Raw genomic sequence first — 121,896 nt, 5'->3', positions numbered from 1 at the left:
TGTGATAACAAATAGCAGCAGCGGGGACGGGACGCGCAGTGGCGGCTATTAGATTTTTAAAATACCTGTCAAATATCCGGCCGTTCTCCGATTGGCTGAGAGCTCTCCTGCAGCGCTGCTGATATATATGAACATCACCGCCCGGCCAGGTCAGCACTCCCCGGCGCTCAGGGACCCGCTGCCTGCCCCACTGCTCCCCCTGATTATAGCACCGCCGCCCCCCTGCCCCTCAACGCCTGCCCCCTGCGCCCTGACATGTGATAAATCGCAAGCGATTTATCACATGTCAAATTTGGCTCATCAAGTGCCAAATTGTGTGTGAGCCTCCCGGGGAGCTCCCGGGCGGCTCACAGGAGAATTGGGTCCGACTTGTCTTAAGGACAAGTCGGCCTAATGTATGGGGGCCTTAAGATCCACCTTGAATCTTAGTAAAGACTGTATTTACATATATACATAGACACCCTGAAGAATGTACACAAACTGCAGATAGGTAAAATTCAGAATTTGTGTATTAAGATAGAAGAGACTGAGGTGGAGAGGGGAGAGGTGCAGGTGGTATACACAGTGTGTATATGGATGTGTATTAAGATAGAAGCACAGATACACTCCTAATATGTACCATAGACAAATTGTCAGTATATCACAAACAAAATTTTCAAGAGTTTATAGAACATGTAGGAATGGGTCTGCATAGATGGCAGGTCCAAAAGTAATCCCCCAGTGTGTTAACCCAGCACCACCTGAAAATTCTGTAGACCCTCAGGTAGGTGTTGGTGTGGGAGTGAGCATGTCTTAATTAACCCACTGTTTCTAGGGTGGATAATAATAGGGGGTATCTGCTGTCCTTGTCTGTCACAGTCCCTGATGGTGTGAAACAATTGCAGGGGCCAAATATTGTGATTTCAAAGGATGAGAGTACCCAGAAATGTTTTTGAGGGAAGATAGAGTAGTAGTACTGTGCTGTGAGTGTCAAAGAGTATTCTGAGTAATTCCAGGAGACATAAAAAATAGTCAAAGTTGTCCCACTGCACAAAAGTGGAAACAAGGAAGATTCAAGCAACTACTGACCAGTGAGCCTTACATTAGTTGTAGGGAAATTAATGGAAATACTCTTGAAAAAGTTGTAGAGTATCTCAAATCCAGCAATTTACATGGTCACAAACAGCATGACTTAACTGGGGGTACATCATGGAACAAGGGTTTGCAGGATGGAGGTAGCAAGACAGCCACCAATCAAAACTGCAAAATCCGGCGCTTAAATGTTTGTTAAGAGATGGGTTTAAAAACAAATGATTACGATTAATTATCCACTGCTGCTGCAGGTGTTCTAAGGGGTCTGCTAGTACCCACACAAGAAATTTAGGGTACTAGCATGGTGTCATTTGTTTTCCATTTGGGGTACATCATGTCAAACCAATATAATTGACCTTTGTATTCTGAGTGGGTGACAAAAGGAATAGATTAAATTTTTCGGTACTTATATGTTAGTTGGGCGCCCACTAAGCTATTTCCTTCGTTTTCAGCGTCCCCTCGCTACGCTCGCCATGCTTCGGGCTCAGTGGCTCGCTGCGAATGCCACACTATATAAAATCAACTCCATGCCGACATGGATAGTGGGGGGATGAGCGTACTAACTATAGTGGGTGCCCAAGTAACATATAAGTACCAATTTTTCTGTAAATGTAGCTTAGTAAGGCTTTTGACACTGTCCCACATCACACAGTGCATTCCCAGAAGGGGAAAATGTGCCAGTGCCCCAGGGACTCAGACCAGTGCTTTTTTTTATCTAATTGGTGACATTGCTATTGATATTGAAGGGAAAGTATGCTTCTTTGCAGAGACACAAAGGTATGCAACAGGGTAGAACACCAGGAGGGGTAAAACAAATGATTGATGATCTAGGTCAGGGGTTCTCAAACTATTTGCTCTGGGACCCTGTCAGACAATAAAAATTATTACAGGACCCCAGCAAGTTACCACAGAATGGCCGCCACATGTGTGGTCAGTGAAGTGAAGTACACGCTATTGTGACAGGGAGGCAGTGGGTAATGAGGGGATGGAAAAGGGGGAAAGAGGGATGGAAGAGGGAAGTAGAGGATGTTTACTTAATGAGTTATCCCCTGTTCCCCCCTTCACAGACACATTAATCTGATGGTCAGCAACATGGAATGGTGACCCCATTCTGAGGTGGTCAGGACCCACAGTTTGAGAACCACTGATCTAGGTAGATTAGAGGAATGGTCAAGAGAATGGCAACTACAGTTTAATGCCCAAAAATGCAAAATCATGCACTTGGGTCTCAGAAATCCAAAGACTATAGTATAAATGGCACTATAATGGAAACTACTCGCTGGGGCTCACCAGAATGCCCCCGCTGGTGACATAGCGCTCCATCTGACTAGGATGCGCGAGCGTCCCAGTTTCTGGGCGGCGGGGGATGCAAACCCTGCCTGTCTCCGCTTCAGGGAGATGGGCAGGGTTAGGGTGGGGAGCGTGGAGGTGGGATCGAGCGGCGGGGACTGGCCGCAAGGTGTTGGGGAGCTCCATAGTAAGGGGATGCGCGTGTGTTGTAATCTCTGTAGACTAGTTAAATGGTCAAGAGTGGTGACTGCAGTCTGTCTTTCCATTTATTTGATATTTTTATTCTGTAATCTTTGCCTGAAGATGTTTTATTTGTACATTGTTTTTATTTATAATACTTAATATATGCTGTATGTTATTTTTGTCAATAAAACCTTTATAAAAATGAAACACAACAAAACTGTAGATAAGAAGTTTATTAATTTACATAACTGTCAAAATATCATTTTGTCAGAAACTAGTATAACAATCCAGTTTAATTAGTTCCAGTGTGTAAGAGACCCCTGTTCTTATAACACAACAATCACTTTGTAAATATTCTTAAAAAAATACACTACATGTATTAATGCTTCTATTTTACAATATTTTTGGGATTTCTTGCTGTGCTCATTCACTCATGTGTGCTGTGAAAATGGAGAAACTCATTAAAACTAATGCTTAAGATTCACTTCATCATTACATATACAATTCTTAACATTCTAGGTACTTGTGAGTTATCTGGGCGTCCGATTTTTTGATTGTATGCCTTAAGTTAAGGCATACAATCAGATGCGATGCGATGCGATATCGCATCGCATGCGACCATCGGATGCGATGACCCGATTTTTCCATAGGAATCAATGTTAAAATGGACTGAGTCCATTTTAACATGGAATTCAATGGGAAAAAGGGGTCCTTTTCATACCCCTACTATCCAAGTGGGCATGGAGTTGGATATAAACCTGTGGCGAGCGTAGCGAGCCACCGAGCCCGAAGCGTGGCGAGGGGACGGTATTCCGTGTCCCCTCGCGGGGCTCGCTACGCTCGCCACGCTTCGGGCTCGGTGGCTCGCTACGCTCGCCACAGGTTTATATCCAACTCCATGCCCACTTGGATAGTAGGGGTATGAAAAGGACCCCTTTTTCCCATTGAATTCCATGTTAAAATGGACTCAGTCCATTTTAACATTGATTCCTATGGAAAAATCGGGTCATCGCATCGCATCGCATCGCATCGCATCCGATGGTCGCATGCGATGCGATGCGATGTCCCGATCCGACCCGATTTAAAAATCGGACGCCCGGATAACTCACAAGTACCACATTCTAGTATATGGAATTAACCCTTTGAGTGCCAACATCTCTGTTAGAGATGTGCAAAATATCCACTAAAAATGACAACATCTCCGTGAGAGATGCGTAAAACATCGCTCTCTGCACTGTAATTCTTAGCCTTTTGTTATGGCTGAAAAGGTTCTTACTCTGCTAGAACTCTCATCTACAGCAATAAGCACATGCAAGCTTGTGTTTTTGTTGGTAAGCACTGCAATGGTTGCAAGCAGTGGTGGTTTTTACCTATGTTCTGCAGTACTACAGCCCCCCCCCCCCCCCAAGGGGTAAAATCTGTCACTGTGCTCAGTGTTTCACTGTGAGTAGCAGCAGCAGCATCCTATTGGAAGTCTGACCTGCCAGTCACCCAAGGCAGTCCCACTGGTAGGTGTTTCCTTCATCTAGGGTGTCTCTTTGGCTTCTATGGGCTGCTGCCGAAGCAGCCCATAGAAACTGGGGTATGTGCATGCACAGTACCTAGGTGATACTGCTCAAGCGCCTGTCCTGGTGCCTGTCATCTACATTGTACAGGCAGGTGGGCAGCAGTGGCGGGAGCTGTCGGCATCATGGCCAGCGGCAGCCCACCTCCTACAATCAGAGAAGGAAAAAGCTAGTGGCGCCTACTACTATCCTACCACCCTCACAGCCAATGCCGATATGTCTGAGATGCTTCTGCATGTGTGTATGGATGAACCACCATCACTGACATCGCAACTGGGTTGTCAAATTTAAATACCTGACCAGGTTTCTATGTTTGGCCCAAAACATTGAGTGGCCGATTGGTAAATTTGTATAATTTACCTGATCCACATCATAGTCTCGCTTTTGTCTTTTAAGTGGTACCTACCCTTATCTTCTTACTCCCAATTTCTCAGACAGCATGCTACATGAAAAAAAACTACAGATTTAGTCTTCCTAATGATCCTTTGGATGAAGAAACATACACAGTACAAAGAGTTTCATTAAAAATGTATTTTGTCTTGTAAAAACCTAATCTGATACATTAAAACCAGTTACAGATGTGCACACGCATAGTATAAAATGAGTATTATAGTATAGTAGTATTTGCATCCACAAATAGTCGCAGCAGCCTGGCTAAACCTGTATGTTTTCCCAGGATATGTAAAAATGTTTAGTATTTAAGGCCTGTGTTCACAAATATGTACAGTACAATACAGGTTAAACATGTATACAAAAAAGTTCATATTTATATCATTGGTTCAATGAGGACATCAGGAAGTAAGTATCATTTTACCCATAAACCCCATGGTTATCTAAATAATGCTATATGCATGCTATGAATCCACATGACCTTAACCATTCTCCAGTCAATAGATATACAAGCAGATTTGTAGTTTGTACAGCTTTCAGTTATTATTTTTTTTCATTTGTAGTTTCAAAGAATGTAGTTTTAAGTTAAAACAGTAACCTTTATAATACTGTTCTGTTCAGCAATCCTAACAACCAGGCAATCAATTGCCTGGTTGTTGATGGCTGTATAAATACTTATCTAATGTAGATATTATTTTTCTTCAAATACTTTAATGTTACCATTTCTGACTATAGAAATAGCAGTACTCAGTGACTGGTCATTTGCATAGCACTACTTTCCAATCATAAATGTATATTTTACATCCATATATGAATTGACAAATGTAGAAGTTTAACATTTGTTTTCAAACTTTGTCCTTTGCAGTGCACTGATGTTGTATGAAAAGTATTTTTATTAATATTATATTATATATGTGCTTTTAATTAGAAGATATCCTTTTCAGAAATTGTTTGTGAGATATTGTTTGAGGTAAGCAGCGCCACCTAGTGGTATCAGCTTATTGCTGCTACTACACCACATCATTGCTGCTAGTTTTCAAACTATATAGGCATTTAATGAAAACAAAACGATATGTAAATTGGAAAACTGGGTCATCAAGCTGCCAGTGAGGGACACTTCTGGTTATATGAATCACCTCTCATAACCACAATACAATACCAAAAAGAAAACACCAGTATACATGTGATCCTGTTACCACGATACACTCAATAATACCAATAGATTTTGTTTCAATAGGACCCGTACCATTCCAATAGGTCTACAAAAAGTGTAGACAAAATATTAATGACTCCAATAAATTCAATCCATAGTTTTGTTTGTTACATAAGATAGAAACATTGATGATATTGTTATACAGTTTTTAATAAAAAAATACATAAAACAGGTGTAAAACAGCAAACTCTCTCCATATAGTATTGTCTCCAAAGCAATTGCAGACAATAAAGACACGATAGAATGAAAACAGGCATCCTTCCAATGGGTCATCAATGTTTTTATCCTATGTAACTAACATAACTACAGATATAATTTATCGGAGGAAATAAAGCCTATGGTGATGTGACTGTATGTCCATATGCTATTTTGTCTACACTGTTTGTAGACTTATTGGCCCGGTAAGGGTTCTATTGCAACAAATAATCTATTGTCATTATTGAGTGTTTTGTGGTAACATGATCAGACTATTGTGATTTTTTATTTCTTCTTTTGGGTACCATTCCCAGGAGGAAAATTGTATGAAAATACACTTCAATAGCGCCCAGGGATATACTGGTGTTTGCCTTTTGGTATTATATAGGCGTTTAAGCAAGCAAGGTCTAAAATGTTTTTTTTAGCTACCCTAAGAATGAATACACTGCAGCCAGATTTTGTTGTTTACTGTAGTCTATAATTATTTAGATAACCTAGAACTATAAAACTGCATCATTGCAGAATATTCACTTCAATATAAGGCTATCGTAACAATTGCAATTTGCGTAATTTACCATGAGGAGAAAAGGTAGTCCAAGGCTAATCAGTAAGAACCCCACCTGCCATTAGAATGTCACCAACCTGAGAATAACTGAGGTTGGTGGGAACGGGGTAAGCTGAGCCAGCTTGGAACCGTGTTTTTGGTGAAAAAAATTTAAACCTTTAATAAGGTTAAAAAAATACCCACTTTTTTTCCAACTGATTTTGGCCACATGAAAACAACCTTTTTAATCATGTTATTCAGGGGTAGATTTATGAAGCAGTGATAAGGGAGGAGAAGTGATAAAGTGCCTGGTACTTTCTCACCGGCCAATCAGCTTCTGACTGTTAAGTTACAGGCTGGGTTTAAATAGGAGCTGATTCGCCGGTGATAAATTACCAGGCACTGCATCACTTCTCCTCCCTTATAACCGCTTCATAAATCTACCCCTGAGTTTGTAAGGCAAAGTCAGGAAATCTTGTGCAGTATTCATTCTCACGTAAATGTTTAAAGCATTAGTATTGAAAAAGGGAATAAAAATTGTTTATGCAGGTTATTTGCTTACACTATCTATTTAGGTTCTGGTATACGGAAATGGCATTAGACAGCTTCAAGGTAAAAATCATAGCACATAAAGAAATAGCAAATTTTGCAGAGAGTATTTTAAATGCTTCATAACTTTTTGACCTATTGATAACATAGAATTGGGATTTTTTTATATACCAGATTTGATTTATGCATCACTCTTACTAATACGTAGACTATAATATTGCATCAAGCAAATTGTTTTTTTATGAATAGCAAATGTGTGTATATTTTAAAATATGAAATTATTTATAGATAGAAAGTGGGCAAACTGTTATACAAGGTTCGTTCACTTCACTTTAAGAAATTAAAATGTAAAGTACAGTATACCCAAGTGAAAAACAGATCATTTTACATCTGTACTTCAAAATCAGGGTTAAATATAATAGTTTTTTTAAATTAACTGAAAATCTGCCGAAGAAACATGGAACTATAGTAGAATTCAAGATCACCTTACCATTTCAATGAGAATATTTGTTCATCCACATAGGGGAGAAGTTACCACAGGACAATTGATCTTCTGTAGCCATCCAATTAGCTCCAAAGTCAGCCTCCCACTAGTGAAGTTCCGAAATAAATCCCGGAAACTTACCACTGATGATATTTTTTATGCCCGAAAACAGGTAATTTTTTGGGAACTAAAAGTCTGAAAAATCTTGGTAACATCCCGTTTTTTTTTACACCTGAAAAAATTACTGCTTACAATTAAATCCCCCTCTTAATTGCTTTTAAAATGATCTCTGCTGCATTAGTTATTTTGGTAACATATAAATTATTTTATGTTAGTACATGGTTGTACAGTATGGCCTATTTTTAGACCTCATTACAAAATCTTAATCATTTGGAAAAATTTGCTTAACACTTTCAGTTCTTTATTGCAAAGCCCAAACGTGGAGCACATCATTCTCATTATCTATCAAAGTTTCAAAACCACTCTATAATTCTGTCACAGTGTGTGGAGAGCTTTCCTCTTGATGCAGGGACATAAATACCCTTTGTTTCCAATAGACAAGACAGCACAATATGGAAGTATCATTTTTGTTTTATATACAATTGTGTTTAAATTAATATGGTTGCTTCTCGAGAGAACTTTGGTTATGTATGGGAAATAGTTGGAGGTAGAAAGCACCTTTTCTTTCCAGGTCTGGCACTCCAATGAATATGTTGGCTTAAGTTTGGCTCATTTTGCTGACCAGCCATTTAATGCACTTTGTACTGCTGGGATTTCCAGTCCATCATATTATTTTTACTTGCTTTACAAATGGGTGTCCTCTTCATCTAGATCTTCTCTTGTTAGGTTGTCAAGTGGCACAATCCAGCTGTCCCCAAGCTCTCCATTAGGACCCCCCTTTTTCTCCTGCATCTCTGGAGAGGTTTCCATGACTTCCAGGGTTGGGTTATCATGATATCCATTTTCCATGGTCTGAAGCTCTTCGGTCAGTCTCTGTAAAATTTCAGAAAGAAAACAAATATTTGTTTGTAGGCCAAAGCAGTAGGAAAAATAAATGGACATGTAAGTTATTTGTGTTGGAGAAAACAAATTGCCATTTTTGTCTTGAACATCAACATACACTACTGTGCAAAAGTTCTAGGCAGGCGTGGAAAAGTGCTACAAAGTAGGAATGCTTTAAAAAATATATTAGTGTTAATATTTTATTTTATCAATTGAATGAACAGAAGGAAAAATCTACATTAAATCAATATTTGGTGTGACCACCCTTTGCCTTCAAAACAGCGTCAATTCATTTAGGTACACTTGCACACAGTTTCTGAAAGAACGTAGCAGTGAGGTTGTTCCAAACATCTTGGAGAACTAACCACAGATGATCTGTGGATGTAATCCCATGCTGACTCTATGATGAGATCAGGGCTCTGTGGCGGCCATGACATAACTTCCAGGACTTCTTGTTTATCTTTACACTGAAGACAGTTGATTTGATTTAGATTTATCTTCTGTTCATTCAATTGCATTTTGTCAATTGATAAAATAAACTATTAACACTTATTCTTTTTAAAACATTCTTGCTTTGTAACATTTTTTTCCACATCTGCCAAAAAATGTTTGCACAGTATTGTACATTTAAAAAGTCAGCAAGTGTTGTAAAGCTACAACCCCAATTATCAGGCTACTCTTCTAGAGATGACATAGCATAAGTCGCTAAAATAATCAGTATTTGACTAAAATATTGGCATATTTCCTATTTATTTTAAGTCACTCAAAATTTCCCATTACATAAGTTGAAACTATCTTGTTTTCAGATTGTTTAGTATTATCAAATAGTACATTAAATCAAGTTTCAATTTATTTCTGATTTGGAAGTGTGATATGCTGTGGTCAATTATAAATGTTTAAAAAAAAAAATTAAGACAAGATCTGAAAGCTACAATAATGAATTTATAGTATATATATATATATATATATATATATATATATATATATATATGCTAAGTACTCCTTAACAGAAAGTGAAAGTAAAATGATCTGATTCTGTTTCAAGCTTGCTGGATATAGAAAGAGGAAGCTAGGAAGACAGAGATTGGAGGTAGAAGCACATATGGACTAAGCCGTCATTTTAACTAGTTTAGCCATACCTCCCAACATTGCCGGACAGGGAGGAGGGATGCAAAATTTTGGGGGCGTGGTCTCGTCGCAAGGGAGCGTGGCCTATTGTCGCAAGGTCACCCCCCATTTTCGCCACTGTGGGGGCATGGCTAGTGGCTCTGGGAGTTGCTGGTTATGTCCCCAGACCATGGGGCTGCATGAATAGACGCAGCGTCAATTCATGGGAGAGGGGGGGGACTCCCAACTGCCCCCCCCACCGCAATACACTGCCGGCCGCCGGAGGGAAAACTGGGACTTTCCCGTGATAAGCGGGACAGTTGGGAGGTATGGTTTAGCAATACTTTTAACTAGTTAAACAATACGAAGCTTCTTTGATGGCATTTTCTTTTTATTACACACTTTTACATAGGAATATTAAAAACGTATGTCTTCTACAATAGTAAGCTTGCAGAAACTTAGTACTTCTGAACCTGTTAATTACACAAACATTATAGAAGTCCATTTTACCTGTTCTCTTTTCCAGGTTTGTCTCTGGTGCCAACATCCATATATAGCTGCAATGATCAGCAGAACCACAGCTAGGCTGACAATGGCACTTATAAGGGGAATGCTCACCACGTCTTCATCTAAACTACTCAAATTATTGTATGTAAACAATGAGTTGTTCTCCTAAAAATGAAATGGTCAAGATACAATCTGTTAGATGCAAGGCTAGAATGTACATAGTTTACACTAGTATGCAAAATGTCCTAGCTGAAATGCTTGCTATACAACTAGCTGAGGTGTTTGGAAGGCTTTGCTTACTAAAGACAAAGGCATATATTCAATGCCGTGGGCGAGCGGTGACTGCGAGCAGGACTTTTTGCTCGCAGTCACCGCTCACCCTGTCAGTATTCAACTGACCCCCCTCATACGCAAATTCCCCCTCGCTCCGTTTTTTGAGCGAGGGGGAATTTACGAATGTGCCTCCAAAAACTGCGAGAATCGAGGCTAATTACAGCGAGTTTGCTGCACTAGCCTCGGCTCTCGCAGTTTAGGGGAATCCTCGCCGTTCTGTGACTGTGAGGATTCCCCCGGAACGTTGCATAGTGCGAGCGGCCGGCGCGGGGGTTAAACTGCGAGGATCACTGGTTTTCTGTGATCCTCGCAGTTTAACCCCCTCGCCGGCCGCTCGCACCGGCATTGAATACCTGCCAAAATGTAGAATTCAAAGTTATTGTACCAATTTGTATTTAAGCTTGAAAATATCCGTGTGATAGCCCAAATAGCACTCCCCTCCGATAACAAGGATGTGGAATAGGGGTCCGACAGTCGGGATCCCGACAGTTATTGTCCCGACGTCGGGATCCCGACTGGCCGGACCCAGACAGCATGGTGACCTCAACTAAGCCCCTTGCGGGCTCGCTACGCTTCAGGCACGGTGGTTCGCTACGAGAGCCACCTATTCTATTCTCCCTCTATGGGGGTCGTGGACCCCCACAAGGGAAATTAGCAGGTGCCCGTCGTGAACCCGGCTGTTAGTGTTTTGACAGTCGGGATCCCAACGTCGGGTAAATGCCTGTCAGGATCCCGACTGTCGGGACCCCGTCCGGCACCCCTATAACAAATGCTATATAGCAGTATGTGTTTATTTTAACGTGAAAAACTAAAGTAATTTTGTGTAAAGCCTACTATTCTGTATTACACTAAAATGCAAATGAGGGTGCATTCCATGTTTCGCATATATCATAAACCTGAGCAGACTGGATATTTAAAACATTTATTTAGTGGTATTGACCGATATTACTCTGTAAATTTGTGGGAGAATCTCTCATATATTCAGGACCTTATTCTAGACCACATGCAGCGATGCAAAATTCACAGCGCCCGGTTTTAAAGTAGTTTGTTTTTGGTTTATTTTTATTCAGTGATTAGCCTGTGCCCTATTTAGACATACACAGCAGGTATAGGAGAACTCTAGGGAAGCCCTAATAACACCATATGCAGATAGTGTTATTATCACAGGCTCCCTATGCAATTTCATTACAATTACATTTTAGTTAATTTTGGGAGATCACATTTGCCATTATAAATATAGGAAATGTGATGTGATTTGAATTTAAGGGTTGGAGAATTTTGTGAATTCTCCAATTTACTTTTTAATCTTTGTGATACTTAAATAATGTTAAAAGGGTGTAAAAACACTGATAAATATGCCTGTTAGTGCCGTATTACATCAATGCCTTTACTGGATGAGAGATCTTAATTCCTAAATGAGGCCATACCAGCCAAATCCAGCCCTGTGTATGATCTATACATGATTTCTGCATACTTATCTCGTACTGCACTATTGTTGGTTCTTTCTTTATTTTATTTTGTGTGTTGTATTTTACAGTTCTAATTTAACGGACATTTTTTTAGCACCTAAAAATGGAAGGAAAATATTTTACCTTATTTTTGATACTTTTTACTTGTTCGTATATTTCTTTTGGATCTAAGCGATCTGAAAGATAGATAGTTTGGTTATACAGTATGTTGTAAGAAATGTAATTACAGTGAAAGATGCGTTCTTGAGCTCTGAAGCAATTATTGTGTTCTACAGTTGTGCTCATATGTTTACATACCCTAGCAGAATTTGTGATTTTCTGGCCATTTGTCAGAGAATATGAATGATAACTCACAAACTTTTCTTTCACTCATGGTTAGTGGTTGGGTGAAGCCATTTATTGTCAAACAACTGTGTTTACTTTTTTAAAATCATAATGACAACAGAAACTACCCAAATGACCCTGTTCTTAATACCATGTATTGCCCCTTTTAACATCAATGACAGCTTGAAGTCTTTTGTGGTAGTTGTAGTTGAGTGGCTCAATAATATTGAGGTCAGGAGACTGAGATGGCCACTCCAGAACCTTCACTTTATTCTGCTGTAGCCAAGGACAGGTCGACTTGGCCTTGTGTTTTGGATCACTGTCATGTTGGGACGTACAAGTACGTCCCATGCGCAGCCTCCGGGCTGATGAGTGCAAATTTTCCTCCAGTATTTTCTGATAACATGCTGCGTTCATCTTGCCATCAGTTTCCAGTGCCTTTGTAGCTCACACATCCCCAAAACATCAGTGATCCACCTCCGTGTTTCACAGTAGGAATGGTGTACCTTTCATCATAGGCCTTGTTGACTCCGCTCCAAATGTAACGTTTATGGTTGTGGCCAAAAAGTTAAATTTTGGTCTCATCACTCCAAATGACTTTGTTCTAAAAGTTTTGAGGCTTGTCTTTGTGCGGTTTGGAGTATTGTAAGCGGGATGCTTTGTGGCATTTACGTAGTAATGGCTTTCTTCTGGCAACTCTACCATGCAGCCCATTTTTCTTCAAATGCCTCCTTATTGTGCATCTTGAAACAACCACACAACTTTTTTTTCAGAGAGTCCTGTACTTCTGCTGAAGTTATTTGTGGAGTTTTCTTTGCATCCCGAACAATTTTCCTGTCAGTTGTGGCTGAATTTTTGTTGGTCTACCTGACCGTGATTTGGTTTCCACAGAAACCCTCATTTTCCACTTCTTAATTAGAGTTTGAAAATTGCTGATTGCCATTCTCAATTGCTTGGATATCTTTTTATATCCCTTTCCTGTTTTATACAGTTCAATTCCCTTTTACCGCAGACAATTATTTTGCTTTCCCCATGGCTCAGAATCCAGTCACGTCAGTGCAGCACTGGATGAAAGATGCAAGGGTCTTTCAGGAGACCAGAAACTCACTGACCTTTTATACACACACACTGATTACAGCAAACAGATCACAGGTGAGGATGGTTACCTTTAGTAGCCATTAAAACCTGTTTGTGTCAACTTGTGTGCATGTTATCAGGCCAAAATCTCCAGGGTATGTAAGCTTTTGATCAGGGTCATTTGGGTAGTGTCTGTTGTCATGGTTTAAAAAGAGTAAACACAGTTGTTTGACAATAAATGGCTTCACCCAACCACTAACCATGAGTGAAAGAAAAGTTTGTGAGTTATCATTCATATTCTCTGACAAATGTCCAGAAAATAACAAATTATGCTAGGGTATGTGAACATATGAGCACAACTGTATATGCCATCGCACCTTTTCACAGCGTATCCAAGTTAGGAGTCTGAACCTGCTCTGTCTCTCTCTCTATCTATGTATCTATGTATCTATGTATATGTATATATATATATATATATATATATATATATATACACACACACACATCTATATAGATATATATATATAGATAGATATCAAATCTGGTAAGCAAAATACAGTAGATCATAATTTGGTTTAATAAATAACTAAACATTTTTAATATTACAATTTGGATATAAATGTTGCATCACTATCCTATATAATAAGATTTAATGCTGCTCCTCACATCTATGGGGGGATTCAAGTGTTGTGAGTGCAGGAGTCCATTAGATGGCACATGTCAGAGCAATGCAAGTGTTGCTCCATTTAGGTGTGAACAGCGACCAGAACTTTGACATTACTGGTATGTTATACTGTCATTGCAATTAAATAAACTGGTGACAAAGCAAAGGTTGTGAAAACATGCCATATTGTTAAAGCTTTTAGTTATAAAGGGATTAACATACATTGGGCCTGATTCAGGGGTGTACGCAATGTTGAGGTCTGAAGCAGTGGAACAAATGTTTTTTTTGCCACTGAGCATGCACTTAATAATTAGCATTTGCGGAAGCACTGAGGATTTATTTAGTGAGTGACAGGAAGTTAGTGTTGAGGGAGAGTAATGGACGGCTAGAAAAATGCAGGCCTGACTGGACCGGTTTTTCGGGTGTTCCCTTGTCGGCCAATAGAAATTTTTCAGCTTATGCGAGTGGTTGATAAGGCAGTGGGCGTCAAGACCGGGGCTGAATCGTTACCATATTTGCACAAGTCCACTGCAAACTACATTGTAGCTCTGTTGTGCTATTGTGTGCACCTCTGAATCAGGCCCTTTGTTATTGCAGGGGTACTCACTTTCCACATAGGCATCTATTATCTCTAGATGATTAGCACTTTGATACCCCAAAACTATTTCACATTTGTCCTTGTTTGGCTGGTATCCTGGCTTTAGAGCTTTGCATAGATACATTAATGCATTCTTTTCATCCTCTTCCTCCTTTTCAGGTTTATTAGGGTTGTGTGTCTGAAAAACAAATGTTTCCATTCAGTTTATAACAACTTAATGCAGACATTTCAAAGATAGTACAAGTCAATTGCAACATCATGCACTTGGGTTTCAAACCCCCAAAGGCTAAATATAGTATAAATGGCACTATAATGAAAACTACTGAAGAGGAGAGAGATCTAGGTGTTGATATTTCAGGGGACATAAAGGCAGGTAGGCAATGTAACAAAGCAATGAAGAAGGCAAGTCAGATGCTTGGTTGCATAGGGAGCGGTATCAGCAGTAGAAAGAAAGAAGTAATAATGCCACTGTATAGGTCATTGGTACGAGCTCACCTAGAGTATTGTGTTCAGTTCTGGAGACCATATCTCCAGAAGGATATAAATACATTACAGACTGTACAAAGAAGGGAAACTACAATGGGGCATATTGTACACCACAAACAACTAAAAGATCTTAAAATGTAGCATACTTGCCTACCCTCCCGGAATGGCCAGGAGGGTCCCGCAAATCGGGTCCCCCTCCCAGCCCCCTGGGAAGGTGGGCAAGTCTCCCGCATTTTAACCATAGCCCCCCCCCCTCTCCCCGTGGTCTAAAACTATGAATTTTGCGGGTCCGCGGGGAGGGAGCAGGGCTAAAATGACGCGATTCGAGTCATTTTAGCCCCTCCTCTCATCCACGGAACCGCAAATTGATGTGGCAGCCTGTCATGGGGGCAGGGCTTGCTGACATCAGCCGCGCCCTGCCCCCAAAACTAAGCCACTTCCCGCCCCCCTTTCACTCCTCTCCGGGCTTCTGCCAAGGAGGAGTTTTAAAAAGTCTGCAGGTATGAAATGTAGTCTGGAGCAGAAAAGCAAAAGGGGGAATATGATAGAAAGTTTGAAATATACAAAGGGTTTTATCAAGGTAGAGGTGAGAGACTTTCTACAAAAGAAAAGTATTTGCGCACTCTCTACCTTTGATGGGAGGCTATTCCACTTGTCCACTAACCTTTCTACCAAGTTTCCTTTGAACTCTCTCTGAAACATAGTACATTTGCCCCACCTGCAGTGTAACATGGTTTTGCCAATTTTGACAACAAATATGTCCTGCAGTCAGGGTTGAATTGGGCCCTTAGTTCACACCATTAAATTACAGAAATACTGGCAATCACTGCAACTATTACATTTGTCTTTTGTCTTTTACCAAGGTATTTGTGTAATCTCATCATGGAATTGGAGGTGGCCTATGTCCTAATCCTAATATTTCCAAATCAGCAGCGTATCTTCTGTATCTCTCCTTTATGGTGCCTATCTCCATACTTTTAGCATTTTTGGGGTCTATTTAGTGAACGGAGTGGATAAGTGAGCCAGTGGAACAGTTGCCCCCTTACCAGAAAACAGTAACTTCTATTCCATGAAGTCATAAACCCAGGGCCGGTGCAAGGCACCGAAGCGCCCCAGGCGAGTCGGGGTGGGGGCGCCCCGGTGCCGGGGGGAGGGGTGGTACCTGTGTAAAAAAATTGCTGCCCCGGCGTCCCTGCAGTGCTGGGGCGGTCAGGGGTGTCCGTGCCATAGGGGTACCTGCAGCGCCGTCATGTGTATAAAGCTGGCTGCGGCCGGCGGGGTCCCTGTAGTGAATAGCAAATAACTAGCGCTTACCGCACCGCCGCGCGCATAGCGCTAGTTATTTGCTATTCACTACAGGGACCCCGCCGGCCGCAGCCAGCTTTATACACATGACGGCGCCGCAGGTACCCCTACGGCACGGACACCCCTGACCGCCCCAGCACTGCAGGGACGCCGGGGCAGCAATTTTTTTACACAGTTCGCTGGGGGTGAGGGGCGAACTGCCGCCCTCCAGGTGCCGGAGCCCTAGGCAAATGCCTAGAGCTGCCTAGTGGTGGCGCCGGCCCTGCATAAACCACATCTCCAAATCTGATCACATTTTACTGTAAGCTTTACTGTAATAACAGTTCACAAACTCCAAAAATATAAACTACATGCTATACATAAAATAAAAGTATTCTAGCTAAACCCTGGAGATGGCAGTGTTATCATGTACGGTACTTATGTAGTATCTGGGCTGCCGATTTTCTAATTGTATACCTTACCTTAAGGCATACAATCAGATGCGATTTGACGCAATTTTCGGCAAAATCGCATCGAATCGCATGCGATGCGATTTTCTATAGGATTCAATGTTAACAAGGTCCTCTTCATTTCCCCACTATCCAAGTGGGCATAGAGTTGATTTTATAAAGCGTGGCGAGCGCAGCGAGTCACCGAGCCCGAAGCGTGGCGAGCGAAGCGACGCAGATTTCTTAAAAAGTATTCTGTGTCCCCTCGCGGGGCTCACTACGCTCGCCACGTTTCGGGCTCGGTGGCTCGCTACGCTCGCCACAGGTTTATATCCAACTCCATGCCCACTTGGATAGTGGGGAAAGGAAAAGGACCCCTTTTTCCCATTGAATTCTATGTTAAAATGGACCATTTTAACATTGAATCCTATGGAAAAATCGGGACCATCGCATCGCATTGCATACGATGCTACCGATCCGACCCGATTTCTAAATCTGACGCCAAGATACTACATAAGTACCTCATGTACAATGTACATAAATTAAATGGATTACCTGCAGTGCTTGGCATAGAAATATTTCTATACTCTGGATTGCCTTTTTTATAAAATCTTCTAAATCACACTTCGATATTGTAAGGGTTGTACAGTACACATGGTGCAATTGCCTTGCTATTCGATCAAATCACACAGTAAGGCAAATGCGTTTGATTGGGACTATATAGTACAGATCTGTACTATATAGTTTTGCCTGTATAGTGTATTTATCTACTTGATTTCGATGCCGCAGGGCCGTGCATCGGGACCAAATGCCTTCGATTTTGATTCAATTTTGCTTATATGAGCAAAGTCAAATAGAAAAATAGACCACATTGTACCGTGTGTACGGGGCATTAGAGGGAAACAAATGGTGACTCTGTGTGTGTGTGTGTGTGTGTGTGTGTGTGAAAATATCTTGTTTTGGTGTGTCTGGATAGACAGGGTCCTGATTCAGACCCATGCACAGATCTCCAATCTCTATTCCGGAGATCTGCGCAAACAAGCACTTAAAATGCAGTCTTGCTGCAACCGCAGTTTAAGTAGCGATAGTCAGCGCCAACGAAGCAGCGACATTTCCTTGTTTTGGCTCACAGTTGTAGCAGCTCTTGAAAGGGGACCAGACTATAGGTCAACATGCATTTTCACCGTCAGTAGGTTAACCACTATAGATCGACATGCAAAAGGTCAACGTTAACTTTTTTTTCATTTAAATTTTCTGAAATTTTTGAAACTTTACCATCCATGTGAACTCGATTGGCAAGGTTATCAGGGTGAGGCACTAGGCCTGAAGTATGGAGAGCAAAGGAGTACACTAATTGGGGGTGTTCAAATGTAAAAATGAATACCAAAACCTTTAAAAACTTATGTCAAACTTTTCACGTGTCAACCATTTCCGTGTTGTCATTTTGCTCAACCCTTTTCCCCGGTCGACCTTGTGCATATCGATCTTTTGTGGTTGACCTAGACACTGTAGACCTAATTGCTGTTGACCCTTTGATTAACACCCGTTTGAAGTATACCATATATACTCGAGTATAAGTCGACCCGATTATAAGACGAGGCACCTAATTTTACAACAAAAAACTGGGAAAACGTATTGACTCAAGTGGGACCCTCACTCGAGTATAAGCCGTGGGGGGCTTTTTCAGCATAAAAATGTTCTGAAAAAGTAGGCTTATACTCGAATATATATGGTATTTCTAAAGTATGAGTATAATCCCAAATCTAAAAGTTTTCAGGACCATAATGTGTGAGTGAATCTTTTCCCCTTATTTTTTTTTCCTACAAATTGAAAAAGATATAATTTAGGATACATTTACTAGTGTAGACTTGCAAAAGGTGGAGGTGATGCCATGGCAACCAATAAGATAATAGGCCTCCTTTATCTGTACATGCTAGAAAATGATAGCTAGGTATTTCAATCCTGAGATTGAAAAATGATCAATCCCAGGTTACCCAGGATTGAGTTCATCCTTGAAAAGACCACCTGCGGGCTGCCGGGAGAGTTGGGCGCACCCCAGCTCTGCATAGCAATATTGGATGAAAAAGTAGGCTAACAGCAGTTTAGGATTCGAAGCATCACTACCAAATCAGTGTGTGCAAATAGTAATGCAAGAAAGAAAAGTATAGGTAAGTGAAGGATAAACCAGAATGTTTAGATTTGCAAAAGTGTATAAAATGTCATAGCAATGACATCTAACTTTAGTGGTTCCCAGCATTTTTAGTATTGTACCTACACAAATTCTTGAAGACTTCATATTAATCTTGAAAGGAAGTGATTCACCATTCACTTTCTTTTGGCATATGACCTAGAGGGAAATTAAGGTTTTAGTAGTGATTAGGTTCCATAATCGAGGTATTTGCGTTTTATCTGAAACTTGCAGCTACTGCTCATCATGCTGTCAAGTACAGTAAGTAATACATTCATCATGTTTATAGTACTAAGGGCAGTTTTATCAAATTTGGAGAGAGATAAAGTACAGGCTGTTTTAAAAATTACGGGAGCTGATTGGTACTTCATTTCTCACCACTGTCTCTATCCAATTTTTGATAAATCTACCCCTACATTTGATAGCCATGGAGTGGCCAAGGTTCCTAACTTGACTAAACCACCCTTTTTAAACTTTGCTCTGCAGTATATAATATATGTAAAAGACATTTACAGCTTAATTGCCTACAGTCTGGGGGGCTGCTGAATTTTGGGTTGCTCTCCTGGATGCCCAGAAGAGTAATAGTGTGTACACATGGTAAGATTTGGCTTCCGATGTTCCCGATATAGGGAACATCAGAAGCCAAATTGCATGCTTTTTTCGGGCTTGCGAGCCCGATGCGCTGCCGATGCGTGCTCCCGTTTTAGTGCAAATCGGCAGCCAGATAGAGAGGGCTGATCTGCACTATATAGTGTAAATTGTACCCCTCTAGCATGCCGTGAGATGCGAGTCCCGATGCGATCTGATCGCATCGGGACTCACATCTCACAGCATATCCTGCCATGTGTACACACCATAAGGCTCCATACACTTCACAGAGGTATGGATGCAACCTCTCATGCAATACCTCGGCAACTGCCCCAGGGATCTGCCTTTCTCCCCAGTGGCTAGGATCTTATTTCAGATACATCGTATTCAGTCCTTTTTCATACGATGTATCATATGCAATCCCAGTCATCTGATTTTCAGATCTGATACAATGCGCATGGGCCCGCATATCGGATGGGAATTGGAGGTAAATTACATACTATATGGCACCAGGGCTGGATTAAGGGGGAGGGCACAGGGGGTCAGTACCCCTGTGCCCCCCCTCTATTTAGATGTTAATTTTTTAGCTAATGGTTTTGTGCATGGGAGCGGAGTAGTGCTGCAGCTTCACCTTCACCTATCTGCCAACGTGACAATGATTAATGGTGCTGAGCATCGGGAGCCAAGTCACACTGACTGCATAAGTGTGCAGTGCATTACTGGGACTTGCCTGAGTGGGATATTCAATCACCGGTGCGCATCTCCCGTCGGGGAGATGCCCACCGGGCCCTATTCAATGCTTCCCTGACAGCATTGAGCAGGGTATCTCGGCAGAACAAGCTGTCGGGCTCGTTCTGTCGAGAACGGCCGTGAAGTGACAAGCTGCTGGCTGAAGCTCGCCTCTTCCCGGCCGCAACTCGCGGCCAAGCTCCCTTCTCACTCCCCGCCAGGCGGGACATTGAATCCCATCTGCATGTTCTCGGTTGAGCTGACCAAGAACGGGACTGGGTCATGGCGGTCGAGCAAGCTCGACTGCTGTGACCCTCACAGTGAATACCCCCCTAAATCCCATGAGACTTTGCACAAGAGGTCAGAGGCTGAGAGGCTTGTGCTAAGCTCTGCTTGGTGGAGCTCATAATATGTTTCTCAGGCCCATGGAGGATAGCAGCAGCCTTGTCATAGGAGGGTTTTTAATCAGAGGCAGTGCTGAGCCTGTTAGGGCTCCTACAGAGTAAGGTAAAGAGGGACAAACACAGGCTTTTCATTTGGTATTTTATATATATATATATATATATATATATTTATGTTTATATTAATCCCCGCCCTGCAGTTACCCATTAACCAAGTTTATACTGCCTTTACTCTGTGTTTTGACAGCGTAATATTTTCCCTTGCAGTTTGCGGCCAGTAATGACAAGTGGGAGTGGGCCCCCCTGTCTAAAGTGCAGGCTTTATCCGGGGCCCGTATGGCACATTTCACACGATTTATCGGCCTGATGGGTCAAAAGCGTGTGAAAAAGAGCCATATCATATGGGCACCTTAAGTTTCCCAGAGGCCATCTGGCACATTCCAGGGGTGTGGTATAGGGTTCCGACAGTCAAGATCCCGACAGTCATCAGCTATTCTATTATCCCTCTATGGGGGTTGTGGACCCCCACGAGGGAGAATAGCCGGTGGCCGTTGGGAACTGTCTGTTGGTGTTTTAACAGTTGGGATCCCGACGTCGAGTAAAAGACTGTCGGGATCCCGACTGTTGGGACCCCGTCCGGGGATCACGACTGTTGGGACCCCGTCCGGCACCCCATTCCAGAGGCTGGTCACTTCTTAATTCACTTAAGGTGATGGTCGTGGCAGACAAAAATAATACAAAAAGAATCACCTGCTTTCATCTGGCCAGTGGTCTAGCAGGCATTGGCCTCATGTGCCTTGTTGTAAATCCACCACTGATCATATCCCTGCCCCTGACTGATCATGTCCCTGCCCCTACACCTGCTTGTAATTGCAACATTGAGTAACTGGGGTTGGAGCCACTATAACACAATCATATGCCCACTTTTATCTTGATTTGGCCTGTAGGGGGTAGCCAGAAAGTATGATGTACATTATCAGAAATCTATGCATAGTGAAAAATAATATAAGGTATTTTGGACATCTATCTAATATAAATATTAGATATCTGGAAAGTTAGGATTGTCTTTTTTTTTTTTAAAGAAAATATGTGTTTTTAAATTCGGAAATAGACTATAATGAGAGTTATATATGGTATTGGTACATCATTTATTTACCGTAATGTTCTCTTTATAAGTGTATTGTATATTAGAATCAAGTGATGTAGTCTTGGTTGAAGCTTCGGGAGGGGTCCATTTGTTAGTAGCAGCATCTGTTAAAGTCTTGACTGAAGTGGTAGAAAGCGGGATCACAGAACTTGGAGTAGCTATACCTGTAGCTAGGCCTGTAGTTATGCGTGTAGTTAGGCCTGTTCTGTGTCCAGCATCTGTTATGTTAATTTCCTCTGATCTTGTAGTTGTAAGAGATGTTGCAGTTTCAGCACTATGGCGCAGCAGTGATGGTGCTGTAAGAGTTCAGAAAACACACACAATTGTTACACATAGGAGCATATCCAACTGAAGGCAACATTTTATTTATTCCGGGGCACAACGTTTTTCTTTTACTGAATTGAGAGTGAGAAATTTAGCTGCAATAATGTCAATATGAATTTGCAAGGCTTTCTTCATGCATATTCAGTGCAAGTGAAAAGTGGGCAAAATCATGTTGCACTGCCGTTGGGGCTGATATAACTCGTAAAGAGAGATTTGAAGCTTAATTTAGACCTGATTGCAAGGCAATGGGCAAAACCATGCGCACTGTAGGTGGGGCAGAGAGAGTTAGATTTGGGTGGAGTGTGTTCAAAATGTTATCTATATTGCAGTGTTAAAATAAAGCATCCAGTATTTACTCTGCACAGAAACAAAATAACTCTGCACCTTAAATTTGCCCCACCTCAGTGGCGCACGCAGAGAGGAGGGGGGGGGGACACTTTTTTTTTTTCAGACGGAGATGTCTGTAGTGACTGCGGCTGGGCATCTATCTGTGCGTAGCACGGGAGAATGAGATGGCCGCAGAGGAGGTGCAGGCAGAGCAGCAGTATGCAGCGGTTTGGAGAAGGAGATCTGCAATAGGATGCCGAATCTAGCAGCCGCTGACAGACCAAATACCTGCTCCCCCCACTCCACCCCTCCCGGAGATGGCCAGCGGGTGAGGCCTCCGAGGCTGTATGACAAGGAAGTAGGAGGGAGAGCATCCAGCTTCAGAATATACTGAGTATGTATTTAGGTTATTTTCTCTGTGTTTCTCTGTGTGTATATATAAAATGTGTAAAGAGGCTCCTGCCTCAAAATGCCAGTTTTCATGTGGCGCCAATATATATGCTGGAAACAACCCATTGCAATTCCTGCGTTTGCCCCTGCACCTGCAGTGCAGCATGGTTTTGCCTATTTTGAGAACAGGTTTGAATTCGGCCTATAGATCTGGATAGGGTGTGTTTTTAAACTTAAATCTAATACCCCTTTCACATCGCAACTAATTACCAGGTACAAGGCGGTTTGACCCGCAGAAAGCAGAGTTCTTACCGGTTCCTTGCCGTGTTGCTTGGCGGTGTGAACAGGTTAAATGGGTCGAGCAACCCGTTTCCCTTCACACTATGGACGAGGCAGCACTTGGAGCAGCACCAGCTCTAAGCGATGCCTCCTCCCCCGCCCCCGATGACGTGCCGACTCCCTGCCGCAACCCCAGATGACATCAGAGAACCGGCAATATAGACAGTTCACTGTGGGGTTGTGAACATCCCAAAATGCAGGTTAGTGCCGGGACTAAACGGTTTCAAAGTCCCGGTGTGAACCTTCATTTTGCGATGTGAAAGCAGCATTAATCTGTTTAATATATGTGGGCTACATGCAAAATTAGCCAGTATTTTTCCTGCACAAAAAAAATATAACCAATTAAAATAAATCTTTGCACGTTATATCAGCCACAACCGCAATCCTACAGTACGTGGTTTTGCCTAGTTGTGTGATTTGCTTGCAACTCTGAATCAGGCTCAAAAGACTTCACTTGCAACCTTAAAGTATGGTTTATAGTAAAATATGTACCACAGTTCTTTATTTTTATTACAACAGGTAACATACAGACCACTGTAAACAATGCTATGTTACATCATCCATGTGGTATATCATCCACATACCTCCAAACTCCCTAAACTTTACTTCCAGAAGGGGGGGGGGGGGTGAACTTGATGAAATGGGGCATGGCTTCACTGCACAACACTCTGCAAGCCACGCCTCCCGTTTTCATCACTGTGGGGTCCTGGCCAATGCTCTGTGAGCTGCTGGCTGTGCCACAAGTCCACCTGTCTCCTGTGAATAGACGCAGTGTGTATATGCACAGCATCTTTTCATGAGCAGTGAGTGACGGGGTAACTCCACAAATTCACCACTGCCCCCCCACAGTGGGATACTGCTGCCCACGGGTGGGACAGCCCCCCCCAGAAAGTGACTGTTCCATGAAAATCAGTACATTTGGGAGGTATGCGTTCACACTGTGTATACACTGCACATTTTTTACTTTTTTTATATGTATGTATTTAGCAATAAATCAAAAACATTTTATAACATTTGAATAGAAAAATGCATACCTACTGTACTGCGTGTGATGCCAATACCAGATGCACTTTCTGCTGGATTAGTAGTAGAGCCAACTGGGGCTGTTCCACTTGCTGTAGTCTCCTTGACAACATTAGGTGTATTTGTTATTGACACGTTGCTGGAGGTGTCAGTCTTTGTTGTTGCTGCTGCTGTTAGTGCTGGGCTTTGTGGTAGTATAGCCGTGGTTACTCCAGGGCTTGTAATTTCCACTTTTGGTGAGCTTGCAATTGTGGAAACAGCTCCATGAGAGGGCTGGGGATTTAGTGTGGTGCCTTTAGTTGTAGGTGCAATTGTTGTTGGAACCGTAGCTTGCTTAGTAGTAGCAGGTGGGGAAGTAGCAAGCGTTTGAGTAGGAGCAATAGTAGAAGGGTTTGTTGTCACTGGAATAGAAGTTGTAGATGCATCATGTCCTGAAAATTAAAATGAAATGTATAGTATTTTATGCATCTTCATAGTAATGGTACATTTATTTAAATGGTGCCATTCCAAGTCTCATACATGACCTAAAGTAAATTTCTACTTGATAGTACTCAGCTCATCTCTTTGTATTAAGGGCCTGTGTTATGTTTGATGAAAAAAAAAAGAGAAATAGCCAGCAGAGGCTGCAGCACTGACCACACAGTGCAGGAGGTCTGCTTAACACACACACACACACACACACACACACACACATATACACAATACATGTTACGGTGTATGTAATATGTAATGGACCTTGGACTTTGCATTACTCTTCACTCTCCTCCCAAACCCACCCCCTGACTGTGAAAGTTAAACTCAGCTCATAACTGGTGGCAGCATTCTCTCCTCTAGTGATGAGGTTCCAGATTGTTCACTTGAACTACACATTATGCATAATGTGCTATTGCACAGGACTATTTTGTTATAGTCCATTGCTCTTAAACTATACATATATACAGTATACAACCAGTATATTCCATAGACACAGTATTTATCAAGGAGACCAGATAATGTAGTAATGGTTAGCCAAGCCTCTAAGCATGGGCTCCTACCAGTGATAAAAGTCATTTTTCAAACCGAGGGGTAGATTTATTAAGCTCGGTGAAGTGATAAATGGTCTGGTCTTTATCACCAGCCAATCAGCTCCTACCTGTCATTTTTCAAACTAAGCCTGTAACTTCACAGTTAGGAGCTGATTGGCCGGTGATAAAGTACCAGCCACATTATCACTTCACCAAGCTTTATAAATCTGCCCCACAGTCTGTTACATGGCAGTTAGTAGCTGGTTGGCTGGTACTTTTTTTCTCTCTACAAGTCTTAATTTCCTAGAATCTACCATAATTCAAAGACAGCTAGTAAAGCAAGTAGGGTTCACACATGCTTACCTACTGTACTTTTAAATTCTACAGGAGAAGTCTGAAAAGAACTAGCAGGTGGACTGTCTTAGGAGCGGGACTGGACCAGAGGGGTCATTCAGCCCACCTACTCTTAGCAAAGTGATGCAGGTCGCACCTATTTGAATTGGGAGCTAGGTCTAAATGATGCTATTAATATAGTATTGCGTCACTAGGCCCCACCCGTCTGCATGGACCGCAGATTCATCCTACTACTGTTCTCCCAATTCACTAGGAAGTGGGCAGAATGCAGTGGCTTAGCAATAACCCCCACATTTTTTATAGATACACCACTAACAGTATGTGGGAGGGGTGCCCAGAAGGAGGGGGGAACCCCAATAGATCAGGATTCCCTCACTGAATCCAGGAGAGTAGGCAAATATGGGTTCACATCAATCAACATGTAGCACATTTAACAGGTTTATCCTGATACAGTAAATCTGGCAGTTATATTTCAATTACTGTGACTTCTCATTGTGCACTTTGAATCTTTTGTATTAAGTGAAACCTATAAATAGTAGCAGGGGAAGTGAGAATATTATATGAGGAAATGATGTGAACACGCCTCATTCAGACAGGCCAGCACTCACATTCTTATGCACAATGCTTGTGACGACTTACATTACAAAGGTACAATTACAAAAATGGGTCCACCAGGGAAAGACTATGGTTGTATGAGGATTACAGGGAATATAGATTGTAAGATACACTGGGGCAAGGACTTTTGTGAATGTTCAAATATTCTCTGTAAAGAGCTGCAGAATATGTGTATGCTATTGTGACAGGGCCACTAGTATAGTAGTGGAAGGCAGCTGGGGTTGGATGGTTGAAGAGAACGAGGGTTCACCATCCATTAGGCTCAGTTCAGGTCTTTGTGCTGTTAGCCTGATAGAAGGCTAATAAGTACCTTCAGCTATGGGAGTTTTGTAAAAAGGCTGCTAGACTAAGAATTAAGGGCAAGTCGGACCCAATTTCCCATGAGCTCCCCGGTATAGCTCTTTTACGATGTGCCATTTTTACATGCGATAAATCGCATGCTATTTATCACATGTAAAGACTCTCTGGGAACTGCGAGGTCAGTAGATTGAAAAACAAACAAACTGGTGAGCAGCAGGTCCCAGGCAGCAGCGGGTGCCGGGCTGCGCTGAGTGCCCGGGGGTTGGGGTGACTTTGCAGCGGTGGGCAGTGTCCACTGTCTGGAAGTGCTGAGCAGCAGGTGCTGGGCAGCCAGCGGCAGCATTACTTTAAAAAAAAATATTCAAAAGACAGGCCGGCTGTTGATTGTCTGAGAGTGAGAGCAACAGCCGGCCTGTCTTTTGAATGAAAAAAAAATGATACTGCCACTTGCCACTCAACACCTGCCGCTCAGCGATTCTCGACAGTGGACACTGATGACCCTACCTCTGCAAAGTCATCCCCACCCCCTGGACGCTCAGCACAGCCCGGGACCAGCCGGACATACATGCACACACACCTACACAGCCGTATCCAACACATTGCGGGTTCTAAAAAGCACCCGTGATGTGCCGTTGATGCATCCAATAGATTTAATTTGCCGGATGTTCAATCTCCAGGGTCCGAACCAATGCGCACGGGACCGTGCATCAAGTCGGAGGGGATGTTACACACATCCAATTTAGGCTGATTTCTCGGCCCGATCCATCGGGATTGGGTGAAATGGGATCAAATTGTATAAGTGTATGGGGGCCTTTGGGGGTCTCTGCCTGGGGAAAGGAGACACTATGTGTGGGAGACAACCTGAAACCAACAAACTCTGAGAGGAATGAATCTGTTACTGTTTTCTAGTGAATAAGTTTATTATGCATATTAGTTAGAGCCAGGCGGCAAGGATTTATTTTGATCTTTTATTTGTTTGATTAACTAATAAAACTGGTGGAGGCCAGTTGTACCAACATACTGGACTGATTTATAACCTCTCAGCTGCTGCACCTTACCATATACCCCAGGAGATGGTACCTGTTCTCCCTTATTAATACCTGGTAATAAATAAATGGGGAAACCACATAAACAGTGGTTCTGCACTTTTACAGGAAATGCATTACCACTGTTTTTTCTTCTTTCAATGGCAAACTATATATACAGAAGTTCAAGCAGGCCCAGCATCTGAGATAAAGTATCACTTTGTTTAAAAAGTTGACTCAACTAGTTGAAAATATTAAAGTCACACTAAGCTTCTCATGTCATTTAATTACATTTCCAGTATTACCACTATAATATAATCATACTGAAGTTATACAGAAACATTTTACATTTACTGTAGTTTTCTGAATAATTGTGTTGTTGCCACCACCATGATCGTAATGTATATAGTATTTACAGGATGGTTGATGTCCTATACTTAGGACACGTGGGCATGTACTGAGGCTCGAGGAAAAGAACTTCAGTACTGAATTAAGAGGAGGATTCTTCACCATTAGAGCAGTAACATTCTGGAACTCATTGCCGGTGGGGGGATTACAGCGACTACTGTTGATGAATTTAACTCAAAACTGGATACATTTTTGACACTAAGGGAATCCTATAGATATGACTTACTCAAGTCAGTAGTTACAAGACATATAGGTTGAACTTGATGGACTAATGTCTTTTTTTTAACCTTAATTACTATGTTACTATGTGTCTGCAGTGCCTCATACAAAAGTTCAGGCTTGTTGTACTATTCTGCAACCTAAAAACTGTGGGCTGAGGTAGTCTAAAAATCCAGTCCATTATATTGCTATATACTTAATGGAAAATCCAATAGGAAAATAGTGGATAGATATCAGGTCTCCGATATGCACAAAGGGAGCCCCTAATGGGTCCCACTACCGGTGATGGGGACAAGACATCCATCTTACAGGAGCAGGGGACCGGGCATTAAGAATAATGGGGAATAGCTCAGTGCATATACAGTACCTGTAAGTGAACCATACTTGCCTACCTGCCCTTCTCCATGCGGGAGAAAATGCTCTGTTCCTGTGCTTCCCTGGTAATGTATGATTGCCATCACCTGTGGGGAGCTAGGTAAAGGTGGCTCACCACAGGTGATGGCAATCATACATTACTAGGGAAGCCCAGGAACAGAACATTTTCTCCCGCATGGAGAGGGTCAGGTAGGTATGTAAGTATGAAGTGAACCAGCATACAAGTTAAATAATATGTAAAGCAATACAGTGAACCAATAATTAAAAAAAAAAAAATTAAAAAAACAGCAAACTTTTAAATGTGTGATCTGGTCAACCTCTAAACCATCAACATGTGCGAATTTGTTTTTTACTATGAATGGATTTGAACATATATCGATGCTTGTAAATTAGATTTATTTAATATATAATTTACCATAGTTTGAGCCTTTAGCCACTGGGATAACTGCAAAGTATATACCAGTCTTTCCCAACCACGGTCCTCAAGGCAAACCAACAGTGCAGGTGTTGTAGATATCCAGGCTTGAGCACAGGTGACTTAATTAGTATCTGAGTGATTCTGATTAAACCATCTGTGCTGAAGCCTGGATATCACTAAAACCTGCACTGTTGGTGTGCCTTGAGGACCGTGGTTGGGAATGCCTGGTATATACTATATGTTTCTAGTGAAAAAAATTGTCATAATACATGGGACAACAGTAGTTCTTATTATTTGTGGCTAGATAACATTTCCGAGAGAACCCTTCCTGCATAATGATTTTATTTGAATAAAATAATTTCTGTTGCATTTTACCTGCCTGGAAATTTGCTTTTATATATATATATATATATATATATATATATATATATATATATATATATATATATATATATATATATATATATATATATATATATATATAATTCTGGCATCCTTAATGACACATACTATGGTAATGACCACATTGTATTTTTACATTATATTAAGATTAAATTATATTCTTCAACATTTTGTCACAATTAAACTGAGCATGCACACTGTTGTACAATTGCCACTAAACATTCTGATTGAGTAATAAAAGTCAGCGTGTAATGCTCCCATACAGAGAACTGCCTGCAATTACTCACTGATTGAATGGAGCTATCCTTATCACCCTGATGCACATTTACCAGAGACCAAGCACTAAACAGATGTGTTAACATTTACAACTAATCTATTGTATAAATGTATATAACTCCTCCTCTTTGAGTACAAAGCATTGTAATCAATATCAATAAAGGCAGAATGTTTTTATCCTCTTTAGAACTGAGAGAAAAGGCTTATTTTAAATATTGAATTTAAAAATGTAAAAAGGCACCAAAAGGAAAACTAAGGCTTTCTAGCATGACAAGGTGGTAACTAGTCTTTCAATAAAATTACTTTGTAGGTAGACAAAACATATTAATACATACACGATAGATGAAAGTGAGCATTAGCACTAGGCATGGAAATAGCATTAAGCATTTTTAATAAAAACACAAATTTTTAGTATAATAGGCTTTTTTTTTGTAAAGAAGTGATGGTGTCATGCCTGTAGTCACAGCATAATAATAATAATAATAAAAAACCTCTTATTCAACCCCTGCATGGGGCAGGACAAACCTAATAAGGCAGATTTGTTCTGACCCAGAAATACTTTCCACTGAGGAGCAATGTTCCCTCTAATTTTACGAAGGCTGTGTGCGGCAAAAGATTTTGGCTGTGCAACTTTGGAAGGAAAATTTAATTTTCGTGCGTCACTTATATATAACTGGAAAATGACGTCCAGCATTTGTGTTAACTTTACTTCAAAATGATATTAAACATTTAAACATTCAAAACGCAGCACACAATGTAGTTATTGGCTGAAACACATTAATTGGTCCACAACTGCAAAAAGGAACCACTGCTGCTTTGTGTGCTCTGTTGTAATGTCTGTGCGCACGCTCGTCGAGTTGTGTGCGCGCGCATGCACATGCACAGCTTAGAGGGAACACTGCTGAGGAGGGTGAATGACTGGGGAGGGTTCAGATTACCAGTGGCATGCCCTGTAATTTGGCAGGAGAGCCCAATCCGGCAGCCACCGAAGTGGTCAAACCAGCCAATCCTGCGTAATCCTACGCCAGTGATGGCTAACCTTGACACTCCAGATGTTGTTGAACTACACATCCCAGCATGCCCTGCTACAGTTTTGCTATTTGGCCATGCTAAAACTGATGCTGGGATGTGTAGTTTAACCACAGCTGGAGTGTCAAGGTTAGCCATCACTGTCCTATGCAGTGCATCCATGATGGCTGCCTCACCTGATTTTTTTTTAGGAGGGGGCGACTTGCCTGTGTTACCAAAATGGGGAGGAGGATGTGGCGCAGAGAACTTTTTTGTTAGGGGGAGCAATATGTCTAGTTACACCACTGCCTATACACCGCTGCTCTCGCTATGTGAGAGACGGGCTCCCAATTTCCCTCTCACCACAGAACAGTGCTGCATGTGGGTGACACAACGGGATAGTCCCATTAGTTTAGCCAGGTTTAGGTGGCTAAATCCAACACTAACGAGCACAATCCATGAGATAAAAGAGAACACTTTAATAATGCCCAGCGATCTCCCTTCACTTTATATTAGGGTTACCACCTAGTCCCTTTAATTCCGGACACATATTAATTACACAGGTTCTGTGGCTGGCTGACTTCAAGACTCCACTTCACCTGATTTTAAACTGCCACAGAACCTGTGTAATTAACATGTGTCCGGAATTAAAGGGACTAGGTGGTAACCCTACTTTATATGGGAGATGGGGAGTGATAAACAACTGAATACTAGCCTGAGTGAGAAGGTGGTGCATCATCATGTGAGGTTACAGAAGAAGATGCCTTAAGGTGCCCATATACCAGGCCAGGGGTTCTCAAACTCGGTCCGCAGTTCCTGTTTTCCAGGTCACCCAACAGGTGCACTCATTACTCATTGACATATTTGAAAAGACCCACAGGTGGAGTTAATTATTTCACTTGTTATTCTGTGATGAGACTTGTAAACATGCGCTGTGTGGGGTCCTGAGGACAAAGTTTGAGAACCTGTGTACTAGGCATTTTCCAGGCGATTTGGTCACTTGTCATCCGATTGCAGCGATAAATCGGATGCAAATTATTCAAATCACATATCCGGTTCAATGTGCGGTCCCGTACATTCACATCAGACCCTGAAGATCACACCTACTGCACAAAAGATTTATCGCATCTTGGAAGGCTTTGCTGGGATTGCATACAGGAGGCATGATTTTACAATTGTATTTTCAAATTGTATGTGTTTCACATAAATCTTGTGATACCCCGTTCTCACTGCAGGCAAATTCCTGGGTCTAGCATGTCGACCCGGAAATTTGCCTTTTAACATAGTTTTTTTTGCAGTGTGAAGGATCTCATACACGGGTAAAACCCTTCCTTTTACCCATGCAAACACGGGTTGACACATTCTCACTGCATAAAAACCTGTGTTAAAAGGAAAATTACCGGGTAGAACTTCTTCCCCCGGGAATTTGCCTAGCAGTGAAAACAGGCTTCCGTCGCTGCAGTCCCCGGCATTTTAATGCCGGGTAAAAGCCATGTAGTTCCCACTCGCAGTGAGAACACGGTATAAAACCTTTATTTGGAATGAATACATATCAAAGTCCGTGTATTGTGGAGTTGTATAATATTCATGAATGGATTAAAACCTGTATGAGATTCCACCTGGACATGAAATAAGAATGGTGGGATGTGGTAGAACATGTCGACATGAATGGAAGGTCGAACCTTCGGTTTTTATTGATGTAAGTTAACCCAGCCACAGCCTAACTCTAAAATTATTATTTGTAAAGCCTGTCTACATTCTCTCTGTCAACATTCACAATGTTTACATAATGTTGTTGAATGTGGATATGTTCAATGTCATACCTTTGTTCATGTTGACATTCTGGTGTCGACAAACTGCATTTTTCACAGATGCCAGAGGAGTGTCTGCTGCAGGGCTGTAATGGGTATTTGCGTGGTCACATCACACAAAGCAGAGGACTCTGGAATCAGCATCGATGCTGCTCTAGCTAGCAGGGTTCCTGACCTCCAGCCAGTATCACTGCTGCAGTGTTATCTTTGGAAAGCCTCCCATAGTGTTCTGAGGATGCTCCTAAGTTGTGAAGTCATGCACTTAGGATTGGCTGGCACAGGGTCATCTCTATGTAATGGAATCAGAGGATAATGTTTCTTGTGGCAGAGCTGCAATGGAATGTCAGGTTAACAGTAACCAAAGCTGTAGTAGGAAACCATGACCCCTGAGAAAATGTACGCTGCACTGCCGCTCCTCATTCTATTATGGTATAGGCGGTGGTCACCCTTACTGATGTCACATATCACATCATGTTAAATATGACTCAGTATATACCAATAGGTTTATTTTACAAAGCATTTGAAATAGCACATAACTGTTCAACTAGTCAGGTTTTGAATTTACATATGTTACAAACCATTATCTGTTTAGATACAGATTTAATAAATGCAGAAATTGATGTCACAGCTTTTTAGGCATTCTGTAGCTTTTGTAATAATAATTAAAAAATAGCCCTCTCCCTCCAACATATTTTTTTGTACAAAATCCATACCCTCTTGCACACCAACATCAACTGTGAAGGGGATACATCCAGATCACTGGTGTCTGGGATGTTGGCGGTCAGAATACAGGAGAGGGAACCCCAAAGGGGGTTAGGTAAGTATACTTACCATCCCCTGCCCCCAACTCTATTTCTCCATTCCAGCAGTCTAAGGGTGCATACACACTGTACAATTTTTTTGACCAATTTGGTTGAAAGACATTTCCATTGAACCCAGTGTCCTGGACTAAAGATGTTGACGAAATATATTGACGACAGACGAAAGAAGATAGATCTAGCTCCAGTTTATAGGCTCTTTTTGAAAGATATTCAAATTGAGCTGCATGCACAGTTGACGAACAATCTTGATGAACAACTGGCGGGTATGCGCATCATCATTCATCGTTTGTTTGTTGACAATATCTTTTGTCAACATCTTTCGTCCAGGACACTGGGTTCAATGGAAATGTCTTTCAACCAAATTGGTCAAAAAAATTGTACAGTGTGTATGCACCTTAACCTTAATTCCTCCCTGTAGCCTGGCTCTCACCCTCCCCACTAGGGCCTAACCATATCCCTTCTATGTGCGTAACCATAAACCCCCCTCTCCCTCTCCCACAACCTAAACCTAACCTTTCCTCCCCCAGTCTAGCCCTAGGTCAATACCACCCCCACACACACACCTAAACCCCCTCCTTCGCTGGCACGCTCTCCGTATAATTACCGTTCAGCATCCCGGCAGTCAAGATTCCAGCGCATCCCCTATGAAGCATGTCTTTGTATTTTTCACTAAGGTTAGAGCCATCCTTTTGCTTAAGGCAAAGCCTTGGGTGACAGAACATTCTCACTCAACCACAGAAGACATTCTTTCAATGGCACTGTACCCACCATCTAGTCACACATGGCCCAGCGCCCACCAACTTTTGTACATATTGCCCTTTGCACATCAAAAATCACCCTACTGGACCCCAGCATGCCCTCTTGCACATATTTCTCCAGCACACCAACATACCCCTTTAACATGTTCCCCCTTCACAATGCATAACCAGGGCAGGTGAGACAACCACAGAGCAATAATTGTGTTTAAGCTGTCGACATTTCATTTTAGGAAGAAGTTTCATCTAAGAAAAAAAACATTTACATAGCTTTCACAGATGTTGCTGTAAGTGAGGAAATCCGTATCCCTCTCAAACTGGCAAAAGCCCAGGTCTCAAGAAAGTTGTATTGTTTTCGGATTGTAAATATTTATGTAGACCATTCACAGGTTCCATGCTTTTGGCACATTTTAAAATCCCTTAGGTCCACCAAAAAAAAAAAAATTGAACATGCCATTGTCCCATCCATAGCTAATGTTCGATGTGGATGTCAAATATACATGGCAGATTTAACCATCTGTATGTACCAAAAAAATATTCCCCGCAGACCATACTTACCTACTATAACAGAAGGTTCAGCTGATTCTGATTTTTCACTTTGTCCCCCAAGAGCCCGGGTAGAGTGGGAGGATCTCCCACATCCCTCTTAATTCATAATGAAGTGAGGGGTAGATTTAGCTCAGTGAAGTGATAAAGTGTCTGTTTTTTATCACCGGCCAATCAGCTCCTACCTGTCATTTTTCAAACCAAGCCTGTAACTTCACAGTTAGGAGATAGGCCGGTGATAAAAACCAAACACTTTATCACTTTACCAAGCTTAATAAATCTGCCCCTGAATCCGGTATCACAGGTCTGTAAGGGGGGTGCGTGGCTTTGTCTAAGATGAAGTGTGTTGTAATCTATATTTAAAAACATCTAAACTTTATTGCAGTTACTTACAGTGTGTGCATCTTCTAAAAACCTAGGTTTAGAGCAGTGGTGGGGAACCTCAGGACCGGGGGCCGTATGTGACCCCCATAGTCATTCTGAGTGGCCCACCCACCCGCCCGGCAGAAATCGGTAGTTCTTGCGAGATTCCTCTTAATCAACAGCAGCCGGAGACAGTCAGCCAGAGCGTGGGGCGGCTGCAGCCGGGGAATTTGTAAGAGAAATTTTTACATATGGCCCCAGAAGGATTTTTTCCCCATACAAATGGCCCTTGGCACAAAAATGGTTCCCCACCCCTGGTTTAGAGGGTATGTATAATGCCAGCTGTCCGCTATTATTTAAGTATAATATTTAACTCATATGCCTTTATTTAGTAATTATTTAGCTATTTAAGTATAATATTTAACTTTTGTGCCTTTATTGAGTAATAGTAAAAAGAAAAAAATGTGAGCAACCTTGCAGCACTGCTGTACTTATAGCGTGGTAACAATCTGGTATGGTAAGAGTTGTTATTTGTACCAGGCTCCATGATTGTGATCATGATTTTAGTAGATAGGAGCAAGATGCGAGCTTTATTGCTACGCAAATATATTCAACTAAGCAGATGAAACATGTTAAGGTTGAACCATGTTAGTTGGATAGGTATCAGTGTGGACTGTGATTGGGAACAGTAATCTGAAGCACGGCGAACTGTGGTACACTAATTGGGGTTTTGTGTTCTGACACCTACAAATAAACACCCCCCCCCCCCCCAAAAAAAAAAAAACCTTTTCAGGCGTTGACCATTTCCATGTCGGCATGTTGGGGTTGACCTAGACATTGTTAACTGTTTAAACCACACCCATATATTTACTGGGGGATGGGATATTTCATTTTAAAGAACACAGCAGTGAATAAAATGTACTAATAATATCCCATGGACTTTGCTCTTTAGCAATAGGTGGCAAGTCCTGTCTCTCCGCTCTGATGGTTCCTAACCACACCCTCAATGGCGCCTGCCTGGCTACTTCTTGATGACTGCTGTGGATGGAAGCAGAAGAGCATGTGGTCATCAACAGGAAAGTTAGAGTATAGAGGGAATGTGTATAGGTTATGGTGTAGGTATCAGTGGCGGCTCCAGAGGAGGGGCTGCAGCACAGTTTAGAATTCAATTAGGGGAGCCACACTTAATGCCAATTAGTCAGTTTGGAATGGCAGTTGGTGGCAGTTGCTGTACCTCCCCTATTTGAATTTTGAATTGTGCTGCAGTCCCTCTCTGGAGCCACCAATGGTGGGTATTATTAAGAATAAAGGTTTAATCATACTTGCCTACTTTTAACTTCTCCTCTCCTGGAGAAGCCAGGAGAGGAGACCACACAGCAGCATGTCAGGGGGCGAGAGGGGGTGGACGTCACCAAGCCCTACCCCCATAGTGGGTAAAGGAGGCAATTCGCATGTCCGCGGATTGCGGGAGGGGCTAAAAGACACGAAATGACGCGATTCACGTAATTTTAGCCCTCCTCTCGCCGAAAACCTACGAAAATCGGTATATAGTGCAGCAGGGAAGGGGGTGCGGGGGGATAGTGTGGCCAATGCGGGAGACTTGCCTACTTTCCCGGGGGGCCGGGAGGGGGACCCGAATTACGGGAGCCTCCCGGCCATTGTGGGAGGGTAGGCAAGCCTGGGTTTAATGCTTTGCTGGTGTTGCCATGCTCTCTGCAATAGTGTTACATGTACATATTCATCACTATTTGCGGTTACACACAACATTCTTCTTGGTACCCCTTGAGAAAAAAAAAAATTTTTACAGATCAAAATAGCACACGAGGCAATTACAAGGTAAAGGACAGCACACAATGCAGATTGCCATAGGGAAAGAAAGATATCACCGAGCAAATGACTAGATGTCAAGTGGGTGTATTATAGAATTTTTATATTATAATTAAGGGTTTCTGCATTGAAGTAGAGGCTGGGGTGCATCAGAAATAACAGTGTAAACGTCATTATCATGTATGTGGACTAGCTCATAGTATCTGCTACAGTATCACGAATATTAGTCTTTGTTATTACAAAGTTCAATCACCTTGGGAGGAGAAGGGGTTGCCACGGAAAGGGGTGATCCCCTTCCATAGGACGCTTTGTATTATTCCTGACAACTGGCAAATGCATGAAATACTGTACATACACTTATGGCTAAATCATAGAGGCCTATATAATATGCTGGACACTGACTATACAACATTGAGTATTACTTCATCACATTCTGGATATTTACCTGACACCTGCTGCAAGGGTTTTACTTACTTACTCTACACAAGATCTGCGTCTCTCTTCTGCACGGATCACTAGCTCCCATTCACTATTACAGAACTTTCATCGGGCTGCTCCCATCCTATGGAATGCCCTTCCACGCACATTAAGACTCTCCACCAGTCTCCAAACTTTCAAGCGTTCCCTGAAAACTCACCTCTTCAAGCAAGCCTATCATATTTAAGTTCTACATGCATAACCCTCCGAGGCACTTATGGACTTGTAACTGCTATGCTATTACTGGTGCCTGTCCTTGTGTTTCTCCCCTATATCCCTATAGATTGTAAGCTTACGGCAGGGCCCTCCTACCTCCAAGTCTGTCTGTTGTTGCCCAGAATGTCTACTATTGTAAAGCGCAACGGAATCTGCTGCGCTATATAAGAAACTGTAAATAAATAAATATTTAAGTGTGTGTTGCATGAAAAGTGCAGCTGCTTTAAAGGGTTCTATAGCTCACTGCTTCACTGTCATAAGCTTGAGAGCAGGGTCCTCTTCGTTGTCAGAAAATGTAATTAGTATTCTATTACTGTTTTGTTCTCAATTATAAAGCACAAAAGAATATGCTGGTGTTATAAAAATTAATGATAAAGTATAAATAATTAGAAAAATGCCATAGAGGAGGTAGGTGCCATAGAGGTTAGTACATTATACTGTATGTGTTGTGAGGTGATTCTAGGCAAATGCCCTCTGTAATACTCAATGTAGTGTGGTATGTTATGTCGACAGGAATGTCACCGTGACCATTGATGTCATTATGAATGTTGACATGGAAACTGTCCACAATGTGACTGGATTCCATTATATGTGATATTCAATCTCAAATGTCTCCCTAGGACTTATGTCATAGCAGCAATTTGCATTTTAACTATGGTGGGTTGTAACCATTTTAAAAGTATTATAGCTATCTGCAGTTTCCATTTAAAAATTTTTTTCCAGGATCAGACCCTTTCTTACCCTGGTTGCTACAAAGACCCTTATTTACTCGCTTGTCATCTTCGGACTGGACAACTGCAATCTTCTCTTATCTGGCCTCCATGATTATAGCCTCTCTCCAATCCAATATGTCCCCAATTCTGCTGCCCAGATCATCTTCATCGCCAAACCTACTACATCAACCATCCCTCTCTTATAAGCCGTAGGCTGGATCATATTCTCCTTCAGACTCCAATTCAAGCTTCTCACACTTATTTGCAAAGCCCCCACCCTATTCTCCCATTTATATATCTGATCTCATCTCCCTTTACGCTCCGGCCAACCCTCTTCGCTGTACAAATGCATACAGCCTGTTCTATCTACAGATACCTCCTCCTATGCTTCCTATGTCCAAGATTTTAAACAAGCTGCTCCCGACGGTATCTCTAGACTTCTCTACCACTCCCCATCAGAGTCTTTCCACCTCTCTTCAAAACTTCAAACAGGAGCTCAAGACCCCACTTATTCATCAGACATACCCAACTCTCATCCTTACAATCTGTTCCATGTTCACCGTCTCCCCATATACATCACCCCTGTCTAACTGATGCTAGACTTTAGAATGAATGTAAGCTCTCATGAGCAGGGCCCTATCCCCTCATGTGCTTTTACTTCTCTTATGCTATCATCTACTCCATACTCCCTACATAGACACCTGATCCTTTGTTTTTGCCACCCTGATTTGATTGCTATGACCCTGATGTAGGAATGTTTATACATGTAGGAATGGTATACATGTCCTGTTTTCTCAGGACATCCCACAAATGCTCAAGTGGATTGAGATCTGGGGAATTTGGAAGCCATGTCAGCACCTTAAATCATGTTCTCCAAAAAATTCTTAAACCTTATTTGCAGTGTGGCAGGGCACATTATCCTGCTAAATAAGGCTACTGCCATCGGGGAATGCCATGAAGGGTTTACTTGGTCTGCAATAATGTCTAGTTTGGCGGTAGATGGCAACATCTACATCAATGACGTAGGCACGTGGTTTTCCACCAAAACATTGCCCAAAGTTTCTCACTGCCTCCACTGGTTTGTCTTTTTCCAGGTGCTATCTCTTCCCAAGGTAAATGCATCTGGCTGTCCGCATGAAGGAAAAGAAAATCTGATCAGATTAGGCCATCTTCTTTCATTGCTCCATGGTCCAGTTCTAAGACTTGCGTGCCTATTGTACATCAGTGAGCCTTGAGCGCCCATGGCCCTGTCACCAGTTCACTGGTTCTCCTTCCCAAAACCAATTTCTGATGGTCAATTTGGAAGTGACAATTTGGAGATGATCCAGTTGTCTAGCCACCACAATTTGTCCCATTGTCAAAGGAGCTCGTCCCTTACAATTGCCTATTTTTCTGCTTCCAGCATATTAACTTAAAGAGGTGACTATTCTCTTGCTGTCTAAAATATACCAACCCTTTACAGGCGCCATTGTAGTGAGATAATCAATCTTATTCACCTTACCTGTTTAATGTTATGGGTGATGTGAATATTATACTCATGTGATGACTTCTGCTAATTGTTTGGGACAAAAGATGACTATACATTCTAATTTGAGCAACCAATTTGATGCATTAATGTTTTTCTTCCATGTTAGCCACAACACAAATGTTTGGCATGTGTATATATGTGTATATATATTAGCAAAACAGATCAGTAACTAATTAAAATGCTAACTGGGCTGTGCCTGTTTAGCCATTTCTTGAGTCAACTGGTGTTTAGTAAATAGCAAAATATTTTTGAAACCCTTCCAACACAGTATGAGCAGGTCTAAAATATGTACAGAATACATGTGCCAGTTCCAAATTTTAAAAACAGCCTATGCAGGGATCTTTAAGAGAAGGCCCAAAGAGAAATGTGCAGTCTCCTCCATTCGGGCCCCCTTCTTTATGCAGACGCAGGGCCACCAATCTATCTAATCTATGTCTGTAACTATCTATCTGTTTATATCTATATATCTGTGCAGTCTACAAATAGTTTTCTGAAATGTAAAGGGACTGCATCCAAAAATACACAGCTGGGTCTCTAAGCCCCATTGTTTTAGAGGAAAAGGTTAACATTCCATGCAGAGTGTCAGTGATGTCAGTGGACAATCATCTAAAGTGAGTTATACTAATGGTAAATTGGGTGTGTTATCTAAAAAGGATATTTTGTTTTTAAAAATGGTAACATATCTCTTAAAAATCAACTTCCCGTAGTCACTAAACTGCTTCCTGACTCAGAGTAAGGGAATTCCATTGAGTCACTACAGAACAAAAGATGATTCACTAGTATTAATAAATATATATATATATATATATATATATATATATATATATATATATGTTGGGTTGGGTATGTGAATTCATCAGTCAACATGATTTAGCATTGTTTGCTGTTGTAAAGCCTGCACAGTTAAAATGCTGTAAATTGCATGCTTGTTTTATCTCAGAATGATGACATTTTAACTGTCAAATTTCCCACTACATACCAAATATTGACCAATTCTTCAGTTAGATCTGCGAAATGGTAGTTGGAACAGGACAACCATAAATCGACATTAGTAGGTTAGTACTTAGGTCCAAATGATATAGATACCGGTCAGTGAGTACAGATGTTGACATTAATCATAGTAAATTAATCAGGTCAACAAGAAATTGCCGAAATGTTGACATTTTGTCCTGTTGGCAGAGCCGTGACTTATCTTCACTTGGCGGCTCCAGCAGTGTCCTCCGGGTCCCAGCAGTCATGTGACTGTGGCTTTTGTGTAAAAGCTTCAATTCTCCAGTATTCTGGTAAGTATATTTCCCCTATACTGCACCTAATCCTAACCCCTTCTGCTAACTTCCCTTTAATAGTGCCCCCTGTAACCTATCCCTCCAGCCCTCAGCCTAACCCTAAATCCAACATTCTAACAATATTATTATTATTACATTTTATTTATAAGGTGACACAAGTGGTATGCATCGCCATACATATAGCACCCATTACAACAATACACAGAGCTGAACATAACAGTGACTGAAGATATAAAACAGAGCACAAGTAACAATTAGCAGCACAATTATTAGTACACGATACAGCTGAGTTGTAGGGAGGCAGAAGAGTTGTCCACATGCATTCTTAGAATGTTGACATATCGTCTAACAACAGGTCAACAACACCATAGCTGTTTGCGGTGTTAAAAGTATTAATGTCAATATTGCTATTGTTGACGTTTGGACTACATCCGCTGTCAGTACACAGTGGATGATTCTACCGATGCCAACCAAAAAGTCGATAGTCCAAAGCATGATTTGCCGTAATAATTAGCTTACTTACAGAAACAAATCTGGCTACTCAAAAGGTGCCCACACACTATGGTGACTTCTCCCCTTGAGACAGTCTCTGGCGATCCCCCCTTGAGCAGCATCCTTTTGCATTGATTCTACAGCCGGTCCGACTCGCAGTGCGATGTGAACGGGACATCAGACCTGCTAAGACCTGCGATGTAACCATTGCATCAGACCTGTTAAGTTTATTGTCCCCCTCCTACAACCGTGTGAATCTTTTAGCCAGCATGTGAGGGGATGTGTACGATAACACATCCCCTCGCATGGGTGAAAAATCATTCGTTGGTCGCTCACCATTGAATGATTTTTCTCCCGTTTGGAATTTCCTAGTGTATGGGGCTTTAAGTTACATTTCTCATTTTCATAAATTTTATATGCAACATTACACAACCACTGCTTATTTGTTCAAGTGAATGTTTGAGTGCAATTTTTGTGGTTATATTTTTTACAACAGTTTTTAACTTTTAAAGGTTATGCAAATACTGTAGTTTTGATAAAACACACTCATTTACTGTTGATTTAACTATACTGAGTCTTTATTTTATTTAAATAATAAATGAATGAAAGGTATGTTTTTTAATATAATGCAAAACCCCCCACCAATATAGTTAATTTTTTGCCCAAATTACAATTTAAATTGGTAAACAAATCAATACGGGTAATTCAGTTAGTTACAAGATTCCGATAGAACCTTTTGTACTACTAATATGGGTTGTATGGGTAAAGTTAGGGGCAAAAACAAAGTAGTGTTCCTTTATGTAATTGCCTGCTATGTGCACATGGATGGAGATCCTAGCCTTGCATCTTTCCCATAATGGTGGTGATACGTCCAGTGCTGGCTCCAAATGGCATCAGACTGATGTCAAACTGCAATTTAGGTTGAAGAACCATACTGCACATACACAGTACAGGTCTGGAGCATAAGTAAAGTACCAATCATTCGTACTTTGCTCTATGCACAGCAATTCTGTCCATATTTGAATAAGGCCATATGATCCAAGCATAATTGCATCTACCCTTATACCTGGGTTTGTATAGATACACTATCAGCAGTATAATTATACATAGATATTTGTAACAGATTTGATGTCACTGATCCACAAATATTGACTTGTAAATAAAAATACCACTCCACTTGTGACTTCCTAAAGAAATGTACTTTCACCCTCCAAAAAAACACTAAATGTACATTAGACATATTAATCCAGTCAATTATGGAATTATAAAGAGAAGGAGAAATCTGCTTTTTTATACAGTTGGCTTAGATGCTTAATTGGCAGAAGCACAGTAGTATATGTACCTTGGTCAGTATAATGAGAGCATTTCATCATGATCACTGCAATTATATAGAAAAGGTTGGTTGAACACTATTTACCGGTCTTCTTTTTAAATCAGTTTAGAACTTGAGCTACTGAAACCTAATTTGTGGACTGATGTGTGTGAATAGTGTCTGAGCTTGGCTTGTATGACAACCATCTTGGCTCTTAATTTCTATGTCTCCATTACTACATTTAAACCCAGAGTGGTCCCTGTTGCCTTGCTGAATCCACAAAGAGCATTGTGGACTTTCTGTTGATATTATGTAAAGAATATGCAAAGTGTATGCATAACCAAAAAATGAGTGGGATTCTCAGATGCCATGCGGTATAATGGCAAAGTTATCTTGCAGAATACAAGGTCAAAAAAATGGATCCTGCAGGACCCTTTTCATTAAAGATCATCTCTGCCAACATCCACATTTCCCTGACATATTTGTGCTGCCCTTGATGGATTTACACAACCACATCATCAACTGGCAGACCAGGCAGATACATTTATCCTCTCAACACTGCATGGGTAATTATTATCAAAAGCCTGACCAGTCTTTCTCTGCTGTAATGACACACGCTCTACCAAGTCTACCTGCAATCTATCATGATTTTAAAGGTGCCCCAATCTGTTTCATCTGTACAATAAATAAAAAGACAGATCCTAAAAGCCCTGCATTAACCATGTTTTATCACTGTCTACTTCATGTCATTTCAGAGTTATTAGTGCACCTCCAAGCAGCCATAGTCCTTACTCGACTGAACCTATAACCTGGCTCAAGTTGGAGATAAAGAGAAGAGACGCATTGCATCTAAAACACGCATGATGAATGCCTTTTGGCATCCTTAATTTACCGATTTACATCTTTTCGAGCATTTCTAAAATTGAGCAAAGTTATGTTGAGGAAAAATGTATTTCTAGTGCACCTTAAGAGATTGTGAATATACTGTTTTTTTTTTATTGTGGAAGGCTATTTGAACGATAAATAAAGTATATTCACAAGACCTTCTAGGGTTAATTTTGTTGGGAGCCAATTAGCCTTGCCAGTATATTTTTGGATTAACAACAAGGGTGAGGAAACTGTCCAATATTTCATTTGCTTTCTATAACTTTGGCTTCCATAAAGGCCCCCCATACACTTTGAGATTTGTGCCCGAATTGTGTCACTATCGACCTCTGGACTGGATACCAACCACAACATACACACATGATAAGAGTGAGAACTTAATTTTTTTATAAAAAAAGTGGAGCGCTAAGTATTGGATCAATATGGTAGGATGTAAAAACAATATATAATTTTATTTGCTTATTGCATAATATCAGGTGGATTTATAACCACTCAATAGGTATAAAAATCTTTTACACAGTAGAATTACATAAAAGCATAATGTAACAAAATACAAAAAAAAATAAAATAGAAAATATATAATAATAATATTGATAAATGAATATGGGTTATACTTATTGGTGTGGATTCCCGTAGTAATGTCCTTATTGGAGGCACTTGTGGTAGCTGGATTTAAATGTCCTGAGGCTGGTATTGTATGGGGTCCATAAACCTTGCCGGATAAGTGACGCTGGAGGAAGATGGTAGACCCAATGGATTGTGGGCATCCGCAATGATGTGCGCCCTTGTAATCCTCAATATGCCGGTAGTGGTGTCCCAAATTGAAAGGTGCAGGATAGTATTTTGGCTCAGCTGACGATCCAAGTGTGTAAAAACAAGTTGTTGCTCCAAGGTAGGGAATCCAATTGTAACCAAGAGAACCCAGTGGGAGGGAGCACCTGCTGATTTTACTGGGTTCTCTTGGTTACAATTGGATTCCCTACCTTGGAGCAACAACTTGTTTTTACACACTTGGATCGTCAGCTGGGCCAAAACACTGTCCTGCACCTTTCAATTTGGGACACCACCACCTGCATTTTAAAGGGATACAAGGGCCCACAATCCATTGGGTCTACCATCTTCCTCCAGCGTCACTTATCCGGCAAGGTTTATGGACCCCATACATACCAGCCTCAGGATGTTTAAATCCAGCTACCACAAGTGCCTCCAATAAGGACATTACTACAGGAATCCACACCAATAAGTATAACCCATATTCATTTATCAATATTATTATTATACATTTTCTATTTTAATTTTTTTGTATTTTGTTCCATTATGCTTTTATGTAATTCTACTGTGTCAAATATTTTTATACCTATTGAGTGGTTTTAAATCCACCTGATATTATGCAATAAGCAAATAAAATTATATATTGTTTTTACATCCTACCATATTGATCCAATACTTAAAGCTCCACTTTTTTTTTCTCTATAATAAATGTAGGGGTTTGACGCCCTCTAGCAGGAGCTGCTTGACAAACCACCCTATTAGGTGCCTGTTTACTCTTAGCCGTAAGGCTATCAGTTCACCCTTTATACAGATTATGAGAACTTGTACTTAATATAGAAGTGTACATTTTCTTAAATAAAAAAATATAGATATTTTCCAATACGGAAAAGGAAACCTGTCTGATATAACTGTGATAGCCACCCCAAACAATTCCTGCCCAGCAAAAGGAATCCTAAGTAAAATAGTATGTTTCCATTGACCGAAATTTCAGGGGTCGCACATGCGTGATGCACACGCACGCATGTACAGAAGTGTGATTATCACCAATTAGCAATTTCCGCACTGTAGTAGGGGAACCAGAATTAGGCTGTATGATTATAAAAATGGACACACATGCTCTACTGTATAACCAATTTTACCATATGACCATAACCAATGTTACCATATTAAAAAGCTTGCATTTTAATTTAGTCTTTACTTTTTCCTTGACCTTAAAGTCCCAAGTGATCTCCATATGTTGCTTTTTTGGATGTGGGTGACAAAAAAAAAGGTTAAAAGGTTACGTCCAGGATAAAGGGATTTGTTTCCTCACAATAGTCATGTCCTCAATCTTATTTTGTGTATGGCTGAATCTTTATACAATCGAAGGGAGTCTGCCAAAGGGAGGTAACGAACAGATTTCATTTCCTGGATGTGTTGTAAAAATAATCTTTTAAAATGAGAGGAGGCAAAAGGTGAAAAGAGGCCCGGGACCAGTTGGGACGTACAGTGGAATCCATTGTCCAGAGGTAATTATAGAATAGACAAATATGAGCAAAATGATATTGATAAGAGCATGTAGATATATGCAAATAAGGACCATTTTTTGGGAGTAGAGCGTGGTAGACTTTACTTTCTAAAACAATCCTACTTGATCTTTATGGAATCACTGCACTGCACATACAGGGCAAGCCGATTCTAGTGTAGATACTGTAAGTCCGGAAAGAGCCAGGATGTTGGTAGGTGGAGCAAAAATGAATGAATAAAGTATATAGACATATGCGGTACAATCTACTAGACATCAATGCACAGACAATAGCACCATACTAACCTGCTACTTTGGTTGATTTTAACTCTTACCAGTCGGGATCTGTACATTTCTTAGCTGTGTGGTGTTTGTCCTTGTTGTCAGCATTGTGATCTCTTATCACACATAACCCTGTCTTGTATGTAAGGGTATGTGTAACAAGAGATCACTTTAATGAATAGTGAATACAGGGACCATTTGAAATATTTGATCACTCTAGAAAACATGTAATCGCACATTTGAGGTGAGGAAAGATTGTCAGCAATTTGGAGGCCGTACCTGTCTTTCATTCATGTTAGATTTATCATCTTCATCATTAAGGGTGCCAAACAATCATCTTACAGATCAGACATGCATGACTATAGTAAGCAAAGTAACAAATACATGCACACAGATATTCAGATTAGCATACATAATACTTGGGGTGGGGTGCAGGCTACATCTCCAGCTATATCATTGTGGGCCCTGTTTCTGTCTATATCATTAGAAATAGAGCTGAATATGGACGATATCATGCATCCTGTCCATATCCTGAATTAGGAAGGGGTAGGGTAGAAAACCTGAATAGTCAATATAGAAGGAGCATTTGCAGGATTAAGATGTTTGTAATTGGAATATTTTAGGCATTTATTATAGCCTTCTAATTTGGGGACTCTCCCAGATGGTCTGCGAGAGCTGGCAAGTATGAATTTAGCCTATGAACCAACTAATGCAAGGTGTTTTACAATGGGCACTTACTGTGCACAAAAATATACCAAACTGTACTTTTGTTCTAGAATGTACAATGACCCCTTCTAACTTGTAACAGACAATGATGAAATCACTGTGTTGCGCCCACCCAGCATGGCCTTAGGGAGTTTGCTATCTTCCCCGGACCTGTCTCCATCTGTATTGGGCCGTGTCTCTGAATGTCTTTCTGCTGCGTCATCTTGGATTTGATCTCGCCACCTCAAACTGAATATTTAAAAATCAGAATTAATTATATTTCCACCAATAAATAGTAGTTACTAACCAGATATCTCTATCACTGTTGAGAATATAACAATCACTCCTATCACTCAAGCTCGCTGCCTAGGTGTCATCCTTGACTCTGACCTTTCCTTTGTTCCCCACATTCAATCTGTCTCAAAATCATGCCACATGCACCTAAAAACATATTCAGGATTCGCCCTTACCTAACACAAGACACTGCTAAAACTTTGTCCATGCTCTTATCATCTCACGCATTGATTAATGCAATAGTCTTCTTATTGGCCTTCCCCAATACAGACTCTCACCACTACAATCTTTCATTAATGCAGCTGTGAGGCTAATCTTCCTAGCCAGTCACTTCATAAATTTTTACTTACACACAAGTCCATAAACCAAACTACACCAACTTACATCTCCTCTCTTATCTCTAAATATCTTCCAACACGACCTCTACGCTCCTCCCAAGATCTGCGTCTCTCATCCACACTCATTACTTGCTCCCATTCCTGATTGCAGGACTTTCTCCCACTCTTTGGAATGCTCTCCCATGAACAATAAGACTCTCCTCCAGTCTCCACACCTACAAGCGTTCCCTGAAATCTCACCTCTTCAGTCAAGCTTATCAAATTCCAGATCCAGCCACTCTACCTTCATATACCATTCCTATCCAATCACATCCCCACTGTACAGGCCACACATATAACCTGGCCAAACTGCTGGGTCACCGTATAATACAGCACACCAGGAACCTTTGCATTCTGGTGAAAATAATGCAATAAAGAATACAGAATCTATCCTTATGTATCAATGCCTATTTCCCTATAGATTGTAAGCTTGAGAGCAGGGCCCACATACCTTTGACTGTCTGTAAGTACCCAGTTTGTTTTATCACTGTCTCTTATTGTAAAATGCAATGGAATATGCTGCGCTATATAAAAAACTGTTAATAAAATAATAAATAAAATAAATTCAGGAAATTAGGGAGATGCAAATGGGGTTTCTGTGAGGCTAATATGTCTCCTACCACTGAAAGCAACACCTATTTTTTGGGCATACACATCATAGGCACACAAAGGGGAAATTTAGCAACACCAGATGTCACCAACATCAGTGTCACAACTGTTATTGTGTTATGTCCTAGTGCTACACAGTAGAGGGCACAGAATCAGTGTTTTCGGGATGGTCCCTGATTACTCTGGAGATTTCAGTAGCTTATTTTGGAGGTATAGAGATGATTGGCACATGGAGAAATATATACTGTATGCAACTTTATTGGAAATAGAAAAACTCAGGAGATATCACTTATACAGTAATCTAAGTAATGCAGGATACTCCAGGCACCAATGGTAAATGTGCCCTTTAGTGACTATATGGACTTTCCATGTGATTTTGAGTATGGTGTTTTATGTTGGTGTCTAAACTTACACAAAGGGTGAAATTTACTAAGATGTGTATTCTACTTCACATGTGATGTTGCTATGGGCAACCAATCAGAATCTACTTCTTATTTATTTAGCACGCTCTAGAAGATAGTAGACAGGATCTGATTGGTTGCCCATAGCAACATCACATGTAAAGTAGACTACACATCTAAGTTAATTTCCCCCAAAGACACAACATTTCTATTTTTCCATTTAAGGCCAGGTACTTAATGATGACTGATTTGCATTTATAAACACTGAAATATCAATGAAACTGTGTGTTAGACGCATACATTTGATGCCAGTTCGTATGATTGCTAACTCTGCTCATCTGATAAATGTAACAACCCTATTTTGGATTGAACAGGTGTGTTTGGCAATAGACAGTACAGTCATGTGTAATGTTTGGCTATCTATGGGGATCCGTATGTTGGCTATGGACATATCAAATTAAGTTTAAAATGGCTAAAAAAAAATAATACAAAACAATGCTTGTTACAACAAAAAAAGGTGTGAAGAAAATATATATAAAGTGTGCCTATGACAAGTAAAAACAAAGCAAAAGGAAATACATTTTTCAGTATAAGGGTTCTTGGTATGTTTTGTATGTGTTCTATACATGTGTGTTAGTTGTGTTAGTGGACTTTTTTTTATCTAATAGTATTGGTCAGTAATTGAAGTCATAGCCACTGGCCAAGATTGGAAAATACATAGAAGAATTCTCAGTGTAGTATAATGGCAAAAAATGACCAGATGCAGTTATGATAGAGATCTGACATTCTTCACTGTATGAGCTTAGTGTATTTCTCCATCACACATTACTGCTTACTAATGGCTCTCTCCCCGTGTTGGCTTTATCTCAACTTCTATTGGTGCTTTATAGTTCAGCATCCCACACTTGTGCACATTTTAACCTGCAATCACAGCCAAAATACTTTAACGGTGCCAAGTTGTACCAGGAAAGTCCTGATCATATATATCATTGGAGAATAGAACTCACGCTGTGAGCAACCTCAAAACTATCTCATAAATTCCAGTTTTATTTTCTTTTTATTTTCAGAAACATTTAATTTGTCAAATTTGACATATCTGTGCCTCACAGTGCAGCAGACTTATTTGTGATAGAACAAGCATGTTGTTTTTTTATTCATTCCCACCATTATTCATAGATAAAGTGAGCTACATTTTTCCAGTCTCTTATTTCCAAAGGGTTTCAGTTCAAAAGGCTTTGGGAATTATCTACAGCAAAATGTATATTCAGTGGCAGTCTTATATGTTTACTTATAACCCTTTTACATTGACTTGAAAACCTGGGTTATAGCTCGCTAGACCATGGTTGTGCCACTGTGCTAACGGCCCCACAAAAAATAACCAGGTCCAGTGCCCCGGTAATCATAGGCGAATCTAGGGGGTGGCCCGGGGGTGCTATTTTGTAGCTGAGGGATGGGGCTTTCCAACGAGCCCAGCCCCGTGTCTCTAGCCCCCTGGGAACCTGCCAGGCAAAGCTGGAAAGTTTTCCCTATAGGATAACATGGGACCTGCTAATTCCGACCCCCACCCAGTTCAACAGCTGCCAGTTCCCCCTCAAGCTCGAGGTTGATCTCAGTCGAACCCAAATCGCTGGGCCTTCAATCTGATAGGCTGGATCCATATGGGTTAATTGGTTCCAGGGATATTGAGGTTAAACTGTTTTTTTCATTTCTTAAATGTTATTCCATGACTATTTATGTTCTTTGAGGGCAGATTTCTCTGGAACCAAACAGCCCAGTTTCACGGGACCAAAATCATTCAAAGCCAACTCAAAAGTTCTTCAATATGATACTGGTCTCATGTAAATGGGTCAGTTGGTTCCGAAGATGTAGCTGGTTGGTTAAAGGGGGGTAGGAAGAGGGGAGTGGTTGTCTCTTCCCCTCACACCAGAAAATGCAGGGACTAGGCTGGTGTATAATGGGTCAGCCTGGGAATGTCTCTGCATGATCCTGGGACCATATTCCGGGTAAATCCCTGCAATTTCTGTTGTGAAAGGGATATTATTTCAAACAGCCGTGACCTGCAGTGCTCTGAATACAGCCGGGCAGCCCCCTGCTCTCTGCCCAGCTGTCAATGACTGTCACCCCTGCAGCTTCCGCTCCAATTCTTCTCCCTGCTTTCACCCCAGCCTGCCCCCCCTTTAATCATGTGGTGCCGGCGCCCAGCGTGCTTCCCCGGCACAACAACAGCGCGCATAATATTTCAAATGTCCACTCGGCTAGAGGGGACACCAGGAGGGGAGTGGGAGCGTGCTCTGCACTGCGCTCTGCGCTGCGCTCTGCGCTGCGCTCTGCTCCTCTCCCCATTGAAGCAGCTGCACCACTCTCCATCTCTCCCTGCAGCAGCAGCGAAGACTCATATAAAAATCTACAGTAAGTGGCACTTTTGGGGGCATTGCTTAAGGGATGCTACAAGTGGCGGTATGTGGGGGCATTACGCATAATGTGTGGCTTAATGTGTAAGGGGCATTACGGTGTTCAGCATCATGTGTAAGGGACATTATGTGTGCAGCATCATGTGTAATGGGTACTATGGTGTGCGGCATCATGTGTAATGGGTACTATGGTGTGCGGCATCATGTGTAATGGGTACTATGGTGCCATCAAGCAAGAACCCCCTAGCAATGAGCATGTAGGTAAGCAGCACTTATGTGGCAAATATGTAATGGGCATTACGGTTTGATATATAGTATGTAATGGGCATCATGATGTGTGGCACAATGTGTAATGGGCATTATGGTGTGTGGCCTTATGAGTAATTGGCATTACGGCATGTGGCTTTATGTGTAATGGGTATTATGGAGTTTGCTAAAATGTGTAATGGGCATTACTGTGTATGGTCTAAAGTGTAATACCACACCCCTTTTGTGATGCCATGCCTACTTCCCATGAGACCACACCCCCTTTTTGCTACGCCACGCAAAGGTCCCCCTGTTATTATGTCTAGATCTGGGACCAAGCTGGGCAGTGGTCGAGCAGGGTTGGTCATGGAAAGAACCCATGTAAAGGGGCTGTGCGAAAGGGTAATGACTGCACAGTCAGGAGGTTGGGGAACATGGCAAACGCTGTCTTTGCTGCTATCTGCCCTGCTATGCAGACATCAGTGGTGCCCGGGTGAAGGAAAAAAATGCTTTATCCATTCACTGCATAGAGTCTGTGGCTGAAGGCAGCCCAGCATCTGCCAGAGTGCTGGGCTTGCCTGTAATGTGATGGAGGTGCCATGGGGATCTTCCTGACTGGTCAATATCTTGGCGCTTGGAGATAATGTCAACTCCAAGCGCTGGCTTTAAAGACACTGCACCCCTTTGCAATCTGAACGGCCCCAGTGAATACGGGGTAAATCCCAAGTCTGACCCAGATTGGCATAGTGTTCTAAATTCTGGGTAGGACCTGGGATTTTGTTGTAAAAGTGGTATTCTTGGCCCTTTCTCTATTGTACAGTAGTCTGTAACTGCTTCTCTGATTCTACATGTATACAGTAATACAACGGAATTAATACACTGTACTAACACTCCAGAGGGCTGCTTCATACAAATATAGAACCGTGCAAGATAAAAATACATATTAATGATCTCCTCTGCTAGGGTCATTCACAATCCATAGAGGTTTTCAATGTCTTTTACTGGCAATTTTTTTTACTGGTGTCCCCATGAAAATGCTGAGCGTTTCCATGGGAATGCGGGCAGGATGAACCTGCCCGCCCTGTCTTCGTCCCGGCATCCACAAATATAAGTCAGTCTCCACTGACTTATATTTTGCGAAGGCAGGAGAAAATCATTCGATGGTCACTGACGATCGAATGATTTTGCCTGCTGTGGGCAAATGTGAGGGGATATGTCTTCGTAACACAAACCCTTGCATGGTTACAAGGGGAAATGGCGGGGGGGGGGGGGGGTAGTAATGTGCCGTGCGGCATCACATGGACTCGGTAAGCTGCAAACTTTTCAGCTTACCAAGTCAACTAGAATCAGACCCTTGTGTGTTAATATATCTCTGTTTTTATAAGGGTGTAAAAGTTGGGAAGAAATAATTTTATAATAATTAATAGAAAGGTTAACAGCTTATGGCAGGGGGTCTGTCGCACAAGACCAGGAGAGTCTTGATAGTAATATACGGGGGTTGCCCCCTGCTAAATATGAATTGTAAATGTAGTTGTTAATGGCAGGGGAGTGCTACCACGGACAAAGGTGAGTAACATTTAGAGTAGGAGAGAAGGTAGTTTGTCACTCTGTGGTGCACCATTCGCAAGAAGCACAAATAATTAAAATATATCTTTTAATGGTTTAATATTTAAAAAACTGCGAAATATGACGAACAACATAAAACATCAACACAAAGTGAATACAGTTCAAATTAAAATTGCATGTGCTGGGTTGCCATGTGTATACCTCCTAGGATAGTTTTATCCTATATGTCAAGTAACAGAAAGAAATTCCTTCCCTTTGCAGACAAACGATAATGTTATTCAATATTTGTGGGGGTAGAGGTGTGAACTGTTATGAGTCTGTGTGTGATCAATAAACTATTGCTGAATAAATCCTACAAACTCAAAGGTCTGTTCTGTTAATGGATTCAATTTAAGTGATTTGTGTCAATATGTATCAGTTTGCAGGTTGGTCTGTTACTATGTTGCTAATTCAGGCTCACTGTTGCCCCTTTCAGACCGCTCTAAAAAAACTGTATTTTGCAGATTAATAACCATTTTAAAATGGTAATATATTCAGTCTGAAAGGTGCAGAGTGATTTTACCGTTTCCAAAAAAACCCCAGTTATTGGAAACAGTAAAAAAGCTGTGTTTTACCCGTTTTAGACCCGTTTTTTTTTTTGGTGTCTGAAACGGTATACCCCCCCCCCCCCCCCCCCCGGCAGCGCAGGGAAGGGAATGATAGTGCTGGGGGCAATAGGTTCCTCCTGCAGTGTATGTAAGATCAGTGGTGGAGTCCCTGCAGCGGATGGGAACTAGTAGTTCCCATCCGCTGCAGGGACCCCGCCACTGATCTAACATACACTGCAGGGACCCCCTGTCCCCAGCACGGTCATTCCCTTCCCTGCGCTGCGCTGCCCAGGTAGGATCCAGGCTTTTTGGGGTTTGGGCGCATAGCCTTCTAGTTTCCGGACAGCTGGCTGCTTTTCCCCCTCCCCGTGTCCCTACCTCCAGTGATTGTATGCCCGAAGTGTCAGTGCTGCAGATAGCCGGCTCCTGCACCCAGCAGCGGAGTAGTCAGCGCCTGGTGCTGCCCATATGGTGGTAGTATCTCCTGGGCGAGGTGAGTAATTCAGAGGGGGCGGGGCTGCCCGGGGGTACCCAGAGAGGGGGGGAAGCTGCCTAGAACGTACTTTACCACTTTCACTGTATTGCTTTCACAACGCAAACCTGCTTTAGACCAGGAATTTACATGCGGTGTGAAAGGGGTTAAATTTGCTTTGCCCCGTTTAAAAAAAAAACCTTTTTAAATGCCTGGTCTAAGCAGGTTTTTCGGTGTGAAAGCAGCATTAGAGTCAAGAATAAAGTCCTAGTCAGAGGCTTGAATCAAGCACAACACAATGACCGTTAAATTCCTAATCGATCGAAATCTCCTTTTGCTATGACAGTAATGGCCCCTATATGATATATGGCCATTTTGTAGGAGTAATGCTTATTGACTCCACATGTTGGAGCTATATGGTATTTTATGCCAACAATTGTACCAAAATTAACTGATTACATTCCCTTATGTTATAATGAGGGATTAATATTATAAATCACTCTGACTTAGTTGTGTAGCATATCAGTAACATAGACGCTGTCACGTAGGGTATAGTTGCTAAATATGACTGCAAGTATGTAATAGCAGTATAATTAATGCAGTCTATAGGGATTTACAGGATAAATCTTAGTATGCACATTGGTATATTATTTGCAGGCTGTGGCAGGGTGAGATGCTGCCGCCATTCACAGAAGATCCCTGTGTCAGGATGACGCTGCGAGGCAGTCTAGCGGTCCCAGGCTAATAAGCCGATTGTGCTTAGACCTAGTGCAGGGGCTCAATACAGGCTGATTTAAGATAATTGACACATTATCACATTAGAGTCCTTACAAGGACTAAATGATCACACACACAGACAACAAGTGAGGTGTCACACGGAAGACGCCCGCATGGCAGGTTAGCCAGTGTACGCTTCGCAGATCTTCTTCCGGTTGCCCTGAAGAAGATCTACGAAGTGTACGCCGGCTAACCTGCCATGCGGGCGTCTTCCGTGTGCATTTGGAAGCGCTATACAACACGGGACTGTGGAGACGGGAGTAGAGGTACGATTATAACATCTCACTTTTTCTACCCCGCTCTCTCCCACAAATTGCCCATTTCGGTGTCTAAATAACGGACAGTGTTTAGTGCTACAAATACTCCTTTTTACCTGTTTTTAATTTTTATTGATGTCAGAATTTTTTCTGTGTTTTTTCATGTTTGACAACATTTCAAGTTGTGAAAAAATTTGTATTTTTTACCATCAAAAGGGTAAAAATAATTATTCTTCCACCTAAGCGCCCTATATCATAGAACTCTCAAAACCTGTACTATTCATATGCGTATTTGCTGGCCGATTGAACCAGCGGGAAACTTAGAATTGGGCTGCTGGGAAGGGCGCATCTGAGTACAATCACACAAAATCCACTCTTCTACGTCTTCCGTGTGCCGCCTTAATATCAGTTAATGTAGTGAGTGCAGAGCCCCTACAATTTCTGTTTAAACAATGTGGTCATAAGCCATAGGGCACCCAAAAACTAGGAAAGGTGAGTGCCGATGTTTAGTGTATATATTGTTTATTAGATTAATTTTTTAATTAGTCTTATTGTGGTCACATTCTCTCATGCACCCTGTTTTAACCTATATTGCATAGCTTATGTTAACCTCTTCCCTAGATGATTAGTGACAGGTGTGTTGGTAACTGCTCACCTTTAAAAGCATAGTCTGCTGTGAGCTTTAGACCAGATAGCACGCCTGGAATCAAACATTGATGTGATAGCTATGTGTATTGTAGCCATTTTGAGCGATAGTGTTAGGACCTGCAGAAAAGTGGGGTCCCGTAAAGGGGGCTGCAGGCTTAAAGGCATTGATCAATTCATGAACTAAATCTCCACTATATTTTAATATCAGTTAATTTAGTGAGTGCAGAGCCCCTGCAATTTCTGTTTAAACAATGTGGTCACAAGCCATAGGGCACCCCAAACTAGGAAAGGTGAGTGCCGATGTTTAGTGCATATTTTATATATATATATATATATATATATATATATATATATATATATATATATATGGTACTCTTTACCTAGAACGGCGCCCGCGATCAGAATCGCGGGCGTCGGGGGTAAAAAATCGCGGTAATCGCGGGCATCGCGGGTAAATCGCGGGTACATCAAAATCGGGTACCCGCGATTACCGCGATTTTCCCATAGGGAACAATGTTAAAAAGCCTGATTGACCGCGATTTTACTGTAAAATGCCTCAATGCCCGCGATTTTCCCATAGGAATCAATGTTAAATGGGCTACAGAGCCCAAATAGCCCCAATTAACCCTTAAATGTCCCCCCAATTTTTGTACGCCACCCCACGATCCACGCCAACCCGAAGCGTGGCGAGCGCAGCGAGCCCGCGAGGGGCGGCGGTACGCGTCCTCCGACCTTTTCATGCCCTACTATCCACGTCGGCGTGGAGTTGAGAATAGAATAGTGTGGCGAGCGCAGCGAGCCACCGAGCCCGAAGCGTGGCGAGCGCAGCGAGCCCCGCGAGGGGACGCGGATACCTTCACAGGTAAACGCGTCCCTTCGCGGGCTTCACAGGTGTCCGCGTCGCCACGGACACCTGTGAAGTCCGCGAGGGGACGCGTATAACTGTGAAGGTATCCGCGTCCCCTCGCGGGGCTCGCTGCGCTCGCCACGCTTCGGGCTCGGTGGCTCGCTGCGCTCGCCACACTATTCTATTCTCAACTCCACGCCGACGTGGATAGTAGGGCATGAAAAGGTCGGAGGACGCGTACCGCCGCCCCTCGCGGGCTCGCTGCGCTCGCCACGCTTCGGGTTGGCGTGGATCGTGGGGTGGCGTAAAAAAATTGGGGTGACATTTAAGGGTTAATTGAGCCTATTTGGGCTCTGTAGCCCATTTAACATTGATTCCTATGGTAAAATCGCGGGCATTGAGGCATTGAATGCAAAATCGCGATCAATCTGACTTTTTAACATTGTTCCCTATGGGAAAATCGCGGTGATCGCGGGCATCGCGTCGCGGCCGTTTATGTGCTGCCCGTGATGTCGCGATCACCGCGATGGGCGCCGTTCTAGGTAAAGAGTACCATATATATATATATATAGTTGTTTGGAGAGACCGAACTCAGACTATACAAAAGCAGCAGTGGGGTGCCCAACAAAGGGAATGTGTACCCACAATATATCTGTACTCCCCAGTCGGCAGAATGGGGATGTGGGGCACTCGCCACAACACAGCTTGATGAGAGGTGTGTTGTTACTCATAAAGTCAATAATTGTCCACAAGTTGGTATCAAATTGTAAAAAAGATTAAAGACAATTTATTTGTAGTCCAATCACATGCCCCGACGTTTCGGTCCAATCAGGGGGACCTTTTTCAAGGAGCTTAATGTGAAGTCAGAAACAGCATCAGGCGAAAAAACGGGAGTAAGTACCTCTTCCTAGAGGGGACAGGCTGTCCCCTCTAGGAAGAGGTACTTACTCCCGTTTTTTCACCTGATGCTGTTTCTGACTTCACATTAAGCTCCTTGAAAAAGGTCCCCCTGATTGGACCGAAACGTCGGGGCATGTGATTGGACTACAAATAAATTGTCTTTAATCTTTTTTACAATTTGATACCAACTTGTGGACAATTATTGACTTTATGAGTAACAACACACCTCTCATCAAGCTGTGTTGTGGCAAGTGCCCCACATCCCCATTCTGCCGACTGGGGAGTACAGATATATATATATATAAAATCTTTGAGATCGAAATAAAATTAGTGCAAGTGTAACTGCTGTACTCACATGCACATCGTGAAGAAAGCACATCAGCTTATGATATGAACTATGGAATTGCAGATCTAGTAAAGTACAGTATTTATTCATATGCAAATCAACAGAAAAGTATTTTATGATTTAACCCCTTCCCGACATATGACGTACATTTACGTCATATGTCGGTTGCGGGGGAATCAAGCCAGCTCACGGAGTGAGCTGGCTTGAAAGAGAGCAGGTAATGGCTGTATATTACAGCCAGGTCCCTGCTCTCACGGCCACGAGCGGCGAGTTCGCCGATCGTGGCCGTTTAACCCTTTAAGCACCGCGGGCAAAGCGACCGCAGTGCTTAAATAGCTGATCGGAGGGGGGGCGCCCCCCTCCGGCGCCGATCGGGGCCCCCCGCAGTGAGATCGGAGGGTGCCGATCGGTTGCCATGGTAGCCAGGGGTCTAATGTAGACCCCTGTGCTGGCCGTGTCTGCATACCTATCATATCCTGCCTGAGGCAGGATGTAATAGGAAGTGCATAAAATCACTACGTTCAGCCATAGAGCTCTATGGCTGAACCTAGTACAGGCGATCGCGCCCCCTAGTGGTCAAGTACACTAGGGGGCCTTGTAGTAAAAGTTAAAAAAAAAAAAAAAAAAGTTTAAAAATAAAAAAAAAATAAAAAAATATTAAAAGTTCAAATCACCCCCCTTTCCCCATTTCCCAAATAAAAATAAATACAAAATAAAAAAAATAAACATATTTGGTATCGCCGCGTTCCTAAAAGTCCGATCTATTAAAATATAACATTAGTTATCCCGCACGGTTAAAGGCGTAAACGGAAAATAATCCCCAACGCCAAAACTACGTTTTTTGGTCGCATCGCCTACCCAAAAAAAAATAGCTAAAAGAGATCAGAAAGTCGCCCATATCCCATAATGGTATTAATTAAAAAGTACACTTCAGCCCGCAAAAAATGAGCCCTCACCCAGGTCCGTAGGTGGAAAAATAAAAAAGTTATAAGCCGCAGAACATGGCGACGCGACGCAAATTCGAAAAACCGTAACATTTTCTATTTTTTTTTTTGTGGTAAAATGTAACGAAAACTATATAAGTTTGGTATCACCGGAATCGTAACGACCCATAGAATAAAGATAACCCATCATTTTAAACGAACTATGAACTCCAAAAAAACCGTAACCAGCGAAAATTGTGGAATTGCGTTTTTTTTTCTTTTTACCCCACATTGAATTATTTCCTGATTCCCCAGAATATTATACGGTATAGTAAATGGTACCATTAAAAAGTACAACTTGTCCCGCAAAAAAAAGCCCTCATGTGTCTATATAGCCGGAAAATTAAAAAAGTTACGCTTATTTGAACGCAAGGAGGAAAAAAAAAAAAAATTACCATAAAAGGCAATGTCGGGAAGGGGTTAATAACACTAAGTCCATCTTATATTACCCTGTTTATAACAGCTACTAAAATATTAGCATTTTAAATAATACTTATTAATAAAATCTGTTTTATTGTGGTACCCACACAAGCATACAGTAATTCTATGGAATAAACCTGGTGCAGGTGGCAGCCTATCACACATTTGCAAATCGTAAAATCTCTATGTGACGATACTCATACTTTCCATGTTGTGCTTGTGTTGCTTACATTACGCCTCACTCTTTCCATTCACTTACACATAGTAAAAATGTGTTGCATACTGAGTGGCATGAAAGCAGAGGTATATTTTGCTATTTCTCTAACTCAGGGCTGGGCAACACCGGCCCTCCAGATGTTGATGAACTACACATCCCAGCATGCCTTGCATCAGTTTCAGCATGGCCACATAGCAAAACTAATGCAAAGCATCCTGGGGTGTGTAGTTCACTAACATCTGGAGGGCCGGTGTTGCCCAGCCCTGCTCTAACTGCTTGTCTGCCTTTTAAAAAAAGATAAAATTACTTTTTTACAAATGTACGGTAAACACAAGAACTATGGCTAAATATACTTTTCCCAGGGCAATAAGAAATAGTTGTACAAAATATACAATGGGGGTTATTCTGATTTACTCGGAAAGACACAATTACTCTCTAACGGACAAAACCATATCCACTGCAGGTGGGGCTGATGTAACATGTGCAGTGAATCAGAATAACACCCAATGTCCTTTGCTTGGCAAGCTTCATATATGTGTGGAAGGGATAACATCTGAAAGATACATCTCTCTACAAAATTGGGCTAATCAATTGCTTGGATGCAGCGGTGTATCACACATGCCTGCAGGAGGTGTCTTTTTTATACCAGATGCCTCCTGCTGCATTGCTAAATATAAGCATTGGTACTGCTTCCAAGGAAGCACACTCTATGCAACACTAACCACACCTGAATCCTCCCATAGGGCCTTATTCTAGTTCACTCTTTCTGACAAAATCTTGCTTAGATGGACAAAACCATGTGCACTGCAGGGGGGCAGATGTAAAATGTGCAGAGAGAATAAGATTTGGGTGAGTTATTTTGTTTCTGTGCAGGGTAAATACTGGCTGCTTTATTTTTACACTGCAATATAGATCTCACTTTGTAAAACCCCACCCAAATCAAATTCTCTCTGCACAAGTAACATCTGCCCCCCTGTAGTGCACATGGTTGTGTCCATCTAAGAAGGATTTTGTCAGAAAGAGTGAACTAGAATAAGACCCTTAGTGCACAATGGCCATTCCATGGAACAATTGGGCAGAATGTCAAAACTCTGCAGCCTTTTCTAACTAAAATCCTGAAACATTGTTGCTCATTTATAGGTTGGTCAATAATAATTTAAACACTGAATCTAAACAAATGTATTATACACCTGGGAGTGGTCTATCTATTTGGGAGTATAAGACTTTCTCTTTAGTTTGCTAGGTTGGAAAAATATGGTGTAAGATATCAATTTCACAGTTTCTCATTTAATTATTATTACGTTTTTTTTTGTTGAGCAAACAAAAAAAAACTTCTACATTTTAATCATTGTAGACATAACACAACTCTAAATATAACTGTAGCTGCACATATCCTTTTATTCAAGTTGTGATACAATGATGTGAGGTAATATCCATCTTACCGAGCACACACATCCTGTCAGTCAGAGGTTCTAGACAGGATAGGAAAGTTTTATTTGATGTTTGGACAGTGCCATAGCAGGAACTTGATAAATGCGTGACACTGTGTTCTCTGTATATGAGGTGCACATGTTGTAAGGATAAGTGTGATCTTTGTTGATCGAAGAGTTGTATAATATCGGACACCTTGTGTAAAGCTTGTATTATCTGTTTGGTTGTTTGGTTTAATATTGCTTTAGTGTATATGTATCTATCTATCTGGAGAATTAATTTGAATGTGATGTTAAGTTCTGAAATTAATTGCCCATAGCTACTCAACTATCCTCATCACTCTTGGAACTTAAAAAAATTGTGAGATACTGCTAGGGCACGCAAGTAGCATCGTGGCCATAGTTTTGTCAGATTTCTGCTCACCTCTCAAAAGAGTGCGTGTAGAAATTCTCTACCAGCAGGTTTACAGCACAGACAATAAACTGCTCCCAGGTGCTCATTCCTGGACCTAAAAAATTCCCATCTATCCATCCCCGATATGCATCCCCAGAAGACCCATTTTTCGTCCACTAGCACATGGGTCCACATGGATTAAATGTGTTATCAGCTGATAACAGGTTAATTACCACACAGTAAAAATTGGATATAGTTGGATAGCCCAATATCTATTCAGCTAATGTAATATTGTGCACTTGCAAGGGTGCTTTGGGTTGGTGACCAAGACCAAGACAATTTGGGGGAAATTTACTAAGATGTTAGTTGTATTTCACATGGGAAGTAGTTTCTGGCAACCAATCAAAAACTACTTCTCATTTTTTAGCACCTTCTAGAAGATAATAGATAGTATCTGATTGGTTGCCCATAGCAACATCCAATGTGAAATCCAACTCACATATAACTAAACCTAAGGGTGATAGGTAGGCATAAAAATGCTGATACTCTAGGGTGCTGCGATTCAAGAGCGTGTATTACTAAAGTATCAAAGTATTACTTGCTTTCAGCTTCTCCAGTAAACTAAAACTAAACTAAAGCAGGACTAAACCAATAATAATTAGGAAAGTGTAATAATAACTATTATATAGCACCAAGTATTGCAGCAAAGACATTATGCTAAACATAGCACAAAACAATAGGGAAGGAAATCCCTGCCCAACAGTTATTACAACCCACAAGGGAAAATGGGACACGTACACACATGGCAGGTGAAAGGAAGAGATTTGTGCATCAGGGACAAATGCACGGAAATGCAGAATCTGCCCAAGGGGCAGAATTTGTGGGATGGCATTGAAATGAAAGGGATGGGAAGTCCTAACTAAATTAGAGATGTTCTATTTCATCACTGTGTTTTGGTAAAACATATTTAAGTGTTAAATCTTTTAGTTTGGATTTGTTTTTTGGTTTGGTTAAAGTCGATTTTAAAAAACTAATAGTACTATTTATAATTATCATTGATAAAAACAGCTAAAATGTGGTAATTTTTGTAATCCAGAACTAGAAATTTGGATTTAAAATCCAAATTCAAAACCTGAGGGTCAATCGAACCAGGATCCAGTACAGATCATATTCCCTTGGGCGATCCGGACTGGGTTTTGTTTTTTAGATTGAATCCACATAATTCAGATGGATTCAGATTTCCGGAGATCTGCACATCTCTAACTAAATATGAGAATAAAGAGGTTTAACATGACTGCAGTGATTTATTCCATATGTATAAGTAACATGGCTACCAGTATAGTATAGCTACTCAGCAAGGTGATTATTAAAAGCTAGATATTAGGAACAAAATGGCAAGCAAATATAATTAAAGGTGTTGACAATGAGAAATACAAGAATCATTTGTACTGAAAAAGAGGATGCATTTCCTGATCAATAATACCCCTTTCACACTGCAGCTCTAAAATGGTATATTGCCGATTTTTCAGCCTTTTAAAACTGTTAGAGCTGCAGTGTGAAAGCACAAGTTTTAAATTACCAGTTCAAGAAAACCGGTAATTCAAAACTGGTTAAAAGAAGGATCCTAATGGTTCAGACTCATTATTTGTGCTAGTTAAGTTCCCATCCGCAGCAGGGAACCCGCCACTGACTCCACATTTTCCTAATGTACCCCGCTGCCTCCCGAGCACAGACCGTGCTGCCCGGATCCCCAGTGCGGCACCAGTGTGGGCAACCCCGCTACAAACTGCAGAGCCAGCCGGCACCTGCTGCAGCCTCCTCCTACCATGCTGACTAGCAACCCCGGGCCTGGCACGCCCGCTGGACTATGCCTACCTAGCCCTGTGCCCACACACAGTAGTGCAGTGAAGATGAGGACAGTGCGGACCGCGTTGCCCGGATCCACACACGCTGCCAGGTACCAGGGGATGGGGCAGGGGTACCAGCTGCCAGGTACCAGGGAGGGGGGAGCGGGGGTACCAGCTGCCAGTACTAGGGGAGGGGGGGAGCGCGGGTATCAGGCCAGGGGGCGCAGGCCAGGTACCAGGGAATGGATGGTATATTACTGGTGAAATACCATCATTTTTGTACCTTTCCCAACGGGTTCAATGTGAAAGGTACAAAAATTGTAATTAACCAGTATACCGTTTACAACACGCATTGTGAAAGGGTCTTTATGGCTTAGACCCTTTTTAAGTCCCGTTTACAAATACCGGGTCTTTACCCGTTTCTGCAGTGTGAAAGCAGCATTAGATAAATGTAGCATAGAAAACAGACCATTGTATATACTTGAAGAACGCTTGCAACTAAAGAATACAAAAACAAACTTACAAAAAAACAAATAAACGTACAAGTTGGAATTCAATTATCCCCGGTAATTTACTGCAGGTGAAAAACGATGATTGCCTAAAGGCCCCCTTATACTTGTCCAACTTATTGTTCAACAAGTTGAACCTGATTGACTCGAGATTTATCCTATGTGCAGGAATATCAATCTCTTGCAATCTCTTGGTTATACCCAATGGCACAGGATTTTGCATTGTGTCCTACACATCAGGCACATCAGAATTTGTCAGATAAATTGACTCAATCCACCTGGATTGGGTCAAATCTCACAAAATCTCACAAGTGTAAGGGGCCCTTAAGGCTATTAAAAGCCCCTTTTTCTTGCCTGGTAAATTACCATATTAATTGGTGTTAATTCATAGAATCCAGGATAGATTCCCAGATCAATGTGTTAACATGGCCCTGGCATCCAAAAACAGGCTATATAATAAGGATTTATTTTAAGGTGTGTACACATACATCCATTTACTTTCGATTCGATTGCATTTGCTTTCGATTGCCCCAATTCCACCCCTTTTCAATTTGGCCTTTGCTTTTCATTCAATTTCACATTTGATCTGCACTTTTGCTTTCGATTTGCATTCAAGGCACAGTATACACATTCTAATTACTGGATCAAATTCAATATTCCCTTGCCTGCACAGTCTATTTTTCTTTTCGATAGAGAGAAAACGGGAGCGTGCATTGAATTGAATGCAAATCGAAAGCTTCTTAAAAACCATTTGATTTCGATTTGATTAAATCTTGCTTCTATAAGCAAAACCTGTCAAAATCGAAGCATGTCTACACCCCATTTGAGCCTGCTCAGGCTCAATAAATAAATAAATAAAGATTCTAGTTATTTGAAGCCTGCAGTGAAACCTTACATACTGTATATAAAATTATTATCCAACTTACACTCATATATAACCACAATATAAATACAACTCAATTCATATGTCTCTCTTATTCAAGAAAGATCAATTGTTTAAGATATGCACCTTACAACATTGGCAAGAATTTGACAAATTAATATCAAATTAAGGACTTTTTCACTCTTTTTTGTCTAGTCTGGAGGTGAGAACTAATAGTATTATTTCTCCCAATTAAAACATTAGTTTGAATAGCAAGTGTCACGAACACAGGTTTTACATGACATCACACTAAGTGTAAGTTCAACCCAAGATCGTGGAGGCAAGTTTGAGTTCAGCGCTCCCCCACTTAAAAAATGTATATATATATATATATATATATATATATATATATATATATATACACACATACATATACAGACAAATTTACAGAATTATAACCACGCAATTTTCAGAATTATGTAGCTAACATTCTAAGCCTCTCTACGGGGACTGTAGCCCGCAGTGAATTGGCAGGCCTCCAGGAACTCTGTAAGACAATGGCCGGTGGGTCAGGGTCAGACTCTCGATATTCAGCCGTCTGCAGCATGCAGAATCGGCATTCACTTGTGGTCCCGTCTCCAGGACAAATGCAGGTGCACTGCAGAGTTCCATTGGAAGAGCAGCTGTCACGCCTGGATCCCACTATGTACACAGAGTGCTGCTGTATATCCAGGTGACCCTTCAGGGCTTGGAGCCCAAAGCATGTGTCGCTATTGCCTCTGGGAGTTACACCACTGCATCACACATAGAGACTTCCTTCACCCATCACACTGACCACAGATATGTGACTCACACCATCACACTAACACCGGCACATACCCTCCAACATGACCCATTCCATTAGGTACAAAATGCTCTGTTTCTGGACATTTCTGCCAGTGGCAGTTGCAGTTATGAGCCTGCAGCACAGTCCAATATTCAAAAAGGGGAGCCACACCTTCTGCCACCCCAAACATCACTGTCCTGGACTCACTGGCAGTTGATGTGATCCCCCTCTTTGAATTTTGGACTGTGCTGGAGCCCCACCTCTGTAACTGCCACTGGCAGGGAACTCCAGGAACAGAGCATTTTGTACCTAATGGAATGGGTCATGTTGGAGGGTATGCAGACACACCATCACACTAACACCAGACACACAGAAACGACACTCACCCCATCACACTGACACCAGGCACACAGGTACATCACTCACATAAACACTAACTAGACAGACACAGAAATCACTCAAATGCCCAGAACAAAATATGCAGGTTTCCCAAGGAAGGAGTTTTCTGAAGTCCCAAGGTAACTGGGGAACAAAAAATCTTTAAATAATACATAATTGTGGTAAAATAAAATCAGATTTATTTAAATATCACATCCTTGTAACAGTCCAATTGTATTCACAACAGGTTTCCTGACAGGAGAAGAACCACTGTATCATGGGGCCAGTGATCAATTCCCCCCTAGGCACATATATTTAGGGGTGACACTCCATGAGGGGACAGCACAGCAGGCTCACTAGCATACTGTAAATGCCATGGTAGGCCAAAGGCCATATGAGCCCAGGTGATTTTTTTTGTTGTTGTTTGTTTTTGTTATTGCTAGAGGGGGTGGGGTTAGTGTTGCTTTGGTAGTCAGGAGGCCCTAGCATAATGTGATAGGTGTGGCTAATAATGTTGTGTCTACAGACAGCCTGACCCTTACATTTGCCCCTGCATGGGCAGATTCTAATAGCTGTAAACTAGGTTGTGCAACTTCTTAATGCAGGTAAAACCTGTATCCGTGAATGTTTTCTATTCAATTCGAAGTTTACTTTTGTTGGCTTTTAGTATGTACCTCCAGTCTTGGTAAAAAATAAGAACAAGTTCTCGTTTTAATGTTAAATATAAGAACACAGAATAGTACCTGTTGTACACCCATCTTAATGAATTCTAATGTATTAAGATAGATTTAGATATAGTGTACATATATTTGGATCTGTATATATTTGAAAGCTCCTATCACATCATCATCACTGTCCTCTGCTTGTCTATACAGTATGTATTTAGAGTTTTCAGATACGTTTTGTGGCTTAGACCATGCACTCATTCTTTTTACCAATATACTATATAACTGATTTATGTCTTTATTGGAATATGACTTCCAGACCTAAAGACAGTATCCTAGACACACCACAAATTACCTATATATATATATATATATATATATATATATATATATATATATATATATATATATATATATATATATATATATATATATATAGTGGCATTACCAGCTCTTTCTTACAATAACTTTAATTAGTTTTGCCATGCAGGCTAGCATCTGTCTTACATTCCCTTCAAAAACTCCATCTAAAATAGTGAATCCTACATGCTTTTCCTGCTCAGAGGTCCCCACCTTTGTGACATATACTTGACCTTCAGATTTGGAAATCAAAGTGCATAGGTTTGCATTTTTCTAGGTATGTCTACCCTGTCACTGTACATATTTCCATATATTACCTTCCATATCAGTAACAATGCTACCAATTAACATTATGGGTACTCCATTCCCTCCTAAGAATTTACCCCACTTGTTACACCTCCCACCTTTGCCCAGTGTCATATCTGTATAACCCTATGCCACCCTTGAAACTATTTCCATGAATTTCCAATTTTGTTCTTCTGTAATGTCGGACAGTGTAGAAGTCCTTACTGAAATCCATATAAGCTATATCTGTGGATCCACCATTCATCTACTACTTCCAGTAACTGTAAAATCAGATTTATTTGCCATGCTTATACCCAAGTACAGTAACCCCAAGCTACTTGAGATTTTGCTCATTGCTGGCTATTACAGCAATCTTTCCATTATAATGGCCCAAAGAGGATAGCCTTTTCCCTACTCCTTTTTTATGAAGGACTAGACTTTTTAGGTCTTTTCTAGACCTCTGTTACTACTAGTACTTACTGTATAGATAGTGGTTGAATAATTTGGTGAAGGGTTTAAACAGCACCCCTTATAGCCAAACCTCCCAACATGTACAGAAACACCTTTACCTTAGGTGCAATTACTTTTAATTAACAAAGCTAAGGATAATTAATTAGTAACTAATCCCAAATAAGACCAGCAGTGGATCTAGAATATCATGATATCTTCCTAAGACTTTCAATGAAGGAATACAATGAGATCTGCATTTAGGGTGCTTTGTAAGGGATATAATAAAACAAAAATCAATTCACATTATTAATATTATGGAAGTGTAGAAAGGATATTCTATTCTAGTTATTACATTATACCATTCATTCCTGATGATCACAATGCCCTTGGTAATGTATCTTTAATAATCAAACAAAATTCTTCTATTTATAATTGATGGAATAGTAGTTGACAATTACAGATAAAAAAACATATTTACTCTAAATAATGGACTTGTTGGAATAATACAGATACATAACACAGGGCCGTCTCCTTAGCTGGTATTCATGCTAATCACTGTAGCTGCCTCCTTTCTCCTTCTACTGTTAACACCAAAGCAAAACTCATTGTCAATCTGCTAGACACTGTCCCACAATCCTCTATTCCTTTGTCTTTAAGCTGGCCATACATTAGAATGATTTCAAGGCCGAATGCATGATTTTGACGGCTCTTACAATGCATCGTGTGTGTTTTTGTGCACATTGTGAGGTGTTTTGGTACACTTACGATCCGATGCACGGGCCCGCGGGTCGTGAGATCGATCCTCAGATCGTATGTGCTGCACACATGATCTGAAGACGCTACTAACGACCGGTATGCTGGGAGTTTCAGATCGTACGATAGATCTTGTGAGAAACTACACACATAAGCCCTATCGTGTGTCTGAGAAGCTGCCGTGGGAGCTCAAGTGAAATCGTGACACGATCCGGATCAGAAGCCGGGCATTCTGATGTATGGCCAGCTTTAGTCTTAGTAATTCTTTTGGTTTCCTGTTTAAACTCCTATATGTAACAAAAAGAAAGGTGTAGTCCCCTTACCCTTTACAGTATCCGGATGGCTGAAGGACAATGCCTAGGATGACAGTCAATAGGTCAACACCATATGCTCGACATACGTAGAGTCAAAAGGTCAACACAAGCAAAAGGTTGACATGGCTATGTTTGACACATGAAAAGATCGACATGAGTTTTTTGGGATTCTTCTAATATTTTGTAACTTTTTCGTACTTTACCATCCACATGAATTTGGAATGGTAAAGCAGGCGCAGAGGTAGCAGAGCGAGGCACCTGGCCGGAAGCATGGCGAGCGAAGTGGTACACTAATTGAGTGTCCATGTGTACAGGTGTCAACATTGACACCAACACAAGAGAAAAACTCACTTCGACCTTTTCCATGGCAACCTTCGGCGTTTATCAACCGATTTCCAATGCTGACATTGCGCATGTTAACTTTTTGGAGTTGACCTCATATTACACCCCCCCCCCCCCCCCCCCTTTTAGAAGGCTCTTTTTGATTCATTTAGAACAAGGGTTCTCATACTCTGTCCTTAGGACCACACACAGTTTGCGTTTTCCAGGTCACCCGGCAGGTGCACAGGTGAATTCATTACGCATTGATACATATTAAAAGAGCCACAGGTGGAGCTAATTTAACTTGTGATTCTGTGAGGAGACCTGGAAAACATGCACTGTGTAGGGTCCTGAGGACCGAGTTTGAGAACCTGTGATTTAGAGCACTTGTACATTTGATTTCTTTTGTTGGCTTCCTTCACCAAAATCAGATACAATACTTTATTCAACGCTTCCTCCATCCTCTGACAATATTACTGCATTCCATGCCTTTGTGTTTTTCCCAACCTATCAAACACCAGTGTCTGCTTCTGTCAGAGCTGTACTGCTCCTGTGCTCCATAGAAATGCCTCTACTCACTACTACCATATGTTCCCATGCGTACACAGTCTGCCCTTGTTGTTACTGTGATATGTACCGTCCGCTGATGCTCATTGGACCCTAAGTTCTTCTCAGCCACTCTTTCTATGCTATGGACATACAGTACTACAATGGGCTACAGTATTTGATAACTCATTACAGGATTACAAGATTATATAGTATGAGTGAACATAAGCCTTCTGAGTTTTTTTTCTTGTGAGAAAGACATGTGACGGGTCTAGAGAAGGACACAATGAAGGCTAGACAATGATACATCATTTTCATCATTTGTCATGCTGTGACTGAGAAAATGAGCACAGATATGGGATGTGCAGGCAATGTCAAATTAGAACCAGGATACAACTTTACTTGTGTAGCTAAAAACAAAAATCCCAATAACTGTTATGTGGCATAGTGTGACAATTCATTTCATCCATCTATACTTATGATATTATAAAGGATGAGAAAGTGCACTTGCAAAATAGTTTAGAGAAGAAATCCGCTCTCCAGCATTCCATGTCCTTAAACGTTTCTTTCAAGTGACAATTAGCACATTAATAGAACACGATTAAATTGCATTTTTGTTTAAATTTCTGCCTTTAGACTACAATAAAGTGAGCAACACTGAAATCATTGAGTATGCATTGTTATACTTCGTTATCCTTAATGTATTCTTTATACTGCCCACTGACTGTGAGATCCCAATGCTCTACCATCTATACATTGATAAAGCAGCACACATCCTATAATATAACTGCAGGTCATTGTATTATCCTTTAATATTCTCTTATGTCCAATTGGCAAAAAAAGTAATAAATAAATCTGTCTGACTGTTGGATAAAACTCAATAACCCAAATAGCACTTATAAATTAAGTTCATTATTATCAAAGTATACATACTTTTTGTTGTATGAAAAAAATGTAAATGAAAAGCTACACACGGGATATACATCGGTCAATTACAATATAATAAGGCAGCATGCATGCGGGTTTCTGGAAATGATGGAACTACAAGTTCCAGCTTCACATGAAATCGGTCCACACACACTCAGCAGGTGCAGAACAGAAACTGTAGGCAACGCAGGAGAATGTGTTGCTGGTGCCTGTGTGACAGATCGCTGGCCAGGAGGAGAGGGGGTGGCACAAACAGCGGGAAGTTTTATGAATGAAAGGACTTATATGCACTTACCCACAGCAGCACAGAGCACTCCCAGCAATAGGCGCAGTACGATCATGGTGTGTCCGGTGCCTGTCACACAGCCTGCTCTTATATAGGGGGGCACCGGGTGACGAGTACAGCCGCTGTCCCGGGGATGTGCTGCACTTTGCAGGTTGCAGTCTGCTTGTCCTCACTGAGCAGTCAGCCTGTGCTGTCCTGTGCCGTTACTGACTCGTCTCCTGCTCAGTGATGCTGTACACTTGCTGCTGTAAATCCCCCACTGGCTGTAATACTGAAAATACAGGCTGTGGCTGAGGAGGATAAAAGGGGGTTTTGTCATGGACAAATTCAATCTATTCTCTCCAATAGGAAAGTTGGGTGGACCTGCCCCAAAAAAACAATAACATAGGAAACTCCTCCTTCTGCAGTGTTATAACCAAGATATCTGCAGGATGCGAGTTCAATGGAAATGGCTCCATGAAAGGAGTTGGTGAGGAAGTCCTGTGCTAAAACAATAATTAGGCTGGATAGGGTGCTGCAAAGAGTTCAACTTGGAAACAGAAAAACAATGAGGATTTTTTTCAGCCCCTGTTACCATGGTGTTTGGGAAGGAGAGCTGTGGGTGAGGACTGCTTTGGCAAACCTTCATAATCTGGACCAGACAGCTGGACTCGGGGGGTTATATGGAGAGGGATTAACTAGAGCCCATTTGTTTACTAATTCCTCTGGTGTAGTAGAAATTTACATATTAAAACAACATTATTGACTGTCCAATTGCAAGAGAGAAAAGAGTCAGCAAAAAAAAAACAATACATTTTAAATGATAACATTATCAAAAGTTATATATATAGATCATAAGGAACAGAATCAATGGAAAAGTAATATATCAATCTATATATATGTTTAGGGGCCCATTTATCAAGGATCACATTTTCTTAGGACCAGATGCATTAAGCTTGAAAAGTGATAAAATGTAGAGTGATAAAGCACCAGCCAATCAGCTCGTAACTGCCCTGTCACAGGCTGTGTTTTAAAAAGGAGGTAGGAGCTGATTGGTTGGTGGTTTATCACTCTCCATTTTATCACTTTTCAATGCTTAGTACATCTCGCCTCTTTGAGGCATATTTACCACCAACTGCAAATAAAACATGAATGTGGCATGAAAGTTTTGCCCCAACTCAGGTTTGCTGGGACTCATAGTTCCACAGCAGAACCCAATAGTTTTATTCTAATTTAACACATTTATCAGCCTGGTACCCACAGCCCAGGGATACCGGGGACAGCCCCAGGCTTCAGTCTGGAAAGGTATATTTTGGAGGGGGGGTCCCCACTCCCCCAGGAACCCTGCCCAGGCTGACTGGTCAGACTGGGGGGACTCCCCCCGGCTGTGGCATTACCCTGGTGGCTGGTAGGTCCTGGTTCTTAAAATACGGGGGAGCCCTATTCGTTTTGTACCCCATATTTTGAGAACCAGGATTGGCCATGGTTTAAAATGATAAGGGGAACCCTATATTAATTGTTCCCTGATTTTTTAAACCCAGGACCAGCTCTTTGAACCTGGGGCTGGTTATGGCCTTGGGGGAAGACCCAACGCTGTTTTTAAAAATTATTTGGTACTTATGTAATATCTGGGCTCCCGTTTTTCTTATGAGACCGCGTCCCCTCGCCACGCTTCGGGCACGGTGGCTCGCTGCGCTCGCCACACTATATAAAATCAACTCCATGCGTAGTTGGATAGTAGGGGTATTGAAAAATGGGGTGCATTTAACATGGGAGTCCAGATAATACATAAGTACCAATGATTTATTTTTAGCTATTTTTTTAAACTGCAGCCTGCATGGATCTGACTGATCCATGCAGGCTTCTGCCAAATACGCCTGGAAAATAAAGTGTATTTTCCTGGTGTATTTGGCCGGCAATTAGCGGCTGTATCCCTTTTTAATGGCGATTCCTATTCGTATTCTTTCAAAGGCGTATACATTCGTATTTGTAAATACAAATACGAATGTGCCATGAATACGAATTGACATATTTTCGGGATAGTAAATCCCGAAAATACGAATTCTTTTTGGATATGAATACGCCTATTTTATATGTATTTTTGTTTGTAAATTTCCCCCAATAAGTCATTTAATTCTGTGGCAGCATATGGATTGTTGAGTCTGTCCTATTTAGGTTGACAGCCAATCGACAGCGTCATTAGGTCAATATGAAAAAGTAGACAGGTGAAAAAAAATTACAGCAACTAACTAATTCCAGCAGAGACAATCTAACCAGTATCATTTACTGCTGATCTGCTCTTATTTAATCACCTTCATTGATATAATACAGTCCGATCGCCTCCCACTGACTTGTTGCAATTTGAGCTGTGATTGGTAGGAATGCGCTGGCTGCTTCTGTTGGCCTCCATCCTCCAGTATGGAATAAGTGGCTGCATTTGGGCTTTTATAAACAATCAGAGGAGAGCAGCCAGCATCCGTGCTAATCTCAGTTTCAGTGGCTGCCAATGCTTTAGGATTTATGCATGAATATGAATTACAACAGTTATTTTCCTGTGACTTGAGAAATGTTGGCCAACCGCTAGGATTTTAGTATCCAATCGGCTATGAAAATTTTAGCCCGGGTAATTTCTATTGGATGAACGGCAGCTTTTTCCTCGCAGCTTTATGGCAACCGCTAGCAAAAGCTAGTTTACAGTAAAGATGTTGTGACTTTGTTCAGAATTCCCAGGATAATGTAATGAATGACATTGCTGTCTCACAACAATGAGGCCATGGGTTTGTTTTCCACCACAGCACTAATTGTATGGCCTTTGTATATTCTCCCTGTACTTGTGTGGCTTTCCTCTGGGTGCTCTGCTTTCCTCCCACAATCCAAACATACACTGGTAGGTTATTTGGTTTGCGACAAACAAATTAACGCAAGTATGTAAGTGTGTGCCTATAGATGGGCCAAGTGGTTCTTAGTGCTGTTAAATTCTATGTTTCTATGACACCTCACATAATTAATTTAGCAATTATACCTTTTTAATTAGCTTAATTAGTTTAATAATTACATGCCATAACTGTGGTGGAATTCTGAAAATGCAGAATAATACTGTAGGTTAAAAGATGTGGGACCTGGAGAACCACAAGTCCCAGCATGTGGGGCATTAAAGGGCTGGCTGGTACTTGTAGTTCTACAACATAACAAATAGTTAAATAATACATAGACACATAGGAAAGTAAACATGTATTACATACTACAGTCATTCACACTATTGGATGCAACGATGGCCTGTCCCCTTCTCCAGTAGAAATCTGTGCGGGTACCTGTGGAAGAAAATTATAGTTACTGACACCTCAGGGCAAAGATTACATCCGCTTCATTTATAGTAGCATCCATGGGAGCAGGGCTTAAAGTGGTCATGCAGAGGTGGGGGAACTCATTTCTCTATGCCACCTAATTACACCCCCTCCCCCGATGAGGCTGAGACAGGGCAAATTGTAAGGATTTTGGCACCCCCCTGCAAACTAGAATGCTTTTCTGTGAGAATTACTGTGCAGGGCCAATGTGGAGGTTAAAATGTTACACCTCACTATTAGAGGTGGTGGAACTCAGTTCCAACCCGTTCCCCCTCACTTTAACCCCACGGGAGGTAAAAAACCAAACTGACACCTGTAACCAGTGGACCAGGACTAGCCGAGAATGTTTTGTTTACATTCTCAGCTCCTCCCTCGAACTGCATCTATTCCCAGAGACAGAGGGGCTCATGCCCCCACAGTAGCAAAAAAGGGGCGTGGTCTTGCAGGAGCAATGCAAGCCTAGGCCACACCCCCAATTTTTTTTACATGTGCCTATGGCACATGAGGGGTCCTGAGTTACGTGGCTTGCAATATTAAAAAAATTATATATCATTTAGTCACTCCTGGTTTAGGATTCTAGCAGTGCACATACCTCCCACAGAGGCACTGTAAGTACTATTGCTGATATCTATTGACTTGCTCTTATAGGGCATTATTCTAGTTCATTCTTTCTGACAAAATCCTTCTTAGATGGACAAAACCATGTGCACTGCAGGGGGGCAGATGTAAGATGTGCAGAGAGAATTAGATTTGGGTGAGTTATTTTGTTTCTGTGCAGGGTAAATACTGGCTGCTTTATATTTACACTGCAATATAGATCTCACTTTGAAGTAAATCCCCACCCAAATCTAATTCTCTCTGCACAAGTAACATCTGCCCCACCTGCAGTGCACATGGTTTTGTCCATCTAAGAAGGATTTTGTCAGAAAGAGTGAACTAGAATAACCCCAATAATCACAATTGTATAAATTGCCTTTATTTTTATTATTGTTGTATTCGATTAATATTGATTTATAATTCATATTTATTTTTATTATTATTTATTTACATGAATACATGAAGTTAATATAGCCACCAATTCTATTCAATAGATCCGGTAGCTGGCAATGATTAAGGTCACAGACCACTAGCTCATCTGGGCAAATACCTTAATGCCCTGAAGGACTACCTTTTGTGGTATGTAAGGATTTACTTAATTAATTTATGAATTATTAATGGATTTATGATATTTTATAACTGAGATCCATATACTAATCTAATCTAATTCCCCCACTTTTAATTGTATATTCTTATGCTGGACTACTTTATATACTACATTGGATGTGTACCTCTGACAGCGATTAGGTATGTCACTTAACCATACCCCCTGTCGATCAAACTAAATGACACCTCCAACAGGACGATTCACACTTCTAATTGTAATTATATATTGGTATCTATAATCATTTCCATTATGGTGGAATCGGTGTAGTCTTTCTCCCTCTTCTCCTTTTCTGACCTGTTCGTGTTCACGTTTGTAATCTTTTTTCTTAATAAGTTTTATCTGTTCAACCAATATGTTCTGTTTTACTTACATTATTGTATCATGATTTACAGTGTAACTTGTTAATCAAATTGGTGTATCTTTGCCCCCTGATGAAGTCATGAAATGACTGGGCCTTCTGCATCAACTTGATGACCATTGCTGTTAACATCCTAAAAGGGATTTCACACTAACGTATTACCAATTGTGAATTGTATAAGCTAATTTATGCCCATAGGGCATTTTTATTATATTTGATGCTATCTTTTATGTATTAAATACCTTTGAATACTGCTACTTTTCAATAATTTAGCGCCCTCTGAAACGTTCTTTTTCTTTTTCCTAAATACTGTTTTTCCTAAAAACAGCAGCAAATGAACCATGAACAGGCATGAGACATATTTGTATGCTTAACTGCCAAACTACTTAAATAAATAAGCCCATACATGTTATTGTATGCCCTTTCCCAAGATATTATAATTACTGTGCACCTTCTTCTAAACTGATTAATTAATACAAGTAAGCTCCAATCACATGTATTTCAAAAGTATTTTTTTAACACACTTCGTTATATCATTTTGGTATACAATGGCATGTTGTCTGTATACTAACAGCTTGATTTTAAATTAATCTCACCAAATGCAAAGCATTCAGTACAAAGGTCATTTGCCCTCTTGAATCCAGCTTGCAACCCATCCAAAGTTTGTCTAGAATAGTTTCAGATTTACCATGGTAACAGTTGAAATCCTCCGCAAGTGGATCATTGTTTAATTGTCTAATTCTTGCAGCAGTCCTGAAGAATTCTCTGTTTGTTTTAAAGATAAAAGCTGTAAACGTCCACACATTCTTCTCCAATTTCACTCTCTATTAATCGCCTTGCCATTCCATGACAGAGTGCAGCACGCTACTGTTGTGTTCTTTGGTACCTAAAAAGTATACATAGGTTTGTGATTAGTGATTTATTATGATTTTCGTTTAGATGGTGTTTTTATAGACATCGTAATCATCTTTACAAATGTAAGGGTCAGTTGTACTGTGTTTGTCTTTCTACAGTTTGTATTATAGCGTAGGCATAATGTCCGTCACTAAAGTTGTGCAAATGCCAAACTTCACGGCTAGAAAAGAGGCACAATCCCTCCTTTTGTAATGAATGCAGTTAATTGTGTCCTTTCAGCACCTCCTAACATTCCAAAGACAAAAGTCAGGACAAAGTGACCGACCGTGCACCTGATTCAGGCAAAACATGACCATATAATGCCAAATTGTGAGGACATTTAGTTCTCTCATGCACTGAACTTGCCAATACTCACAACTGTCCGACAAAAATCGGGATTAGGAGAGAGAGCAAGAGAGAGAGAGAGAGAGAGAAAGAGAGAGAGGGACATGTATATAGTGTATGTAGAAACATAGGCACTCACAGGTGACTTTTAAATAAAACTTATCTTATGGAAAGTGGCTCAATATACACACAAGGTAAATCGGGCGCAAAAGTGGCAAATAAATTAAAATAAAATGATATGTTAATCAATACATAAATGGATAATCACAGCTCCAATTAAACAATTGTGTTGCTCCCAGAGGTAATAAAATTAACCAAAACAAACTAAACAAATCAAAGAGAGCGCACTGTGTTGATCTATTGAGTTTAAATATTTTAAAAATGAATTACACATATAACCATACACATAAAATAATAATTATAAAAACAGTCGATATCCAGCATTGTATTCACAATGCATCTATTTTATATTGCAATGTCCTTTAAGATAGATAGCTTTTTATCAATTTAATTATTGAACCGGTTCAGATGCCTTCAACAAGAAAAAACTTTTGAGCAGCTTCAATTATAAATAAAAGTTCCTGTGCCTTTAAGAATTTAATAAATTTCTAAGTGGCATAAAAAAGTTCCAATATGTTATAATTACCATAGTCCGCATATGTAAGTGGGGTGACGTCAGTGAGGAATGATGTTTACTTGAATGGGGAATATACCTTTGTCTTCTACAACCGGCGGGGCTCTGTTGGACTTGAAGCCTCCGTCGGGAGCAAACTGTCAATCTACCGTCTCTCACTGTCCTCTCTGTGCCGGAAAAGAGGCTCCAACAGAGCCCCGCCGGTTGTAGCGGACAAAGGTACTGTATATCCCCCATTCAAGTAAACATCATTCCTCGCTGAGTCACCCCACTTACATATGCGGGCTATAGTAATTATAACATATTGGAACTTTTTATGCCACTTGGAAATTTATGAAATTCTTAAAGGCACATGAACTATTATTTATAATTGAAGCTGCGCAAAAGTTTTTTTCTCTACCGTCCAATGGGATACTGGGTTCACTACTATGGGGATTGAGACCTCCGCAGGAGAGACAGGCACATAAAAGAACTTTCAGTGTGGGTGCACTGGCTCCTCCCCTCAATCTCCCTCCACCAGTCAGTTTTGAAAAATGTGCCTCAGGAGAGGCAGTGCTTCTGGATGCTCCAGAGTTTTTTCTACATTTATTTTAAAGTTTGTTATTTTGGGGCGCTGTGGTGACCACACAGCTGTCCTGCTTCGTGGGTGTCAGGGGAAGGGTCAGTCCCCGGCCTCTTCAGGTGCAGAGCTGACCCTGCTACAGGACAATTCGGTCCTGCGTGGGGCTTGTTACCGCACAGCATTGCGCTGTGGCGAGCAAGCCCCCTAGCCGCCGCACACCCCTGACAGGTCAGAAGACTTCAGTGGTGAGTACAGGCTGGGGGTCCCACAAGGGGACCCCGCAGCCACTTCTTGTGCGGCAGGATGACGGGCAGTAATGGCGGCTCTCTAGCAGGGACCGCGTGAACCCCGCATCTGGTGACACTGGCACAGGGGTGCTGCCGCTGGACCACCAGGGACACCCCTTAGGATATATATTATACCATTATTGCATGTCAGTATAAACTTTATTTGAAGCGCCAGCTCCGTGTAACAGGGGGCGGAGCTTCACTCAGAGCGGAACCCAGCTCTGCTGGGCGCGCGCTGTCACTTCCTGCTTCTTCACGCTGCCAGACTCCATTACAGAGGGCTCCTCACTGGCGTGGTGGATCCGGGTCCTTGCAGCACGGCAGAGACAGCAGGTTTTATAGCGATTTAGCGCTGCTGCGCTATCTGGCTTGTTTGTAGACACTGTGTTGTTTCAACTCACTGTGTATAGCGTTACCAGCTCACCCAGATCTGTGAGTTCAGGTTAAGGGTGCACTTGGTTCCCCAATTGCTCTGTTTTCCCCACTGATTAGTTACAAGACACACATACAAAAAGCACATAGTCTGTTTCACATCCAGTGGCGTCGTGTGTGCACGTGTGTGGCTGCGTGGGGGTGAGTTGTACTGCTGTGCATCAGAGGTACTGTCTTACCATGGTGAAAAAGTTTACTTGCATGGTGTGTAGCACCAAGTTTGTGCCCAAATCACAGTCCCAAGTTACTTGTGAGGCTTGTATGTCACCACAACCCAATAGTGCTGACACTCAGATCAGTGGGGTGCCCCCACAGCTTGTGGGGCCGTCTCAGGCAGATGAGCAGGAGCCTGTTTGGGCCTCCAACATAAAGACATTGTTGGATTCTGTGGCTTCGCAGCTTTCCACTAACACTCAGCAAACGCAGAGGGTTCAGAGGGAATTGTCCATGTTATCTGCCAGGGTGGATATTCTTCATACCCTTAACGTGCCTCCTCCTCCCGCACAGCCCCAAAAGAGGCCGGCTGCTGCGATGGCCCCTGACTCAGATGATGACGATGAGGACATATTGGAGGAAGGAGAGGAGCAGGTTCTGCAGGAACCAGTCCCTGAGTTAGCAGTACATGGTCCTGAGCCGCTAATCAGGGCCATTAGGGATGTTTTAGATCTCCCGGTGGAGGCATCCGCAGAAGGAGATCCTTTCTTTATGACTCAGAGGAAACAGCCAGTGTACTTCCCTGAGCAGGCAGAGTTAGAAACTGTTTTCAGGGCAGCATGGCAGAACCCTGATAAAAGGTTTACTCTATCAAAGCGTTTCACTAATGCTTACCCTTTTGAACCTTTGGGCAGGAAGAAGTGGGAGGAGCCACCGGTAGTGGACTCATCAGTCTCCCGCCTTTCTAAAAAGGTGTTGCTACCAGTCCCGGGTGTATCCACCCTTAAGGACGGGGCGGACAGGAGGCTGGAAGCTACCCTCAAGTCCATATACACGGCTAGTGGGGCCTCTCAGCGCCCAGTTCTAGCCAGCTGTTGGATGGCTAAGGCCATTCATACCTGGTCAACCCAGATTCAGGAGGGGTTGTTGGGGGACATGACTGTGGCCCAGATTGGCGACAGCCTGCGTCACATTCAGGACACCGCTAAGATCCTTTGTGAGGCGCAAAAGGAATTGGGCGCAATAAATGCGCGCAATTCGGCCATGGCGGTTTCAGCCAGGCGGGCCTTGTGGCTCCGTCAGTGGTCTGCGGATGTGGATTCTAAAAAGAGTGTGGAAGGTATTCCCTTTACAGGAGAATGGCTTTTTGGAAGTGAATTAGACGGTTGGATTTCCAAGGCCACGGCGGGAAAATCTACCTTCCTTCCATCAGCTCCCACAGTAGCAAAGCGCACCTTCACAGGTAATTCCCAGCAGTCCTTTCGTGGGAACAGGTTTCGCCCCAAGGCAAGGGGCGCCTCCAATGCCAGCAGAGGCACGCGAGGCAAGTTTAGGAAGCCTAACACCTCCAGTACCCAAGACCGTCCCAATGCCGCGGCTACCTCTAAGCCTGCAGCATGACAGGGTTTTCCCGCCACGAGAATCTCTCGCGGTGGAATCGCGATTGTTGCATTTCAGCCATGTGTGGGACGCCTCCGGCCTGGATTCCTGGGCCAGGGGTCTTATTTCTCTAGGCTACAGGCTGGAATTCGACAAACCCCCTCCCAGAAGATACTTCAAGTCGGCCCTTCCAGCATCCCAGGAGGATCAGGTTCTCCTTCAGGGGGCCATTACCAGGCTCCTTCAGTCTCAGGTAATTGTGCCAGTGCCAAGCACGGAGAGAGGCCAGGGATATTATTCCAACCTATTCCTGGTACCGAAGCCAGACGGCTCAGTAAGGCCCATCCTGAATCTAAAGTCACTGAACCCCTTTCTGCGTGTGTTCAAGTTCAGGATGGAATCCTTGCGGTCAGTGATTGCCAGTCTAGAAAGAGGGGAAATCTTGGCCTCAATAGACATCAAGGACGCCTATTTACACATCCTAATCTGGCCCCCACACCAAATCTACCTCAGGTTTGCCTTAGGGAACGGCCATTACCAATTCAGGGCCTTGCCCTTCGGCCTGTCGACAGCCCCGCGGGTTTTCACAAAGGTAATGGCGGAAATGATGTCACTGCTCAGGCTTCAAAGGGTGCATGTCGTGCCCTACTTGGACGATCTGCTAATAAAGGCAGGGTCGGCAGAAGCTTTGAGAAGTGCTCTCACTCTGTCCATGAAAGTGCTAAGAGACCACGGATGGATCCTGAACATGTCCAAATCATCGCTGGTTCCGACCCAAAGGATGGTATTCTTGGGCATGATCCTGGACACATCGGAACAAAGGGTTTTTCTGCCGATGGAAAAGGTCAGTGCGATACAACAGCTGGTCAGGGAGGTTCTACAGACTCCCCTGGTACAGATCCTCCTAGGCAAGATGGTGGCTTCATTCGAAGCAATACAATTTGGCCGTTTCCATTCCAGAGTCCTGCAGTTGGATATTCTGACGAAATGGTCCGGCTCACCCCTGCAGATGCGCAGAAGGATTGGCCTTGCAGCAAGAACCAGGATCTCGCTACAGTGGTGGCTAGATTCATCCAATCTGTTGGCAGGCCGACGTTTCCAGATCCAGGACTGGATTCTGGTGACCACGGACGCCAGCCTGAGGGGCTGGGGGGCTGTGACACAGGGAGTCCGCCTCCAAGGTCGGTGGTCTCCACTGGAGTCGGGCCTTCATATCAACAAGCTGGAGTTGAGGGCGGTCTACTATGCCCTGTTACAGGCAGCTCCATTGTTACAGGGCAAGGCGGTCCAGGTCCAGTCGGACAATGCCACAACTGTGGCCTATATAAATCGACAGGGTGGTACCAAAAGCATGCCTTGCATGAGAGAAACGTCAAAGATACTATCTTGGGCGGAACAGAATGTCCTGGCCCTGTCTGCAATTTTCATCCCGGGGGTCGACAACTGGGAGGCGGACTTCCTGAGTCGTCACGATCTTCACCCGGGAGAGTGGGGCCTTCACACTCAAGTGTTCGAAGCCATAGTGGATCTGTGGGGGCTCCCTCAGATCGACCTGATGGCTTCACGATTGAACCAAAAGGTAGAGATGTACTGTGCACGGACCAGAGACCCAGGGGTGATAGCGGTGGACACTCTCACCTGGACCTGGGATTTCCAATTGGTGTACCTGTTCCCACCGCTCCCATTGTTGGCGCGGGTGCTAAAGCGGCTCCGGCATCAAGGGACGGAAGCCATACTGGTGGCACCAGATTGGCCAAGACGGGCCTGGTATGGGGACATTCAGGCCATGCTAGTGGAAGACCCGTGGCGTCTGCCCCTAAGAAAAGACCTGCTCCTCCAGGGCCCATTCGTCTTTCAGGACTTACAGCGGCTACGTTTAACGGCCTGGAGGTTGAGCGGCAGATCTTAGTCCATAAGGGTCTACATCCCTCTGTTGTCACTACCATGATAAAAGCCAGGAAACCGGTGACGGCGTCTCCATTATCATGTCATATGGCATAAATATATTGCCTCCGGCCATCTTTCGCCTAAACAGCCTGCTACGCTTCCTCCAGGCTGGATTGGAAAAGGGACTCCGATTGGGATCCTTAAAGGTCCAGATCTCCGCGTTGTCAGTGTTTTTCCAGAAAAAGATTGCGGCCTTACCAGAAGTACAAACCTTCCTACAAGGGGTTCTGAGGATTCAGCCCCCCTTTGTGCCTCCCACTGCACCGTGGGATTTGGAAGTGGTTCTTACTTTCCTAAGATCAGCTAGGTTTGTTCCACTGGAGGAGTCTGAGTTGCGACACCTCACTTGGAAGACGGTTGTACTGCTGGCTCTGGCTTCGGCCAGGAGGGTGTCCGAGCTTGGGGCCTTATCATGTCGGAGTCCTTACCTTGTGTTCCACAACGATAGAGCGGAACTCAGGACTAGACCACAATTTCTTCCAAAGGTGGTGTCAGGGTTCCACCTTAACCAACCTATTGTGGTCCCTTCTAGCGCGGCACACCCGGATATACCTGATACCTTGGATGTGGTCCTCACCCTTAAAGGGTATGTCAAGCGCACAGCTAGGATCCGAAAAACGGACAGCCTCTTTGTGCTTTATGATGCACAGAAGAAAGGGTTACCTGCTTCAACGCGTACCATAGCCAGGTGGATAAGGTGTACTATCCAACAGGCTTATGCATCAGCTGGTTTATCGCTTCCTTTTTCAGAAAAGGCACACTCAACCAGATCTGTAGGTACCTCTTGGGCGGCTGCTCGAGGGGTGTCGGCCATGCAACTTTGTAGGGCCGCTACTTGGTCAGGTCAACACACGTTTGTGAAGTTCTACAAGTTTGACACCCTGGCCAGGGAGGATTCCCAGTTCGGGAATGCGGTTCTACAGCAGACTCCGCACGTTCCCACCCGTTCTGGTAGCTTTGGGACCTCCCCATAGTAGTGAACCCAGTATCCCATTGGACGGTAGAGAAAATAGGATTTTGGGTACCTACCGGTAAATCCTTTTCTCGTAGTCCATATGGGATACTGGGAGCCCGCCTCGGTGTGGCTATCCTGCTGAAAGATTTTACTTCATAGTTCAGTTTAGGCTTGTTGCCTTGTTCTCTATAGGACAGAATACATATATATATATATGTATATAGATTCTTCTAGTTACAGGTGTCCTCTGAAGATGTTAGGATTCACCTCTTAGATGGTTTTGTTCGTTGTGGGTGTGCTGGATGAATCTCACCACAGTACATTATCACATACTCCTCACATGCTCTCCTTCGGCACAGTTTTTGCATTAACTAACTGGTGGAGGGAGATTGAGGGGAGGAGCCAGTGCACCCACACTGAAAGTTCTTTTATGTGCCTGTCTCTCCTGCGGAGGTCTCAATCCCCATAGTAGTGAACCCAGTATCCCATATGGACTACGAGAAAAGGATTTACCGGTAGGTACCCAAAATCCTATTTTCTTGTTGAAGGCATCTGAACCGGTTCAATAATTAAATTGATAAAAAGCTATCTATCTTAAAGGAGATTGTGATATTCAACCTTATGGTTAAGTGCCAATAAAATTGATGGATTATGTATGCAATGCTGGATATCAATTGTTTTTATAATTATTATTTTATGTGTATGGTTATATGTGTAATTAATTTTTATTATATTAAACACAATAGATCAACACACTCTCTTTGATTTGTTTAGTTTCTTATGGAAAGTATATTTTGGCCCAGAACAGGTTCAGGAACCAAGTTCCTGATGATATTATATTTAATTAGAGGTTCACTCACTCGCGACCATTTTACGATGCACTGTGATTAGCAGTGCAGTAAGGAGGGCAGAATAGGAGATGAGCTGAGGGGAACCACAGGCAATCAGAAGCATTGGCAATGGGAGGCACCACGCTACATGGATTTAGAATGAAACTCACCAGAAGCAAAATCATCAGATTACCTGCTCCTTTTGATATATATACATACCTGGACACCCCCTTTACAAATCTTGCTTTTGGCCCTGGGTAATTGCATGCATAGTACCATCGCCGATACTGCGCATGGGCCTGAGGCCTGTCACTGCATTCTACAGACGCCGGGTCCTGGACTGCGGCAGGGAGCAGGACCCGGCTAAGGGGACCCAGTGGAGGGAAGCGGGACGCAGCCACAGCCACTGGGAGTGTGTGCATGCAGCATCACAGCTGCAAGCAGCTTCTCATTAAGGGGACCTGACCTCGCTGGCAGCCTGTTTGTCTCTGATCTCTTTTAAAAGAGAGTTATTCCTGCTAGACCTGGCTAGTTATAGTTCCTACACACTCTGCCTGCAAGTGGTTGTCACCTGAACTGTGCCATATTCTACCCAGTGGTGCCCTCTGTGTGCTGCAAAGACTCAGCCCTCCTTTTAATTCTAGCCATGTGTTCTAGAACAGTCATCTGCAGTCTTTAGGCAATTGTGTAAGCCCCTTGCTAGGACTTGCCCGCACACTGATGCATCATGCAACGCAGATGTTCTGTCAGCTCCATCTTCAGCCGCAGTCCTTGGCAAAATGTCCCAATATTGTCTACTCCAGTCATTTCAAACCTAGTTGGCGTCCCATGCCGATCCCAGGTTGCAAGGGTGCCATCATGACACCTGAATTCAGCTGATGTGCTTGCACCGATAGTCTACCTGCAAACTCTGGTTCTCTAACCTTTGCACCTTGTCACATGATTAAGGTGAGCACAGGTACTTCCTGGTTTGATTTATGTGGCGGCATGCGGCCATTAACATGCAAGCAAGGGAGATATACAGATGTTTCCCACATACATCTTGGTTTTATTGTGCCATGTATGGCACAATTTGGCACACCTTGGATTCTGCAAAAATTTGCTGTACTTGTTTAGTTTTACGGCGGCCGATATATCGGATGCGATATCTGCCGATATATCGGCCGATCCAATGTGATTTTTTATCTGTTCATAACCCCACTATCCACTACGCATGGAGTTGAGTTTATATAGTGTGGTGAGCGCAGTAATCCGTGTCCGCTTGCCACGCTTCGGGCTCAGTGGCTCGCTGCGCTCGCCACACTATATAAAATCAACTCCATGCGTAGTGGATAGTGGGGTTATGAACAGCTAAAAAAATTGTATCGCATCGGATCGGCCGATAGATTGGCTGATATCGCCACCGTGAAACTAAACAAGTACCAAATTTGCTTATCTAATCTAATACTTTATACAAATTCTACTACTGTTAATTTTTTTTTTATTATTTCCTGAGTGTTACTCTCCAGAGTGCTATCATCGGTTCCCAGACCAATTGTTCCACCATTACATTATGGTTCACTGACCATTGCCATTATGTTACAGTCTAGTCCATAACTATTGCATTGGTTTTCAGAGCATTAACATCGCTTCCCAGGCCGAAGAACACCATCATCCCCCGCTCTCAGGCTGAAGATCACCATCATCAGTTCCCAGACCGAAAGTCATCAACATCGGTTCCCTAAACGATAGTGCTTGCCATTGGCTCCCAGGCCAACATACCTTCCTGGCTCCCAGGCCCAGACCCCTTCCTCGGTTCCCAGACTGACACCTGCTAACATCAGTACTCAAGTTACCCATCACCATCGGTTCCCAAACTGATAACTTCACCATCGATTGATACATTTCTCAAGCCCTTCAGTGTACACCTCCCTGTGTATCCAGTATCCCAGTGTCCAGCCAGCTTTTTTCAGAGGACCAGGGCAGGGGGAGGCGTGACTTGCTTGCCAGGCGCAGCGAAGTCCAAAGCTCTTTGCAGGGCTCTCTGGCGAAGACCACCTGCGGGTAAGACTGCGCATCACTGTTTCTGGTCTCTGTCAAAACTAAGTCCCAGCTGCTACTTTGTGTGACACTGTCCTTTCTCCACTGTATGTCATCCCAATTAATAAAACCACTCAGCTTCAATATCTGGCACCCGCCATTAGCCCGACAAGGTCACAGCCGGGACCACAGATTTCTCTAGTATTGACACCCCTAATACTTTTAAGTTCTGATGGCCACGCAAAAATTTGAGTGCGAGTCTAGCACTAAGAGAACAGCATGTGGCTGTTATACGCATAAAATCCTCCCTCACCAAAAGTGAGCAACTTCTATATCAAAATTGCCTAGTGTGTGTCACGCTAGGCTTGGTTTGGGGAATGGGCAGATGATGTGTAGCTGAGGAAGCAGTAGCTAGACCAGGATGGAAACTAGGTGGACATATATAATGTATAGCATGCTTTCTCATGAAATGATTAAATGAGGTATCCCAAAGTATCGCTATAAACAGGGCCAGCTTAAGGCATTTGCCTAGGGCGCCGGCCACTGGAGGGCGGTACTGAGCCGCCAAGGAGAGCAGGTGCCGTAGAAAGCTGCAGATGCTGCCAAGGATGGTAGCATTACTGGAATTCATCCAAGCAGGGTGCATGGTCAGAGAGCGGGGAGCAGGTGAGTGAGTGATATGAGACCCCTCCCCCCCGGTGGTCATCAGCGGCAATCTAGTGCCTGTGGATTATTATCGGCGGGTAGCAGCCGCCTGCTCCCCCCAGCTAGTGATCATCAATCCCCATGGGGCACCCCCAGCAATCCCCGTGCGGCACCCCCGACACCCACCCCCCTGAGCACGGTAATCCATGGGTAGTGCCATGCTGAAATCCCCCCCAGAGGGGAGCGGGGGGGATGGGTTTGCCTGGGGGCGCTGAAGGGGCTTGCACTGGCCCTGGCTATAAGCAGATGGAGGACACTGAAAACAGTTTTGTAGATTTCATTTATTTATTTACAGTTTCTTATTTATTTATTTATTTACAGTACACACTGTGCAGCCACTGGATGTCTGTGCGCGTGGAGGGTGTCAGTTTGTCTAAAACTCAGCCGCCGGTAACCGGAGCAGGAGGAAGGGGTAATAACAGACGGCAGCCTGAGTGAGGCTGGGGAAGCACAGTTGCAATGGGATGGGAGTCAGGAGGAGGTGCTTGAAAAATTTAGGGTGAGAGAGCTTAGGGAGCAGCATCTCAGGATGGCAGGTTTGTGGGGGGCTTAGTGTAAAGCAGCAGTGCACTAAGTGCCGCGATAGTAGCTACTAGCACATGGGTTAGCAGCAGAGAGGTCCAGCAGTAGTGACGGGCAAGTGTCCAGGCCCCTCCCACACTGATTAAAGGAGCCTTATGAGGAAAGTTCTGTATCTGCTATAATCTTTTTCCCTCAAACTTTTGGGGGAATTTACTAAGATGGGAGTCTATTTCACATGGAATGTTGCTATTGGCAACCAATCAGAATCAACTTCTTATTTAGTACCTTCTAGAAGATAATATATAGTATCTGCCCTACCCCACCTTTTTGCAAACTTTGACTCTTGGCCCCTCCCTCCAGCAAACACCCACATTCTACCTATCTTAACGTTAACAGTTACTATAGCCAAAAAGGTGATCCTAAACTCGTGGATAAAATCTCACATCCCTAATGTGACTGAGGTCGAACAACTGTTATTGAAATACATGTACTATGACAGGTACGACACCCTCAGACTGTGTTCCCACATGGCGGTTCTACTCTGCCTGGGGCCCATTCATTAGGAGCCGTCCACCATCTCTGAGAGAAAAAATTGTAAATTACTTGAGAGACACGTGGATACTTTCACCTCATAAATGTATCCTCCTATTTTCCATTTATGGCATGTGACATGCTGTCAGATACCCCAACCCTTCTTTATACCCCATATACCCCATTTTCATAATTGATACATTTTAAAAAATGTTTATGGTTCATGATATTATTAAGTGATATCCAGCTATGCTTACGTTAATATTTCCACTTATGTTATCCTTTTGATTTTTCCGGTGGGCTGTTTGGTGGATTAATAATATTTTAACACAATTGCACCTGATTGTATGATTTTCATTCTACAAATAACCATGCACTGTTTGTACAACTTTGTTTTCATGCATGAACCTGAATAAACATATTTTCAAAAAAACAAAATATGGTCTCTGATTGGTTGTCCATATCAACATCCCAGCTGAAATAGAACTCCTACCTTAGAAAATGTCTCCCTTTGTATCTAAAATACTTTAATACAAAATATATATTTTTTAACTTTACATTGTTGACAAAAATTTGTAAACCTCAATAGAAGCTGACATTTCGAGCATGACTTTGTAACATTAGGGATTTGTGTAAACACACGGTGGAGTTTGTAATTGCAACTGAGGGAGTGATACTTTTGTAATTAAGCTGGGAGAGTTCACAGGGTCAGATGTAGGATCAGAGCTTTGCACCTTAGCATCTGTTTTCTTTTACAATCAGCCACTTAAAATAGCTTCATTTTTATTTTGGGTGAAATTGAACAGGTCCTTAGAAGCAGTTTAGCATTTTATATTCGGAATGGCATAAGTTTATAGGAAAAGCAATCGCAGAAACAGTTGTAGGCTGCTGCCCCAGTATTAGAGAACCGTACAGGGGCCACTCTAGAGATCCCAACAGCCACCCCACAAGTGGTTGCGGAATACAGTAGGATAATTGCAGTATTCTCCAGAAAGTGCCTTAGAGGAAATCTGTGAGCTGCAACTACTGGGCTACATGCCTGACTGTGTGGTGCCAAGAGTCGGTGGTACTGTACCCTAGCCTCCAACAAACCTGTATGTAAAACTACATCAAATTAAGGGCCCAGAATTTTAGCAGTGGCTCCGATGGTGGATATATGCACATGTGCAGGGTCATTTCTGGGCATGTGCATACACTGAGTGTGTGCGGCCACGGTGAACAGGGTGTTCGTCAGGCGCACGCACCCAAGTGTGCCAGCGGGGGAAGTTGAATGGTCATGGGGCGGCGGGCCGGGCCATTTGCATATGGGAATGCCCAGCATTTAATGGGCTGGGCATTCTCATGCAAATGCGATGACACAGGTGCGGGGGGGGGGGAGGCGGCCAGCTGACATCACCGGATGTCAGTTGCCCGCCCACTTCCTCCCGAGTGTCCACACATATGTAAGAGACTTGAGAGTCACTTTTATATGCATGCAATTTTGCCGATATTCAATGGTCGCTGACAAACGAATGATGTGGGTGGATCCTACTAGGCTGCAAATGGATATTACTGTGTAACATCCATTCGCAGGCCCTGCAAGGGAATCGCCCTTGTGAATGGGTGGCGGCCAGGCCACCATTCGCAAGGCAGCGTTTGGTGGACTCGCAAGGCTATGAATTCACAGCATTGCGAATCAACCAGAATAACCCCCTAAGTCTACAGTAGTTGAGCGTATAAAGCACTCTCTCATTCACATTGTATTGTCCATGCACTTGGAACAGCTCTTATAAGAGATGATAACTACTAAACATAAATTAGATTTAATCCTACTTTGAACAACGCCTTTCCCTGCACTGTTGTGTGTCTAACAGATTAAAATTTAAAACTTTGATCATCTGCCTAGCTGTCCTGTACTGGGAGCAGACCAGCATTCCTGATTCAATGCTTTACCAGACACCCAGCAGTCTGTATCCACACTAAACAGTCAGGAAGGATTCTACCATAGCAGCCAACAAAGGGATTGTACAGCAGCTACAGTAAGAATTATTTTAAGAACGTGACTAGTTCAGGGTTCCTGTGAAGGATCCTGAATGTGGCAGAGATTTACCTCCTTTCAGCAAACAGCACTCATCTGACATTATTTAGAAACTGGGGTAATCACAGTAATCCCATCTGTCAAGATTTGATTAAATTGTATTCCATAAAATTATTGGATATCAATTTATTATCATATTTTGTATATTTATTGAGCATAGGCAGTACTTTCTCTGTGTTCTTAAACAATGACTGTGCTAATAGCTTGGTTATTGTTTATTTGTTTATATGTTGTAATGTAGCGTTATACCCCTTTCACACCGCACTTGTTAAACGGTATACAGGTATTACCATTTTTTTTTCCATTTTAAAACGTTTAAGGCTGCAGTGGGAAAGCGCCAGAGTTTATTTACCGATTAAAGATAACCGGTATTTCAAAATGTTTAAAAACAAAGTCCTGCACGTTTCAGGGCCGTTTTTTATGCAATGAGAATGGCTCTGAAACGGTATTTAGTAAAAACAACAGATTACAGACCTGTGCAGGGGCTGGCTGGCAACTTTTAGCCTGGAGGGCAAGTCCAGAGCACTGGCCCATAAGTAACAGCGTATCACTAAAATTGAGGTTTTTCGGTAAAACAAATATGTATTAATAAAAAAAAGATAATAACACCACGACAGGCTGCTCCCCCTGTATAATAACAGGACAGCACAGGCTGCTCCCCCTGTATAATAACAGGACAGCACAGGCTGCTCCCCCTGTATAATTATGGCTGGTCACCACAGGCTGCTCCCCCTGTATAATTATACTAAGACTGTCCTGGTATAATTATACAGGGGGAGCAGCCTGTGGTGTCCTGGCAGGTCACCACAGGCTGCTCCCCCTGTATAATTATATGAGGACACCACAGGCAGCTCCCCGGCCCCCATTATTACACTCAATACATTGTAAAGGACACCTGCCTTTCATAGGCCCGGGTCCATGCTCTAATGCTCCCTCTGCCCTCTTTACCTTTACTTTCCGGCACCGCCTCTCCATCCTCCGAGTATCTGGCGCACGAGTGGGGCGGCAGTGACGGCGTCATGACGTCACATGGCTTTCGCCGCGGCCACACTGTAGAATCCGGCCGGGACTAGCACATGTCCTCATGCAGTAGGCGGCCATGTTACTGTAGCCGCGGTGCTGCTTACAGAGGACAGCAGTTAAAATAGGAGGCACTCAGCCCGCGGCCCGCAACAGTGCCTGTTAGAGCGGCCTGGGGGGCACATGGCACCCTGCCCCCCGGCCCAGCCCGCCCCTGGACCTGTGATAGGCTGTCCCTTGCATTCTGCCTTGAATCGTGTTCAGGGGATTAAACGGGTTGACTGAATTGAATGGTACTTAAACGGTATTTAAAACGGTAATCTACTGCAATGTGAAGGCTCAGATTCGTTTTAAATACCGTTTCAAAATACTGTTTTTTAAAACATTTAGGCAATGTGAAAGTGGTATTAGATATTAAGGCAATGAGCAAAATATCAACAGGTACAAAATGCTGATGTGGGGTCATTAGGGCGAAATTGAGCTTAGTGTCAGGGGAGTAGGTACTAATTGCCTGATCCTCAGCTTGTTGTAGTGGCCCGGCAGGGAACTGGTTTTGCACCCACCCCTCCTCCTTACCCGTCAGCCCACAGCAACCTTTCTGCCTATCTCCCCAACCTAATACTCACTTCTGTGTTATGGGCTGTGGTAGGTTTAGGTGTGGTATAGCTTACAGACCATGTCTAGGTCAATAGTCATGAGGTTGACATGCACAAGTCTGGCAAAAGTCCTGCCTATTCACCAGCCCCAAGGATGAGACGCACCCATTTCTGTTCTCACGCTTGTTGTCAAGGGGGATTACATGGCCATTGCCACAGGGGTGTTAAATGTTCATTGCCACAGGTGAGCAAAATGCTCATTGCCAAGAGGGAGTGAAACGCTCAGTGCCAAGGGGGATTACATGCTCATTGCCACAGGGGAGTTAAATGCTCATTGCCAAGAGGGAGATAAATTGTTTTAGTGCATTGACAGCTGGGCAGAGAGCAATGGGCAGCCAGGCTGTATTCAGAGCAGGTCCGCAGCTATTTAAAATCTTGCGGCCTGGCAGCCAGGACCCACCACTGACCCTGACTCCCCATTTTCCCAGTACCATGAGCACATAGTAAGGCGCCGTGGTAATCAGGGCGCTGGCAGCAATGAAGAAGACATTATCAACACCCTTGATTACTATGGCTTATTATTCTCCTGCATAGTACTTCTAGCTGGTGGACTGGCACTATGTCCTTGTACTGTCACTGAACGCTATTATTAACAATATTGTTCAGTATTTGGTGCTGCATATCGTATAGTGCAGGGGTTCCCAACCTTTTTTAAATCGTGGCACCCTATAGTATCAGAATTTTTTTACGGCACCTCTAGGCCAAAAAAAAAAAATGTTGAAAAAATATAAAATGAAGTAGATTGTGTTTATATGTGATTCTTTGGTTCAGTTATGTGGTAAAGAGCAGGATTTGCTTCTGATTGTACACATATTTTATGATTGGCAGCCACCAGCACTGGTTTTGTCCATAAATACATACCCATAAATAATTTAAATTGATCCAGTCCCACCAACACATGGCACCCCTGCAAGTGTCCTGCGGCACCCCAAGGAGCCATGGCACACAGTTTGAGAACCACTTGTATAGGGTGTACCCAGCTGTGGGAATAGTGAAAGCTTTATGAATTGGTGAGAGCAGTACGAACTGTAGAGGGAGCAATGAAAAATCTACTCTGTGTGTATGTATTTATGTACACTACCATTCAAAAGTTTGGAATCATCGAGACAATTTTGTGTTTTACATGAAAACTGACTTTTATTTATCAAATGAGTTGCAAAACTTTTTGATAACGGGCCCAGAAGCATCTAACAACTTTTTTACTGTTTCAGGTGCGAATCATACCTTTTCAGTGGCAGGTACCACTACACATTGGGCCTGATTCAGATGTGATTGCTGCTGAGCGAATTCAGACAATTATCGATAGACTGCGTCTAGGTCACAATGCGCATGCACAACACTTGCTAGCATAGAAATCCTGCTACTTTTTTCCTGCTCTAGCGGTTTGCAAGTTGATTGACAGAAAGTTAGCATCTGCTGGTGGTAACCGGCCGTTTAGTGGGAGTGATAAGAAAAACGCAGGCAGAACAGAAAAAACTATTGGCGTACCTGGAAAACTGCAGGTGTGCCCAAGCATTTTAGGGGAAGGTATGTGACTTCAACTCCAGCTTAGATCAGGCTCATTTCAGCGCAGCAGCTGGGTAAGTCCCTTGTTACTCTGAGTTTGCAATGAGTGCAGTGGCGTAGCTACTTTTTATGCGCCCCCCCGCCGCTAAAAAAAATTCGCCCCCCCCTTCCCCCTCCCCTCGGCAGCCCCCCCCCCCCCATGCCTATACCCGCTGCTGGCTGCGGTACCTGTATGCCCGGTCCCGTAGCGCTGGCTCCTGCTGCTAATAATGAAACGTGACTCTTAGAAAATGGCTGCCCCCATACTGCAGACAGAAAACTGTCTGCAGTATGGGGGCAGCCATTTTCTAAGTGTCCGTTTTCATTATAGAAGCAGGAGCCAGCGCTAGGAGAGACGGGACTGTGACAGCAGTCACACAGCACGGCAGGCAGGCAGGCAGGTACCGCAGACGGCAGCGGGTAACTATAGCCCCGCAGACCCCCGGCGCCCAAACTTGCTCTGCGCCTCCCCGCCACCGCGGGGGCTGCGGAGCTATAGTTACGCCAGTGAATGAGTGGTAACCAGTGAAAACATTCATTAGATAGGGAGCGTCTTATGAATGGATTTAGACATATTCGCTCAGGTGTGAAGTCTTCCCTAGCTGTATACATCTATTTGCACAGCAAGCGCATCAATTGCAAGGTGGGATTTCACAATAGCGGGGCGTGGTGTCTATCTGTTCACTGGCCACTGCAAAAACACTCAGCAGCAATTAAGGTCTGACGGCCAGATGCATTAAGTTTCAAAAGTTATAAAATGGAGAGTGATAACCATCTAATCAGCTCCTGCCTGACATTATTCAAACAAAGTCTGTCACAGGCAGGAACTGATTGGCTGGCATTTATCACTCTCCATTTTATCACTTTTTAAGCTTAGTGCATCTTGCCCTAAAGCTGGTCCATTGTCCTTTTATGAATATTTTACTTAGCTATGTTGCTGAATGAGAGTCACACCATCCAGAATGGGTTGTGCTGATTGGAAACAATGGAGTTTACAGCAACATTCTGAAATAAAGCTTTATTCATTGGTACTTCATATTTTAGCAAATTAATTGCACTAATTGAAAAATTATGTAAATCTGAAGTCTTTCATTTGTTTTATAAAAAATCATAAAATTCTTTATCAGTCTGAAAAGTTCTATCAAGTGAAATGCCCATTTGTTGTCCATTTACTAACTTTAGCAACTACACCTCAGTATTGTGCATTATTAATGTGTCTATAGCAATTATTTCTCATTGCCAAGACTGAGGAAATGTTTGTAGAGTTAGTATCTGATAAATGAGTTCCATAGATTACAGATTAGTTACCTAAACCTCAGTGTTGCTTATTTTCTATTAAGGGGAGATTTCTTTTCCTTTCCAGTAAGTAATCACCGGATGCCTGCTGCATGGGTTTGTCTCCTGCTACAGCGAGGATCGTGGGAGTCATTCTTAGCATTCTTGCAGGCTAGGCACAGGATGTCTCTCTCTCATCCTTATGCCTGCCCTTTTTTACAATATGCTTAAAAAAAAAAAAAGAATTACGTTGTTTTGTTTTGCAAGAGGGGAGGTTAAATGTAATGCACATAGGATCTAACTCTGAGTGATACTGCTTTCAGAACGCAAATGCAGGGTCGCTAGGGCCTTTAAAATGGTTCAGTCCCGGTGCGACCCTACATGTGCGGTCTGTTCAGACTGCAGCAGCGAACTGTCAATCTTGCCAGTTTCTGACATCATGAGGGGGCAGGGCGGAGAGTCATCGCGTCAATGGGGGTGGGGGGGAAGGAAGTGCTTAGAGCTGGCACTGCTCCAAGCACTGCCTCCTCCATAGTGTGAATGGGAAATGGGTCGCTTGACCCGTTTAACCCGTTTACACTGCACAGCATCATGGCAACGAACCGGTAAGAAATCTGCTTTTTACCCGGTTCGGATTGCTGTGTTGCTACCGGTTAGCTGTAACCGGTAATCCCTTTCACATTGCACTAATTACTGGGTTGAACCATCAAGAAACCGGCTTGTACCCGGTAATTAGCTATGATGTGAAAGGGGTATTAGATGTAAACTCAAGTTATGGATCTTTTTTAAAGTGCGCCGGCATATCAAATGTATTTTGCCCTTGCAACTGAACCTTATTTTCCAGTAACAACTGTCTTTGCCAAGAGGTTTAGAAGGATAGATATAGCCTAGATACTGTATGGATATGTCCAAAGTACAGTAAAGCAGTGTCGACAAAAAATGCATTCTAAAACGTCCATCTAACATATAAAAATGCAATTGTTTGAAGGGGATGATATGTGAGCAGGGGCATCAATCACTAATACTGGTAAAACCCAGTGCGCATTGGTAAAAACAAGGGTGTGTCCTTGCAGCCTGAATCCCTGTTTCATCACTTTAGGGGTCCCAGAGATGTGGGCTTCTCTCAGAAACCAGTGTGAGTGCAGTACCGACTTATCCTGGACTCTGAACTGTCCCCCCCCCCCCCCCCCACAGTCGATCTGTCTCCAAATCATGTTACATGCAGCTAAAAAACTTATCCAAAATATGATCCTTTGTTACACAAGACACTGCTAAATCTGTACTCCATGCACCAGGGGATGCAGTTCAAAATCCCGACGGTCAAAATCCGGACGGGTCGAAATCCCGAATGGGTCATAATGCCGACAAGGACAAAATCCCGACATTTAAAATCCCGACAATGACAAAAATCCCGACATTTAAAATCCCGACAGGGTCAAAATCCCGACATATAGAATGTACAGGTGAAACAGTCAACATGACTTTCCGTCTAAAGGTCGCAAGGTCGACATGGGTTTTTTCACTGTTTTTTGACCCGACATGTGCCGACAGGTGGTATTTCATGCCCTACCATCCACTAGGGCGTGGTGGGAGAATAAAATAGCGTGCCGAGCGCTGCGAGGCACCGTGCCCAAAGCATTGCGAGCGAAGCGGTTCACTTCCAACTGTGTCCATGTCGACTGTGTTGACATTCGGGTAAAAAAACTGTATAAAAAACCCATGTCGACCTCGCGACCTGTCAACGGTAAGTCATGTTCACTTTTTCACCTGTACATTCTATATGTCGGTATTTTGACCCTGTCGGGATTTTAAATGTCAGGATTTTGTCCTTGTTGGGATTTTAAATGTCGGGATTTTGTCCTTGTTGGGATTTTGTCCATGTCGGGATTTTGTCCATGTCGGGATTTTGTCCTTGTCGGTAAAATGACCCATTCAGGATTTCGACCCTGTCGGGATTTTGACCGTCGGGATTTCATACCGAATCCTGCACCAGGGCCATCTTAATAGCATTATGGGCCCCCAGACAAAGCAGTGCAGCGGGGCCCCTACCTAGTACATACATACATACACACACATACACATATATACAGTGTATATATATATATATATATATATATAAACAGTAGTTTGGAGGTGCGACACTCCCCGCAAATTAACAGGACATGAAGTGGTTTAAAGGCAACGTTTCAATGTCTTTATTGCGACATTTTTCATAAAGACATTGAAACGTTGCCTTTAAACCACTTCATGTCCTGTTAATTTGCGGGGAGTGCCGCACCTCCAAACTACTGTTTATTCCATGATTCCAGTGGGGGCACCCAGCAAAGCAGAAATCTAGCGTCTGAGCCAGTGAGTGTGCCGGTCTGCTGCTCTTTCTATATATATATATATATATATATATATATATATATATATATATATATATATATATATATATATATATATATATATATATATATATATATATATATATATATATATATATATATTAGAGGGAGAGAGATCTATCTGAGTGGCCAAATTATTATGACCACTTGACACATATGCAGATCGGCCATAACTTCACGTTGTTGCCGCTAGAGGGCAAGATAGCTATAAAAACGGGAATGCAGGACAAGTGAAGCATCAATTGCGCTGTGTTGCTTGCAAAGAAATGCGCAAAAACCATGATTTAACTGAGTTTGAACACGGGATGATTGTAGGTGCTCGAACCATCGGAACCAGTATCAGTATAACGGCTGCACTTGTGAAGTGTTCGAGAGCAGCAGTTATTAATGTTTACAGAGAGTGGATTACCAAGCAGAAAACCGGGTCTCAACATCAGGCTTGTGGTCGTCACAGGCTACTGAATGCTCAATCTGAAAGGAGACTTGCCAGAGTTGTCCAGTCCAACAGTATGTCAAATTGCGGGTAAGCTTAATCAAGGAGTGACTGCGAAGGCCTCTGAACGAACTGTTCGCCGCACATTACACCGTATAGGCTATGGAAGAAAACAACCAGTTTGAAAGCCTCTACTGTCTGCCTTGAAAGCCTCTACTGTCTGCGTCTCCAGTTCGCAAAGGAGCACAAGGATTGGACAGTAGATGACTGGAAAAGGGTCATATGATCTGATGAATCGTGTTTTTATTACACCATGCAGATGGCAGGGTGCAAATATGGAGAAACCAGCATGAAAACATGGACCTAAACTGCATTGCCACAACACTACAAGCTGGTGGAGGCATTATTATGGTTTGGGGGATGTTTTCTTGGCATTTTATGATTGTATGATTCCTGTGGAACAACATCTGAATGGTCAAGTGTATTGAGTGTTATCGCAGATCAAGTACATTCTGTTATGTTAATGGAAACCCTGGCCGGCCCATACACGTAGCACATATACTAACAGGCCATGTAGAGTTAGGGTTAGGCTGTGGGGGAGGGGAGTGTACAGATAGGTAGGCTGTTGGGAAGAGGGGTGTATAGATAATTAGGCTGTGGGGGAGGGGGTGTGTATCAAAAGAGGTAGGCTGAGGGGGGTATAGATAGAGTTAGGCTGTGGAGGCGGGTGTGTGTGTAGATAGAGTTAAGCTATGGGGGAGGGGAGTGTATAGACAGTTAGGCTGCGGGAGAGGGGTATGTATAGATAGTTAGGCTGTGGGGGAGGGGGGAGAATAGTTAGGCTTGTGGGGGGTGTGTGTGTGTGTGTGTGTGTGTAAAAATAGAGTTAGGCTGCGGGGGAAGGGGTATAGATAGAGTTAGGCTGCAGGGGAAGGGGTGTTTCAGAAAAGTTAGGCTGTGGGGGGAGGGGGTGTATAGTTAGATTTAAGCTGCAGGGAGGGTGGTTTATAGTTAGAGTTAGGCTGTGGTTGAGTGTGTAGTATTTACTATCCTGGGCATGAAAGGAGGCTGCTTTTGGGGGACACACCAGACCAATTCACTAATTCATCCTATGGGGACCTCCGGTTCCAGGTTCCATGCAGCCTTCTTCTCCACCCTCCTGAGCTTGGCTCCCCACCCGGTATGGAAGACTTGGGTGTTGGTCTCCTTATTGGTCTTCCCAAGAACAGACTCTCGACACTGCAATCCATTGTGAATGCTGCTGCTAGATTGATCCTCCTAGCAAGATGCTCATCGTCTGCTGATCCGCTCTGCTAGTCCCTCCATTAGTTACCTGTATTTTACCGTATTCAATATAAAATACTTCTACTCACTTATAAAGCTATTAACCATACTACACTGATGTATATATCATTACTTATCTCTAAATATCTCCATCTTGATCACTCCGCTCTGCACAAGACCTGCGTCTGTTTTCTGCATGGATCACTAGCTCCAATTCACTATTACAGGATGGTCATCGGGCTGCACCCACCCTATGGAATGCCCTTCCGTGCACAATAAGACTCTCCTCTAGCCTCCAAACTTTCAAGCGTTCCCAGAAAACTCACCTCTTCAGGCAAGCCTATCATATATAAGTACCACACACACACACACTCCAAGTCTATCTGTTGTTACCCAGTTCTATCACTGTCGACAATTGTATATGCGCTATATAAGAAACTGTAAATAAATAAAATATATACTGGACAATTTCAAAATGTTCTCATTCCGATCCTCTGGAATCAGTCAAATCATTCAAAACGTCTAGTGTGTACACAGCCACATGATACTGACCACCCCTACACAGCACTGGTCACACCCACACAGCACTGGTCACAGTCCCTCCCCTTCTCAGTATAGGCCTGTAGAACATTTTTATTCCCAGGCCCATGTGGCCCTACATCAGCCTTGCAGTAAGCAAGATCCTGATATTTACAAATCTACATTAAGTACCTACAATATATGAGAGTGTGTACAACAACATTGGATGTACACTATGTTCCTTTTCTGTTCACATAATTGTTAATTATGGCTTGAACTGCCTGGAACTGCATAGAACTCCTCAAATAGTGGCATAGTTTTAAGGTATGCGCTCCATGTGCCAATGTTCTCAGTCCACATTGTACCATGCAAACCCATGAACACAGTTCTGATAGAATAATCTTCCCTGATGATAAATCTGTGTACGTTCTAATGGAATCTATGGACCTATTAGCTACAATTTGTTTGCTACCTTTCATTATGATTTTGAAAAATGTATTACTCTACAGTACATGCCATGGGTGGGCTGAGTGAGCTGGGCTGGATTGGGGTGGGGGGGTTATGGGAGACTGGACAGAGTGGCATCTACTCCCCAAACCAAGAAAAGTTTTGGTGCCATGGGCGTGCCAGGTGCCTGCAGCTGTAATGCAGAAAGAGGATAATAATTGGCTGCTCCTTTTGTGATATAAATGTAAATGGAGAAGTCAATTGGAATAGTCAGCCAGCCTTCAAGCTGCAGCAGGGGTTGTAGGTGTAGTGGGCTTCTGATTGGTGGAAAGCTCTGGCTATCTACCAGTCACAATGGTGGGATATCTCCAAACACTGATTAGTAAATGGCTGCATTTTTCCACCAACAAAGAAGGAGGCAGCAAGGTCTGGAGAAACAGAAAGAAACAGAACAAGCCAGAAAGCAAAGGGAGTAACTTACAGAATATCTGCGTGGTAACAATCAGACCCTGTGCAGACTCTCCCCTCCTAGACACGCTCCAACCCCTCAACGCTACAGTACTTGCATCCCACTCTGAATTGTACCTTAAGTAGGATATTCACTGATCACACAGAAATAAATACCAATAAAGTATATATATATATATATATATATATATATATATATATATATATATATATATATATATATATATATAGCTATCAGATGTATAATAAAAGTTTTCAATCAAGTAGCAATGATCCAATAATAGTCATGTAAGCTTCTGGAGCTCCTTGTCTGGTAGGAAACTATGGTCAGTGATACTTCCAATCCTTTATGATGTTTTTCAAGACATATACTGACACCTAAAAAGGGGAGAATACATAATGTAGTGTGGTAAATTTATTAAAACATCAATGTAGTATAATATACAACATAAGATCACAAATCACAAATGGAGCAGCTCTCATTAGAGCTGCTCCTCGTGATTATATCGCCAATCGACACTGCTCACCATCCACCAGAAGGGGGTGTGCATGAGACGCTTGCTTGCCCCATTCTGACTGAGCCCGCCGCCGTCCTCCGCCGCCTTCGCCGCTGCCCCCCCTCTAGCTGCCCGCACCCTGCACTAACCATGCCCATCTCCCTGAAGCAGAGATGGGCAGGGAATCTACTCCCCGCCTCTGTATGATGGGACAAGCGTGCCTGTAAGACACTTGCACGTTCCCGTCAGAGGCAGTGCCTCTCCGCCAGCCTGCGATACCTCAACCTGGTGATTCCATGAGCTGGCTTAGAGGTGCTACATGTTTAAGTACAACAAAAAAAGGACATAATAAAAAGCATAATAAGCATAGGGGTGATATCGCTACCCAAAAGAATTTCATCTTCCCTCTGGTCAGAATCCCATCCAGGTCCTTAGTGGTAGCAGTTCCTCTTTTTTTTACACCAATGCATTCCAATCATGTAGTCTTTAGCAAAGTATGTACTTTACAGTTCACTTTTGCAAATTTTGCAGCTTTGCATGTCAACCAGAATGATCTCCTTGGCGTATAGTTCCATTTGTTGAAAATAACTAAGTGTAAACATGCACGTAAATGAAACATTGTATAAATAAGTGTATAATAATCTGGTATGCTCCACTTAAAGTACTGGTTCATATAAACTGTTTTAAATTTTCCCATAATTGCTATTGTTTTCATTCCCCCTTGGTTAAACATACATTGAGAGCAAAACACAAAGCTCTTAAACTCTGGGTTTTGTGCCAAATTACATGAGCTCAGTTCAATGTGTTTCCTCACTGAGCAGATAACGCAGCCCACAGCACCCTATAATGATATTAATTGTGGTTTTCATATCTTGAGGCTCTCTGAAAAACTGTAGGGGCGGAAGGAAAGGTAATTTCAGTCTTTGCACACAAATCACAGAGATCTTTTTGAAAGAAAAAATCATCATATTGGTTCTTGCAGAATTCTTGCCATCAGTGGCGTAACTATATCTCCGCAGACCCTGCGGTGGCTTGGAGGCGCAGGGCAAGATTGGGCGCCACGGGGTCTGCAGAAGGTATGGTTACAGCCGCCGCCTCTGCGTCTGCTGTTGCCGTTCCAGGACCAGCAGATCCTCCTGTCTGCTGCAGTCCCAGCGCTCCTCCCGAGAGAAAGTCACTTGCAAAATGGCCGCCTTCTCAAAGCAGACAGGTATTAAGGATGCTAGAGGAGGCGGCAACCTCCTCTTGCATCTTAAATAATGGCCTGCTGTAAGGCGGTGGCCATTTTTCATGTGGCCATTTTCCATGTGACAGGATGAGCGCCGGGACTGCAGACAGGAGGATCTGCTGAGGGGGGTGCTGAAATTGTAGTAGCGGGGGGCGCTGAAATCGAAATTACGCCACTGCTTGTTATAGATACTTTAAATGCAATATGATGTGGCAACTTCAAGATGGTACTGACTATACACATATTTTATATACTGCAATAAGGGTCTATTTTGTCTGTTAGGTCAGCAGACACATGTGAGGAAACCAATATCTAATTAGTCACTTGTAACCAGTGGTGGATCCAGAGGTGGGGCGGCAGTGCTGTCCAAAAGAGGGGAGCCGCACCAATTGCCAAACATTGCTGTCTCGATCCCCTACCTTAATTTTGGCTGTAGACCCACCTCTGGGGCAGCCACTGCTGGTAACACTGATATAACATACACCACAGGGTATATTTACTAACATGAGAATTTTTAGAAGTGGAGATGTTGCCGATAGCAACCAATTAGATTCAAACTATCATCATTTAGAACAGTGGGTCCCAACCTGGGATACTTGTACCCATGGGGGTATGCAAATGGAGGAGGAAGTGGAGTTACTTCATAGTGAAGCCCCTAAGTTGTAGGAGGAGGAGGAAGAGGAGGAGGATGAAAAGGGACAATTTGAGGAGGGTGAGGAGGAGGAGGCAGAAGGCCCTTACCAGGGCACACAGCCAGTGGACGCAATGTGTGCTTCTCCTATGGGCAGAATTGTGCCCTGTGAGGGACATAGTGCCTTCCTTTCCAAGGCTTTTTGGAGAATTATCTGACTGGACAGGAGTGGCGCTAAGAGGGGAGCTGTAGGGCCAAATACTCCAGGCTGTGAATGCTGTTAGTGCATTCAAAAGAACCGTTAAGAACATTAAAAAAAGGTTTAAATATATAAAGCGTAATTTTTTTTAAAAATGGCTAAACAAAGGACAGAGGCTAGCAGGAGAGGTGATGGGCCTAGAAAAATCATCGGATATTCTGTGTATGAGGAGGAGCTCAAGGGGATAATACCACCTGAGGTGCTGCCAGGGATCCATGTCCACAATAGGGACCAGCCAGCAACCCCTGAACGCCTGGGTGAGATACTCCAATGTTTTATTGTTAAACATCTTTTCCTTCAGTGTCCTCATTATTTTATAGCATGTTTATTGTAGGTGCTTGCATCTTTTAATTCAGCTGCTGCAGCACTACACCTCTCAGCATGTTATTTGACTAAAAACGATGTATTTTTTCTACACTGAAAAAATGCTGTGATGTGTAGTTCTACAGCAGCAGGAGGCATGCTTCCAACCCTCACCACTGCACAATGGCTACAAATAATCTTTCAGAATGATTTAAAATCTTTAATAAAATAATGTAAATAACAATCATGTTTTCTAAAAGATAGAAAAAAGGTTGTGTTTTAGAATTCTTAAAAAAAAAACAATCAACAAAGCAATTGTGTTAAAATGTTGTTGCAGTTGTGAAATGACAATATTTATGCAATTTTTGTAGATGTTCCACACAATGATGGCAATTCCAATTTTTTTGATATTTCTTAATCATATTCTGTGTTTACTGCAGCACCAGAGGAAAGAAGGCATGCTTGTCCTCCCAAAGAAGGTTCCACGACTTCTTCAATCTGACGCACCTGGTGAATGTGGATGATATTCAAAAACACATTACTGCATTGTTTCTCATCTCTTAAGGCCCCCATACACTAGGGCGACTTGTCCTTAGGACAAGTCGCCCCCGACTTCCCCCTGAGCTTCCCCGGCTGCTGGGAGCAGGGGGGCTGGGGACGCTGCGGGGACACAGACGCTGCGGGGGACACAGACGCTGCGGGGGACACAGGCGGCATAGAGCCGGGCAGAGGGAGCCGGGAGCTGTCAGTGCTAGAAAAAAAGCCTACTGTATACAATGAATGGGCAGCCTGTGATTGGCTGAGCGCTCTCTCAGCCAATTGCTGACTGGCTGAGAGAGCGCTCAGCCAATCACAGGCCGCCCATTCATTGTATGGGCTTTTTTTTTTTTATTCAGTGCTGACAGCTCCCGGCTCCCCCTGCCCGGCTCTATGCCGCCTGTGTCCCTCGCAGCGTCCCCAGCCCCCCCTGCTCCCTCCACCGCCGCACCGCCCCACTAGGTCCCAAGTCGGGTGGTCGGACGTGCAGCAGGTCCGACCACCCGACGCAGATCCGATGCGCACGGGACCGTGCCTCGGATCTGAGGGGACATCAAAACTAGCCGATTTTGGTCCGATTTAGGCCAGATCCGACTGATCTGGCCGAAATCGGACCAAAATCGGCTAGTGTATGGGGGCCTTAACCCCTACATTCAGTACAAACCATCATAGATAACAACACTGTACTTTTGACCAAAACTGTGGTACTTTGACATGCAAGTAATTTTACAAACCTCAAAGTGGGTTATGTTGTTGGGTCCATATTGGTGTCATTCAACTATGTGAACTGCTATCAAAAAATGTCGTTGCACTTCATTAATATGTTTGCTCAATAATTTTCTACTAATATTTATTAATCAAGTATCTGTAATTATACAAAGGGCAAAATACCTCCCTCAAGAAATTGTCTTGACTATGGCCCTTATTCTGGTTCACTCGTAAAGGCAAATTCCTTCTCAAATGGACAAAACCATGGTGGGGCAGATGTAACATGTGCAGCTAGATTTAGATTTGGGTGAGTTATTTTGTTTCCTTACAGGGAAAATACTGACTGCTTTATTTTTACACTGCAATATAGATCTGACTTTGAAGTAAAACCCCACCCAAATCTACTGTAATTCTCTCTGCACAAGTTACATCTGCCCCACCTGCAATACACATGGTATTGTCCATTTGAGAAGGAATTTGCCTTTGCAAGTAAACCAGAAGAGGGGCCAATATCACAACTATCCTGTAAAAACATGTATGTCTATAAAAATGTAAACACACAATTTTTTTCTTCAATGTAGCAACATACCTAAAAATACTTACACAATTTTTATGTTATACAGGAACATCCCAACAAGTGTCTGCACCCACATTTGCTGATAAAGGAAATCAGGATATTGACATTATCCTTGAACATGTGGCTCCGTTACAGCCTGATGAAGAGAGTACACCACAAATAACTTAACAAACATCTGATACCATTGTACAACCTCCCCAGCCCCGCGTGCACCCACAGCAGACTGATTAACCCGATCGATCTATAGTTTTTGGGGAAAGCAAAATCACATTTATGAACAACCAAACTACACAACTAGAAAGTATAGGGAAACAACTACACTCCATTTAGCATCAAATGTGTAAAGTGGCACAAGCAACGCGCGTTGCCAAAGGCACAGGCATACAAATGGCTGCTAATCTTGATAGGAGGATGTGTGACTTAACAGAGGCTGTTAAAGCCCAGACTAATGCGTTGGTGGGCCTGCACACTCATTTGCAGAGTCACAGCAAGCAAAGCTACTATCAACAGCTTCTCAACAACCCCTGTCAGCACATCTCCACTTACTCCACCTCGGCGCAGCCTGAACACACGAGGTGGTGCAACCAGAAGTGCAAGTCGTGGCCATGGCAGGCAAGAACGCAAGAAATAGTTGCATGGCATAAATGTTGACAACACTGCTTATTAGTTTGTTACAATGTTTTTACAATCTTTCGATTTGCCATTTCGGTTATTTCTGCATTTGTGCATTGGTGAAGGTCGGCAGGCCTTAGGTCAACACACACAAAATGTCAACATGACTAAGGTTGATAGGGTCATAAGGTCGACACATGCATTAGTTTTACATTGCCAAGGTCCACATTCCACTGGTGTACATGGGTTTTTGTGTTTTGTTTTAAAGCCAACTGTTAACATAGTCAACACCGTACATAAAGAGATAAATGAAATGTGATTAAAATAAGAGAGAGAGAGTGTTAGTGAGGGAAAAGTGTTAATAGAATGTAAGGGCATGCTGCACTAAAGCCACCCAGCCCAACCAGTCCAGGGGCACCACACCCCACACCACCGTTACCCTAAATTGGGTCTGCAATTAGTCAGCAAGGAGCCACATGATAATGGCTCCTTACTTGGTATAACTGAACTAAGAGCTACCTACCTTGGAGCAACCCCAGACTACTCCATGTGGCATATCAGGACCTGCATCTCCGCCTAATACAAGCTCCTTTCTGCCTCTCACAACATACATACAGATAGTGGTAGATGCTCAAATTAGTTCAGTAAAACTTTTCAGGTGCATGCAAGGGAGGGGTTAATACTTAGTAATTAACAAGACATTGGTTCCCCCGGCACACTGAATAGTTTTAGCAACCAATCTTGAACACTACATGATAATAGAATTCAGAGATATTGGTTACATATATCTGCGCAGGTGTATGACATGCCCCCAAGCCGCGTCAAGGCTTCTCTGTATATTGGGGGTCCCTAGCGCTATATCTAGGTGCATTTTAATTACATTTGATTTATCTCTTTATGTATAGCTTCGGCTTCCTATCACTAATTATTAACACTAAGTATCTCACTGGCATGCCGCACTGGGCCTCCTAGCTTATGATAGTTTTTGGGGTGCCGCACCCTGCACCTAGATATAGCGCTAGGGACCCCCAATATACAGAGAAGCCTTGACGCGGCTTGGGGGCATATCATACACCTGTGCAGGTATATGTAAACAATATCTCTGAATTCTATTATCTGGTTGCTAAAACTATTCAGTGTGCCGGGGGAACCAATGTCTTGTTACTTACTAAGTATTAACCCCTCCTTTGCATGCACCTGAAAAGTTTTACTGAACTAATTTGAGCATCTGCCACTGTCTGTATGTATATTCTTACACCAGACCCTAGTGGATGGTAGTGCCTGAAAGAGTGACTGTTGGCACATGTTGGCACCAAAAGAAAAAAAAACACATGTCAACGTTTTGCCTGTTTACCTTCCCAATGTCGACCTCATGCATGTGTCCACCTTATGGCCCTGTTGACCGAAGGCATGTGAACCTTTTGTCTATATCGACCTAAGGCCTGTTGACCTGCAGTGGTTGAACCAATGTATGTCGACCATAGTTGTGTCGACCTAAAGACCATGTGGCACCGTTTAGGATTAAAAAACAATTATGTGTTTGCAGTTTTTCTGCATTGGGCCGAAATATGGCCACACATGACTCATAATAAATCTAACTGTGTACAAATGTAAATGGTGTGTTTTGTTTATATATTGTAGAATAATATATAGAGTACATTGATTACTAACAAGGTAATCACATTGAAATTCAAAAGAAAACCTACAGTAAATGGCAACATAAATGGGATGTACCAATAGCAAGAGAAAATAAACAATAAAATCTCATGTACATATAGTACATAATAGCTTTTGACACATTTAATGTGCTATACCTAATAATATTTATGGAGAAACACTTGCATAACACAATTTTTGGGACATTATTTCATGATATTTTTACTTTTTTAATATTAACCTACCATCAATTATGTTGTTCACATATCAAGTACTTCTCAAGGGTGGGCATCATTCCCCTATATTTTGGCACCCAGATAGTTTTTGCAGTGTGTAGTATTTTAGGGCAAAATAATAATTGAAAACAATTTAAATTTTGGTGATATCACCTTAGAAATACTGGTGTATGATTGTATTGTGAATCACACAGGCTTACAGGCTCCTCCACGACTGCTGCAAAGTTTTCTAGCCCTTCATTGCCTTGGCCCAGGGCAATGTTGTGAAGCATGCAGCAAGCCTGGATGATCATCATCCCTACTTTTTTGGGTTGATAAAGCAGGATTCCTGATGACCAGTCCAAACACAGAAAACAACCTTTCAGCACTCCAAAGGTGCACGCCACAACATTGTGGGTAGCAATGTGTGCAGTGCTATAGCAGTGCTGTGAAGGGCCGTGTGGGTTACGCAGATGTGTCATGAGCCAGGTTTCACACCCATATCCTGAATCACCTGCAGAATTATGGAAAGGTAAGTAGTTTGTCAGAAAAAATCATAGCATAAATCATTATACATTACAATAATCGCAATTGCATAAAAACAATGAGGTTTACAACAACACTCTGGCCCTGCAAAAAAGAAATTTCAAAGGTATCACTTAGCTTGCGCTGATTCGAGCATACATCAATCCAGAGGTATATGTGTCTCCGGAATGAAAAATGGAGAAGAAGATATATAGTGAAGTATTTAATCACAACATCTAAAAACATCTATTAAAAACATCGATACAAATAAAAAAATTCATCACATCAAATATGACAGTGGTTAGGATGGCTTTCTAGTGAAATTACCAGAGGGGGTGTGAACCGGTATACAAACACAGTTCAAGTAGAGCATATGATCTGCAGAATCTCCCGGGTGATAGCTGCTTCTCCCTGCTCCTGGTGTAAAGTGCCCGTGCTCTGTGCAAAATCAGCTGGATCTACCTTCCGCCCACTGCCTTATCAACCAACGCGTTTCAACCCGTTACAGGGGTCTTTTTCAAGGTCCTGATGCTGTATACATGATGTGACAGGCTTCTGGCTTTAAATAGTGTCCACATTCGCGCGCCGCGCTGCCGCACACAGCTGAATCCTATACACAGCCAGACTACATTGTCCATGATTCCTTGTGGTGCAGCAGCCGGGCGTCATGTCATTTCCGGTTTGTAGTTCTCTGTGATGCTCTGGGGACTACCTCTCCCAGTGTCCATTGCTTGCTGTGACATCACTTCCGGAATAGCGTCTTTGCTGTTTACAGATTCGTTTTGTAAACAGTGTTTTCGTGCTACTTATGTCTGTAATAATAAAATCCACTTTAAAATCGTGCATATGATCTAAAATATCAATGGTCTCTAATACAGATTTATCACAGTAAAAAACGCATCATGCAGAATACAGTTTTAAAGTGACAGTGCTCTATTAAAGTGACAGTGCTCAGATCATTCACAAGAACCATTTCACCTCGAAATCTGCATTAAGGCCTCCCGGTACTTACCTGAGGGCCGATAGTTGTCATCATCACAACTGGCTGCAATCGATCCCAGGCAGCCAGTTTAGAAGGATTAGAAGGAATTGTTCTGATGTGGGACTATATTCAGAACAAGCAAAAGAAATGACTAATAAATTTGTTGCCTCAGGGTATTGTAAAAACGTAGTCGATGCCACCAATGATATGGTATCCACTATGTCAAGAAATGATCTCTTAGAAGAAAAACAAAAAGAGAAGAAAACAAAAAGTGGTTTCGAATGGTCGTTTATTACAACTTACAATTGTCAATACAAGAAAATTGAAGCATCATTAAATAAACATTGGGAAGTTTTAAAAAAGGATCCCATTATAGGGAACCTTTTACCCCCCCGCCCTAAATGTATATACAGAAAAGCATCCAACTTACAGAATAGACTAGTGAGTAGTGCATTACCTCCAAAAATGCTCACCACTAGGATTAAAACACAAGGGTTTCATAGGTGCGGCCAATGTGTGGGATGCAGAAACATTAAGGGGGAGGGGTCAAAAACTACTGAAATAAATGTAAATGGAAATACAGTAAAAATTGTAAATTTTATTACATGTAACACAACTAGTGTTATATATGCTATAGAGTGCACGTGCAACCTTGTGTATATAGGCCGCACATCACGAGCTTTAAAAACAAGGATTGGGGAACATGTGCGAAATATACACAAAGGCACAAATACACATGCACTTTCAGATCATTTTTCCAAAGTCCATAATAAATCCACAGCAGGGATCAAAAAATTCTGTGGAATTAAATGGGTCAAAGGTCATTGGCGAAGGCGAGATCTTGCAAAACAACTAGCCAAAGAGAAAATGAGAACCATTTATGAACTTAACACCTTACAACCGGGAGGCCTTAATGCAGATTTCGAGGTGAAATGGTTCTTGTGAATGATCTGAGCACTGTCACTTTAATAGAGCACTGTCACTTTAAAACTGTATTCTGCATGATGCGTTTTTTACTGTGATAAATCTGTATTAGAGACCATTGATATTTTAGATCATATGCACGATTTTAAAGTGGATTTTATTATTACAGACATAAGTAGCACGAAAACACTGTTTACAAAACGAATCTGTAAACAGCAAAGACGCTATTCCGGAAGTGATGTCACAGCAAGCAATGGACACTGGGAGAGGTAGTCCCCAGAGCATCACAGAGAACTACAAACCGGAAATGACATGACGCCCGGCTGCTGCACCACAAGGAATCATGGACAATGTAGTCTGGCTGTGTATAGGATTCAGCTGTGTGCGGCAGCGCGGCGCGCGAATGTGGACACTATTTAAAGCCAGAAGCCTGTCACATCATGTATACAGCATCAGGACCTTGAAAAAGACCCCTGTAACGGGTTGAAACGCGTTGGTTGATGAGGCAGTGGACGGAAGGCAGATCCAGCTGATTTTGCACAGAGCACGGGCACTTTACACCAGGAGCAGGGAGAAGCAGCTATCACCCGGGAGATTCTGCAGATCATATGCTCTACTTGAACTGTGTTTGTATACCGGTTCACACCCCCTCTGGTAATTTCACTAGAAAGCCATCCTAACCACTGTCATATTTGATGTGATGAATTTTTTTATTTGTATCGATGTTTTTAATAGATGTTTTTAGATGTTGTGATTAAATACTTCACTATATATCTTCTTCTCCATTTTTCATTCCGGAGACACATATACCTCTGGATTGATGTATGCTCGAATCAGCGCAAGCTAAGTGATACCTTTGAAATTTCTTTTTTGCATGTACACTGTTTGGTGGAGGTTTGGGAGAACTCCACACTCATAGGAGTCACTGGCATTGCAGCTTACTGCGCACTTAGTCTAGTACACTTAAATTCTTTTGAAAACACTCTGGCCCTGCTTCATTATATGATGCCATATGCCTAGTGATTTGATGCTGCATGTATGCAACAGAAATTAATTACAATCTGGCTTGATTTAACAATAACGTTTGTCCCTGCAGACACATGGACAGCCACAAGAAAACATCATTAACCTTGTTATGATGTTAGCATGGGGATAATGCCCCTTTCCCACTGCAGCTAAAAAACGGTAAATTGCAGATTTTCAGCACAATTTACCGTTTTAAGGCTGCAGTGGGAAAGTGCCAGAGTTGAAATACCGTTTAAAGTTAAATGGTATTTCAACCCGTTTTTAAAGCAGAGTCCTACACGTTAAAATAACGTTTAAGAGGCAGTGGGAATGCCTCTTAAACGTTATTTAGCCTCCAGGCAGTCCCAGTGCCTGATGAGAACTAGTAGTTCTCACTTTGTGCATGTGTAATGAGTGCACGTGCATAATAAAGAGCCGCTCATTACATATGCACATATATAATGAGCGGCTCATTAGTATGCATGTGCACTCATTACATATGCGCAAAGTGAGAACTACTAGTTCTCATCAGGCACTGGGACTGCCTGGACCCTGCATGGACCCCGCATGGACCCCCGCTGCCTCCCCACTGCCCTGCATCCCCGTGCAGGTAAGTACAAGGGGAGGGGAGGTGGGGGCACAGGGCAGGTACGGGGGGTTAGGCACTCCTTACACTTGGGGGGGGGGGGGGTTTAGGCACTCTACATTTTACACGGTTTACTGCAATGGGAATGGTACTTAAATGGTATTTAAAACGGTAATCTGCTACAGTGGGAATGCTAATACGGTTTTAAATACCATTTAAGATTACCAGTACTTTAAACTGGTCTGCAGTGGGAAAGCAGCATAAGGGGTAAATTGACTACAATGGGAGTTGTTTCACATGGGATGTTGCTATGGGCAACCAATCAGATACTATCTAGTAGCTTGTTGAAGGTACTAAATAAAAAAGTTGCTTTTCATTGTTTGCCCATAGCAATAGCCCAAGTGAAATAGAACTCTCATCTTAGAAAATGTCAACATAAGTGTGTGTGCATGGCCAGCTAGCAGTGAACTACAGCTCAGGCGTGCAAAGAAAAACCGATGGATAATTAAGCCGGAGGTTACATAAACCACTGAAGGTTCTTATGCTGCACTTGTTTAACAGTTTGTGTAGGGTTGTGAAACTATGCTGCGCTGGCATCCAATGGGTGCAGGAAGAGGAGTAGTTTAAGCTAGGAGGGTCTTGTGACTAGGGAAGTCTGCCTCTCTGAGGAAAATTCCCCGCCCTCCCATCCCTATTTTCTGTCTCTACTTCTTCTCTTGGGCGGCACTAAAGAACGGTCATTTGTGTAGATGGAATAGTGTGTAAATAGTGGTTGCCGCTCTCCCGACATCGATTGTCAGGAGCCGACACGGGTGGTGGCTTGGAGAGTTGATCACCAGCGGTGTGTGAATGCTATGGTGATCCTACCCCCCCCCCCTTTCTTTCCTCTGACCGTTCTTTGGTGCCGCCACCATTTTATAGTTTATAGTCAGTTGTCAATATTTTAAACGCCAGCACTTGTGTCAGTGTCATTATTTTAGTTAGATAAGCTAAGTTAAGTGGTAAGGGTTTTAAGCATAAGGATACAGATGGTGAGATTAACACAACAGAGACACAAGCAGTATGTTATGCACGCCATACAGTAGAATGTGGGTGCACCATTTCAGAATGTCTATTATCGGGGTCCTCATGCTATCATGGGCAACATACTTACATAAAGCAGCAGAACATTCTACATGTAAACTGAAGTGAAATACAGTAGTTTGCATGGCTATACAAATGTGTGCTGGAACTGTAACAAAGTAACTACTTTAAGTATATACATTTTGGTAACATACTGTAGCAGTGTAAAGGGGCATACACACATAGAGATGTGTGCAAAGCTATTTTGCTAAGCTATTTAGGGTAGGCGATTTCCCTGTGTCCAGATCTCTCATGGAGAGTAGTACATATACAGTACATGCAGTGATTTGTGCTAAGCAATTTTGCTTAAGCAAAAAAAAAAAAAAAAGGCCGGGTAGTGGTTCAGAATGAGAGCTCTCGATCAGTATCTCTCGTTCTGTACACACAGAGAGATTTGCAGTCACTTGCTAAGCAATTTGAATAGATTTTGACTGCATGCACTGACTAGTTAGCAGGAGATAGTTAATCTCTCGGGGCATACACACAGAGAGATCTGTGCTTACTTTCTAAGCAATCTAATCAGATTACGTAGAAAAGAGCACAAAATTGCTCCGTGTGTTTGCCCCTTAATATACATAGTTATCTGGTGAATTCCTGTCACGCACACAAAGACAGCAGCTAACAAAAAAAGAAATAAAAAGAGAATATGGTACCTACCAAGTAACCATCCCTCTGGAATATCTCCTCGATCGAATATGTCCCAGAGGGAACTCATACTCAGAATATAGGAGCCATGGCAAGACCAGGGGTAACCTGCAACCACACTGAGAATACGCAGGTTAGCATCGGCCACTACCTGCACATAGAGGGAGTGACGCCCACGTCTATTGAGAAAGACATACCCCCTTGTGTGCGGTGGCCATATCTCAATGTGCGTGCAATCTATGGCTCCAAGCACATTAGGGAATGCTGAGAGCCAATAGAATGCCACCTTCAGGTCCTACCACTCGGTCTCACAACGTGGGAATGAGATATACTGTATGTGCGCCACCGCTTCTTCAAGGCATAATGCACTTGAGAAAAATGCCTTGAGAAAGTGGCTTGTGTGATCCCCAGTGACCAGGAGCTTACTGACTGGTATGACCCAGTAGCAAAGAAGTACAGGACACACATTAATTTATGTAGCCCAGCAGAGCCGGCCCTAGCCTAAATGATGTCCTAGGCAAGATATTGGCTGGTGCCCCCTAGCACCGTCACTAGTTCCGCCTCTGACCCTACTCCCCTTTCCCAGCACCATCAACCCTCATCATAGCAGTCATCATTTTGGTGCTCCTACCCGCAATATTTTAAATAGAAACAGTGCACACATTCGGTGTGCAGCCCAAACAGGGGTGTGTTCTTGCTGGGAAGGGGCATGGCCACACAATAGTACCCCCAATTCAAATTATGCCACACAGTAGTGCAACTTTATTCACATTATATCATGCGATGGTGTCCCTTATTCACATTACATCACACAGTAGTACCACTTTACCTTATGTACATTACGCCTCACATTATTCACATTATACCCTTAGAAAAAAATCCTGAGAAAATATTGTATTTTAAGCACCTCCATGGCCACACTGCAACCCAGCACAAAGCAGTGTGTGCTGGGCAGAGGAGAAGAGCTGCAGCTGCTGCTATCACTTGAGGGGAGGGGGCCCGGGGCCCCCACTGGGCCCCTCCATCAGACTTTGGCCTGGGTAATTTGTACCCCCTACTGTGTGCGACTGTGGCTGTACCTGCATACGGAATGCTATGTTACAGTGATTTCCATGAATACACTATTTCATATGCAGATACAGCCTCACTCACACACAGAATATAGGCATGCTGCATATCATTTGAATCAGCAGAAGCTGCTGATGCCCCTAGGCATTCCAAATGCCCTAGGCAATTGCCTAGTTTGCCTATGCCTAAGGCCGGCTCTGTAGCCCAGGTACAGTTACTAGTAGCCAAAGGCTCCAAATCATCCCTAGCCTGCTCATGTAAGTTCAAGAGGTTTGTGCTGGTCAGCCTAAACATCCCCACCACCTCTTTATTAGAGAGGGAGGCCAGGTACACCCTCATACAGTAAGTCCGTACAGCACGAAGCGGAATGGGTTCCTGGTTCTGGTCCTGCGCCCTCCTCCTGGGTAGCTCCTCAAAGCTCAAAATCAAACACCACAACCTCAAAACCACACTGCAGCATCTCCATTGCTAACTCCATCACAGGTGTCAATGATGAGGGTATGTTATTTATAGGGGTGGTGTGGGTGATTATAGGGTTAACATGTGTGATTTTTTTTAACACTGCCTTAAGTTGGTCTATTTTTTTGATGATTTTTGGTAAGGTGAGCCATGTGATATTGAAATGTGCTCTTTATTACATATGTGATTTATATACTTTATATTGGGAAAACATCTGGATGCGAATTAAAGTGTGACCAAAAATCGCAAGGTCAAACTTTATGAATCAGTTTGAAGTACACACCCCACCCAAATCTAACTCTCTCTGCACATGTTACATCAGCCCCACTTGCAGTGCATACGGTCCATCATAAGCCCCGTACACACACGGGGGGATATATCGCCGAGCGATATATCGCTCGCGATGAGCGATATATCGCTCAGTGTCCTGTTTGCATCAGCGACCAGAGATGGTCGCTGATGAAAAAGAAACTGCCGGGGGGAGCCCGGCAGTGGAAATCAGCTGGTCACAGGAGCATATTCATGCGACCAGTGATCACTACAGGGGAGAAAACAGGAGCGCGCACCCGGCGATATATCGCTGGTGCACACTATCATTGCAGGCAATATGGTCGCTCAGGGACCATATCGCCTGTGATATTAGACAAAATCGCCCCCGTGTGTACACAGCATGAGAGTGAATTTGCCTTTGCTAGTGAATCAGAATAACCCCCAATGTCACATGGAATGTTGCTATGGGCAATCAATCAGAATCTACTTCTTTTTTATTTAGCACCTTATAGAAGATAATAGATAGTATATGATTGGTTGTCCATAGAAACATCCCATCTGAAATAGAAATACAATTATTAAATTTCCCCCACTAGCTTTAAAAATCATAAACTCCTTCCTTAGTTGTAGCATAATTGACATGTTGCAAAGCCATCTCTTGCTCTTCATGACACTGACCTAACATACCTCCTCTCTATAAATGTGGTCCGTGCAGGTGTTCTATTTGGAAATATTAATTTAAAGGCATACCTCCCAACATGACCCATTCTAGGAGGGACAAAATGCTGGAATAGGTCATGTTGAGAGGTATGTAAAGGTACATCATAAGGCCTGCTTACTGTGTAGAAATTCTCTCATCTAAACACGCAAGGTCCTGTTTGGGAACCAGCACAATTGTGTAAGACCTCTAGAGGGGTTTCTGCCTATAACAACCACCCTTAGTGTTTGAAGAACACATAAAACACTGGTACATTGGGCCTTATTGTGGTTGGTGCGGTCCGTTCCGTATTCTTTCGGAGCTGACCGAACGCCACGCTGTGCGGACATTGTAAGAACAAACGCCCACAGGTTGTCCGCATTCGGTCGGACTCACTCTCTAAGAAGAGGGTGTGTTTTCGGACAACATCCAAAACGTGCGTGTGCGGTCTTACAGCGTCCGAACGGACGGGAAGCTGCCCGTACGCACCGATGCGGTGTATTTACGCAAACATCACTACTGTAATACACTTATGCAATTAGCCAACCTCATAAAAAAGGGATTGTTTGTAATTGTAATCAATTAATTCCTTATTGATACTTAAACACATTACTACCACTTTAGATTAACCCTTACATCATGTGAAGTGCTATTCATTCATTGTTGCCCCTTTACCTGTCTTAGTGGTTCCAACTGAACCTGTGAAAAGAGTGTAATTAATCACTAATGAGTAGAGGAGTGGATTGTATTGTGGTCAGCTGAGAGTGCTTCAGGTGCGGGCGTACTAATTGGGCGAACCGAATGCCTAGCGCATGAACAAGTGCTCTCTGCAAAGTGAAACTTGCTTATGAAGACCGCATATTTCAGGCATGTTGGTTCGTTTGCAGTTGGTGTCTTGTCCGAATGCACGCCTACCACAGTTTGTGCACTCCCTCGTGTACGCCCAGATTTACGCCCAGTTTTGCCCACTTTGAAACCACGCCCTTGTGTAGGGCCGAATGACGCCCATATTGCGCCCATATTTCCCAAGTCGATTCGGTGCACATTTCTGGACTGTATTAGTGAGAATGAGTGGCACATGCGCATTGCGTTGCCTACGCATGCGCAGACGGCTAAAAAGCGCCCTCCGAAAGAATTCGGAAAGGACCGCACCAACCAGAATAAGGCCCATTTTACTTAGGTGGAGCCAGTACTTAAATTTCTAGCAGTAATGGTTTATTGAATTGGCTGGAGACCACAGGATTATTAGCTGGAGTACTAGCAACTGAAGCAAACGCAGAATGACATGGAAATAGTTTTAAGGATAATGACTAGAATACCAGATGTGTTCAGAATTCTGAGGCAAGGATCTCTCAGCATACGCAGACTGAGGATGTGGACTTTACCATAAGAGAATAATTTGAGGTCTGGAGTGCAGCACAATACTTTAGCACAGGTGAGAATCAGCTGATGGGTGAATTCACAGATCTAAATGCAGCACAAGGATAGAGTACAATGAGTACTGCTGTTTGTAATGAACCTCTAAGGCAGGGGTGGCCAAACCGGTCTTCGAGATCTACCAACGGTCCATGTTTTCCAGATCACCTATCTGGTGCACAGCTGTAGTCAATACTAACAATCACATTTTCAAACCTGCTGCAATCATTCATACTATAGATCCACAGGTTGCCTGGAAAACATTCACCGTTGGTAGATCTTGAGGACAGGGTTGGCCACCCCTGCTCTACGGTAATGTAGATATACTCAGTACTTTTATTAAGGCAGCAGAGTAATAATTAGAGACAGGATTATATGCAACATAAAAAGATTGAAATATGCATGCAAATATGCATGAAAAATACTTAAAATATGCATGAAAAGTGTTAAAATATGCTACATTAAATAATAAAAAAAGTATTTTAACTTATTTATTTAAAAATCAGCATACAATTAGTTGCAAATAAACCTCAAAAATAGGCCCACAGCATCTGTAGATGTCTAGTGCTGTACACAGGACTTTTTTTCTTCGTGGCTGCTACAGCAGACTGCCGCGTCCAAAGCTCTTCTTGCATCAGCTACACGGACCCTCATTTCCAGTGCCGATGGATCAAATGTCCGCATAGCATGTGAGGGCGGTGCAGTGGAAGGCTTCCTCCTGCGCCGCATACTCACTGTGACACGGTATTTCCTCTGCGCCGCGTGATGTCACAACCCTTCTGGCCGCCTCCTCTGCTGCAGAAGTCTGTCTCTTGGTGTAAAGTCCCAAGCCAGGGGCAGGCAAAGGTTCAGGAGCTTCGTAATGGCATGTGCCCCGACTGACTTTTATCAACATGGATTGGCAGCCTAGAGCAGTGTCAGACATATCGTACATCCAATGTTCCCCACACTGCGCACATATTGCCCCAGCTTGCACACTCTACCACTACCTGGCCAGCAGCAGCAGGGCAAAGCAGTGCTGTGACTCGTGGGTGAAAAGGGTGCAGGGCCTAAAATATGCACCATCACTAGATTTTAGGTAAAATATGCAATAACCAGTGTGAATGGGCAAAAAATGCAAATGCATATGAAAATATGCAAATGCATATAATCCTGTCTCTAGTAATAATATATCAATCAAGAAGTTGGAGGTGATGCATAACTTTGAACAAAGCACAATATGGATGCAAAAAACATCCCATTGTGTCCACAAAACAGACACAAGTAGACTGAGGTAGATTAGTTGCGGTGTTTGACCTCTTTGTTTGATACAACATGTGAAACTTGATTACATCTGGAAGCAACTTCTATTACAGTAGTCAATGATCAGTGCCGGATTAAGTTCAGGACGTCAGGGGCCAGGGGCGTAACAAGAACTTTGTGGGCCCCATAGCAAAAATTTTAAGGGGCCCCGCTACATACAGCATTGTCAATAAAATGAAAGAGGGGGGCATGGGAAAAGTGGGGAGCATAGAGGACAGTGAGAGAGACTTGGGGCAGTGAGAGAGATCAAGGGGGTCATTCTAATCTGCCAGACCCCAGCGAACTGCAGCGGGGGGGGGGGGGGGGGGGGTTGAGCATCCACGCGGGCGGCATTAGTCGGCTCACTATGCTTAGCAGGGCAACCAGAATCACCCCCCAAGAGAAGTGAGAGAGCTGGCGGGGTAGTGAGAGAGGGTTGAGAGAAAGAAGGGACAGGGGCAGTAGAAGCAGGGGCAAGAGAAAGTGAAGAGAACGTGGGTGGGGGAGCGAGAGCAGTGGGAAACAAAAAAAAAGTCAGAAGAGAGCAAGGGAAAGAGGAAAAAAGAAGAATGTGAAAAGGTGGTGGGGAGAGAATTAAAAAGAGAGGAGATAGAGAAAGATGGGGAGGGAGAGGTTAGAGAGAGCTACAGAGAGAGAGAGAGTAGGGTTTTGGAAGGCATCACAGGCTATGTACCTCCAAATTCCCCCACACTGTGTACCTAAGTAATCATCCCTCCCCCACTGTACCAAACCACACTAAGTATCCCCCTCCCCAATATGTACCTAACTAAGACCACTACCACCACCACCCCCCACCCCACCCCTGTACCTCTGTAGTAGTCTGTCTTCCCTTCAATAAAGCAGCACTGTTCCCCAGCAGCATCTCCCGCGGGTCTGTTCCCGGCAGTGTCTCCCACAGGACTTTTCCCCGGCAGCGTCTTCAGCTGCACTGTTCCCCCGCAGCGTCACTTCAGCGGCGCTGTTCCGTGTCCCCTTATCAGTGCCGGCCGGGTCTATCTACAACACAAACAGCATCTCCCGCGGGTAGGTTCCCCGGCAGCGTCTTACGGCGGGTCTGTTCCCCGGCAGTGTCTCCCACAGGACTTTTCCCCAGCAGCGTCTCTTCAGCGGCGCTGTTCCGTGTCCACTTATCAGTGCCGGGTCTACAACTCAAACACACCGGCGCCATGTCAGATGCAAAGCACAGGGGAGGGGACCAGATACACTACACAGTGGGGGGCACGGGATGGCCATGCTGCAATCACTCGTCGAAAAAACTTCCAGAGGGTGCAGGGGATAGCCTTCTGGGCTTTGGGGCCCCCCAAGCCGCCGGGCCCCATAGTAGCTGCATCCCCTGCACCCTCTATAGTTACGCCACTGTCAGGGGCGGTCGCACTGAGGCCTTCACACATCAAGGGCACCCACAGAAGGCACTGCTGTTGTGGTGGCAGGCAGCGGGATCGGGCAGAGTGGGGCGGGCAGGGTGTCCCTGCGGCAGCTGGGCACTGCAGTCAGCAGTGGATGGGACGTCAGCATCGGGGTCCCTGCGGCGGATGGGAATTCAGGGGCGGGGTCCCAGCGGCAGATGGGAACTAGTAGCACTACTAGTTCCCATACGCCGCAGGGACCCCACCCCTGACTGCCCATCCGCCGCAGGGACCCCGCTGTCTGCATCCCCGCTGCCCAGATCCCAGCTGCCCAGGTATCAAGGGGGGAGGGGTCGCTGCCCGGATCCCCGCTGCCCAGGTATTGGGTATTTCTTAGTTTAAGATATAGAAGATACCTTTGAACAGTTTTAAATAAAAAATTGTATGTGAGATGCTGAAATACTGACTATACAATAGAATAATACCATGCCAATATTAAGAGGCTATGAAGGGAAAAGTACTAACAATTGCAAAGTAAAAAGACAAAGTACTAACAATATAATTTTTTTTCCGATTTCTTGGTTAATAGATTGCATATAAAATGAAAAAACAAATCCTATAGCAAGATGAAACGATAGGTAGCGAGCTAAATGAATCTTGTGATACCAAAACCAAGCATTTGCTGCTTACTCTAGCTGTAGTTTTGCCCTTGAAAACCTGCTAGCAGTCATTGGCTTATGAGGAAGGAGAACTTTAGTTATTTACTTTCGCTCCCTTGAAATTCTGATTATAGTTGTGTGGGGAGATCAAAGCATTTTTCTTTAAATCTCAGATGTACACAGCTTTAGATGTTTGGTCCAGAACATGTTGAGTACGCTCTGATAAAGTAAAATGTATTCAACTATATTCAATTTATCATCACTGTAGAACAAAATTTCTCTGTAGTTTGATTGTGGTGGTTTTCTTTGTTGGTTTAATAAATGTCCCATGCTGGCCATCACCGTTGTAGCCATGCATATCCTTAATTTAATATCTGTTTCATCCCAAAAGGTTAATGGAATTAACATAGAAGGTTACGCAGTGACCATGTATATTATTACTTTTATTTACAGTGCGATAAAACAGTAGATCAAGGATTATGTTTTTGGAATTTGTTACACTGGTTAGACTTCATACTGGATATCATAGCTTTGCCTTATAAACCTTGTGATGTTTTCCAGATACGTTTACTGTCTGAGATCTGAAGCCATTACTCCACCTGCCCGAACATCCTGCATTTGTTTTTTTTTATACAGACACAAACCATCACTATTGTTCCAAGCCTTTCAAAAGCTGCTATTGGTTTGTTAAATATTTTTCTTTTCAGAACATTGCAATCAAAAGTGTTTTGTACACCAATATCTATTCATCCTGCCCCTTCTCTTCCTACCTGTATTTGTACACATCAAGCTCCTGTTGTGAAATGAGCATACTGTAAACATTATATGAGAGAGAAAGGGGGGTTGTGATCCCGTCCTGCGCTTGTTGGTGAGCAGCACTACTCTGAAGACCCCGCCGCTAGTGGGAGTCTGATATAGAGAATAGGGAAAGAAGATGTAGAGGTGCGCTCAAGAAGTGGTTTCACCAGTCCACAATTTATAAAAATACAAAGTATTTATTCTTTACGGTAAAACAGTTTAAAAAGAAACAGGTTATAAAATCGTTTACAATCAATTTCGTGGTACAGTACAGGACTTCAATCACAGGTGCATCATGATCATACGAGAAAAAAGGGTTTCTCGTATGATCATGATGCACCTGTGATTGAAGTCCTGTACTGTACCACGAAATTGATTGTAAACGATTTTATAACCTGTTTCTTTTTAAACTGTTTTACCGTAAAGAATAAATACTTTGTATTTTTATAAATTGTGGACTGGTGAAACCACTTCTTGAGCGCACCTCTACATCTTCTTTCCCTGTAAACATTATATATATATTTAAAATATATTTTAAATAATAAGCTCAACCACAGACAACTAAAGACACAAATACAATGAAATAGCTTATTCCAGAGGCAGATTGAGGGGCTAATTCAGCATGGATCTCAATTGTAAAGCACAACGGAATTTGTTGCGCTACATAAGAAACTGTAAATAAATAAATAAATGTGAGAACTTGCATAAGCAGAAAGAGAAAATGTCTCTTGCTAAATTGCGAGAGAATTCCGAATGGATCTATAAACGGAATACACTTGCAAATCCATACGCAATTCGCAAACCATCGGAAAGGTTTCACCGACTGTGCAGATCTGATTAGTTCTGAGGCTTCCACTAATCTGCAGCTGAGACAAGCTGGAAGTGGTCATTGCAGATCCTACTCAAAAACAACTGGCCCCACCTGCTTTTTTCAGATACACCCAGAAAACGTCAGGATACCACCCGTAAACACTGGCTTCCTGTCAGTCAAACTGTGAGAGGATTACGTTTATGATGCATATGCATTTTCTGTCACAAACAGTACACATGCACAGTTGTTCAATAAACACTCAATTTGCAAATTCTCTATTAATATTCAATTATAAGCGAGCAGAGGGCCCCTAAGAGAGCAGAGGGCCTGTGCGTTGTCTCTGTCCAGACTCCTTCTTTTCTGGCAGTGACAGTAGCACTGCAGAGTCTATTGCACATAGGCAGGTACCCACCTCTT

At 42.7% G+C, this 121,896-nt stretch overlaps 1 protein-coding gene and 1 long non-coding RNA gene across 2 annotated transcripts; both read right to left on the bottom strand.

The window, feature by feature from the left end:
* Positions 1-6,621: 6,621 nt before the first annotated feature.
* Positions 6,622-70,755, bottom strand: PODXL (podocalyxin like). Its single transcript, XM_083183334.1, has 8 exons — positions 70,459-70,755; positions 24,252-24,671; positions 21,847-22,133; positions 19,060-19,131; positions 14,575-14,743; positions 12,026-12,078; positions 10,104-10,265; positions 6,622-8,477 (listed from the first exon to the last, which is right to left on the bottom strand). Exons 1-8 carry the CDS (start codon positions 70,502-70,504, stop codon positions 8,289-8,291), a joined length of 1,398 nt encoding a protein of 465 aa, XP_083039460.1. The 5' UTR covers positions 70,505-70,755; the 3' UTR covers positions 6,622-8,288.
* A 32,148-nt stretch (positions 70,756-102,903) lies between these two features.
* On the bottom strand, positions 102,904-108,155 carry LOC146072497 (uncharacterized). Its single transcript, XR_014473154.1, has 3 exons — positions 107,717-108,155; positions 104,408-104,517; positions 102,904-103,066 (listed from the first exon to the last, which is right to left on the bottom strand). It is a non-coding gene; the product is annotated as an uncharacterized LOC146072497 (long non-coding RNA).
* Between the last annotated feature and the right edge of the window lie 13,741 nt (positions 108,156-121,896).

The sequence above is a fragment of the Crinia signifera genome, chromosome 4, assembly GCF_055691185.1.
Source record: "Crinia signifera chromosome 4, ASM5569118v1, whole genome shotgun sequence".
Classification (NCBI taxonomy): Eukaryota; Metazoa; Chordata; class Amphibia; order Anura; family Myobatrachidae; genus Crinia; species Crinia signifera.
Note: the sequence above shows the minus strand (reverse complement) of the source record. Positions and strands in the feature narration are given on the sequence as shown.

Bases quoted from the DNA above. Each gene is read 5' to 3' on its own strand.
- PODXL (XM_083183334.1), bottom strand. From the start codon at position 70,504: ATGATCGTACTGCGCCTATTGCTGGGAGTGCTCTGTGCTGCTGTGG. The intron at 19,132-21,846 runs GTAAATAAATGA...ATTTCCCTCTAG, and splicing joins CTTATAAAGAGAACATTACG to GTCATATGCCAAAAGAAAGT. The intron at 12,079-14,574 runs GTGAGTACCCCT...TCTATCTTTCAG, and splicing joins AATAGATGCCTATGTGGAAA to ATCGCTTAGATCCAAAAGAA.